Raw genomic sequence first — 144179 nt, 5'->3', positions numbered from 1 at the left:
AAAATACAAGGAATTCAGAAGCCTTTCTTCCACTGAATTACGTGGAACCTAAACCCTCTTTTTGCTTCTGAGGATTTTTAAGGGTCACCCAAATCTTACACCTTCACATGGGTGCAAGTTGCTGCACTTAAACCTGCCTGGGCATCTCGAACTTACAAAAGGGTTGCTCTGAACTCTGCATTCACCATTGGATTCACCACTAAACAGCCCAGACAATTTGATAATTTGCCTTGGTATGAGAGTCACCATTCTCTCATCCTGAACTTTTTTGTGGTGTTCCTTGTTTCAGTGAATGACTTGACGTGACACCATCTTAGCGCCTGGATCTCTGCAAGTTGCACACATAATTTTTGTTTTCTGCACCCATTTCAGAAAAGGACCATGGTCTCCTCCACAGATTAATCCCACAGGGTTGTCCACTCCCCCTGAAAAGACTGGACTACAATCATATGGGCTGCCTGTGTCCAAAGTCAGCCTTGCCACCACATCTTCTGCAAGGTTTTGGTTTTCTTTCATCGGTTCAGTGCTACTACCCTGTTGCCACTCACTGCTGCTTGCAACAACCTAATAGCACCCTCTGACAACCTTAGGAATGTTGCAGCTGTTTATTTGATCTTAAAAATGGCGCTTCTGAGTTGTGCTGTTGTGGAATTTCTGACAATATAGGTAAAAAATTGTTCAAGAAGTAACCAAGGATTTCCACACTGGGCTTACAAAATATCGCACCTGCCCTTTGTCAGGAGATATTGTTTATTTCTCAAGGTGTTGGAGGTCTGTGTAGCTCAGGTAGTGATCACTAATAAAATTCAAAGGTTCTGTTTTGGATTTCTGACCTCCCCACGACATTCATGTTCCATGGTAATATGTTAAATTACTCTGAAGTTAATGCTTGAAACTGTGAAATAGAGATTTTTTCAAGTTAGACAGGGGCTTCAGTATCAAAAAAATTAGTATCTGCATTGTCCTCTATACATATAAGTCTTCTTACTAGAATTCTAAAGCAAAATGTCCTAATTCTGTGATAACATCTGGGATAGTGAACACCACACTTTATCTCATAGGAAAAATAACCTGTAATTTTACAAATTTATTATGGTTCATTTGACCTTTTCCAAGCAAAATATCAAAACCAGACTTAAAACTCAATGAATAACCAAAGCAAAACTTTTGAAAGTTCCTTAAGTGAGGAATAAAAATGTCATTATTTAACTAACTAATCAGCGACTTTTTTTCTACATGTCTACAGACATGGATACAAAAGTAAACAGTGTGCACCCTCAGGAGAGACTCTTAATGGATTTTTCTTAATTTCTGGTGTTCTTAATGCTGTCTTTAACCAAAATTTCTCAAAGAACAGTGAAACTTCAATTAGATCTACTCTGGAGCATTATCTGCACTGGAATGTTATTAATTTTCCAGAAAATAAATTATTTCTTGAATGGTAAGCTTTCTGTAGGACTTGATGAGGCAATGTGCCCATGCATATTTTTATGTTTATATGCACACAAATATCTATGCATGTATTTTCAACTTTTCATAAGAATTCCTTTCATATCTTCTGTACATAGGCAACAGATGTTCCAGATTAACTCAAGCTCCTGGAATTCAGATGCACTTGAGAGGAACTGGACTCCTCACCAAGTGAGCAACCACAGTCCTGTATCTGGAAATCATTACACATCTGCTACTTGTATGTGCTACAGCATGACTCAAAGAGAGATGCAGAAATTGGTCTTGCAGCCTAAACGATTTCAGATCTCTTTTTTCCCCGCTGTTCACAAGTCAGCCTTATTCCATTTAATGAGAAATGGCTACACTCACATTCAGTCATGCAGCAAAAGCAGTGACAGCCAACACAGAAAAGACCCTTTTATTCTCCACTTTATCTAGGGAAGTGCAGCCAGATCGCCAGCCTGAAAAAAATATTTGACATTTCTGCCTGTGGATTAGGATATGTCTGTTTTCTGATGGAATCTTCAGGAGCATGGGCAAGCAGAATTAATTGCTTTTCCCTTCCTCCCCAGAACGAAAGCAGTGACATTTTTCTCTTTGAAACTTTCTGTGCAGCCCTTCAAAACCAGTTGCAAAACCTGAACCTTTAGAAATAAATGATTTGCCATTTGAAGAAACACACCCTGAATCTCTGTATTGTTAATTTGTTACACTCTACCAAAAAAAAAAAAAAAAAAAAAAAAAGGCATTTTTTCGAGTTTCTTATCTTAAATATCTGAGTGTTGTTCATCTGAATTCATGCAATCCCTGAAAAGAAGTCTTCTTCCCCTGCCAGGTGAGATTTTTCTCTATTTCTACACTTTCAGCTTTACAGTCTCAATAGTTTAAAAGTGAGTTATTTCCAAAGCACGCCTTTTTTTTTCTCACTCTCTCTCTTTTAACTGCATCACCTGTCATGGTCAGACACTAAAACCATAGTAAAAACAAGCATTTAAACCACTATCTCTGCTTGCGCATAGCACTGTGAGAGAGAGAACAGAGGAAAAGGAAAAAAAAAAAGGAAGATAAATCCTCACACTGCTTTGACTTTCATCAATAATTCAGGATGCTAGAATGATTCTTTCTAGACCTTGTGTATTTGTTAGGTAAGCCTTATAAGCCCAGTCTCAGCCCTTTGTCTTGCTGCCTGACACCTTATTACCCTCAACAAGAAATACAGGATGGCTCCCCAGGTAAGCAAATTGAAGATTAATAATGACTTACATTGAAGGTATTCTCCTTCTGCCATTCACCTTTTTCTGCACTCAATTTTTGTATTAAAAGTGAAAAACAAAGACAAGGGCTGTGGACTTTTCAGAATTTTTTTCCCTGCAGTCTCTGGATGGCTGAACATTTCTCAGAGGAAAGCTCCTCTGGCATCAAAAATATTGATCCTCTGTTTTTATTGTTAATAATCTTCCACATCAACAGAAGAAATGAAGGCTTCCTAGCGTTACCTGCATGCATATTATGATTTCCGACCAGGACATGATTTAATAAATCAGAGCCTTTGGGCTGGAAATCCTGTGCCAATGGACTCACAGTTCCCATGCTCCAATTGTGGTGAAAAAAACCAAGGCAATTCTTCCATAATTCTCTAGGGTTTTTTATGGATTAATATATCAGTGTATTTACAATCAGTGCAAGTAACTAGACTTTTAAAGTATGTGTTTTAACTCCTCTCACAGCCAAATTAATGAGTCTTAATTGCTTTTCTGCATTAGCATGTGAGAAGTGTCATCTGTGTATTTTAAGAGTGAAAATTTGCGGCTCAGGTCTTGTTATAAATCCATTTTAAGTTCTGTAAGAAAGATTTTTTTTTTTTTATTAAGTCATGCATTGCATGCCACAGCTACTGCAATGCAAACTAAAGAACAGATTATACCATAAATGTAAGTAAGCATCTGTGGAGGTACGAATATTTAGAAAAACAGTAGTATCACACAATTGAATTCTGTTTATCTAATGACAGTATCAAACAATTTTTAATACCATTATTTTTTAGTCTAGATTTTGTATTGGTAGCACTTCTAAATAAGATGAAGAATATTATCTCTGGAAAGTGGTGGCTGAAATGAAATAAACCTAAGAAAACAGAAGCACTAAGTATTACCCAGGTGGAAAACCATTTTGTATTATAATATACAATTGTTCATTTGGGGGTGTGTGAGGGGACAGTTCCAGAAATGGTTCAGTGAAAAAAAGCTCTTAATAAAATAGATGTAACCAAGATCTGAAGACAAATTATGAAGAAATTTTGTTATTCTCTCTCTCTCAAAGGGATGCATATCCCTACATTGTTTGATGAATAATCAGAAGGAGAAACTTCTCGAAGTGTTACTTTAAAGAGAAATTTACTCTTGTTGAATCATGTCACCTCTGTCAGACATGATACAAGCAGGAACAAAGGGACCTATTGAGAATATAAAGTGTAAAACCTTTGCTTTCCTTTCACTCTGACTGATTTTAAACTCGTGGGTGGTGGTGAGGGAGAATTTTATTGCTGGTTTCTGTAGAAAAAGTAATATATTCATAAGGAAAATAGATTTTAACACTGCTACTGACGTGGACCGTGAGAGAGATGTGAGAGGTGTCAGAAATTTAGCTTTAAAACTGCAGCATGAAGGGTGGTGTTTCACCACTTGATGTCCCTGTAACATCTGATGTTTGTAATTCCTTGTCCATTTTTAGGAGTTGCTGTTGTCTCTGGATTTTTTTTAAAATTATTATTTTTATCATGGTCATTACTGCTGTTTTTATTCAAAAATAAAAGGCAGCCCCTAGTAGCCCTCAAATCTAACAACTAATCTTATTGAGTATTAAGCATAAAGCCTTGGGCACCACACTGTAAAGAGCTGATACAGGGGTAGATAGACCTTGCACAGGTCAAGGTTTGGAAATCTGTCAAATCTGCTACTGTAGCTATTGGTGAAATTGATCAAGTTCCAATCCTCTTCCCTTTACATCAACACCCTTTCCCCCCTTCCTGAAATAGGTATGTCCTGACACTGAGGCCTCTGTGCACATCTTTCTCTCAGTGACACAGGCAGCATTCCACATTACATATAAAAACAGTTTTATTTGACAACTATTAAGAAAACAAACTCATTTCAGAGAGTGATTGCCTCCGTGCTGTGTACACAGAACATCAGAAAAGAGTTTCTGTGTCCCCTGTTGCCCCCAGGTATTAGGAAGAAGTGGGAGACAGAGATGATGGAGACGGGAGGGAGGGAGGAAGGAAGGAAGGAAGGAGCATGAGAGAAAGAGAGAGAAAGAGAAACCAAGAAAGAGAAAAAAAGAGAAAGTGAAAAAACAAGCAAGAAGGAAAGAGGGAGAGAGAGAGAGAGCACCCTTCTAAATTGAGAATATCCTGAAACATGTCTTGGACTGATTTCTTAAAAGATCTGTCTCTGTGCTTTTCCTGGCTGCCTTTCCACGGCTGCTGTGGTGGGGTGACCTCGGCCAGCTGGCAGGTGCTCAAGGAGCCAGCCTCTTACTCTCCTCCTCCTTATGCAAGACAGCACAGAGGCGGTGGAAGTAAGAGTAAAAACTCACAGGTCAACATAAGGACAAGGAGATTACTCACCAGTTACTATCATCAGCAAAACATGGGGAAAATTAATTTCATTTTTTGCCAGTTAATAGAAGAGGAAGATAAAACACCTTCCCTACGCCACAAAGAACTGCTCCAGTGAGAATCCTTTCCATGAGGTGCCATTCCTCCAGGAGCTCCATTGTGGGTCCCCATGGGCCAGCACCCCTCCAGGGGCTGTAATTTCCTTCAGGACAAGTCCCCCTGTTCCTGCCCGGGCTCCTCCAGGAGCTGCAGGGGGATCTCTGTTCCTCTGCTCCCTTTCATGGGCTGCAGGGGCTCAGCAGCCTCTTCATGAGCTACCCCAGGGGAATCTCAGCTCTGGCACCCTAAGCATCTCCTGCCCCTCCTCCTGTGCTGCCCTGGGTGTCTGCAGGGCTGGTTTTCTCACATTTGTCCCACTCCTGTCTCTCACAGCTGCTGTGCAGTGTTTTCTACCCTCTCTCCCACATTGTCACAGAGCTGACACCAGTGTCACCATGTGCTCAGCTTTTCCCCAGCAGCTGGTCCATTCTGGAGCTGTCTGACACAGGGGCATTCCCCCAGTCTCATCTCACAGCAGCCACGCCTGCAGCCCACTCACTACCAAAACCATCTGTCTTTTTGGCCTCAAGCGTTTGCTGAACACACATAGCTTTGTACTTCATCCTCAGACATCTCTAAGTGAAATACAGAAACAGAGGGTCAAGCTAAAATTTATGTTACACAGATTGTGTAAGCAAAGTTTCCTTACATATGATTTTCCTCTTTTCAGTTTGACCTCTAAACTTTGGCTCTGCTCTGTTAAATTCTGACATTTACCCCTGTGCAAGGTAGGCTGAAGGGAGGGAGGCTTGAAGGCCGGCAAGATGGCTAGTGTTCAGTTCTAGTGTTCAATTTAGTCCAATTTCTAAATAAGTGAGTCAATGCAGCAACTGGCCAAGATACAGCCTCTATGAAACTGGTCAAATGAGTCACAAACAGAAATAATTAATACTCCTAATTAGCTTACATTGCTGTATTGAGCCAATTAATATACCTCTTAAGCCATATTAAGGGATATTACCTTTACTAAGGAATTTTGTCTCTTTTACTTAATCTGTAAAACTACTTTAGGTTTTTAAATTAAATTTAAAAAAAATCCAGCCTCCTTGCCTCTGTTTTAATATATTCAGGATGTTGGTTTTTTTTTACTTTTACTCTGGAACTTGTGTATTAACTGAGGCCACAAGAAGATATTTGGTGAAAGTGAGTGGGGGAATGAAAATGCTAATGGGGAAATGCATCCTTATTTTGACAATATCAGATGAAGGAAACAGATCAAGACTCTAAACAACATCAGGCATTCGTGACTCACAGACCAGAGTTTATGAGAATAATGACCTCTGAAAGCACCTCTTGAATCCTGCAGGGAGTTACAGTGCTGGTGAGGTATTTCTCTGAGGAAAGGCAAGTTTGGCTAAGCTCCTTCTGGGTTTCTAACTCTGTTGCAAATTACTTTCATACAGAACCCAAAATGCAGTGTTGAGCCTGGGAACCTCTTTTTTTGCCAAGGCCTTTTCAATACAGATTTTTTTTTATTATGTACAGATTTGGAGCTTTTCCTTGAAAGAGGCCTCCCTGCTGTGTGACAAATGTGTGCTTGTTCAGCAGCAGGTAATGCCACAGCCCCCTCAGCAGAGTGCAGACTTTGCATTTCAGCCTCTCCAGACCAAGTTTTTTCTGACCACTTCTGAGTGGTCAGAAACAGGCTGCCAGTTTTCCATGCAGTTCTGAAATTAAAAACTTGGCATTATGCTCTCTGGTGCAACTAGACTCCAAGTTATCCATCATAAAAGCTAAACTTTTTCTTTTTCTTTTTTTCTTATCCTGTCTTTTGTGAAGTATTTGGGTTGACTGGGTCTTCTGGGTGCTGTGAATGATACTAAGTAGAGAACAGGGAGGAAGGCTTTGTGAGATAAGGGTCCAACTCTCTTATTTCAGGATATGATGCTTTTTTCTGTGTTAGACCTCTTGAGTCTCTATAGCCCAGGAGTGAGTGATAATTCAGGCTCATGCAGATGCTCATTCTGGAAGCAGCTAACCTAAAAAACTGTCAGAGGAGTGTTCTGCAAAAACCTATTTGTGCCTCCGACTGTGCTTCTGATAATGCTGTGGGAGTCTGCAACAATAAATAAATACATACATACATACATACATAAATTCAGATTACTATTTTTTTTTCTCCTCACATGCTGAACCAAGGCAGAGAAGCTACCAAATTACATGAAAAGTATGATTGGCATCCCCTACTCTAAACAAAAAAACAAAAACAAAACAAAACAAAAAAACCCCTCCAGTGTAAGAAGCTTGAAAAGTGCCAGAAAGGCATCCAAACTTCAGCATTGTGAGTAGTCCTGTTAATAACACAAGTGAGTCATATTATTTACTGACCAAAAATACTTTGGATTTATATCTTTTCTCTAAAGCTTTGAAAACCATTCTGAAAAATGCAGCAGTGGGAGTTTTATTTTGCCAACCATTCATTGAATTGAGAAAATGAGCACCAGCTTGGTTTTTCTGTTTACGTTTTTTTCACTCACCACTTGGAACTTTGTTTATTATTGCTGAGCTCAGGCCTGCTAATCTAATCTAAGACTGATGAAACCTGGTGGTGAGTGATACTAAGGCCCAAATTTTTTGCTGCACGGAGGAGTAGTATGAAGAAAAGTACATTTTTCTGGGAATTCCTTTTAAATAGAGAGTAACTTAGGATTGTGACATTCGTGTGAAAACTGGGAACAAACAAACAAACAAACAAACAAACAAAAACATGCTATAAAACATGTTGTATGTATGAATTGGTATCTTTTTATTGCATTGTTTATAAACAGAAGAGATAAATCTGTGTAGCTAAAAGCTGTGTGTTTATGCCACACTGTATTTTGTTACTTGATTTCAGTTTATCAGTCAACCCAGACATACACACAGAAAACCTGCCAGTGAGATAAAACATCTGAATTTCTCCCCAAAAAAAACCTTTTAAATTTTTAAACCTTTTAAATTTCTGTTGGACTTGCAGACATTCCAGAGGACACAGGATGTGTTTGTTCCACTTTTCTGTGTGGGATGGCTGTGTAAAATCCTGGCCTGAAACCCCTGGGCTAAATGCTGTTCTCAAACCAAGCAGGTTTGTGCATACATACAAAGAGATCACAGAAACTCTCTGCTTTGCAGGAAAACCTGGGAACTACACACAAATTGTGTCCTGAAAGCCTTGGGAGCTGAAGTGGTAGATTTCACTTGCAAAGTTCAAAATTAATGGAATCAGTAGGCATGGATTTGCGGTAATTTGCTTGCCATGGTTTGACTGAAACTTTAAAATTGAAAACTACATCAGCCATCTGACATACCCATTGCTATAAGGAGATATTTGAACACAGACTTTTGCACTTAGCTTGGAGCTTGGAGATTTGCTTTATGAATACCAGAAACTTTCTTTGAAAATGTGGATGGTACAGCTGTACAGCTGTATTTTTCAGGTACAACTTCCATTACTCTGGGTCAGTTGTCATGAGAAATTTTGGTTGAAAACTGTTCATAAACATCTCCTTTTCATAAACAAATCGTTTTGTGTTTTACCTAAGGGAAGTACCCCAGGAATTTAGTACTCACTGGCTATTCTTGTCTTACCCAGATCTGAACTATACATTTCAACCCCTTAGACCAGTGTCAAAATGTACATCCTTCCACTCTCCTTCATTCTTTTTCCTGGAGCAAACAAAAATAAACACTAAATGTATTTATTTAGGAAATTTGAGACTAAAAGTGTTTTCTCTTTGCAGCTTCTCAAACCTTATGAGCAGGTTGTGTATTTATTTTCAAGCAGCACAAACACATCAGGTAGGCATAGGGAAAGACTGTTGGACTGCTCAATTACTGTTTAAAACAGAGATGGTGGAAGATCAGTGTGAAAACTAACCTGACTGGACAGCAGGTTACATCTTAGTTAGCCAGGAGTTTGGTTATTTTAAAAGAAAATTTGTAATTATCTATGTCCAGTAAGTTAAGAAATGTTTGGCTGTGATTTTAGCTGCTTTTGATTTAGACCTGTGTTGGTTGAGTGTCAATAGAAAACCCTGAGAAATTACCTCACTGCACCTGCAGAAAGGAACTCCAAGGACCCGTACCGCTTGGAACTCAATCAATAGCTGAAGAACAAAATTCAGTAAAGAGTGGTTTAATGGTTATCATATAATCAGAGATTAGTTAGATGCCGTAGAACAGGAAAGATGTCTTGAGAAAGTTAAGGAGTCAAAGGCCTAAACACCCCAGAAAACTTGATTAATACATTACAGGTGCAATGAGAGATCCGCTCCATGGGTTTGTACACCCCAGAAAATTTAATTAATGGTAATGGTCTAAAAAGGACATCAAATTTACTGTTTATCTGGATAAAACTTGGGGTATCCAAAGATAGATAGGATCTTCTGGTTAGTAGTTAAAAGAAACAAAACACCAATACCATGATGCAATAAATCAGGCAGACCTTTGGTAGTGTCTATGAAAAATCTTGGATGTTTTACTGTAAATAAATGTCTGAAAATTGTTGGGCTTTTTGAAAATGTCTACAGTGAATAAATTCCCAATATGTTCCAAATTTTGACTCAAAATTGTTATTAGGAATGTTCATCTAACAGCTTTTTGCCGTGAGGTTTAAAACTCTTTGTTTCAGACTTCTCAGTCAGCTGCCTCCTCTGTCTCATTTCTGACAGAAATAACAAAAACTTATGAAGAGATGAATAAATTAAAGGGAGTAGCACAATCTTTCCTTCTCTCCAATAACCAAACAAATATTTACACTCTGATAATCAAACTCTGGATGGCTCCACAGCTCATGTGAGGACATTATCCCGTTTTACACTGAAATGTTCTTATTTCTCACTCATACCTTTGAGGAAATTATGCTGCAGTGGCTGTAATAGTGGCAGCTCATTTATCAGAGCTCTCAATGTTCTCATTTCAAGGCCAGTTCCAAGCAACATCGCTCCTGTGAGCATACTTAATGCTCGAGGGATCCAAGACCCTGATATGAACAAAGCTGCATTTTTTCCTTTTTTCAGCCCTGGAATATGGCATTCTGTATAGCAGGCCTTGAACAGGAACAGCCATTCACCCAAAAGTGCCAGGGAGATCAGAGTAGGTGAGCAGAACAACTGCATGTGTGATTTCCTCAAAATATTTTTGCCTTGTAACTCATCCCAGGCTAGGATGAAAACAGGTGGAGAAGGGGGAGAGGAAAAAAAAAAAAAGCTTAACAGTCATTAACTTATGTACTTCTTTGGTTGCATACATTGCAAAATCACCTGTTGCTCCTGTTTCCTTTTACATCAGAGCAGTGGTGAGTTTACAATTAACCTCTGCTGGTTTACAGGGAAAGTCTGCATGAAGATCTCAATAACAGGAAAAATGGTTTAACAGAGATAACATTTTCACTTCCGAATAGCTCTGACCAGCCAGACTGGTTTTGTTTTGAATATACAACAAAATAGATTTGATTGTCCATAGTTAGGCTGGAGAAAAAAACTTCTGCTTGGGTCAATATAATATAGTTAGAATTAATCTCAGTTTAATAGAAAAATTTCATAGTATTACATAATTATTATTTTGATTTTCATTCTTACTTTTATTATTACTAATATTATTGTTATTATTTTCATTATTATTCATTATCATCATTATTATCAAAAGAAGTATCCCAGTATAAAGTAAGATGTATATCTGGAAAACCATTAAAAACTTCCTCTTTTTTTACTCCTTTCACTGAGAATGCATTCTTTGGGAAGTGTTGAAAGGGAACAGAAGTCTATAAACTTTAAGATTTTAAAATCTACAGCAGTAAGATGCTGCTCTATCATCCCAGTTAGGTTTTTTGTACATGCACAGCAATATGAGCTGTGGAATTATTATTTCTCAGTGACAAAATCTCAGCAGATCATTTCTTTTCATAAAAATACATTTCACTGACAAAAACATGTACATTCATTCTCTAATGGCACTGGAACAGAAAATAATGGAGATAATAATTTTCTTTCAAGGGATGTAATATTTTACCTTGATGATTCATTTTGCTGTTCCAGAGGGAGACAAAAGTCAACTACAGGTTCTTCTCAGAGACTCACCTCATCATGGAATAACTGGATGTGATGCATGTATGAAAATACATTTTCACAACTGCAAATCCATGGAGCAGCTCTGTTACCTCCCTGAATGTTACAGGTCACTGTCATCTTCTAACTTACATCAAACTTTGCGGCTTGGACAGTCTGAAATACTACTAAATATGAAGCACCAGAAATCCAAGTCAGCATTTACTTCAGGAGCAATCCACACAAAACGTAACAAAAGACATTCAAAATTTTTTTCAGGTTCGCTTAATTGTTTTAGAGTTACTGGAATGCACTTGAAAAAAATTAAATATTTTGGCAATTTACAATCTGTTTTCTGTTGGATTTCTTTCATCTAAACATGGCACATCTGTGCTATTGATAAATGACCCAGCCTTCGTGAGCACTGTTACAAGTTCTGTTTAATGAGTTAATAGTTGTCTATTTCCAAATGCAAAGATTTAATCCATTTTTTTTAACATGCTACAGTGATTATAATATACTAATGCCTGTGCAACTTTTAGAGAGTGACCAGGCTCATTTTGCCTTCCTGCTCACGTTTTTATCAGCTAGCAATTAACCTTTACCAATTCCTTTCTTGAAACCACTTACTTGTGAGTACATTTTAAGTGAAAACGTTTTTCTACAACTTCTGTTCTGCAAAACTTTTCAATTAAACTCTTTTTTATGCATCCTGTCAGTCACAAAGGACAGCAATGCTGTGAATAATAGTAAAAGATGTGCTACGAAGTGACGTATTTTCCCTCACATGTCTGAAGCCCTGGCTAAGTCTGGGTGGAACTCTGCCAGGAGAGGGGAGCTGCCAAGGCATGGACTTCCAGGATTGCCAACCCCAAGCTAACGGAGTGAATCACATCCAGGATCAGGTGAAAGAGAAGGAGGAGGCTCTCAGTGTGAGGTTCCAGCTACAGGTTTATTGCAGCTGAAAGATCCAGGGAAAGAAAGCAATGATCATGGGGAAAAACAGGGTCATTTTAAGCAGGGTGGAACAAGGGGTAGGTACAGTACAGTAACCAATAACCATCCAGGAGGGGGAGGATCATAGGGAGTGACTTTCAAGATTATGATCAATGAGGGGATACAAAAGGAGGGTACAAAGCCAAGGAGTCAACAGGGCGTCAAGGAGCGCAGAACTTTCTGGAACAGGGGGAAGGAATCAATCATTGATCGACAGGTGAAGGAGGGAACAAACCTGGGACAGAACCGATCTTGATGAACTCACAGGGAGATCAGGGGCAAACCATTGGGGAAAACAAGCACTGCAACAAGGAAGAAAATATTGAATGCAAATAGAAAAACTGCCAATTGCTAATTAAATAAGAGTTCTAAGTGAGATTAGGACTGAGACTGATTTATGTGGTGGGTTGACCTTTGCTGGCCCCCAAGTGCTCTATCACTTCCACAGGAAGGACAGGTGAGGAAAATAAAACAAAGTTAAGATGGGGACAGAGAGATTACTTATCAACTGCCTGTACAGGAAAAACAGTTTTAACTTGGTGGAATTATTTAAATTTGCTGCAAATTAATTGTAACAGAATAGGATAGTCAGAAACAAAATAAGACTTAAAAAACCCCAACCAAACAAAAACCAAAAAAACCCACAAACAGCAAAGAACAACAACACACCCTTCCCCCAAAAGAAATTTAAAAGATCCCCCCACACCAAAAAGCCACTACATATTCAAACGCCTCTACCCCTCTGTACCGAAAAATCTGAAAACTCTCCTTATGAAAACCAGGAGATGGCTTCACATGCACTGCTTGTGCCTGTGTGCATATTCATCTCCTTCAGTTTATGATCACTTTAAAGGATTCAATTTTCACTGGCATTTCACAATTGCATATTACAAATGCATTAATAGAGTTTAGTTTTCACTAACTGGCATTGTAAAAGTCTTCTCTTAATATAGGTATTTGTTGCTGATACTTGTAGATTTGTATACTTTTCTTTTTTTTTTTTTTTTAGTGTTTTGATTAGATGTATAAACCAAGAAGTATTTATTTGAATAAATCCTTTTGCAAAAGAAAGCAGTGAGAATGTTTTTGCTGTTCTGATTCAAAGCCACATTGAGGATGTTAACACCCTGGCATGCTACATCTCAGGAATTCATGGCTTTCAAAAACAGGTATCTGCAGTGCTGGAATCAGAGTGGGAGGATGAAAACTTATGAACACTTATGACACATAACTGTGATTATCTGAAAAGCTTCTGCATTTTTTCAGGTAAACTAAATCTGTCTTGCATCACAGATGAAAAGCATCAGGTTACTCCTCAAGGTTCAGCTCCATCCTAAAGACCAGAAGTGTTGCTGAATGATGCCCTTCCCTAGTGAACATCCTGTTGGGCTGGGATGTACTGTGCTGCTGAACAGATTGTTTAGTCTTCTCACCACCAATTGGATTCTTTAAAAAAAAAAAAAAATCCTGGAGGAGTTAAGAGGCTTTTCTATTGTGAATTCAGTTCTTGATGAGATGAAGAAGCCATGATGACCTCGGTTGCTTTAATTAAACATACACCTTGAAATAAATATTCTCCATCTGTTTTACTTGCTCCTTATGGCAGGAAAAACAACGGATTTCACAAACAAATTAGTTGGCATTTTCTGAAATTTGTGCACCCTATCTGTGCAGCCAGTAAATGGTAAACATTATTGTCACAAAGAATCCTAAACAAAGTCACGGCTGCAGGAAGCATGGAACCATTCACTGGAGCAGGGAAGGAGTAATTTCCCACGATTTATTCAACTTGGTTTTAAAAACTCTGCACATTTTGTTTCCACAGACATGAAATGTGATTGCTACAAACTTAGCAGGACCCTGTGTTCTCAAAATAAAGCTTCTACAATCAGAGATGGATCTTGTTAGCCTTATCTGGAACTACAATGATGAGGCTCCAGTCCCACAAAACTACAGTAACACAATAGAGAGCAGCTGCAGGCTGGCATAAACCAGACTTGTTCTCTGTTCCACTTGATTATGTGATTTTTGAGTCTGCTTGGAGGTGGTATTTTGAAGGTGATATGCTCAATCAAAGGGTGTTTTTTGAGCTTTCTCTGTCAGCTTAGTTGGTTTTGGTAAGGGGAAAACTGAAGGTGTGCAAAAAAAAAAAAAAACCATCAAGGAGTTCATGACTGAAATTAGTGTTTAACCAAGAACTTCTCTGTTCTTTGCCAGGGTCTTGCCTACCATCCCTACCATGCCTGAAGTGAGGAAACAAAATGTCCTTTACAGCTGAGCGTGCATTAAAGATGGAGATGGGAAGACATGTCTCAATACAGAATATCCATTTAGGATATCCAGATATGGGGTTATGAATCCACTGCTTTTTTTGTTTGTTTTGGTTTTGGTTTTTGTTTTTGTTTTTTATCCTGAGTAAACTGTACTGTTATCTGATTCATCTTCTTGGGCCTGCTTCTAGGTGTTTTATAAGTGCCCAAATGACATATTCTTCTGAAGTTAAACTGAAAAAGTTGTAGTGGCCTTTTTAGTGGGTTTTGGGTTTTGCTCAGTACCTCATACAAGTTATGCCAACATAGGGAACGCCTTCATGTGAGTTATTGGAGGATTACAATTTCCCTGTTCCACAGTTCCCCTTAATTTCAGCCCAGGAGCTCCCTGTAACCCAGTAAAATCCCACAGATATGATTTAATTGCAAATAAGATGAAAAACAGGTTTTTTGCAGAATAGGATGTGACCAGTGCTATGCATCATTAAACACAATGGGAAATGAGGTGAAAACAGCACAGAAAGAAGCACACTATAATTTATCTCATTTTCACTGGATTTCTTGAATAATTCTGAAGCACTGCAACAGGAGTGTCCTGAGGGACCAAACAGGGAAGGTGCTTTAACTGTTCTTGTTCTTTCTTCAGCTTTGTGCCTTTTCTTCTTCTAAGTGAAGACAACAGGAAATATAAGTCCAGGAGTGAAATTTTTAAGGAAAGTAGCCATCCAAAGGTGCAGAAAAATGTCAAGTACGGCTTTCAAAGGCCTGACTGGATAACTGATAATGAGGATGGCTAATTGATAATGAGAACTAGCTTCCAGTGATTTTAATTGCAGTTAAGTGTCCAAGCACTGAAAATCCAATTAGACCACAATAGGGATTTCAAATGAGGCATTTTGACATGAATGGCACTGGTGGTTTACAGTCCACAGGTAAGACAGTCTAAAATGCTGTAGTAGTTTGAAGGCAAAACAAATGAGAGGCTCCAAGTCAGAGATACAATTTAATAGGAAAAAAAAGGAAAGAAAGTAAAATAAAATCGATGCAATAATACAAAAGACCACTGACAGAGTCAGAATACAACCTGAGCGTAGTGATGGAAGCAGTCCAGATGAGGTGGTCTTCCTGAAGCAGTGATCCTGTAGAAAGGTCTGGTAGCTCGGGTCCTCTGGGAATCCAGTGGGTAAGCGCCCCTCTGGTGTTCAGAGTCTCAGCTTATATCCAGGCTGGAATGCTTGGTTTCTCCCTCTGGGCGGAGCATCCCACAATGGGATGGTGAGTCATGTGATAAGGCCTGATGGGCCCATTAACAGGAGGTAGTCCAGGAGGGGGTTATCTGTGAGCTGTGTAGCAAAGGTGCTGATGGCCCATTAACAGAAGATAAGCCAGAGTGGAGGAGGCAGGGAGCACTGCCTCACCTGGTTTCAACAGTTCATGAAGATGGTGATAGAATATACTTCAACCCAGGACATTATCCACCCCTTATTCTATTACCATCTACATCATCCCAAATCAATACTTTCCTTAAACTACACACACACACATATATATATATAATGAAATCCTACACACAGTTCTCACTTAAAATAAGGTCTCCTTGTGGTACACAGTGGGTGTCCCCATCCTTTTGCATCACCCACCAAGTGTAACCAGGTCTTTGTGCAAAGATAACCCCACGGATGGGTTTGCCCTTGCCCGAGGTGGGATTAATCCAAACAGTCTTTCCTAACATACCTCTCATGTGTACCACAGGGACCCTATCTCCATCCACTGTATGCAAGGATTCAGACTGGGCAGGACCAGCTCGATTGATGGACTCTCGGGTATTGACCATCTAGGTGGCCTTCGCTAAGTTCAGTTCCCAATTTTTGAAGGTCCCTCCACCAAGTGCTTTAAGGGTAGTTTTAAGCAGTCCATTGCAGCGTTCCACCTTCCCAGCAGCTGGTGCATGGTATGGGATATGGTATATCCATTCGATTCCGTGTTCTCTGGCCCAAGTGCTTATGAGGCCATTCTTGAAATGAGTCTCGTTGTCTGACTCAATTCTCTCAGGGGTGCCATGTCTCCACAGGACCTGCTTTTTCAGGCCCAAGATGGTGTTCCGGGCAGTAGCATGAGGCACAGAGTAGGTCTCCAGCCATCCAGTGGTTGCTTCCACCATGGTGAGCACGTAGCGCTTGCCTTGGCGGGTTTGGGGAAGGGTGATGTAGTCAATTTGCCAGGCTTCCCCATACCTATACTTTGACCATCGTCCGCCATACCACAGAGGCTTCACTCGCTTGGCCTGTTTGATCGCAGCACAGGTCTCGCAGTCATGGATAGCCTGGGAGATGCTGTCCATAGTAATGTCCACCCCTCGGTCACGAGCCCATCGATATGTTGCATCTCTCCCTTGATGACCAGAGGCATCATGAGCCCAACGAGCTAGGAATAATTCTCCTTTGTGCTGCCAGTCTAGATCAACCTGAGATACTTTCACCTTGGCAGCTCGATCCACTTGCTCGTTGTTATGATGTTCTTCATTAGCCCGACTCTTGGGTACGTGCGCATCCACGTGTCGAACCTTTACGGTCAGCCTTTCTACTCGGGTGGCGATGTCCTGCCAAATCTCAGCAGCCCAGATGGGTTTTCCTCTGCGCTGCCAGTTGGCCTTTCTCCAGCGGTCCAGCCATTTCTACAGAGCATTAGCTACCATCCATGAGTCAGTGTAGAGATAGAGCCTTGGCCACTTCTCTCGTTCAGCAATATCCAAAGCCAGCTGGACAGCTTTAAGCTCTGCGACCTGACTCGATCTACCTTCTTCCTCGGTAGCTTGTGCAACTCGTCGTGTGGGGCTCTATACAGCAGCTTTCCATTTCCGGTTAGCACCTACAATTCGGCAGGAACCGTCGGTGAAAAGGGCATATCGTCTCTCACTCTCTGGTAGCTCGTTATATGGTGGGGCTTCCTCGGCCCGTGTCACTTGCTCCTCCTCTTCTTCAGAGGATAATCCAAAGGTCTCACCTTCAGGCCAGTTAGTTATAATTTCCAGAATCCCAGGGCGATTCAGGTTTCTAATACGGGCGCGCTGCGTGATCAGGGCGATCTATTTGCTCCACGTGGTGTTGGTGGCGTGATGTGTGGTAGGAACTTTTCGCTTGAACATCCACCCCAGCACCGGTAGTCGAGGTGCCAGAAGCAGCTGTGCTTCAGTACCAATCACCTCTGAGGCAGCTTGGACTCTTTCGTAGGCGGCCAAGATCTCCTTCTCTGTGGGAGTGTAGTTGGCTTCGGATCCTCTGTAGCTTCGGCTCTAGAATCCCAGTGGTCGTCCCTGAGTCTCACCCGGCACCTTCTGCCAAAGGCTCCATGACAGACCATGGCTCCCGGCTGCAGAGTAAAGCACATTCTTCACCTCTGATCCCGTCCTGACTGGGCCAAGGGCTACCGCATGAGCGATTTCCTGCTTGATCTGGGCGAAAGCTTGCTGCTGTTCTGGGCCCCAGTGGAAATCGTTCTTCTTGCGGGTAACCAGGTAGAGAGGGCTCACGATTTGGCTATACTCGGGAATGTGCATCCTCTAGAAGCCTATGGCACCTAGGAAAGCTTGTGTTTCCTTCTTGTTGGTCGGTGGAGACATTGCAGTGATCTTATTGATGACTTTAGTGGGAATTTGACGCCGTCCATCTTGCCACTTCACTCCCAGAAACTGGATTTCTCGAGCAGGTCCCTTGACTTTGCTCCTCTTGATGGCGAAGCCGGCCTTCAGGAGAATCTGAATGATCTTCTTTCCCTTCTCAAAGACTTCTGTTGCAGTGTTTCCCTACACGATAATGTCGTCAATGTATTGCAGGTGTTCTGGAGCCTCACCCTTTTCCAGTGCAGCCTGGATCAGTCCATGGCAAATGGTGGGACTGTGCTTCCACCTCTGGGGCAGTCGGTTCCAGGTGTACTGCACGCCCCTCCAGGTGAAGGCAAACTGAGGCCTGCATTCTGCTGCCAGAGGAATGGAGAAAAAGGCATTTGCAATATCAATAGTCGCATACCATTTTGCTGCCTTGGATTCCAGCTCATACTGAAGCTCCAACATGTCTGGTACGGCAGCACTCAGTGGTGGTGTGACTTCATTCAGGCCACGGTAATCCACTGTCAGTCTCCATTCTCCGCTGGACTTACGCACGGGCCATATAGGGCTATTAAAGGGTGAACGAGCCTTGCCTACCACCCCTTGGCTCTCCAGCTCACGAATCATCTTATGGATGGGGACCACAGAGTCTCTGTCGGTGCGATATTGCCTACGATGCACTGTTGCTTGGGCGATAGGCACCTGTTGTTCTTCAACTTTCAGTAGTCCCACAGCAGAGGGGTCGTCTGAGAGTCCAGGCAAGGTACTCAGTTGTCTGATGCCTTCTGTCTCTAGAGCAGCTATGCCAAAAACCCAGCGGTATCCTCTTGGGTCTTTGAAATACCCATTTCTGAGATAGTCTATGCCTAAAATGCATGGGGCCTCTGGACCAGTCACAATGGGGTGTTTCTGCCATTCTTTCCCAGTTAGACTTACTTCAGCTTCCAGTACAGTCAGCTCCTGGGATCCTCCTGTCACCCCAGAAATGGAAATGGGTTCTGCTCCCACGTACCTTGATGGCATCAGAGTACACTGAGCACCGGTATCAACCAGAGCCGTATATCTTTGTGGGTCAGATGTTCCAGGCCATCGGATCCACACAGTCCAGTAGATCTGATTGTCCCTTTTCTCTACCTGGCTAGAGGCAGGGCCCCCTTATTCTTGGTCATGGCATACATTGCTCTCTTCTTGTAAATATTTTTCTGAGGTTCCTTCAAGAGGATCAGTTATATCGTCATTCCTGTACCGTCTGGAGTTCTGTGCACGAGAGACCGGAGCAACATTGATTCTAGATGGGCTCTTTGTGGTAGGTGTTTCTCTTTTTAGTTCACGTACCCGGGCTGCTAAGGAGGAGGTGGGTTTTCCATCCCACTTCCTCATGTCTTCTCCATGCTCCCGAAGAAAAGACCAGAGGTTACCTCGTGGTGTGTATCCTCTCTCCCTGGCTGGGGAGCGCCTGCTCCTAATGGCAGAGACTCTCATTGGCTCTGGCTGGATATGGTAAATTTCTTCCTTAAGTTCTTTTTTCAGTTTTTGATGGCCTTCTTCAATCAAGTTCCGGACTTGCTCAGCCAGTCTTGTTTCCACAGACGAGACATGGGTACGAACTGGAGCAGTGACAGTGTCCTCGTAAATTCTTAGTTTATTAGCCAAGACACCTACCCTGTCTTCACCTTCTCTCCATTGCAGTGTTGCCAGGTAACGTGAGTACATCTCGGGTCCAAGCCGTGCAAATCTCAACCACATCCGTGATGTGCACTGGACACCATCTGGGTTTTTAGGAAATCTCTCATCTTCTGAAAAAATGATTTTCAACACAGCCAATTCCCTCAGGCATCGGATACCTTGTTCTATTGTGTTCCATTTTCCTTGGTGCACTTGGAGGTCTTCTTTACAAAGGTATCTATCCTTCACACTTGTTAGCAGTCGCTGCCAGAGGCTGAGAGGTTCTTGGCTTTTCCCAATCCCCTGGTCAATGACCACATCCCGGGACAACAATCCCAGTTGCCTGGCCTCACTTCCATCTAGAATGGTGTCATTGGCTGCAGCGTCCCAGATGCGGAGCAGCCAGGTCAGGATGGACTCGTTGGTCTGGCGGGTGAATTCCCTTCGCAGGTCACGCAGCTCACCTAGAGACAGAGAGCGAGTGACGATTTCTGGCTCTGTCTCTTCTGCTGATTGTGAAGGTCTTGCTGCACCCTCATCAGTCACTATGCGGACTGATTTGGTCCTTGATTTCTTCTTCTGAACGGGGGCAACTGCTACTGGTTTAGGCTGTTCCGGTTCGGTGATGGTTTGTGTGGAGATGCTGATGGCACCCTTAGTCCCTTTCTCCTCTGTGACAGTCTGCGTAGATGTGGACACTGTTGCCTCACTTTTGGTTCCTTTCACCTCTGTGACACTCTGTGTAGACACTGATGCTGTTGCTCTGCTTCTTTTTCCCTCTTCCTCTTCCTTCAGAACACGCTGTATCACACCATGTAGTGTTTTGATTCTAAGCATGGTGCGGGCCGTGCAGAGAAGACAAAGCAGGACTAACAACAACATCATGCTGTCCTTGGCATCCAGAGGGTATTCCATATTTTCAAAAACTGCTGTGTCATGCCTGAAAAGCTGGAAAAAATCATTCTTCACCCCTCCCCACAGGGGCTGGGTGAGATTGTTGAGGCCCCAGATGTAGCATCCTAGACCAGAACAAGAAAACAAAAGTGGGTGTATATTCTGAATAATGTTCATTGCCTCGGAGTTTATCAAGCAATGGACATAATAGACCACTAAAGCAATTTTAGTACCATACCCTGGTCTACGCAGGAGCATTAAGACTGGCAGATAGTACCCCAGTTGTGGAAAAATATAGAGAGATAGATATAAGACACATGTAAGCATGTTGAGCATCATAGCGAACAGGTGTCTTCTTCAATACAAAATTGTAATTCTGACTTTTCTCAGTGTCTTGTGCCCCACGTTGGGCGCCAAAAAATGTAGTAGTTTGAAGGCAAAACAAATGAGAGGCTCCAAGTCAGAGATACAATTTAATAGGAAAAAAAAGGAAAGAAAGTAAAATAAAATCGATGCAATAATACAAAAGACCACTGACAGAGTCAGAATACAACCTGAGCGTAGTGATGGAAGCAGTCCAGATGAGGTGGTCTTCCTGAAGCAGTGATCCTGTAGAAAGGTCTGGTAGCTCGGGTCCTCTGGGAATCCAGTGGGTAAGCGCCCCTCTGGTGTTCAGAGTCTCAGCTTATATCCAGGCTGGAATGCTTGGTTTCTCCCTCTGGGCGGAGCATCCCACAATGGGATGGTGAGTCATGTGATAAGGCCTGATGGGCCCATTAACAGGAGGTAGTCCAGGAGGGGGTTATCTGTGAGCTGTGTAGCAAAGGTGCTGATGGCCCATTAACAGAAGATAAGCCAGAGTGGAGGAGGCAGGGAGCACTGCCTCACCTGGTTTCAACAGTTCATGAAGATGGTGATAGAATATACTTCAACCCAGGACAAATGCATAAAGGAGAAACAGTGTCCATGCATGGGCCTGTTAATGGTGGGAGTGAAAAACTGCACCTCTTAAATTTATTGGGTGTTCAGGACCACATTACCAAGACCACAAACGCCAAGCTGTGATGTATCTCTTCTCAGGAAAATCACAGGTATGTTTTTTCCTGTAGTCAAGATGTTTCCAGTAGAAGCGATTTATCGACTGTGCTGTTTTATTTTTGTTAAAATGTACCTATCCAGCAGTTGGTATGTGCTGAAGAATTATGAGGCATCTGTTAAAAATGGCAGGAGACACAGTTTCCTCCCCTAAATGCCTTTAGTAATAACCAGGGGTCTCGAGGAGTGGCCTACGCCGCCACTGCTCCCTTTTGTCCACACCACTGAGAAGAAGGTGAAATCCACTTTGCTACGTGCGCTGCTGACTGGGAGTTCTCGCCTCACAGGGGTTCCAAAGAACTTGTTGGCTCCTAGAGTCCAGGGGTGTCTCGCTCTTTAAGTACTTTTAAGTTATGGTGAGATAGAAGAGCTTGTCTATGAATACCCTCGGCACAAATACCCTTGGGTGTGGTCAGTCCAGTGCTGTCTTTGGCAGATTTAAATTCTGAGTTGGCTTGTTTCGGCCAGGAGCTTTTGGTGTCGATACGGTCCCATCATGCAGCTGGGCTCTTTTAATTTCCATAAGGGTGGCAGCAGCAGCCTGACTGACAGGCCGGTTGTCAGCAGGAAGTAGGAAGAGGATCAAGCAGGGAACAAGCCAGTGGGACAGGCTGGGTGCAGGCAGGGAGAGCAGCAGCAGAAATGGAGAGCAGTGATGCCAGGGAGCAGCAACGGCTTGACCTGACGGAAAGGCGACGGAAACAGGTAAGTGGGGTCTTGGGGTAAGGGATACAGAGTGGACAAAAACTGCCTTTAGGTAATTAATAAACAGCATTATAACTCTTGAACTGATTTTAACTAAACATTACAACTCTATAACCAACAACTTATAAGTTGTTGTATAACTTATATAAGTTGTATAACTCCATAACAATTCTCATTCATTACAGCATCTGCTTGGATTTGGGTGTTTTTCTCAATCAGTAATTAATAATACCTCAAGCACTGGTATTACCATACGATAATACCATCAGATTAAAGCTTGTTAGTTCCCAAACGTCCTTGAGTTGGGGATGCTAAATTCTTTTTGTTCTACTAATACAAAACCACAGAGTGGCTGAGGCTAGTAGGGATCTCTGGATCTTATCCAGTCCAACCCCCCTGCCCAGACTGGGTCACCAGGTGACACAGGAATACATCCAGGTCGATTTGGGGCGCTTCCAGAGGGGGATATTCCAGTGCTCTGCCCCTCCATGGCAAGCTCTTCCTCCTGCTGGTGTGGAACTTGTTATGTTTTAGTTTATGACCACTGCTCCTGGTCTTGTCACTGGGCACCACTGAATAGTCTGACACCATGCCCTCAGAAATTGCCTTGGAGATATTTATACACATTAATGAATTCCTTCATAGCCTTGTCTTCTCCACACCTTTATTTACTATACCCTTAAAGCCTGTTAGTTCCAGGATGTCCCTGACTACGGGATCTGCTGCCTGTGCCACTGACGAGAATGAACCTCCTTTCTCGCTGATCAGGCTTAGAAGCACACTGAGATTTCACCCCAAAGAACACTAGGCTCAAGGCAAGCTGTCCGCATCCCACACCCTGCAACGCTTGTGCCGAGCACCCCAGGGTCGCACCAGCCGCCTGGGGCACGCCGTAAGGCCGATAACGCACTGCTTCTTTCTACCACGAGCAACTTCCACGGGGAAAGCGCCGGGAAGGAGGAGCCGTGGCCGGGCCGGCCCCGCAGCATCCCCGCCCCGGATGGACGCGCTGTCCCGCCCCGCCACCGCGCTCCGCCCTTCCGCCGGGATATGGCGCAGGAGCCGCGGGGCATGGATGATGACGTGGAGGACGGAGAGCTGTCCGGCTCCGACTCAGACATGCCCGGCGCCGGTTCCCCGGGACAGGTGAGGGTGGGCAGCGGCCGGACCGCCGGGCGGGGAAGCGCCGGGACGGGGAGGCCTCGGAGGCCGCGCCTGAGGAGCTTTCCCCAGTGTGGGCGCTCGTTCCCGGGCCGGTTGTTTCTTCCGGGGCCGGTGGCTTCTCCCGGAGCTTGGTGGCCTCTCCCGGGTCTTCTGGCTTGTCCCTGCTTTGGTGGCTCTCCCCGCGCTGGTACTGCTGGGGCCTCCCTCGGGAGCCGCTGCTGCATGGCGCGCGCGGGAACAATGGGGACAGTGGCGACAATGGGGGCGAGCCGCCGGGTGACCACGCGAGAGAGCCCTGAGCGCTGCCGGCCCCGGGCTCCGCGCCTCGCCCGCGGCTCTCCGTGTCTGGAGAGAAAGGCCAGCGCTGTCCCCGTGTCTCCCTGTGTCTCCCTGTGTCGCGTTATGTCCCCCCCCCGCCACCAGCCTTGGGCCCAACATAACAAGGCGCTGGAGCTGCTGGAGCCAGGCCAGAGGAGGCTTCAGGATGAGCAGAGGGATGAAGCAGCTCTGCTGGGAGGAAAGGCTGGGAGAGCTGGAATTGTTCAGCCTGGACAGGAGAAGCTTTGGGGTGACCTCACTGTGGCCTTGCAGGGCCTGAAGGAGCTGCAGAAAGGATGGAGAGAGATGACAAGGGCTGGAGGGACAGGACACAGGGAATGGCTTCCCAGTGCCAGAGGGTCGAGATGGATGGGATATTGGGAAGGAATTCTTCCCTGGAAGGGTGGGCAGGCGCTGGCACGGGGTGCCCAGAGAAGCTGCCCCTGGATCCCTGGAAGACCAGGTTGGACACTGGGGCTTGGAGCAGCCTGGGATAGTGGAAGATGTCTCTGCCCGAGGGAAAGAGTGAGACTGGATCAGCTTTAAGGTCCTTCCCAACCCAAACCCATCCTCTGTGATTCTTGGAGGATATGAGGAATTTATTCTGTGAGGAATTTGTACTGAGGGTATGAGGTGTTTGCAGTGGTGTACAGACAGGAAAAGATTTCAAGCTAAGATCAATATGTGACACTGTGTAACAAATTTTATTTTCTCCAGTTACTTTGATCTCTCTGATGTAGTTCTGAGAAATGAAGTGCAAAGTAAGTTTTTTACAGAAATGCTCAGTCTTTTTTTATTTATGCTGGTTTTGAGGTTTTTGCATTACACTTGAAGGTTTGTGTTTTGATAATGTGTTAAGTTGAATACTTCTCTTTTCTGTTTACTGTTTGGAGAAAGAAGAAACATTGCCCTTGTTATAAAAAGCAGAAAGGCTAAAAAAAGAATTTTCATTTCACCTGAAAGTGAAGGAAGAGATCTTACTTTGAAAGACCATGGGACAGTGTATAACTTTACGATTAGAAATCAGTCGGGGAATAACTGTAATTAGGAGTCAAAGCATTTCTTGAGTATTTGTTTATCAGTGGAATGATTTTTTGGTGGGGGGTGTTTATTTTAATTAGTAAGTTAATCCATAGTGTCATGTTGGTTTAAGGGAGGAAAAATGGGTGCTTCTGTAAAGGTTCTTCTGTCCTCAAGTTGGTCATGTGCTGTCCTGACTTCGCGGGGATCACAAAACACTTTTAGTCTGAGCACTGTCCCAGTTTTGTGGGTTTGGTTTTGGGGTTTATTTTTGGTCATTTGGTCTTCTCACTTGAAAGACTCCAGAGAGATTATTAACTTCTCTACTGTTAGACAGACCTCTGGGAGGTTGCTGTGTTCTGGTATTTTACTGTTCTTAGAGCTGCTGTGCATCTTGTGTCTTTGTCCAGTTTGTGCATATTCCCCACTTCTCCAGTCCCGTAATAACTTTTGCTCAGCAAAGTTTGCCTTAAGGAGAAAAGCAATTCCTGACGTGTTTCTGTGTCAGCCATGCTCTATTTCATATTCATGCACTCAAAATAGAGGCGTTTCAAAGGATACTTCTGTGCTGTGGCCCAAGAGATGCTCATGGAGGACTGCACAGCCACAAGGGTCAGAATTACACATTTTATCGAATCGACAACTTGATAGCTCTCCTGATTTTCACAAATAATGAGTTTTGATTCACTTTTTTATTTCAGAAGCCGCATGCTGGCAGTGATTCCTGCAGGCCCTTCCAGAGCAGTCTCTCATCCTGTGCTCCCAGCGTTCCTTACAGGACCACCAAGAGTGTGGACTCCAGTGAGGAGAGTGGTTCTGACTCCGATGACGACAGCTGCCTGTGGAAGCGGAAGAGGCAGAAGTGCTTCAACTTCTCCCCTGTCAAACCCGAGCCCTTCCAGCTCAGCCAGAGCCACCACAAACAGACTGCTCTGTGCAGCAAAAAGGTCAACAACATCTGGGGCGCGGTGCTTCAGGAGCAGAACCAGGATGCGGTGGCAACTGAGCTTGGGATTCTTGGCATGGATGGTTCAATTGACAGGAGCAGGCAGTCTGAGACTTACAACTACCTGCTGGCTAAAAAGCTGATGAAGGAAGCCCAGCAGAAGGAGGCAGAGACTTTGGATAAGGAGCTGGATGAATACATGCACGATGACAAGAAGGTGTTGCCGGCAGAGGAGGAAAATGGGCAGGGCTTCCTCAAACGGAAGCGGCCTGTGAGAGACAGACTGGGGGAAAGGCAAGAGATGAAATACAAGGGAAGGTATGAAATAACAGAGGAAGATTCAGAGGAGAAAGTGGCAGATGAAATTGCTTATCGGTGAGTTTAATAATGGTGGATCTTCACTTCAATAAGTACTGGTGATGGATGGAAAGAACGGAGAGGGAAAGCTCCCCTGCTGCTAAATAAGGTGTCACAGTAGATCACAAAAAGCGTTTCCAAAATTCTGGGATAAAAAATGCATTACTGTGGCTGGTGATCTTGTAGAAATATCCAAATAATACTGCCTGTTACTTTGAATTTTTATATTTTTATTTACAGAGCCACCAGGATAGTTTGTTATTTGACAACAGGGCAAAAAATGTTGCTCATTATACAGGTTTAGTATTGCCTTTTTTTGGTAAATACCCCATCGTTGTTTGGACTTTGACACCAATGCACACATGCTGTGGTCACCGCAAAAATCTGTTTTAAGTTCTAAACCTTTGAAACTGTAGATAATTTGGACAGTGCAGTGTTTTGGATGGAGTCAGACTGCCATACTCCTCTTTCAGTGGTGCAAGGGAAGAAAATTATGTTAAAGAGGAAACAAGACTTAGAAGATTTACTGACAGTTAGCTTCACATTTAAATCAAGTCTGGGTTTATTGGTCATAGCTGCTTTTGTACATGGGGTATTACTTCAGAATCTGGCAATGCTAAAGCAATTAGTTACTAATGCTATTAATAGTTCTGGGTAGTTCCTCATTTATTTGAAAACTTTGAGCATACTTCTTGCAATAAACTCATTTTTTATGTAGAGCTTCACTGAAACAGGGCAGAAGCATCTCTTTTCTAATTTTTTATAATTGTAGTGGTGGCCCTGAGCTGTATCAATAGGGTTCTGATTATAGTGTAATTTTTGTTGTTTTGTTTCATTTTAATAGATCATCATAGATCAGTCAATAAACTGATTTCTTCTTTGTTATGTAGGTTTGTCTGAAATGGCACATGATACAGGGGAACTTTCACATGTCCTGTTTTCTCCAGTTGCTGATTTAACTATAAAAAATTAATTGCAACTGTTAAATGCATAAGAAGCTTTTGTACTTTGATTTCAGAGGTTTATGCAGGTCTTTGCAGTTTCATATTTGGTTTGATACTTCACACATCCATGGAAGAAAAGTAACCACTCAAAGCATTTTCTTTGAAACAGGTTTTAAAAATGCATGCTTTAGGGAAAAAAAATCCCTTAGAAGCTCAGTATTTTGAAATCTGATTCAATAAACCATTTAAGCACATTTGAACACATAGACTCGTCAGCACAAAATTAATTATTATTCATTGTGGAAGTCGCATAGTCAGTTATACTCGAGGAATTATCCTGACAATAAATGTGCCTTTCTTTTTTTCCCCCTCTCTGTTCAGACTTTGTGAGCCAAAGAAAGACTTAATTGCTCGAGTAGTGAAAATAATTGGGAAGAGAAAAGCAATCGAGCTGCTGATGGAAACAGCTGAAGTAGAGCAGAATGGTGGCCTGTTCATCGTGGTAAGGAAAATGTCATCCCGTGGGTTTGCCAGGGATGGGGAGGGCAGCACAGTACTTGCACAATATTCACACAGTGCTGTTGCAGGTCTCATGCAGGACGTGTTCTGGAATTTTATGGCCTTCCCTTGCCATGAGACTCCCCTAATAAACACTCATGTAACCTTCCAGCAGGATTTGAGCGAACAGTAAGGTGAATGAACCTGTAAATGACCCAGATTCTTATGCTGAGATTGGTGTCTGATTTGCAGGGATAACGTTGTATCTGTTACTGTGGCTCTACTTGGAATCTTTCTCTCACAGACTTGAGGCTGAAAGATTCTCAGGCTTGAATAAAAAACAGCATTTCCAGTATCCTATTTGCAGAATAACTTCCAAAAGGAAAAGGGTTTGCTTTATTACATAAACACTAGCTTGTGTATCAGCAGAGCAAAACTGAGCACCGATTTCTGTTAGAAATCATGTTAAAAAACCCTATACTCCGTGATTAGGTTGTCAATTTTTAGTATGTTTTTGTTCTTGTTAAATAATGAGCCTCAGTGTAAAAAACACAGTGGGTAAGAAAAGCTGTGAGTGAGGAAAAAGTGGGTGAAAGCTAGAAGATACTTTCACTTGATTATAATTTTTAAGTCCCATCACATGGAAGTAGAGAGGAGGGGAAAAACAAGTGGGTCACAATCTAAAAACACACCAAAACAAATTAAAAAAACCAAACCAAAAAAAACCAAAAAAAAACCCCAAAAAAACCCCCACCTCCCTCCCTCAAAAAACAAATGGCAAAAAATTCCAGCTACCTAGTTGTGCTGGAAGCATTCTGTTGTCTTGAAAATTAAATTGAAAAGTGTTTAATAGAGGAGATGTAGGGGGGCAGCTCTTGGTGGCACAGGTTGCTTTGGAAACAGATCAGAGTATAGTCTTTGAAAAGCAGATCACAAAAGACACCATGAAATGCAGGTGATAAAAAGATGTTCACACGTGCTGTTTCAAGAACCTACTTAAAATCTGACCTTCCCTGTTCTTAGAATTTTTAGATTATGTAGTACATTATTTAGCAGTAAAGTATCACATTTTTTACCAGTATAATCCAGCTTTTCCTGGGGTAAAAGTAGTGTTTTATACTGCAAATTTTAATTGAATAATAGTGTGGTAATTAACACTTGTAATTTACAGAGGTTTCAAAGCTGAGCCCATTCCATGCACTGCTGTTGCTGCACTGAAAACTGGGTCAAACGTGGTGGGGAAGAATTTTAAAGTACAAGTTGTGTTTGCTATGCCTTCAACAGAAATGCAAACTCCTGTAGATAACACATCCAAGTTGTAGCATTTCTGAGCACAATTATTAAAAAACCCTGAGATGAACATAATTTTATTAAATTAGTTTTAGACATTTTACTGGGCTTATGTGTTAGGAATGCTCTGAGTGTTTAACCTAGTGCATAACTTGTTGCAGATAGCTGTGAGAGTAGTTAGAATATTATTCGTATTTTGTTTCTTCACTACCAAAATCAGGTTTAGCATGTAGTTTTAACAATTTAGCATTATATTCTAAAGGAATTTTTTTGTAACTTCATGATTTTCCTGTCCAGATTTAGCAGGCTGATAGTTGACTTTCATATGGCTAATTCAGTCACAAATGAGACATACCCATGGTTATTTTCGTGTGGTATTTGATGCACCAGAACTTAAATTTGCCTTATTCTGTCTCGGCACTGAGTGTTGCCTTAGAGGCTATTTTTTTTGTCAACACTTAGCATTAAGCTTGCTATTCAAAATTTCTTCTCTATTAAGAATGGCACCAGGAGAAGAACACCTGGGGGTGTCTATTTAAACCTGCTGAAGAACACACCGAGCATCAAAGAAGAACAAATCAAGGTAAAAATGTCAGGAGTTCAAATGTACATTCTCATTCAGGCTTTTTCTTCCTACTAGAAAAGTCACAACTGAAACACTCTAACTTCTGACAAATGTAACTGTGTATTCCTTCCATTGAAACCAGACTTCCACATTCAAAAGACAGGCAAAAAAATAAAAGACCTACTCAAAAATTGTTGAATTGCCATTAATTCTAAGCAGAGGGAACTCAACTTTTGCATGTTGCCAGCCACAAAAACCAGTTGAGGAAGATGAGGTTGTAGAGTCTGGCAGAGATAAATGTTAGATTTTCCTAATTTGTATATTGTATTCTCTACAGCAAAGCTGTCCATATTGTGTTTCTCCCCTTGGAGCTTTGTGTCATTGTGCATGGATTGAATGCAGGTCTCTCAGTAGAGTAGTTTTGTCCTGTGTAGCTCCAGCTGTCACCCTAGACATAATTTCTCATTAAATCAGTTGATGATCTGAACCTAATCTGAATTGCTCACTGGGCTCATCTGTGGTGCTCTCTAAATCAGTTTTGTAAGCTTGTAAACATTATTTCTCTGAGTGAAGAAAATACCTTTTTTTTTTTTTTTGTGGCATATGCTACTTTAATGGAGTTTCGGATAGTTTTTATTTTGCTTCTAGGTGGCTACAGATCACTCTGTAAACCCTTCTAGAGTCTGGTACTGGGAACTATGAAAAAAGTCAACTTTGTTTCAACTTTATGATTGATTGTTTGGAGGGAGAAAAAAACAAACAGGAAAATAAAACCCCAGCATCCTTTCATAGATTACAGTGGTCAGAAACATTTTCTAAAAGTTGCAAGACTGATCACTTTACAATATTAGAAATTTTCCATTCTACCCCTCTTCCTTAAGTGTAGTCTTTTCTCACACTTCTGCTCTCAATCACACATAACTTAGTTAAATATTGACCAGTATTTGTTTTTTTGTGGTTTTTTTTTTTGTTTTTTTAATTACTTCTCATTTTTTAGGAAATACCAGTAAAATGAATAGGCAAAAAAAATTTGTTATTGTTTACTTGTTTTCTTTCAAGGAAATATTCTATCTGGAAAACCAAAAGGAGTATGAAAACAAAAAAGCTGCAAAGAAAAGGAGGATACAAGTTCTGGGGAAGAAGATGAAAAAGGCCATCAAGGGGCTTAACCTCCAGGAATATGATGATGCATCTCGTGAGACTTTTGCCAGTGACACAAATGAGGCTCTGGCTTCCCTGGATGACCTGCAGGAGGGGCACCAAGAGGCAAAGATGGAACCTGAGGATACTATTGAAATTGACAATGCCCACGATTTGGAGCTCTTTTAGTTACTAATATTCTTGATAACAGAGTCTCTATAAAAACATGTTAAATGAGCCTTTCTTGAAATTCCAGGGCTTCTTGTTTTTAAAGCATGGGGAATACTTAATGCTGAAGAGCAGGAGTCTCTGCTCAATTTAACAGCATGAAAGACTTTTAATTGTCCTGTTACTTGTTTGCTGAGTCCTCAGAAACTTTTAAGATTTTTCTAGATGACAGCTCTGTGTCATATTAGGAAGTGTTTTTAGTCATGTTAGGTTTAGGAGTTTTAACTTTAGGAGTTTCAAAGGCTATGTTTTAACCAAATACTTCTAATTTAATTTGCTGAAGCACACAAAGTCATCAGGTGAGCAATGCTCTTTACTACAGATGAACAGAAAAAACAGTATAAATTTAGTCTTGATATAAAAGATTATATATTCGTAATGTGGAGGTGTATTGACAAAAACAGCAGTATTTATAGGATTAAGACCTATAAAAACAGATTAGTTTGTGAAATAAACTTAATTTTAGTGGTCAGTGACCTTTGAGTAACAGCCTTGTAAATAAGTGGTGTTGAGCAATGTATGTTTCAGATTTCTGCAGTAGTTTTATTCTTTGTATTCTAAGGGTGACTTGAGCTTCCTATCTAAGCATTGAACTTCCTGTCTAAACATTTTCCACGATTAGACACACACCTAAGTTCCATGGATCTTTTTGTTTGCAGACAAATACAACTGAAAGCCTTCAGAGTAGTGAGATTTTACTGAGCTGTTCCTTTTGAGGGTCTATAGACCATATGTGCAAATATAAACCCTTTACCTTGTAGTTCTTGTTTCTGTCCTCCTGTGTGCAGTGAGATAATATGCAGCTTGCAGAAGATCTGGAGCTTTTCTGTGCTGACTCTTGCAGGAGATATTTTTTTTCATTTGCTTGATGCAGGAAATGGTTGTGTAGTTTGTTAGTTCAGCCAAAACCAATTTTTATGCTGAATATTGTTTTTAATATAGCTGAAGAACATGTGCAACATGGATATGTATGATGTCTGAAGCATTTTGTCACTAATAAGTTGTGGCTTTTTTTTTTCCCAACTTCTCTGCGTAAGTTTTGAGTTCTTGAGTTTCAGAAGGAAAGGGTGTCACAAACAATCAGTTTATAAGATTGAACAGTTCAGTACTACCAAGAGCTGGCATTTAAAGGATTGCAGCATTTGGAAAAACACTTCTTACACATAACAGCACATTCCATTACCTGCCTTACTAAATCTGGGGTTTGACTTTTCTGCTTTTTTTTTTCAGAGCTCTTAATTGTTAAAAAGTTACTCATCAGATGTGCAGCATGCCTTTGCTGGTAGTAGTTGCTGGTGCTGAAATAACAAAATCACTTATTTTTTCATTAATTTTCCTAACCAGCGATGGTCAGAGTAAACTGGTAACTCCCATAAAGGAAACAGAAATTTGTGCTGTTTAATTGCTTTGGGACTGTGCCATTTCATCCTGGTTTTGGGAACTACTTGGGGAAATGTCTTAACTATTCTCTGGATAGAATCGGCAAATTTTAACATTGGTTTAAGCAATTTTTTAATTGTTATGTACTTTGCACTGTGTATTTTTTAATGTTAATATTTCTAATGTTGATTTCCCAGGCAGGGGGTACTGAAATGATGTGTAAAGTATTGTCTTTAACAAAAGGGTGATATGGGCATTAAGTTTTTGGAGGGGGCAGTGAGGATGGGGAGGGGGCAGCGAGGGGCTGAGGGCACTTGGTCTGTTCAGCTGGAGGAAAGGAGACTGAGGGGAGATTCACTGGGGTCTTTAAAATCTTCAGGAGGGGAAGAGGAGGGGCAGGCACCAATCTCTTCACTCTGGTGACCAGTGACAGGATCCCAGGGAATGGCTTGAAGCTGGGTCAGGGTTTTCAGGTTTAGACTGGACACCAGGAAAAGGTTCTTCCTCCAGAGGGTGGTTTGGCACTGGAACATGTTCCCCAAGGTAGTGGTAGCAACACCAAACCCAACAGAGTTCAGGGAGTATTTGGACACTGCTCTGATCAGGCACAGGGTGGGATTACTGGGGCTGTGTAAGGCCAGGAGCTGGACTGGCTGGTCCCAGAAATTCCATGGTTGAGTTTCTTCCCCATGTCTAAGAGACCTTTTCTTCTTGTGTTTTTTTTTCTATTTTCCATGATTTTCAATGGAGTCCTTCCAAAAGCAAGCCAGTTCAAAATGCTGGGGTCAAGTCTTCACTCCTGGTTCAGCAGCAGTTTTCTCTGATATGGAACAGGTTGGATTAAGCAGCACCAGCTTTTGTGTGGTGCTGCAGTTGGGACAGGTTTTCTCTCTCAGCTCCTACTTGCTCACCTTCAGTCTGTCCTGGGCTGATCCTTGCACAGGGTGCAACCCTGCCTGTCTTTTGTCTGGGAGCAGATCTGTCTGTTTAGATTTTGGTAGCTGATGTTCTGCAGGCAAAAATGGAAGCAACATGAGTTGGGATTTGAGCTCTTCAAGTTTCTCTGATGAGCAGGTGTGGTTGAGGCATTATCTTTGCTGCAAATAAAGACTCTAATGCTGGTACAAGCATCACCCTCCATCCCATAAGCTATAGCAGCATAATGAGCCATCTCTGTTATACCTGAAGAAGATGCTGAAAAAATGAGGGAAATGCACTTTGGTCCGGAAACACAAAGCTCCTTTTGCTACCTTGCATCCAAAATTCCAACTGGAAAAAGTGATTTTTGGTACCACTGGAAAAAATAGTTTATTAACAGTTCAGTTTTACTGTGGATCTTGAAAACATCATTTGAAGTATAATTGCAGTTTTACAGATTCTCCTTCCCCTTCCAAGTAGATGATCTCATTTAGGTGTTCTTATGCCCTCTGGGCTTACTAGCTGCTGTTTGCCAAAATTCTCAAGCAAGTGTGGAATGATGCAGTTCAAGTTAAAAAGGTGATGGGAATGCAAGATGATTGTATTATTTATGACATTTTCTGTTACAGAGAAGAAGAATTCCTTGTATTTTTTCAGAGTAAAGGTGAAGGGGTAGGCTGAGTAATAAGACAATTCTCAAGAGTTTGTTTTTTTTTTAAATTATGAGTTTTTATCAGTCATAAAACTTCAGTATAACCACGCTCATTATTTATCCCCTTGGCTTAGACCATCCTACAACTCAGACAATTCTGTCAGAGGCAGTTTTTTTTTGTAGTTTTTTTTTTTTTTTTTTTTAACGTTAATTTCAATGTGCAGAAGAGAATTCATGCCCCAGTGAATACAGGGTTCTTTGATGCCTCACTCCTGTTCCTAATTCTTACTGGTCAGCAACTCCTCAGAGATCCAAGCCTTTTTCTGAACCACTCTGAGACTTCAGTGGATCTGGGACTATCTATCCAGTCTTGGAGCTTTGACATCACAGTTTGCTTAAAGGGATTCAGGAATGTGGCAGAGACAATGACAATACCACCTCTTGGAATCAGCAGGCAGGCAACCTTTGCAGCAGCTGTGGCTTCGTGGTGATTTTGGACTTCATGCATATCACCCTATTCATGGCCTGCTAGACCTAAGAAGTTCTTGCAGAACAAAGCTTTATTTTAAAATTACGTATTTAAAGTTTTCTTGTCTCCCCATCTTCAGTGCTGATAGATGCCACTTTTTCACAGCTGTGGGAGGAACACTCAGCTGTGGTACATTTAATACTGCCCAGCCAAGTGCATTTCTAGAATCACAAACCTATAGACCTAATTACTGATAAATAGGAGAAATGTGTATCTGAACGGAGACTACATACAATTTAGCTGTTAAAGACACCTTTCAGGTTGTTGGGGTTCTTGTTTCTTTTTTGCTTGACCAGAAAGATTTATTTAGTAATTTTAAAGAAACAAAAAAACCAAAACAAAATTTTTGCATCATTAAATACATACAGGAAAAAAAAAATCTTTACTATCTTGAAAACTTTTTCCCCAAATAAAATGTTTTATTAATTGAAAACTTACTAGTGATTCAATATACCAGCATTCTTGTTTAAGACATAATCCCTTTGAAAGGCATTTTCATTTTTCTGCAGAAGTTGTACTTTTTTAGTTTGCCATCTGAATTTTTCATTTGTTTTATCAATGATTAATAGTTTTTGGTTTTTTCCCCCAATGGATAGTACAGCTATTTACAGTTGTTATTTTACATTTTATGTTTAGGTACCACTGATGAGTTTTGTACTGATACCTTTTCAGCCACTAAAATATTTTTATTCAACCTGCAGAACTGGGGGAAATAGACCCTGGAAGACCATTCTGTCTTGGACCACCAGGAGAGACCTTGCCATGGAGCTGAAAGAAAAGCCTCCAAAAAAACCCTAAATGCTTTGAGAAATTTTAGTTGCTCATATTCTCACACATTCTCATTTCCAGATGTTGGGCAACTCTGATAGCTTTTCCATTTGGAAAACTCAAGAGCTGCTTTTTCCTCTTAGAAAACAAACTGGAACAGAATAGTACGTAATGTTTAAATGGCATACAAAACTGCACCAAACTGTTGTATGGACTACTTTCTTTATAAAGAAAAATAATTTTAAAAGCCCACCAATTGCCATTATGTTGACACACTTTTTCCTTGGTGAAGAATATGACAACCTAAAATATTTAGGACTCAAGGTTTTGGTGGAAAATCAGAATGTCTATGTAGATGTACAGGAGCTATGTAGCAGCCTAATCATCTTGTTTTTCCCTAAGTAGTCTCTCAAATCTAAAAAACAAAGTGCATTTATATTTACTTAGGAAAATATATAAAATATATCTTGCACCTTGTTGCTGCTCCGTGAAGAACTTCTGTCATGGTGGATAAAGATCTATGGCTGACACAACCTTCTCTTCTACAGAAGTTGCTACTAATACTGAGTCTATTTCCATGCTTTAAGAACAGGTGACACCTGTAGGAGCGTCTGTGGACGGCGGGGAGAAGGAACTCTGCTGACCTGAGGTATTTTAGAATACATGGTTTTACTGCAAGGGTCGTGGGTAAAGAGGGCCTTGCCTTCAGCCACCAGCCTCAGCTGAAGGGAAGTCCCAAAGAGAGAGGGAGAAAGAGCAAGGGGGTAAGAGTTAAGAGAGAAGGGAGCAAGGAAGCAAGGTGGCAGGGGTCAATGAGCAGGGATTAGAGCGCCAAGAGAGACAACAAGAGTAGGGGGAAGACGAGAGAGTGAGGTCCTTGTTACAATACATTATATCTCCTTTTGTGATGAATATTCTAATTTACAGTGACCAACCAATACAAGACACAAAATCCTATAGAATCTTCATACAGCCTATAAGAACTACTACATTACCATACTGTGTTATATTTTAAACTCTAAAAACTACTCTTTAGACTTTTCTATTTTGCTACATTGACTTTTGGATCCCTTAGCCAGCAGAAAGGTATTGTTCAATCAAAAGGGATTCTCCCTCAGCTGGCTAGGCTATTGTTTTCAGGTTATATAGTAACTAAGACTCAGAATCCTACAACTCAAAGTAAGCTTCCATTTCTATTTCGATTATGGGTTTCATATTTTCAGAATTCTTTGCTAAGCAATCATATTTATAAGGTTTCCCTGATTCATCTTCCCCAACAACCTTCTGTCTGCTTTTATTTGGTTTTTATTTTTAATGTTACTACTCAGAGCTGTTTTCTGCAAACTGCTTAATTTCTTACTTTACACAGATATTACCCAGTGAAAGGCACTGAAGATGAGTTTCTCTGCCAGATCCTCAGTACCTCTCAAAAGGCTGGAGCTTTTTGCAGACTTGGATGCCCCAGTTTATCCAAAAGAGTGCAGAGCAGATGAATTCCTGAGCACCACAGCTGGAAAGTGCCAAAATCTGCAGTTTGAAGAATGATAGAATGAAAAGATCAGGGTGCCAAGCAAACAGGTAAAGAAGGGTCTTAAGGATTCCTCAACTTGAAGATATATTTTTCTGGGTTCTGCCTGGCTTCTCAGGAACACTACTCAGCAGCCAGCTCTGGCAGTGACTTTCTCCAGGAGTTTCCTGTAGATAGGTCCAAAAGCATTTATGGGATAAACTCCATGCCAAGGGCCCTGGTCCCTCGGGACACCACTTCCTTTCCTCTCTCCCTCCCTTCCTCCCTGCTGCAGTTTTGTTAACTCTTCACAAATAAAAAGTGAGTGAGATGTAAACCTGCAGCAATTTTCTCTGCACAGCAACCCTGTAGAGAATGGAGTGGTGTGTGCCTGTGAGACAAGCCATAAGGTAATTCTCAGAGTCATCTCAGCAGTTATATGACGAGATAACCAGATGAGATTAAGGCAGGCATGAAGAGGCTGTTCATGTAATTAATATATCACTCTGCTGCTATCTGCAAAACCATAATCTTTGCCCAAGAGATAGCTAAGAGTGAAATCAGTAAGTTCTCCAGCAAGCCCTTAAAAAAGTGGGGAAATACAATAGAAATAGAATAGAACAGAACTGAACCTATGAAAATCATCTAGTTTAACTGCCTGACCATTCTAGAGCTTTAACCAAAGGTAAAGCCTTTTATCAAGGCCATTGTCCAAATAACTCTTTTTAAGTCATGGGGTATCTATCACCTCTGTAGGAACCCTGTTCCTGAACCTCCTCTGAAACAGCTTGGAGTCAATTCCACCCCTCCTGTCACTGGATTCCAGTGGTTCAGTAGCTCCCTCACCACATCCCCTCCTCAGGAACCTGCAGAGAACCACGAGGTCATCCCTCCAAACAGGACAACCCCAAACTTATCAGCTGCTCTTCACAGGACATGGGACTCTGGATTCATTCCAGTACCTTAATTTGCTGCTTATACTGCCCAGCACTACACACAGAAAACCCCACAATGTTCCTTTGGCCTTTTGGGAGTTTTTAAGAGCTGCCAGTTTTATGTAGGGAAACTTAAGCAGTGAACAGGAACGGATAATGATGCTAACCACCATTCATTTCGAGTGAAATTTCTCGAGTCAAGTAATAAAGTAGTAAAATAATTAAGATTATTTTATTTTTATGAGGAAATGAGTTTAAGTGGGAAAACCAGAATTTTCTTCTCTGAAGATGTAATTACTTGCAATTTTCAAACCAGCACACTTTCACTGTAGTTCAAAAATTCCTAAAAATGACTGAAAGTATATACAAGTGCCTTGATATTTAAAGGTGAAGTAGGTAGATATTAACACCTCAACATGTAAAACTTTTAGCCTCTAAATTGAGACCATACGTTAGGATTTAATCAGCCTCTCTCAAAAGCATAAAAATTATCTGTTTCTGTAGTCCAGAGTTGGTTGTACTGAAGGAAACAAAGCTGCACTACAGCTGTCATTTTCTTACATGTCTTTGATTTTCACTGGGTAGAAAAGAGAGAAAAAACATTTCCATTGAAACATAACCCCGTGACTGAATCTTGGTGGAAGGAGTAATTTCACTTGAGTGAAATTACACTTGGGGAGTAATTTCAGGGCAGGGGAAGAAGGCGTTAAGAGCAACATGTGAGAAAATGTCACCTGTAGTTTCCCTACTCCTTGCATGGCAATTTCTGCATGTCCACAACTCCCTCCAAAATATTCCTATTTAGCATTGTGATTGTTCATAGTTCCTCTTCCTCACACAAACACAGCAGAGCATTTGGCCCAGTTGTCTGTTAAGGGTGATCAGACTTCACCAGCAGCATGCAGACCCCTGGGCTATCCTAAATGTTTTAAAGCTATCAGAGTAATGGTTTCTACCATGTTTATTGTACAGTATTTTGGAGAAAGAGAGTTAGACCTTCCAGGAGGTAGAACTTGGCCTCACCTGGGAGTGAGTTTCCTCCCCATTACTGGAAAGAAGGAAAAACAATAAGGGTCTATGGGCTAAGAGTATTTGAAATTTTTCAGAGATTGCTCAGGAGACCTGAGAGAAATTGGCTGATTTTTCTTAAACTGAAAGATAAATAGGGAAGAGTTAGGTTAATCAAGCTAAAGATGTGGGAATGGCACAAAACAAAGCAGCTGCATCCCTGAAGGAAGTCCTCTGCAGGTGCTGGAAAACGTCTGTGAATCGGGAATGTGAGGCAGCCAGGAGGAAATCTGGATCTGGTGTGTGCTGGGAGGACAGGCTCCCCCAGAGGAGGAGTAAATGGAGGAAACAGCAGTTGGATGTCTGAGAAGTTAAGGAGGTGTTACCAGCAGGACCTGGAGCCAAACTCAGCAGGCCCCATCATCTAAAGTGATGCTGGGGGCTCACTGAAATCCAGATGGAGGAATCCACCATAACCCTGCCTTGGCATGTGCAGGAAAATTAATTTGATTTATATATATTTAGTTAGTTATATCCAAAACTAATTTTAAAAAATGCTGACAAAGTGTGTCATCTCTGCCTTCCTCTAAGTGTCTCTCCTGCCCAAGCATTCCCTAGAGAAGGACAGCCATGAAAATAGCTTTTTATCAAAAGGAGCTGGCTGTGGGGTTGTTTGTGCTGCTTGAATGTGCTTATCAGAGACCAACAGTATTTACTTCTAAGAATAATGGTAATAAAAAAGATAATACATTAGCACTGCTTTGTGTTCCCACAGAGCCACTTCTTTGAAGAAGACAGTTTTATGATGTTTGTCTGTAGAGCTGTAATTTTCACCTTTAAAGCTCAGTCAGGTAATTTTCACCTTTAAAACTCAGTCAAGAATTACCAGGGGAGGAGGAAGGAATAATGACTTTTCTGTCCTAAAGCAAGCAAACTTGCAAGTGAAAAGGCTTATAGCAAATAAATAACTGATTAGTAAAGGTAACTATTAATTAGATTTTTCAGGTATCTGTGAATAGGATAGTTCTTTTCTACTTGGACTTGGAAGCTGATTCAGAGTGAAGCATAAAGTTTATCATGCAGGCTGAATAAAAAATAAATTACTTCCTTATTCTTTTTTGCTTGTTTCTATACACCATATTTCTCCAGCATAATATCCTTCCATGTTGGTACACACTAGAGGAAGTGGTATTTTGCCAGGGCACATTTAGGGGAAATCACAGGCAAGAAAAATTAGCTACATCCTGAAAGGAAAGGCAGGGGAGAAAAAAACAGATTTTGTCACTTTATGTCTTTATCCCAGAAGTTTGGAGAGGATATCTTGCAGGTCCACTATTGCCTATCTGCACACGTATTTTGAGAATTAAGTCATCTTTGCAAGATGTTCAAGCAACCTTTGGCATGAGGCCTGAAATAATTATTCGGATATCTTTAAACTTTTGGAACCAGCAGAATACTGTTTGAGCCTTCGAGAAGTTTAGGAGATGAACAGATTCTCAGAGTTCTAGAAAGCATAGGAGTTTTCTTCTGTAGCCAGCATATCAGTATCTTAGCTATTACCTTGTTTGCATCACACTACTTTCTTTGTAAGAAGATAGAGGAAATGCATTATCCTTTAAAAAGCTTTGCTGTCAAAAGCTGTTTTTCCCACTCACAGGCTGCTACAAGGCAGAGCACCTTTCATTCATGAGATAAGATTTCTGTCTGCTAACTCCAAAATGCTTTTTTATCAGTAAGAATATTATTTCTTTTTGGTACCCTTAGCAGCATTTAACATAGTTTGCCATTTCAACCGTGCCCAAGAGATGCATAAAGTATTCACTTTTGAAAATGGGTACAGCATCAAATAAGAGCCTCCTGTGAAATCCTGTCCTCTGCTGAGCAGAGCAGATCACATTAAAGCTGGCATGGATGAGCAGTCATTTATTCCGGGATGGAATTTGGCGCTTTGTGAGATGCCATTTGGAATTAATACCTAAATCTCTTAAACTATGAGGAACTAAGCTTTTAGGATTCCAAAAATTCTTCATGTGCAAGGCAGCCAATTATCAGTGTAAAATAATTTAATGTATTATTGTAAAATAGTTTTAGATTGATGCAAGTAAAAAAATATCCCATGTAGAAAATTAACAGAAGATCTGAAACTTAGGAAGGTGTGACTTAACAATAGTGATCTCTCCTCATCCTCCTTCGAGAAGTTTCTAAAGGCCGTATGATTTAAAATGTAGTTTCTAGTAGTTTAATCAAGAAGCATTACAGTGACCAAGAAGCACATGTGCACTCAATGTACTCAGTGTGAAAATAAGGCTCATTTGGGGAAATTGCTGCAAACAGTGTCCATTTGGTGACAGCTAAGGCCAAAATCCACAATGAGATACTCACAGATCTTGGAAAGTCTTTTATCTGGAGACTTACCTGACAGAAAAATAAAATGAAATAAAATAAAGGAGAATGAATCTACAAGAATACATATAAGGCTCAATAGTTGCAGGTAAAAAAATAAAAAAAAATAATAATAAAAGGATTCTTGTTACAGAAGAAATAATCCTATCTTTAGCCAGTGCTTTGTTAATTTAGCAGCTGAGGGGACTGGTAAAGTTTTCCCCTCTCATCCCCACCACTGGAATTGTGATCCCCGAGCTGAAGGATCAGATTTTGTGTTATTGGACCTTGGTTTATCTCACCTTAATTCATGATGGGGCAGTGAGATGATCTTTCAGAGACCTTGCTAGCTGAATACTAGAGGCAAACACAAAACACAACTTTAGCCACTGAAGCCAAGTAGAAATAAGCAACTTTTAAATTTCTGTAGTTAATTCCAGGGTGCTCTTGCACTATTTGTAATGGATGTAGGGAAACTTCAAGAAGTGTTGTTATTTGAGCAAACTTATTCTGTGAAAGGCAGTTATTAATGAAAATTATAAGGTGAAATCAGTTTTGCCGAATTACTCAGGATCTGTTCAATAAAGCTCTGCATAGATGGTATAGATCCTTCTTTCTGAGTAATTTGTCCTGCACATACCTGGGCACTGAAAAATGTTCATAATGATGTTACTGGTAATTTAAAAGGTAAGAACCTGCCAATAATGTGCATTTCTCTCCAGAAGTAAGAAGCAGCGTGCCAAAATTAAATAGAGCCATTGTTAAAATGTAATGAAAAATAGTAAGAATTTAAAACCTCTTAAACTTGCAGAACTGAAATTCTCCTATACTTGTGGTTACAATGTTGTATTCATAAAGCCCAGAATTAGAAACTTATAACCAAATACACTTTCTTCTCAAGTTTTTGCAAACCTTTACATTTGTTCTCAAAGATTCTTTTTCTTAAAATGACTACTTGATCCTTCTGGGGATCCACAGTCCCACCTAACTTAGGACCACAAATAGCTGGGCAGTGAAAAGACACTGCTATGACAGTTTTGAAATTGCAATCTTTTTCATCTGCCAAATGAGAGTTAGGACAGTTTGACAGATACAGCTAAAGCAACACTTAAAATGAAGAGGTTTCAACTATCAACCTCAGGAGCCTGAGCAAGTCTCCTTTATTCTGAATCTTCAGAAACCTCATAAAAAAATAGAGAATTTCCACTGGAGAGATACGGTAAGGCAGTATTATACAGGTAAGAAATGAAGTTTTCTTCTGGGTTTAGGAGGAAGACTTGCCTTAACTGCATTGAAATTGTTTTGTGGCTTACAATATTTTCCTTATGTCAGTGCTCTGTGTCAGAAAATCCTTGACAGGTTGAAGTAATCAAAGTTCCTAACTCTGAAACAGTACAACTTTCACAAGGTGTCTTCATGAATGTGACTTTTAAAGAATAATTCTACAGCAAAAATGCCAAACTTTAAAATCCTAATTAGTACCTTGCTGAATCATTAAACAAAACCATAGGGCTTTTATACGCCCATGTCCTCAAAGTATGAAAACTGGTATTTCCAATGCCTGCAATACTCTTAGAACAAACTCTGACACTCCTTATCTTTGCAGCCACGTAAAAGAGATTATTGGTATAAAACTCAATATAATGGCATGTCTGGACTAGAAATCTGCTGCATGTTTATTGTATTTGTACTGTCACCCACAGCAACTTCTGTAGGAGCAGACAGACTGTCCACATTCTAAGATTTTAGTGTTTTCACCAAAGGTCTCAAAAGCACCCTACCCCACCCCAACTCATTCCAACAGTCCTTCCTGTGCTGAGAGCAGCTCTGCAGGTGACATCGCACCTGAGCAGGGCAGAGGGGCAGAATCCCCCCTCCCCTGCTGCCCACGCTGGGGGATCAGCCCAAGGCTTTTTGGGCTGCAAAATAAATAATTTGTGTTATCTCTATAAATACAGTTGGTTTGCCAGCCTGAATCCTGTGAGGCTCAATGGCACCTGTGTGATCCTTTGGACATAAACTGCTGACCAGCCTTGGAGCTGGGGTTGGATCTCTTCTCTGAGAAGGACTGCAGAAAGTCCTTCTTCGCCACTCATGGCATTGCAGGTGGATGTCTGATAACGCCAAGGTTGTGGCTTTGATCCCTGGATGAGCCACTCACTTAAATTCTGGACTCTGACAATGCTTCTGGGTCCCTTCCAACTCAGAATTCTCTGGTTTCTGTGAAGAAAGCTGTCTGAAGCTCCCACCCTGCCTGCCACAGGCCGCTGGCCCAGTGGCAGCACCACAGCACTTGCAGGGAGTGTCCTGGTCTTTGCTGGTTCCTTGGGCTCTCAGGACCAAGGCAGTCTGAGCTGCCAGGCAAGAGACGGTGGGATCGAGGTCCACCTCCACGGGCTGAAGGGCTGTGACCCAAAGAAACAGAGCCCAGAAGAGCCCCCGTGTCTGCAGAGCCCCCCCGGCTGCCCCTAGCTCTGTCTCCCCACTCACCGCTGAAGATCGGAGTCAGGTTCTCCCCACCCTGGTCCCTCAGGTACCGCGCGGCCATCCCTGGGCATGGAGCTCCGTCAGCTCCGGGCGCGGTGCCGGCAGCTCCCCCAGCCCTGCCCTTGCCCCTCCGTGGGGCTGGCCTCGGTGACCACCAGTGGCCCGGGCGCGGCACTGGGCGAGGTGACCAGCCAGCCGAGCAGTGAGGGCAGGAGGGGCAGGGGGAGGCCCTGCCCGGGGCACCCCCTGGACTCGCGGGGGGAAGGGAGCCAAGCTGCCCAAAGAGAGACCCCGGGCAATAAATCTCACCAGTGAACCTGAGGGCCGCTTCTCGCATGGGGCCTGAGGGTCCTGCCCGCACCTGAGGCTCTGTTCAGCCCTGCTCCTGTCCTCTGGCAGCTGGAGAGAGCACAAGGGCACGGGCATGTCACAGAGCCCGCAGCTGACCAGAGCAGTCTCTGCTGCCAGACTGCCCCCTCTGCCCCCGTGGTTCAGAGGCTTGCTCCTGCTCGGTACAGGGAGGGGAGAGGCGCCTCAAGAGCCCTTGGGGGTTGTGTTTTCTGAGGACAGGACCAAAGGTGTGGTTCCAGGCTGTGGTCCGGCTACTGCAGTGCAGGTTAGGCACAGCCTCAGAGCCAGAGGGCAAGGGGCAGCCCTGGCCCAGCTTGGGCCCTGGGGCTTGATGCCTGTATCACTTATATCAAAATTACAAGGTGTTTATATAGCTTGAGTCATAAGATAGCAAGAAAAGCCAAATCATGATTTTTTATGTATCAATATGACCTGAGATATCTATATAACCTGATATCAATATAAGCCAAATCACGACTTTATATATATATATATATATATATATATATATAATCTGATACCTATATAACCTGAATCATAGCTTCTTATACCTATATAGCTTTAATCATAACTTTTGATTGCATACTGTTAACTACTTGCCTAATGCTGAATAGACAAAAAAAGAAGAACACAACTCACCAGGTGGATAACTTCAGAGATAGATAAATATAGTACTAATGAAAAATTTGCGACTGCAAAGCCAATTAGCTACAAAACAAAGAATTTAGACCGGTTAGGACCAGACTGAGGAACACCGTGACTGTGCATGCTCTGAAGACAAAGTTGAAAAGTTCAGAACACTTTGGAAACCTTCATCAAAGACCCCTGACAACCCCTGAACTGGGGAAGCGCAAGCTCAGTGCAAAAGAACTATTTATAACCATGAGATCATACTATGTAAATTAGTTCCCACTCATATACGATGATGTTATAACCACACAGTAACACTAAGCAATACTTAACTGTATAGATATACTACAGCACTTGACAAAGGTGGGTGAGTTAGGAGTAGAAATCCGCCTCATCTCCAACACTGCAATAAACTAACACCTGCTCTATAGACACTGATCTATGGGGATTTATTTCCAGTCTATCTTTCAGGCATCAGGTTCATCCTCACAAAGCACCTGCCGATCCTCCACGGCTGCTCAGTCTGCTCCAGGTGATTGAGCTTCTTCGACTTGAGGAGCTCTGCAGCAGCAAGGAGGGCTTCCCTGGAGACCTGCATCACAACAGAAGCTGAGAGACAGCAAAAGGGCCCAGGGAAAGAGACCTCTGGGTTTTGTTCCTGGGGTGATCCTGCCGTTACAGATCGCCAGCTGGGATGTGCTCCCACTGAAGTGTCTGGGAGTCTCCTGGGGACAGCTGTGGGGGACAGGGACCGAGGCTCGAAGCCCTGACCTCCAACACTGGTGGGGACAGCTGGGAAGTCTCTGGGGATATGTTCAGCCCCTGTGGCCGGGGGCTGCTGCCAAACCCTACTGAAACAGGCAGGGCAGGTGTTGGAAATAGCTGTACCAGCTTCTCTGCCCCTGCTCATGCTGGTTCTGCAGGGACCCTTCCCACAGACTGGGCTGGGGGAACACTGCCAGCAACCCTTGCCCCAGTGCCTGGGACCCCTGGGAGGTGTCAGCCCCCTCTCCTGACCCCCTCTGCCCATGCTGCCATGCATCCTTCTTGCCTGTGTGAAAGACACAGCTTCCATTCTGTCAGAAAGTCCAAGCCAGCACAGCTCCCCAGACAGGCACAGGCAGGGCGGGAGTTTGGAGCAGTCACCCCCCCTCCGGACTCCCAGCTCAGGCCAAGCCAGCACCATGGACCCAGAGCCCAGCTGCCAAGACGGCTGCTCTGATATCGCACTACCGTACAGCAATAACTTAAGTATGACTACACTGCACTTTGTAGGTTCCCTCCTGCAGAACTTGAAGCCCTTCTGTCTTGGTTTAGATAGACAGGTATCTGCCAGGGAGGGTTGGAGTCTCCCTTGAAATGTAAGCCCCTCCCCCCTTTTCCAAATTATCATAAATTTACAATTAAAAGGCTGTCAGGCAAAGATTTTGGGAACAGGTATAGCAGTTCTTTACTAGGGATATAAAAAATACAGATGTTGTAGTACAGAAGAATAAGCAAGCAAATAAACAAGAAATCCTAGAAAACCCTGACAGAGTCAGAAATACAACCTGACACCCTGTTGGTCAGGGTGTTGGAAGCAGTCCAAAGTAAGCCCTCCTGGAGTGGCAGATGTGGTTCTGTTGGAGTAGAGATGATCCCGTTGAAGAAAAAGGGTCCAGTAATGGTGAGATGGGTCCAGTCTTCTTCCAGGGATCCGGTGGAGAAACTGGATACTTAGTGGGACTGTGGCTCTTTTTTATCTAGGTTAAGATGGTTTGGCTCCTCCTCTCTGTGTGGAGCAGCTTACAATAGTGCACTGTAATGTGTAACGTCATTGATGAGCTCTTAATGGTCTATTAGCAGAAGACATTCTCATGGAAGTAGCGAAACAATGAAGAGAGATAAGTAGCACTCCACCGTCTGATAAGTGACACTGACCCATTTGGGCAAAGATAAGCAATTCTGCTCTACCCAGATGGAATAGAATAACATGTTCTTTACAAAACCCATGTCACTTTCCTAAAAAAATACTTTAAAATATTAATTTAGCACTGTGTCTTACCAGGATTCAAACAGAGCTATCAGTGTTGTTTGAGCTAAATGACTATATAAAATGAAATTAAACAAATGATATTAAAAAAAGAAATCTCCAATTTTTTAAACTGCTGTTTCAGGTAGAGTGGAAAGTCTGTTTTTCATTTCTGCTGAATCTTTCACATGAAAACTTTATTAGGAAACTGTGTTTAGTGTTCTGCAGGATCTCTTTCTCCAGGAGAAGCCAAAAGAGGATAAGACATTTGGGATGCAGACACACAGCATGTGCCTGTGACAGGTTGGAAGATCGAGGAGTGCAGGGGTAGGGGAAGCAGAGCAGGAGGAACAGAAGCAAAGAGAACCATCACAAGAACTGCTCTGTGCTGGTTTTTGTCATCTAAATCATCATCTAAACCACCACTCTCCAGCTTGCCTTGCTTAGGGAGATGCTGAGCCATACAGGGATATGTGTTTGAAAGGATAAACACATGGAGTGGGCGTTTGGTTTTGGTTGAGAACAGCCCAGGGAGTTGTCAACCCACACTGCAGAGCTGCCCACAAGGGAGAAAGAAGCACTGATATGGCTGTTAGTTGTGGTTGAAATCACTCCCCAAAGTGATTGCAAAACACCAAAAGAGAGAGAGAGAGAAAGAAGCTGTAGAAGGTAAAGGAGAAGCAGGAACTCATAATTACACAGTTCCACATGAAGGTCAGGTTAGGCTCACTTTAAAAAAAGACCATGCAAAACTGGAAAAGTTACATTTCTGCAGAACAGGCTACAAACGAGACTGTAAACACAGAATCTCCTTGCTGAAGAACCCAGTTGTTAGCACAGATGGCTTATGCTTATACAGAAGTACTAGTTTTTGATTAAAAAAAAAAAAGTTTTTGCCATGAAGTTGCAGAGGTATTAACCCTACTAGTACATGAGAGTGCATTGCTGTGGCTGGTCCTGTGACAGGTGAAATTCAATTTACATTGTAAGTGTATGGTTAGAGAATGCATCAATTATTGCCATCTTCTGAGACTTTGTAATTAGTTTTCTGAAACTGTCAGCTTTGTTTTCAAAGGCTAATTATATGAAATCGTCCGATTAATCAGAACTCAAAGTCTTAGTTAACAGATCCTTGTTCCCTTAGAGATGGGGGAGAAAAGCAAACCTGTTGTGTGAGTCAGTGCAAAATAAACATCCTAAAGAAAATTAAACACTTGCCCTAAGTCTAATCTGGCATGTGACAGGTAACAGCAGGAATGGTGAGTTTCCCAGATTCTCTGAGTTAAGGTGAGTGCTTGTGAAGCTCATGTTCTCCACATCTCTGGACAAGTATAGAACAGAATTTTAGAAAACCAAATTTTAGCAGCCTGCTTGTCTTTCACATATGCTGCTCTCTTGCCAGTCAGAGAACCTCTCTTCTGTTTTTACAGACATCTGGAAAGTTTGGGGCTATGGACAGTTTTAACTTCCAGAGCTGCCCCTCTAGAAAATAATTTAGTGCTATCTGGAGTGAAAATGTCTCATTTCCACTCACCCACATATGGAAAATTGTCATTATCAACTATTAAATAATTATTAAGCACAGCTATTTTTGTTGTGTTTGCATACCCAAAAATAGTAGTAGGGGTGGACAGCCAACCTTCTCCAGCAGGTCTTGGATGGGGGATGGCTATGGGGTGGGGCCAGAGGGTTTAAGGAGCCCCGAAATTTTACACACACACCTCCCCCCACCCTGCTGCCTGCACAGGGCCGCTGGACATGGGGCTGGCTTTCACCCTTTGCTGTGAGTCACTAGTGTCACAGGCACGGAAGGACTCCCACCCACCACAACATAAGGGCAGGGCTGTCCCTGGAGGGTGCAGTCCTGCTGCCCCAAGCAGGGGACACTCTGGTGTCCCAGTACAGCTCCAGTCATGCCCACCAGCAAGCCTTGGGTCTCTGTAGGGCCAGCGCCCTATGCCCATGAGCCCAGCCTGCCTCCCTCCCAAGCCCAGGTAGACCTGAAACCACCTTAGAGCAGCAGAGAGGGATGGGAAGAGCAGCTGAGGACAAAGCTGCACTCCAGTGGCTGCACCATCCTCACCTGTGGCCTCTCCAGGTCCCACAGATTGTGAACAGCAGCAAAGAAAACTCAGAGCATACCAATGCAATGTCAGCTATGGAGAGCTTTGTTGCCCTGCCTGTAATGCTGGCTCACGAGTACTGTACCGCAGGAAACTGGCCCACAGCATGTTGGCCTGTGTAGTACCACATAACAGCTATCAGCCCCAACAGCCCCAAGGGCTTGTTCCCTGTGGGCAGGGGAGTCCTGAGACTGTCTGGCTGCCAGACCTGAGGAATGCTGCAGGACGTCCCTTTGCAGGGACAGTCTCAGAATGTGGGAGCAGATGTTTTCTGTGCCCCAGACTCTGGAGAAGGTTCTGAAGGAGCTGCACATCCAGCTCTGGCACAAAGGGCTCTTCCACACTAAGGAGGAGGACACCTGCCTCATCGCCTTGGCTGTGAGTCAGCAGGAAAAGTCCAGGTGCCAGTGTCCTCAGCTGCTGCTGGGGACCAGAAGTTGCACAGTGCGGGCAGTCCTGACGGCTCTGCTGGGAGCTCACTGCTGGCTTCCTGTCAGCTGCTGGCCTCTGACAGTGAGAAAAAGGAATTCACTCAGCAGAACTAAGCCTTGAGATTTCTGACATATCCAAGCAGTGGTCTGCTCTCCCTGATGCTCAGGGGCCTCACAAAGCTGTCGGAGAGAGCCGAGATGGTAAGCAGTGCCTATTTTGGCTTCTCCTGGAGAAAGAGATCCCGCAGAACACTAAACACAGTTTCCTAATAAAGTTTTCATGTGAAAGATTCAGCAGAAATGAAAAACAGACTTTCCATTCTACCTGAAACCACAGTTTAAAAAAATGCAGATTTCTTTTTTTAATATCATTTGTTTATTCTCATTTTATATAGTCATTTAGCTCAAACAACATTGATAGCTCTGAATCCTGATCAGACACAGTGGTAAATTAATATTTTAAAGTATTTTTTTAGGAAAGGCTTCAAGTTCTGCAGGAGGGAACCTACAAAGTGCAGTTTAGTCATACTTAAGTTATTGCTGTACAGAGCAGCAACTAGAATTTGCACAGGGACCATGCAGCAGTCACAGTTACCATTTTCACATCAATGAAGCCAAAAGCCAGGGAGGAGTATTACTATTACCCCATCTGCTCATGTGAGGAGTCTCTCTTTCTAAACAGCTGCAGACACCCCCATGCTCTGTCCTTCTGCCATAGTTGTTACAGAAAAAAAACCATTTCTATTCATTTTTTATTGTTTTGCTGGGTTTTTTGAAAGCCTAGATTGAAGCAAATTCTCTTTTTGACTCTTCTCCAGCAGGAATTCCCCAGGTGGAAAGAAACAGACAGGATTTTCTCATAAGTACTTAGGTTAGGAAAAGTAAAGTTAAATGTTTGTGTAGTGTTCTTCTAACATAGGAGAACAGTATCTGAATCACTGAGGTAACCTTCAGACTACAGACTCATATGCAGAATGTATTCACATTTATTCTTTGCCCACTTTAAGAGTAAGTATGGTATAAATACAAATATATATATATATATGTATGTATGTATGTATGTATAAAATCTATTTTAGCAATACAAAGTTGGCAACAGCAAAAATGGCTCATTTAATACGAATTACAGGATCTATGCAAAGTTTCCAAAAACTTTTCCAGATTCTAGAATTTTACTTAAATCAGTGTATAAAAAAAACTGTTGTTATTAAATGGTGCATGTTGGAAGGCTTTTGTTCTTTTGTTTAAAAACGTCTCAGTTATTGAAATGCTTCCCACATTTTGAAGAGGTGATTACAAGAGGTATAGTCTGTTGGATCTGTTGTGTACATGTCCCATATACACAATTTATGCTGACTGCAAAATTAGTAAATTAGAATTAATACATTTTAGCTGCTGTGGCGTTTTGAAGCCATGTGGAAAGTACTTGTGATGTATTTCAGAGGTGTGTCAGAGGCAGGGCTGAGTCACACGGGTAAACATCACATTCATTCCCTTTTTTTTTTTTTTTTTGTTGTTTGGCTTTCTGATGGAGGGAAAACACTCCTGGTTCTTAATCTTTGTGACTCTCTGAGCACTGGATCTCTGATGGGTTTAGCCCTGGCACTCTCAGGCTGTTCTGTACACAGGAGGTTTATCCCATATATGTCCTGTATCTCGCCAGAGCTGCCCTGAGTAAAGAGGAACAATGTTGATACTCAGTTTCATAAGCCTACCATCAGCTCAGGCAGAGTTTGAAGACCCATCCTTTACTCACTTCCTTTTTCAGACTAATCCAGGAGGAAGAATTCACTCACACAAGCAGCAGAAAAAAATCTCAGATATAAGAAAATGGCAGGGAAATCTGGCAGCAGTAATGATTACTTGTTTCTTTATGGAAGCTAGTCTTGTTGTTTAAACCAACACGTTTATATTTTTAAAAAATAGATTCAACTATTATAATTTTATGTGCATAGGAAATGCTACATTAATTTTTTTTTTAATTAGGTGCAAGCAGCAACTTGAAAACACAGATTTGTGAAAAATAAGCATGGAATTGGCAAGATCAACACTTAGTTTTTTCACTGGGTAGTTACAATAAGCAGACTGGTCTGGCCAGCTGCTTCTACTACAATATTCATTTCCATTTAATTTTTATGGCATTAGCTAACCTTGTCTGCTAAATAAGCACCATTTAGTTTAATCTCATGTGGTAGACTGGGATGCTAAAATGCAGTGGTTTCAACAACAAAAAGTTAAATCCTGAGACTACTGAGGGGAGAGGAAAGCCTCCTTACAAATAGTTTGGATTTTATATATATCCTTTTGATTTGGGAGGTGGAATGGAACACATCACACCCATGCCTCTGTTGGGACAGAAAAGTGCTTCGCTTCAGGCAGACCAACTGCAAGACAAATATCAGGGGTTGGGGAAGGAATGATACTACACTTTTTTATAACAAAATGAAAACTCCATTATTTAAAACCAAGCACCAAACTAAATTCTGGAAGCAGACAGAATCAAAGACAGCACTAAACACCTGCAGAGGGCTCAGTTCGTCTAACAATAAAACCTCCCAAACTTTGTCACTTGTACTGCCTGTGAACACAGATCCTTTCACACCAGTGCCAGCTGCAGTGTAAAACTACCCTGGGTTATAATCCTACTGTACTGACAATTTTATGTTCCAGCAGGTGCTATAGAATTTTTTTCCCAGCTGCTATCACTCTTGTTACCCAGCTTTTCTAATTTTCTAGTGGAAAAGGAGCAAATTCTAGTAACGGGTAGGGAAGGAAAAACAAGAAAGAGATAATGGTTTGTGTCAGCAAAGGCACCATGAAGAGAAAGCAGGAGCTCCCCATTCTGACTAAAAATTACTTTAGTTATATACACCCCTGTGATTGGAATATATTCTTTTTTCACTTTGAAGGACTGTCACCTAGCAGTGGAAATTTGCAAAAGGTTTCCTGTTTTTCCTGAAGAATTAATGTTCAACCTGAAAGTGAGTGCCTCTCACTGGCAGCAAAACTTCAGGAGCCACACTGACATCAGCCAAGGAATATGAAAATGCAAACTCCAAAGCTGGGCTGACTCCACCTGAGGAATTGAACTCTGAGTCCTGAAACGAGCAAACTCACCGAATCATGGAAATGAGCTCTGAGGTCATCACGTCCAGCCTGTGACTAAACACCACCTTGTCACCCAGACCATGGCACTGAGTGCCAATTCCAGTCTCTCCTTAAACATCTCCAGGGACAGTAACTCCACCACCTCCCTGGACAGCCCCTTCTGCCCTCTCATCCTGTCTCTGGTCACCTGGGAAATCGCTGGATACCAGATTCTTTCAAAGCAGCCCCACATTGGATGCTCAGGAGTCAACGTCGTTTTTGAAATACAGCGAGCAGGCTGTGGGTGAGGGAGAAGTAAATTCGGGATAGGAAACAGCTGGCACAACAAAATTCCTTATTTATGACGGGTTTATAGGCTGCAGCTGAAAATGAGCCCAAGTGTGCCCAGGCACCTGAGCAGACCAATGGCCCCTGGGCTGTCCCAGCCATGGTGTGGAGCAGGAGTAGGGCAGTGACCGTCCCTGTGCTGGCACTGCTGTGGCTACACCTCGAGTGCTGTGTCCACTTCAGGGCCCCTCACAACAGGGAACTGAGGGGCTGGAGCATGTCCAGAGAAGGGAACGGAGCTGCCGAGAGGGTTGGAGCACCAAGAGCGGCTGAGGGAGCTGGGAAAGGGGCTCAGCCTGAGAAAAGGAGGCTCAGGGGGCACCTTCTGGCTCTGCACAACTCCTGACAGGAAGGGCAGCCGGGGGCGGAGGGGCGGGGGGTCGGGCTCTGCTGCCAGGGAACAAGAAGGAATGGCTTGAAGCTGTGCCGCGATGGGGAGTTAGGTTGGACATCAGGAGCAATTTCTTCATAGAACGAGTGGCCAGGCACTGGAACGGGCTGCCCAGGGACGTACTGGAGGTACCATTCCCGGAGGTCCTTAAGGAAAGCCTGAACACGGCGCTCAGTGCCATGCTCTTGTTGACAGGGTGCTGTCCGGCCATACGCTGGACTCGATCATCCCCGCCTGATTTACCCCGTGATTCTGTAATTTATAGCCACACCACCAAACCAGTGCATCTCGCCGGGTCCACTCGGCCAGGCGAGCGCTGATACACAGACGCCCGAGCACGGCGGCGACGCGGGGTCTGGGTCCCTTTGTCCGGGGCCATGGGCGGGAACGAGGGGCGGGAATGAGGGGCGGGAACGCGCGCGGGGCGTGGGCGCGGCTCCGGGGGCGTGGCCTCAGTGGCGCGCCCGACGGCCGTTGGCGGGTTTTGAATTTAGCCCGCGGCAGAGAGCGGCTCGCGATTGGCTGGTGCGCGGTCACGTGGCGGGAGGGCCGCCAGCGCGGTCCGGCGGGGCGGGCGCGCGGCCATATTGGGTCGGTGCGGAGCCGGCGGAGGAGGAGGCGACCGTGGCGGTCGGTCCGCGCGTCCGTCTGTCCGTCCGTCCCCGCCCGATTCCCGCCCCGCCGGTGTTCCCGCCGCCCGCGCTCCATGGCCGACCCCACGCCGCGGACTCGCGGCCCAGCCGTTGTCGCGATGCCGCAGAGCCCGACGCGCATCTCCCGCCTGCAGGAGAAGGAGGAGCTGCGGCAGCTGAACGACCGCCTGGCCGTGTACATCGACAAGGTGCGGAGCCTGGAAACGGAGAACAGCGCGCTGCAGCTGCAGGTGACCCAGCGGGAGGAGGTGCGGGGCCGCGAGGTCACCGGGCTCAAGGCGATCTACGAGGCCGAGCTGGCGGACGCGCGGCGGGCGCTGGACGACACGGCGCGGGAGCGCGCCAAGCTGCAGATCGAGCTGGGCAAGCTGCGCGCCGAGCACGAGCAGCTGCTGGGCAGGTGGGCAGCGCGGAAAAGTCCGGGCAGCACCCGTGCGATTGGGGGATGGAGATCGGGATGCGGGCGGAGCGGTGGCGGAGACACTCGCGGTGCGCGCCCTGCGCTGCCGCCCGCCCGTCCCGCGGGCGCTCCGCCGGGGGCTGTGCGGCCGGGAATGAATGAGGGAATGAATGAGGCTCGGGCAGTGCTGCCGCCGCTCCGCCCCGGCGGGAAGCGCCGGCCCCGAGCGCCGCCCCTGCCGGGTGCGAGTGCCCCGGTCCGCGCAGCATCCGCAGCCGGTCCGGCGCTCCAGTGCCGGTCGTGGTGGCTCCGGCCGGTGCAGACGGAAAAAGGGGGAAGTTTTGGTTAGATAGGTTAGATATTAGGCAGAAATTCCTTACTGCGCGGGTGGTGAGGCGCTAGAACAGGTTGAACAGGGAGGCTGGCGCTTAAAAAATGAGGTGAAGTGCTCTGATTGCTACCCGCAGTAAGAGAGACCTTAGAGCAGCTTCCTATAACTAAAGGAGGCTGGAGAGAGATTTTTGGCAAGGGCACGGAGTGATAGAACAGGGTGGGAACGGCTTTAAAGTGAAGAAGGGCAGATGGGATGTTGGGAAGAAATTCCTGGCTGTGAGGGAGGTGAGGTCCCCTGGTACATGTTGCCCAGGGAGGTTGTGGATGCCCCATCCCTGGAAGTGTTCCAGGCCAGGCTTGATGAAGCTCTGAACGATCTGCTGTAGTCGGTGGCATCCCTGCCTCTGGCGAGGGACTTCAGAGTCCATTCCAGTCTCTCTAACATTCTATGATTCCATGACTATTCACCGCCCCCTGCACGGACGGGGTGCTGTCTTTTCAGGCTCAGGCTGCTTCGGAATGAAAAATAGAACTTTCCTGAAACAGATTACCTTCATAATATGAAAATATTCACTAGGTAATATGTGGGGCATACTTAAAACCAAAGAGAACTGTAATTTCTGTGCCTTCCTGGATGTTCAGATGTTACAAAAGATAGAATTTGTGTCCACACATCCCCCAGATTGAGGGCTGTAGGGCACAGTGCCAAGATCCTCAGTCCTGCAGTGAACTGATTTTGAGACACTAGATTTTGCTTTTTTAAACATTTGACTCAATCCAATTATATATTTGGCTCCATGTTTGTGTTTACCTTTAATTTGCTTTCTGTGACTGCTGCAGATCTAGGCATTCACGCTTTAGTCTTGGAATCACAAGGTGTGTCAATGCTGGGAGGGGAAAAAACCTCCAGAGTTGTTATTCTTCCTCTGCTGCTGGTCTTAAATGCCCTCTCAGACCTGATTTTTTGTGATGAAGAGGATTCTTCATGTGTAACCAGCATATTGATGTTCTCGCATGCCTGCAGATGGCTCTGATATATTTTGGACTCTGTTATTTGAAAAACTAAGACTGTGAGCTTCTAATTAGTAAGACTGATTGTTCTTGAGGTTACCTTTTGGCACCTTATGAAAGGTCTTAAATCAAAGTGGTTGTTGACAGTGATAGGGAAAACCAGGTGTAGCTGCAGACAGGCACCAACATTATTTGACTCCAAGGTCAAGCCAGGAATTTCCATTTCTTAGTGATTTTATTGAGGAAGACACGCTCTTGTGTCAGCTTCTCACAAGACTCCGTGTGCGGGGTTGGGGTCTAAATGCAGTAGATAGTGGATTCCCTTTTTGTGACTGGAACCAGGGCATTAATAATGTGGACATGGTTATCTGCATTTTCTGTCTTGCATTTGTCTGTGATGGGGTACTTGGCAAAAACCTTGATATTTTGGTAGGGCAGGGTGTTGATTGCCAAGAACTCCTGGATAATTTAGTAAAGAAAACGCCTAATGCTGTTTGAGGCTCCTGGATTCCACTTGTTTATGGCTCTTTGGTGTTGTTTGGTGCCAAACCTCATGATGGGCGTGCAGTTTCTTAGTCGTCTTTGAGTGTTGTTAAGATGGATATCTCGGGGATATATAAGCTTATCTGTAATTCTATTTGCAAAGTCTTAAAAAGGAGCGAAGGGCTTTTTCACCTTAACTGGAGCACACTCCCTCATGGCTTCCTAAAGCTGTTAAGTCACATTATGACCTGACAAAAAATACTCTTAAAAACACTTTGCGTAAATGTGCATAGGAGTACTGTAAAGGTTTGCAAGGTAAGATAAGAATGTGTTCTCTCAACAGAGTTTTCCTTACCCTCTCTGAAAGCTGAACTGCAGTGTGATGTATGCACTGGCTTTAGTTTAAATGTGCATATGTAGTTGTTTGGATCTAACAGCCACTTGGGGAAAGAAATAAGAGAGTTTCCTGGCATGTTTGATTTGTGTGATTAGGTATTCTGGTAGCCATGTCATAACTCAAATTGGTGATGGCTTTGGTTCCCTGCAGAGCCAGTGGAGATAAATGTGAGGAGAAAGGGCTCTCGAGGTCTTCCAGGCCTGTGGAGGGAGCAAAGGTGATTTGCCACTTAGTTATGTGAGGCTGGGCAATATCATTCGTGGTCTAGCTGGCCTTCTTGTGCTATTTGAATATTGTTGTAGGTGTTATTCTTGTGCAACTCTGCTTTCTCTGTTAGCATGGCATCCTTCTTAATTGCCTGAACCGTTTTATTCCAGTCATCTTTCAGTTGCCCTTCAAATTAGTGCATCAAACTCAAGCTTCAAGTTACTCTCAAAGTGCTGTAGGACTTCTCTTATTCTTTGTTTACAAGATACAGTCAATTATTTGTTGGATTTGCTGACTTCAGTGCCATCTGTATGGTGATGCACCAAAAAGCTTGCTCTGTTCATACTTCTGATCCCTCAAGGAAAATTGCATTTGTTTCTTTAGCTGATACTCCTATATATAGCAGACTTGTTGAATGCTCTCTTTCTAGAGTGCTTGGCATGCAGTGGGTTCTGCTGTAGCTAAATATCAAGGTTTCCCTTGACAGTTCAAATCTCTAAAGAACTAGGGGGGGGAAAAGTGAGATTAAAAAAGCAGCTTCCCTATTTCTGTTCTGGAGAGGGGATGGGAAAGTGATACTCATAATTGTGTAAGTAGGAAGCTTGTGATGGGCAGAATGGAGATAAGGGAAAATAAATCTATGTATCTCAACACTTGGGGGAAAAACCCATGTAATTTGAATTTAGGTGTATAGAATTCTTGGAGAGCTCTTGGGAGGTGGAGAAAGAGAGATCTCTCTTCTATAGTTCGAGAAAGAATTGAGAGACAATACCAGTTTCACAGAATTTCCAATTTATTTTCTCCTTAGTGGTTAAGCAAGACTACTGTGTGCTTTGCCATTGATGATGGGTATTGTAGAGACGTGCCTCTACTTCTGTCCTTTAAATAAATAGTGTAGTTAATTATGACTGCTACAGTTTTGCAGTCAAGGTCTGTGGAAGACACCAGCAGTACCTCCAGAGAATGTCTGTGCATATTGATTTCCAGCTGCTGGACTTGCTCATGAACAATAAAGGTGAAAGAAGGTAGTTGCCTGTAGGTAGCTGGATCATGAAGTCTTAAAATGTGTGATGATATAATTAGCAAAAAATTATTTTGGGGTAACTGCTCCTGTTATTTTTTGGCTGAGTGCGCTTCCTACAAGGGAGTAGCGTTGTCTTGGCTGGGAGTTCAGATTGCTGCAAATTCCATATTTCTTGAGGAAAGGGTTAAACACACAAGGCATACAAATCAGTGAAAGGTGTCATCCTTGGGCACGTCATAATGCCATCGTTTAAGCAGCAGATCCCAATTGCTCCATCACATCCTGCAGGACTGGATGAAGCTTCTGGTTTTGAGGGGAAATGTCATGGGTTCATCTTTTCCCCAAGTACAGACCAGGGAGAGCTGCTGAGCCAAGATGGTGGGGGGGAGAAGTGTCCTTTGTCACTGGAGCAATTGGCTTAACAAGAGTGCACATTGTGAAGTTCGGCACAGCTGTGTCACCAAGTTGTGTTGAGCAAAGGCCTTTCAGAAAGCCAGGCTGGCTGTTGTGTGGTGTGGCTCTGCTGGTGGGTCAGGTTTCAGCGTAGTTTTCCACTGGTGGAAATGGTTTCCAAGATAAAGGAAGTTTATTTCAAAGAATGTTTGTAATGGGGACTTGATTAAATGTACAGCAGATCAAAAATCCCTGGTTGGACTTGTCCACAATCTGGTTGGTCTTGTGAGGAAATTGTGTTCTTTAGGAGGCATAAGCTGGTGTTAACATTTGCTCGTTTAGGAAACCCATTGCTTACATTTGTCTTTGGCAGGCTGAGGTTTCACTGTGGCAATTTGCCAGTGCGAAGGGACATCTGCTCTCCTAGAAGAGGAGACAATGTGATTAAAGTAACTTAAAAAGGAAATTGTGTGTTTTATTGAAGATGTTGGTAAAGGACTTAATCTTTCTTAATTATTTTCGGGTGTTTTGTAGAGTGCAAGCATTAATAGCAAGTGTAATTTGTGGCAAGAAACTAAACTTCAATTTTAAATATCAAAGAGATAATTTATCTATCTGGCTGGCTTTGAATCTTCAGTTGGTCTTCCTTCCCATCTACACTCTGAAGTACAATTCTGCACTGAGATTAGGCAGTAAAATAAATATCAGGAACAGCTTCCCATCAGCCTGTGGCTTGAATTCCGGTGTGAGTGTGAGGCACTCTGCAGCTGGTACCCTGAGTAACTACACAGAACCATGTGGTGTTGGTGCAGGCAAAGATGTGACACCTGTTCATATGTGCATATGTGCTGCAAGGACCTGGGGAAGAACTGTGGAAAGGAAGCTTGACTTGAAATTTTTTGAGGCATAGTTCTGTTATTGTAGGTGATCTTGAAAAGTGAGGCAAAGATTGGAGTCTGGGGAACTCCAGAGCTTTAATCTGAAATCTGTCACTGTTTTGATGTGTATCATAGAGCAGCCAGAGGAGGAAGGAGTGGGATGATTAACTTGTTGCAAAATAATTCAAGCCACTGAAATGTAAGAATTTATATTCTCAAGTACGCATGTCTTTTGTGCGGTGTAGGACAAATATTTGGTCTCAAATATGTGGACATGTAATGACGACATGGTAAGAGGAAGTGTGGCTTGTTATGTCTTTATGTAGGTTCTGCTTAGAAGTGGGTTATAGTCATGGGATTCACATAGATGACCATGAACTTTGGGTTGGATTTCAAGTAGGGTCACAGCTGAGCAGTATGTGACCAGAGATGATGTGTTGTTGTTGGTTTCAAACACTACATCTAAATAAAATGGGTGACATGAGACAAGTTGAAGCCACATTACATATATTTATTTACAGGAAAGCCAAATTCGTCCAGTTACTCTTATTTTCATGTTGATCTCTGTTCAAAAATTTGAATGCTCTTCGGTGCTTCTTATGTTATTTTAAGTCACTTGCAAAATACAGGCTTGTCTGTATCGACAAAATACATTTTTTCAGCCATAGGGGAAAAATGTGGGAAAGTGACAGCTAGCTAAATAAAACAGAGATTTAGTGACTGTACTTGGAGGTTTTTTTTATTATTTTCATATTTCTCCACAACTGGAGTAGAAAGCCAGCCCACTGTGCAGTAAATGTAATTTTATATGTGTCTAAATATAGGTTGCATTATCAGGAATTACAACACATGTGTATCTATGTCATGACTTGGCTGAAAGCCAATGCTTTTTGAGGAGGGTTTGAGTAATGTTGGTAATGCTTAGCTTTGTGATCAGACTCCTAAGTAGTAGCAGAAAAGGGTGGATGGGGTGTGGGAAGTGAGAAGAATCTGCTGAAGGCTGGTGGCATCCTGCACTTGGTCAGTTTCAAAGGAACTTTTGAATTATACCTCCCGAGGTCTGGCTGCTGACTGCTTAACTTGCATTAGGTGTGTGGTTTGTCTGGCTCCAGATGGTCGGTTCAGTTTATTGAACAACTAGAAAATTATTTCTTTGGGTTTTTGTTTGGTTGGGTTTTGGGGGTTTTTGTTGTTGTTGTTGGGTGGGTTTTTTTGTTTGGTTTGGTTTTGTTGGGGTTTTTTTGTATGGCTTTTCTATTAAGTTAGCAAGAAGTTTAAGGTAGATTACATGAAATTCTATGTTGTTGTTAACAATTCCATGGATAAGAAGATCCACACACTTTGAAGTCAAAAGAGAGCTTGCTTCTTTGAAAAAGATGCAAGTCAGCAATTACTTCTTAGCTCTTATTTTCCTTTCATGAGTCAAACTACTTGAAAAGGGGTACAGTTCTAGGTAATTTCTGAACACTGCAACAGGAAGGTGTTTGAGGTTTTTTCATTTGCTGTGTTCAGATGTAGCTTTGGCTCTCTGGGGAGTCAGAAGGCAGCTATTGTCAAGAGGCTGAAGTTCTTCCTGGTGAAAATTAGTGGGTGTAAGGGTGAAGTATGTGTTGTTTACATTGGTGTTTGTTTTTATAAATCACAGACTCTTTTCTGATCTTTCCCTCCTTTCCTGTATTCCCTTTAGGGCTGGGATGACACTGCTGAGTTGCTGAGATTTCATCTGGCTTCCAGTGTTTGAAGTGTTGAGCTCCAGTTTCTGTTTTCTCTCTGAGAATGTGTTCAGCTGAGCTGTCTCATAATTAGACAACTCATGACACTAACAGCTAATAGTGCTTAATTTTAATTCTCCACCCACCCACCACCCTCCCTGCTTTGGCTTTTGTTGCATTAAATTACGCTGTGGCTTCACAGACAATCTTGTTGCAAACAAGCCAGAAAGGGGTGATCTAATGGGTAATATTTACCTGTTGTGGTGCAGGGTACTACACTGGGTTTTAATCATGCTGTTGTTGCTACTCCATTTTATAATACCCTTTTCTCTCTGCTGATGCATGGCAAGCATGCTCTTCTCAGCTGTCTTCCAGTCTGTAAATTCATTAAAAAGGTATTTGCATTAAATGAATTTAAAATCCAAATAATTTTAGGGTATCCACACACTTTGGATAGTGGCATATTTTGGGGAGTGTCCCTGTTTCAGAGTCCAGGATAATTTGGGACAGACTGGGGAGCAGCACGCTGTCAATAGTTCTGCAACTTTCTCATTTCAGGGTCTGACTTGGTAGGCTTGGTTTCAGCATGGGAGAAGCAGTTTCTTCATGTTTTGATTAAAGCTTTTTTTTTTTTTTCCATCAGTGATCAAACAACAAATATCTGCTGTGGGCCCTCATACTTCCTAGTAGGGGATGTAGAGATCGGGTTTTTTTACAGGTGTACTAGGGCAACCTACCTTGCCTTCCTTCTTTTTCCTTTTCTGCTGCACACCTTCCCTGCATGCTGAAGTTCCAGCAGGCCTGGGTGGAAGAGGAAGAACAGTACAGTACCTCTAGGGAATAATGCAGAATGCTGAAAGCAGGAGTGTCCAAACCGTAAATCCCATGTTTTTTGTCCAAGCTGTGGACCCAGCTGTGGTTCTGAGGAGTGAAATGCCACGAAGGAATGGGGTGCGCGTTGAGCCGGAGGAAGCAGCTGAGTGCAGAAGAGAGTGTTTATGTGTGTCACAGGGGCTCCCAGCCTGCCCCTTGGATGCCACGGGGGCAGCAGGTGCTAATCCCACGGGATCTGGATTAGCAAGCGCTAAGTCTGTTGCGTAAAGCCTGCCATGTGGTGTGGCTGTGGTGCTGAAACCTCCAGACATACATTCCATCCCTGCATCCCTCTGTGTGCACCCACTTTTCCCAAGCATGATAAGTGCAGGTAATCTTGAAAAAAAGGATCTTTTAAAGCTGAGGATCCCTCCTTTTAAAGTTTTGTTGATTTTCCATTAGGTTTCATTTTGTCAAGAAGCGTTGCTGTTGTGTCTTACAGGCTGTACACTGATTAAAAAGAGTAGTGGATGTATTCTGAATCTATCCAATTTGAAGTCATCTCAGCATTATGTTGTTAATTCTGCCTTTTTTTTTTTTTTTTTTTATTTTACATCTGGAAAGAAAAGCATGACAACTGAAGAAGGATATGCCAGCTGTGGTATTATTGAGCTGGTATTAATGGTATCTGTCCATTCCTTTAAAAAGTTCATAGTTCAATTAAAACCATCTAGGACTTCTGCATGCTACTGCCCTTGATAGACAAATGTGGATATCCCAGGAAGAAAAATTATGAACTCCAAGGCTGAAGAACTTGTTACACATTTAATGGCTGCTTGTGTCATCTAAGGACAAGAAACATTTTGATTCATGAATTTGGATTTCCTTTCTCCTGTTTTTGATAGTAGGCTATTACAGCATTATTTGTGGATAATGGACTTGTGTTTATGTGACATTACTTTTTTTCCCATTTGACTTCTCTGTTTGAATATGTTGGTTTAGGAAATAAGCACCTGGAAAATGCTTGACTGCTTGTCTAGACACAAAAAAACTATTTTGAAAGTAATTTGAAAATCTTCTGTGCTTGCCTTCATACAGAAATTATATCACCTCTGCACCAGTGTAATTTCTGTGATGGCAGATATTGTTGTATGGGCAGGATTTGGGTCTGTTTCCTCAGGTCTGTGGAGCTTTGCCATTTTTGAAGGGTGCTGCAAAGCACAGTTAATTCAGCTAACACAGAATGTTTTTGACAGGTGTTTCTCAAGTTTGAGATTCAGATTGCTTTATTAGTCAGCAGTTGACTCTGGTGGTATTTCTAGGTTTTCTTGCAAACATTTTCTCTGTTTTGTTCCAGCTATGCAAAAAAGGAATCTGACCTCAATGGAGCCCAGGCCAAACTTCGTGAGTTTGAAGCGGCCCTGAATTCTAAAGAAGCTGCACTGGCTACAGCTCTCGGTGATAAGAAAAGTCTGGAGGGAGAAATTGAAGATCTGAAAGATCAAATTATAGAGGTGAGAAGAAGAAACTTCTAACCTTCAATTTCTCTTAGCCAGTTGAGGTGGTTTTCTATATTCTGAGCTGCCAATCTGATAAAATAGAACTTTGTAACCAAAAAAAAAAAAGGATGAAAATCTGTCATCTGGTCACAGCTAGAACAAGCTGTGGTTCACTTTCAACACTAGAAGCAGTGTTGAGCAGTTTTCTGAGTCCAGTACTGTTGAGTTTTATTAATAACGTGAATAGTGGAAGAGAGTGCTCTTAAAATTGCAGATGCTGAAATTGCAAGGGATACTTAGAGGGGAAGAAAGCAAGTCAAGACTTAAAGTGCACTTGACACTTTCCAGAAGTGTTTTGAGGGGGCAGACTGACTTCACAAGAACAGATAATAACTGACAAATAACAGTTTCTCTCTGCCCTCCTTTTGGTTCTGCCTGTGGTCCTCAATGTTGTGGTGGAACAATAAAGAAAACTTCTTGTCCTAGTTTTGGTAGCTTTTGATTTGTGATCTTGGGCAGCACCACCTCAAGAGGACGTGTTGTGGAAACCAGGAAACTGGTGTTTTCCATGTATTAAAAATTTGTTTGTAAGGAAAATTATTAAGTAGCAATTTCAATGCTAGTTACTAATGTGAAATATATAGAACTCACTTGTATAAGCAACTGCAAAAGTGTGTGTGTGTTTGATATGTAGTATTATTGGTGTAAATATTGGGATTTGGTTGTGAAGTTAAACCTTAATGTGTAGTTAGTTAGCTGTAGTTCTGTGAAGCTCTTGCCTTCGTGTGTGTTCTGCTGCATAATTGTGTTGATTTTTTTTTATTTCTTAAAGCTTGAAGCTTCTTTAGCTGCTGCCAAGGACCAGCTTATAAATGAAACCTTGCAGAAGGTGGATCTTGAAAACCGTTGTCAGAGCCTCATTGAGGACCTGGAATTCCGTAAAAATATGTATGAGGAGGTAAATTCAGCCTCACGAATTAATGTTTTTAAAGAGAAGAAGATAACTGGGAGGTCATTCTAGAACAGAAGAATAATTTAGGTTGGGAGGTACCTCTGCAAGTTGTCTTGAACTCCTACTCAGAGTAGAGTTTACCTCTGTTCTGGCATGAAGATTTCTAACTTCTTTTTTCTAGGAAAAATGATTTTAACTCTGAATTCTTCTGGCAGGATAACTTGATATATCGTGTTGTTTCATCTTAAATTCTGATCATAATATGCAATGCACATGTCTTTTTTTTATTAATGAGAACGTAGGTTAGTAATTTTACATGTAATCCCATTATAAGAAATAAGGTGGAGGGAGACACAAGCAGGTGCTCTGGACCTGCAATGTTTTTAATTTCAAACTTTTCTAATAGGGTCCTTTTGAATAATGGAAATAAAAATGCATGAATAGTTGTCTTTTAGAACTTTTTCTTGCCTCCCTTTCACCTGTGACCCTTGAGGCTTTCCAGGAGGAACCTTAGGACTGTAGCAAGTGTACTTGACCAGATGTACTTTTGTTCCATGTGTACTTTTTCGTGCTAGGAGTATTTTCAACTTTGTTTCATGTTGTTGGAATCCCTTTCTTTCCCAAGAAAGCACAGCAAGCACACTAGTAAATGGGGAAAGTGGGGTGAGTGTTATTTCACAGTAGTTTGATTTTGTTGAAGCACAGAAGATACCTCAAGAAAGGAGGAATATATTTCTAAAATCTAATGATTCTGAGGTGTATTTGTTGAGAGTTCAGATACCTCTCAGAAAAAAATGCTGATGGAATCCTAGCTTTTATTTTAATGAGTGGCTATTGCAAAGTAAGAGTGGGGAGGCTGTTTCTACTTAAAGTTTCATGTCAAAATAATCTGATACTAGAACCTGCATTCCACTCAACAGGATAGTCTTCTGAAATTTTTGTCCTGTGTTTACTGAGTGTTACCATGTTTTTCTGGTTCTCACAGGAAATCAATGAGACAAGAAGGAAGCATGAAACTCGCCTGGTCGAGGTTGATTCTGGGCGTCAGATTGAATATGAGCACAAACTGGCCCAGGCCCTCCATGAAATCAGAGAGCAGCATGATGCACAAGTGAAGCTGTACAAAGAAGAGCTTGAAGAGACTTTCCATTCCAAAGTGAGAACATGTTTTCACACAGCTGTTTGATGTACTTTGTTTTTATTTTGCTTAATAGCATAATTACTGCCAGCTCAGAGGGGATTATTAGGGAGCTGGGTTTGAAATTAGCATGCGTTGGAGTGTGAATTTGCATTTTCACATCTCACTTTGGGAGCAGGTTTAATCCTCATCAAGTACAGTAACAGAAGGGAAGGAAGCACTGTGTGAAGGTGATCTGGGGGAAAAATTATTAATACTGGGATTACTGTGAATTCAAGGAAAGTTCATGCATTGTTAAGCATGATATAGAACAATGATCTCTAAGGTGTCCCATGTTTTCTATAAAAATTCATAGTGGGGGTTGCTGAGAAGGCAGAGTCCTCTGATCCTGTACAAAACATGGGGAAGTTTTACAATGTCCAGTAACTTGTTTTTCCCTTATCTACGCAGAAAGCTGAAATCAGTTATACCTCATCATTTCCTTCCTCTGCTGTTACTCAGCATTTGTGTCAGGAGGCACCCTGATGTCTCAACTGAACCTGGTTTCTGTGGCTGTACTCGTTGCAGTTAATATTTTTTAAAACCAGGGTGGGATGTTACAGCAGAAAAGTTCATGAAAACTGAATTTATTAGCATTGGTTTTGGTCTTTTCAGCCTGCTTATCTCCAGGCCTTCAGTCTGGCTTGGAAAAGAATATGATATAGCCAAAAAATGCAACCTCTCACTGATTTCTTGGTCTTTCTCATCAGGTATACTTTTCTGTATTTTTGGAAACTTAGTTAAAAAAGTAGATTGCTTTGCATCGTCATCAAGTTCAGTGAATCCACGGTGCAGTTCAAGTGTGTGTGATTGTGTTCAGCAGGAATGATTTAGTTATTTTTGTAAAAGTAAAACTATTCAAGGTTGAACTGACAAAATGAAGCAGTAGTGGCTTAGGGGGCTCGGGTACCGGTACCAATTTGCTTATATTGCCTAAAAGTTAACAAGTTTGCCTCTTTTTAGAGAATTGGTAATTTCAGTTTATCTTCTTCAGTTTAAGTGTATTAAATAAACTTTGGCCAGCATGAAAACTGAACTTGGTAGTTCAATTTCAGTAATGTCTACAAGGGGAAGTTTTAATCCTAAATATTCAGAGAATTGGAATTTCAGGCGGGACAATCCAAGATGGTAACCGAGGCACCACATTTTAGCCTAAAGAAAGAAAAGAGTCAGTTTGTTGGAGGTGCAGAGAGGAACTCAGTGGCTTAGCGTCCAGTGTGGGGTATTGTTGGTTCATTCCCTCTTCTAGTGAAAGTTACTTTGCAACTGATGTCTTCACTTTGGTGCCCTGCAGCTGGAGAGTGCCAGGCTGTCCTCGGAGATGAGCAGCTCTGCAGCCAACACCATCAGAGAGCAGCTGAATGAGAGCCGCATGCGCATTGACAGCCTGTCATCCCACATCACCAACCTCCAGAAAGAGGTAACCAGCTGTGCCTCCTCGGTCCTGCTATTTACAGCTGTTGATTTTTGTATTAAAGGGCTTTTCTTTCCATTACGGTTGTTGGTTTTTGCATTAAAGCTCTGTCTTTCCCTTAACTTGTAAGTATGTTCAGCGTCACGACCTGAGTTTGTCTTCTCTCCTACTGCTCTGTACTTTTTCAAATTCCTTAATGTCTCCTTTTGACAAACTTTATGGTTTTTTTCTGTGTGTAGTATTCTGCTATAGAGCTTTGAAACAGGTTACTGTTTACTGGCTTTTGTGAAAATTTTTATGGGATAGATGAGGCAATTTTAAACAAATGTGTACTAAATATTCTTGACACTGAACAGTTTAGTAGTGACTGAACCAGCCTAGTGTAGAATTCTGTAAAGCAACATTGAAAGCCAGAATTGGAATTTGCAGTATCTTTTCATCCTAGATCCAGTTTGCTTCTAGACATCTGAAAAAAACAAAACTAATGATGCGATCTTGCCCAGATTAGGAATGTGAGACTGAGTTAAAGCATCTAATAACTATACTTGAGCATCTGTAGAACATAAATCTCGAGAAGAAATTGGTTATTACTAAATCACAGAGGGTATAGACCACTCCGAGAGAAGCATGATATAATGTATGACAAATGATATGTTCAGTACTGGCCTATTTGTAACATTGTGTGTGCTGCAATGGGGAATCGAGAGTGAAAATGAGAAGTGTTAGGAGCTGGTTCTGCAGTAAGCTTTTGTAACTCACTTGAAAATGCAACAAAACATTTACATTTTTGTAGGAATATAAAATACTACTACTCTTTGATCCTTTCTGTGATACATTTTAAATTTTATTCCTCTGGTACAGTAGACTCTTAGTAGGACATCAAAATTCTGTGTATTTCAAGTGAAAAATATAAATGTGGGGGACATTATTTCCTAATTTTCCAAATAAATTGGCAGATACTAGTAAGAATCTCCCTAGTTTTCCTTTTATCTAGTCAAGTTAGTCTCTGGAAAAGATCAGGTGATACAATGAGTATGCATGAAGTTCCACAGGAATTGGATGGTAAGTTTTGGCCATTTATATCTTATTTCTGTCTTTAGATTACCATCATCTTCTGGGGGTTCAGTCAACAGTTTTTTTAAGTTAATTGCCTCTGTTCTGTTACTTCAGGAGTGACAACTTGGTTCAGGGGATTTGCTTCTGCACTGGCAGAAGTGTTTGTTGCTAACTTCAGGGAAAATCAACTTACGTAATTTTAACTGTGATCTTCCACTGAAAGAAACCATTTTGCTGTGATTTTGGGGTCGGTTTTTTTGGAAGCATTCATGAAGTCAGACAGTACGCTTTTGTTTTCCACTTTACTAGCACTAAGTTAGGCTTAATTTTCTTGGAAATCTCTTGCCCCTGGTGCTGGTCTGGTATAAGTTGCCAGCACTGAACTCTGTAGTAGACTCCACTATGATCTTCCACTATGACACGAAACTCCTTTTATTAAATTCCTTATCTGACTCTTAGCATTGACAACCAGTTACACTGGTCCCCTGTGTCAGACATGTAGACTCCCTTCTCATTGTCTCTGGAATATGTGGTGACTTCCTAAATAGGAATGCATGCATAGCAAACTTCGTGATTATGAGGCATTGATTCCCGCCCTTTAATTAAAAAAAAAAAAATTAAATCTCAAGGTGCTATGAGACAGAAGAAAGCCTGCTCATGGAAAGTAAACCCTAAAGCTGCCATAGTTTTGGGCTTTCTTTGATAAGCATTCCATTCTGGGTATGCAGTTTTAAGATCTACTGGCTTGATGGAATTTTTGAAGTAGGAGACAAATCAGATTTCTTCAAGAAATGCTTATCACCACACTCTGAGCAAGCCTTGGAGGCTTTAAGGATAGGCAGGCAGGTTTTCACTGACAACAACCCTACTTCCTTTAGGGAAGCTGCCTCCAGAATTCAGGATTAGCAGCACCAAGCCACAGCACAAAGCAGACATCTGGAAACTACAGAGCACTTCAACACCTCCAGGGGTGATGACTCTTCCACCTGCCTCCCTGGGCAGCCCATTCCAATGTCTAACCACCCTTTTGGTGAAGAAATTTGTCCTAATGTCGAGCCTAAACTTCCCCTGGTGCAGCTTAAGACTGTCTTTCTGTGTCCTGGCTGGCACATGTTAAACGGGTAAACCCTTAAGCTCAATTTTCCTTCCTGAGTAATTTCAAGTACAGTCACGTCTTTTCAGACCTCAGAAGAATGGAGCAGAGTTATTTTTCCAAGGATGTTGCAAGTTTCACTGGAATTTGAGGTGTTTATGTTTGTAGGTGAGGTGGAGAGCTGGAAGTTAAACACGGGTGAGTTTGAACTCAGAAATAGGGGAGAACACAACTTCTGTGTTTTGGATTCTGTGTTGCCTGAACAGCAGAGTATGTGGAGGCTTGGATGACCTTTCCTTTGCACCATCACTGATGTTTTCAATGCTTTTTCTCCAGTCCAGAGCATGGCAGGACAGAGCACAGGAGCTGGAGAGCGACTTGACCCAGGAACAGGAAAACTGCCGCAAAATGCTGGCAGAGAAGGAGAAGGAAATTGCAGAGATAAGAAATCAGATGCAGGAGCAGCTGACTGACTACGAGCAACTCCTGGATGTTAAACTGGCACTTGACATGGAGATCAATGCATACCGGAAATTGCTGGAGGGTGAAGAGGAGAGGTAGGAAAGGACATAGCAACAAGGTGGTGTCTCTGTTATCTCTGTGCTTTACTTGTCTCTTTCTCTGTTAAAAAGCAATTTTTAGTGGTGCTTTTGACTGCTTTCCAAGGTGCTGGTTTTGCCCCCTTCTGTCTGACACAGGTCTAAGTCACCATGAGACCCAGCACACTGGTTATCAGACCAGCTCTCAAGGCAGCACTTTTTTCTATTTTTTTTTTTTTGTTTGTTTGTTTGTTTGTTTTAAGATCCAGCACAGAGGAAGTAATGAATTACCATTTGTGTGCCTGTTTCGTGCTGTTAATATTCTTCTTTGAAATTAATTTCAGGGTTAATCAATTGTTACCCAAATTTCTTTAAGTATAGAATAATTTTAATAGAGTCATAGCCATTTTGATTGCCCAGCTCATCAGTCAGCTGCATTTTCCTCATTTGGCCTCAGAATTCTTCCAGTGCTGAGAGTTTTCACCTCTGTCACAACTGTCATTTAAAGCAGCTTTTATGCCACTGTGTTTTTGCATTACTTTCCCACAGTGACTTAAGTCTCCCTAGGGTTTTTGTTTCTTTTTAGTTTTTAACAAATGCTCAGAAATGCTTTTACACTCTTAATGTAGTAGTCCATCAGTATTCTGTGCTCCAGGAACATTAATCAGCTGTTTGACAGCATTTTATTAATCTCTTAAGTACTTAAGCCTTCACTTCTTCATGTAACATGATTTGTTTACTGTGTTGCTATCTAAATTAAAGGAAGTGAAAGGAGGGAAAAATAAAATCAAATCTTGGAATCATTAAGACTGGAAAATATTCGAGTCCAGCTGTTGACCCAGTACTGCCATGGTCAGCAGTAAACCATGTCCTCTAACCCAGTACTTCCATGGTCAGTACTAAACCATGTCCCCAAGTGCCACATCCATGTGTGTTTCTAGCAGTTCCAGGGATGGTGAAGCCAGTATTTCCCTGGGCAAAGCCTGACCACCTTTTTGGTGAAGAAATTCCTTCTGGTAACCCAGTGTACACCATCCCTGGCCCAGCTTGAGCTGTCTCCTCTCACTGTCCCACATTGCCTGCAAGCAGAGTCTGACTCCCAGCTCGGTTCACCCCCTACCAGGGAGTTGTGGAGAGCAAGGAGGTCCCTCCCTGAGCCTCCTTTTCTGTGATGTGATTCTCCCTTCCCCACTCCAGGCTGAAGCTGTCCCCCAGCCCCTCCTCACGGGTGACTGTCTCGCGGGCCTCGTCCAGCCGCAGTGTCCGCACGGCTGGCGGCAAGAGGAAGAGGATCGATGTGGAGGAGTCTGAAGCCAGCAGCAGTGTGACCATTTCCCACTCTGCCTCTGCCACAGGGAATGTGTCCATTGAGGAGATAGATGTGGATGGGAAGTTCATCCGCTTGAAGAACACTTCTGAGCAGGTTTGGAAGTGCCGACACGTGTCACGAGTTGAGGCACAAAGGCGTCCTAGGCGCCCTTGCAGGGCTTTGTGTTGATCCCGGAGCTCACGGCATTAAGGAACTGATGTGTCTCAAAGGAAGCTTTTACACACTGTTCTGGATTGATGGTGATTTGCCCCAAAGATTTTCAGTGCTTTTGTTTTACTGCAAGGTGGCCTGTCCACCAAATAGTTACCTCGCACTTCTGTCTTCTGCCTTGCAAGTTACATTCCTGTAAAACTTCACAGATGACATTGTTCCTGATAAGGAAATACTGCACAATAATAAGAATAGGATAGGATAAGAAATACTGCAAGCAGACATCAGGCTGGTTTAGAAGTCTTTTCAGCACTTTCTCTGCCTCAAAAAGGCCCAAAAGAAATATAAACAGATGCAAAATAAAGGTCTAGATTAATTTAACTGCCAATGTCCCTTGTATCTGCATAGACCTTTCCTAAGTCATAGTTTTTCTTCTTCCTTGGCTACACCCACTATTTTGTGAGCCCTCAGTTCCCATGCCAAAGCCACTGTTACAGTTATTTATATATGTCACTGTTACTGAGATTTATTTGATTCTGTGAATAGCTTGGAGTTTATATTGGGAGGGTACACGTATCTACACAAATGAAGAGCCCTTTGATAAACAATAATCACAACTTTTCCTTACATTGCACTCACAATTATGCTGTTACATACAGTATATTTCCCTCCTGTATCTTCACTAAAAGGCAGCTCATTGTGATGATATAGGTGACAAAGACTGGCCTGGATCCAAGTGTCCCAGACCCCTCTAATCAGTGAGGATGTGGATAGGCTCCTCCAGTCAGTGATCATGTGGGTTGTAATTACCTGTAATTACCACATCTGGGGAGCAATGGTTTGGTTTAGTGAATTCAAGAGACCTTGACATTTCTCTTCATCTAGACACTTCAGTGTGTAGATGACTCAATTCAGCCAGGTCAAAAACTATTTGAGTAAGAACCTGCCTTTTTTTGCTTTTTTGAGGGTTTTTTTTTTTGAGCTTCCCCCCTGCCACACATATACTTGTTTACCACACAGATTTTCCCCCCACGTTTTATTGCTTACATGTCCATTGTTTCATAAGGAAGAAGCATCAGTTTTGTTCCCAGTAACCCTGGGTGGTTCATGTTTTTAGCACTTTTCCAGAGGGTCTAGATTTGAGCAACTCCTTGTAGTGCAGTGTAATAAACTGTACTTGGGGAATATTCACAAGTGCTTTGACAGTTTATATAAATAAATAGATTTTTAAAAAGTATAAAATCCTCTGTAAGTATGGTATGTTTTGGTGCAGTGACAAACTGAATGGCAGCATCCATTGAAATAAGATTGTTGATATTTAGATAATTTTAACTGACAATGGCAGCTGTTCACTGATCAGAAACTGTTGGTGGGAGAGTTTAAAAATGCTTACTCTTGTTTTGAAATAGTAATTCTGTAAAGATGACTTGTATATTATCTGTTAATGCTTTTCAAGTAGTTGATAGGAAAAGAAATATAGGGAGTATGTGGTGGCAGGTGTGCATATATGAAAATATTTCAAGAATACTAACAGCAATATTTTGTTTTCTAGGAAGCCTGCTTGCCATTCTGTGCTTCAAAAACAATAAATATTTGTAAGGGGATTTTAATATTTAATATATATTACTAATATGTATTTCTCTGAACCAAGTGATAACAAAACTGATGCAAATCATAAACATTAGTTAACATCAAAACTCAAAAGCAGGATGTATTAAACTTTAATTTTAAATAAGAGGTAAGATAAATTTACCTAAAATTATTCTAATTTTATGCTGAAGATCAAGTGATAATAAACCCTTTCACTGAATGCTTTATGTGTGTCACAACCTTAAAGATAAAACACACTACATGCATACCAGAAAATAAATGCTGGTGGAAACCTTTTCTCTCCCTTTTCTTAGGATCAACCTATGGGAGGTTGGGAGATGATCCGAAAAATAGGAGACACTTCTGCAAGTTACAGATATACCTCAAGATATGTACTAAAGGCAGGCCAGACTGTTACAGTAAGTTGTCAAGTTTCAGCTGCTCCTTTGAAATGGACTTCAGGCCAACTTCTGTGGGTCAGAAAGACAGGATTTTTTAGTTTTGTCCTTCCTATGTACATGTTCAGGAAATAAATGCCTGTGTTTGTGTTGGGCATTCACTGCGTCAGTTGCTGGGACAATTAATACAGAGAGATGTTTTTCAGAACTTTACTTTCTCTATGAAGCAGTAATTTTCACCGTGTACAGGTGAAACTTTTGCATTCTATTACGTATTTTAAAGTCCCTGCATTAAAAACACATGTTTTATTGTACAAAAGTTTGGAAGATCCTTGGTTTTCTTCAGTGGAAGAGATTCACATTCACTTACATTAAATACATTAATTGATTCAGTAATTTTGAAATGTGGTAAGACTGGCAAAAAATGTTCCTGTGTGACTTCCGTTGTCAGATCTGGGCTGCAAATGCTGGAGTAACTGCGAGCCCTCCCACTGACCTCATCTGGAAGAACCAGAATTCCTGGGGCACTGGTGAAGATGTGAAAGTTGTGCTGAAAAATTCTCAGGGAGAGGTAAAGCATCTCAGATCTGTGTGAGCTTTTTCTGTGGTGGCATCTCTGACAAAGATGCAGGTTAGGGCTCCACACAGGAATGCACTGAAGCGTTGGGTAAAGTTTCCTCCTTTTGGAGAATTAGCTGCAGTTCAGAAAAGCCTCTGCTGAAGCCTGTGATTCTTTTTCTCTCTATTGAGTCTAAATAGTACAAAAATTACTTGTTCAGGCACCTCCCTCATGCCAGGAGCTGGGCAGTGCCTTAGAACACACTTTGAAAAGAAAGTTTTGGTAAGCTCTTCAGTGATTTGTCTTCTAAATTAGTTTTCCTTCAGCCTGTGGGCTTATGAGGAGTGGGGAATCCCACAGTGAAGAACGAGGGGTTAATTCAGGTGAGGTGTAAGTTATAGCTTGGGGTGAGACAGTTACTGTGATATGCTGCACTTGAAAGAAAATAATATATGGGGAAAAAAAGCAGATTTTGGAAGAACCTTATGAGTGTTTTGTCAGAAACAATCCTTTTAATCATTAAGATACTTAAAACTGAGCTGTTTATCCTCAGCAATACCTAAAAAGTATATAAACAAAATGAATGAAGTTAGTTTTCCCCAGCAGCTAGAGCTTTCATTTCTCAGAACCTTAAGCTGGTGAGCAACAGGAGATAGTTTTTTAAGAGTTCAAGTCTAAAAAATGTCTTGTAGGAGGTTGCTCAGAGAAGCACTGTGTTCAAAACAACAGCACGTAAAGGAGAAGATGAGGAAGTTGAGGAAGAAGCAGTTGAAGCTCTGGATGAGGAAGACATTTACCATCAGCAGGTATTCTCTTTTAAGGTTAACAAGGTTATTTAAGTTAAAAAAAGGGAGATATTGAGTCATGAATTCTTTAAAAAAATTTAAAAATCAAGTGTGGATATTCTTTTATTTTTTTTTAATCAGTAATTAATGAAAGCATGGAGCTGTCTTACTGAAACCAGTGTAAAAATATTGCCTAATATATATCCTCTTGCAGAGAAGTACACTTTTTTCAAAGTTTAAAGATAAGGGAATTTTTTTTTTCCCTTAAACTTTTCCTAACAAGATTTCGCCCCCCTCCCCCCCGGCAATAGTTTATGCTGAAGTTTTGCTTAAGCAGGTAAATTTACTGAAAGTTTTGAGAATTTAAATCCCTTTATCTCTGGAAGAGAAAATCTCATTAGTGTCTTCTGTTCAGATGTTTTCTCTGATAGAGAAAATTTGAGATTTGAAAACTCTTTGAGAAAAAATGTCCTTGGCATGGTGAAAATATGAAGTTCTGAAGACCCCCAAAAAAAGACACTGTGTTGGGAATGAGAGATGTTAGATTTCTTACATGAAACCTCTCATGGTGCTTGTATATGCTCTCTGATTTAAATACGACAATTATTTGTATTTTTCTGGTACCTGTCCTCTAGTATTCCTCAATAGGAAAGGACATGTAACATTTTTTTAATTCCAGGATGTAACAGGTTGTACAGCTTTGGTGACTGTTGTTTATTAAATAATTTTAATTATTTAATGAAACGGGCCAATAATTTAATACATTTAAAAGTTGTATATATAATATATATTTGATATATATTTAATATATAATTCATACAAAATTTTTATATATTTATTTAAAAGTATTCTTTTAAAAAGCATAGGTAATTTTGAGTAGGAAAATATTTTGCTGCTGGGGTGGTTGGTTTTTTTTGTTGTTTTGGTTTTGAGGAGGTTTTTTTGATGTTTCTCCTTTGGGGTTTTTTGTTTGTTTGTTTTGTTTTGTTTTAAATGGTTCTCCCTGTTCACTACAGGTAGAGCAAAGGGCATCCAACAGAAGCTGTGTGGTCATGTGAAATTCCAGCCACTCCAGGCTCTTCCAGCTGTGGTAATCCCTGCCTGCAGAAGAGCCTTCTGAGAAGCACAATGTTATTTTCCTGTCTGAATTTTAAAAGCTGCGAGTCTGATGGCCTTAAATTTCCTTTGCCACTGAAAAAAAAAAAAAAGGAAGGTTTGTCACAAGCATCTCGACTTCCTCGCAGGATGTGAGCTGGTGACTCCTGTCAAGGAGAATTTAGAATTGATGCTCCTGTCTCTCTCAGATTTATACGCCAGTCTCTCTTCATTGAAACCTTGCTGGAGTAGGAATATTCCAGTGTGTTTTGGGGATCGATTTTCTTTAGATTATACCACTCTAGACTAGTTGCTACGACCTCCTTGTATTTTAGGTGCTGTTGGGAATTGGTTTAGAGTTCTTAATTCTGGAAGAGGATTCATGTTACACCTTGTAGTTGTGTTAAGATAGTGGTACCAGCTTAAATTTTCTTACGTGTTTTTTTTTCTAACAAATTAGAAAGATGTTTCAATATGGATTGCCTTACTTGTTTACAATTTCTAGTAACAAAACAAAGTCTCTAGAGGTCTAGTCTACATTTGTATGGGCAACAGTTGAAATTTTGCCAATGTTGAAACTTTTTCTGTCCTTTTCACATTATTCTGATGTCTGGAAAACATTTTAATAAAGTACCTCTGTGCTACAAAGTAAAGTTTTTAGAATTTGTTTCTTCTTAGAACTGGGCTAGAAGTTGAGTGAGTGTTGAATCCTTGAAATTGATGGGCTTTGAAGCTGAAGAAAAATCCTTTGAATGGAACAGTGGCATTTGAGATGCAGATTTCTTCTGAATAATGACTGATACTGCTTCACATTTGGAAAATTAATTTTTTAGAGCTTTTTTCACACTTGGTTGCATTTGTGCTCGTCTTTGCTCCTGGTTCTGTTCTTGCTGGACTGACTTTTACTGCATCATGCAAGTACAAGGCTAAGCAGTTTAAGCAAGCATAGTAACATAAAGATAAATTCAAAAGTGCTGTAAAATAGTTGTCTTTGACATAGCCTGAATGTATTATTTTAAATGCATGGCCAGAATTTTGGAAGTTGATTAGAATATTTTTTTAATTGGCTGGACTATTTTCTTTTTCTTGGCAAAATTAAGAGTTTTTAACATGTCTTTCATCTTGGATGAGCCCTTTTCTGTGACCAATGTAGTGGCATTTCAATCACATGCCAGCCCAGCAGAAAGTAGAAAGGGGGAGTTGATGGACAATTCTTAAGTTATGGTAGGAACCTTCCTGCATGATCAAATTCTTGGTTATAGCTGTTATTGGTTAGAGCCTGTTATTTGGTGACAGTGGGAGAAATATGAATTTTAGAATAATTTTTCTATTTTCTTTGCTGTGGCAGGAATTCCTGTAAATTAGTAGAAGGAAGTTTTGAGAAACACAACTAGGAAACATCCTGCCACTCGGTGGAGGTCTTGTTTTGCATGTCTTTTTTAATACTTGTTCAGCAACAACGCAACACTTCCTGTACTTACCTGCAAGTTCCATAACTTGATTATCATTGGTACTGGCATTAAATACAAATGGCATCCTCCTGCAGAAAACTCCTTAGCAATTTAGTGCTTTTAGCTGGATAAACACTTTACCAGAAATGTTTCTACTCAAATACACTCACTCCTGTGAAAAACAGAGTAGAAATTTAGGAAACAAGTGGTTTGACCTGTGCAGCAAACCTGTGAACTGCGTTCTTTGTTTACAGGATTCATTATAAAACCCCAGTGTAATCAAAACTGGTGCAAATTAGTTTATGGTGTTGATGTGCTAAAAATTGGGTTTTGCTTTGGATTTCCTGTTCATGATTTACATATGTATATCACCTTTTTCCAAGCAGACAGCAAAATAAGGACAGAAATTAATACGTAAATTCTGTTCAACAGAGGCTAATAATTAATTTTCTTCTATAAATTATGCACTTTCAAATGCTGGTCTTAATTTAATTTTTTTCCATGAAAATTTGTTTTATCAGTGTATCATTTTGATACTAATTTGGGAGTTTGTGGATTGAAAAGGATCGCTTTTATCTGTGAAACACTGCATTTCATATTCATACTGCACTGTAACCAGTATCTGTTACTTTAGGTTGAAAAAATGCTGCTGCTTTTACAGAAATGGCCATGCGATAACTGTAAGGATTTTTCTCCAGGCAAAGAAATCAAGTAGTTGATGGAGAATAAAAGCTTTTAAAGCCCCTGTCCCAAAGAGGAAAACTGGTGATTTTTAGAAAGGAAGTGGAGGCTGTGTGAGGGATGTGTATGCTTATTTAGCCTTTCCTGGTATATGATGGTTGACATCAACAAAGTGCTGGACACTTAATTATTTATAATACTCAACTAGCTCCATCACAGGATTATGGCAGAAAGTAGCTGTTTTATTTCAGATTTTGCTTGGTGTGCATTTATGCCCAGAGTCTTTTGCTGCTCTCCTGGTTTCTTTTTAGCGGGTTTGCATAAATGCAGGATTTCTGTGTGATAAAAACTGTGATTAACCCTGTAGAAAAACTGCATTTGAGGCATCAATAAAGGAAGGCACATTTCAGGTTAAGCTAATTGATTGATAGAATTTTCCTACAATTAAAAGTTAACTCTTGGATGTGAGTTTTCCTAGCTGTTCTGCACTTTCAGAACAAAAAAATACTACTACTGGCTTAAAGTCTTACTTTCTGCATAATAATAGAAGCCATGAAATGAAACTGTGACATTCGTTTCCCCTGCAACTGCAGCATCTTGTTTTTGAGGGTGGTGTGTTTTGTTGTTGCTCCTAAGGGCATGTTGTATATAGAATATCAACATTTATTCTCTATTTTGACAAGTTTTTTGGGGAAAGTATGTGGTACGCTTAGAGTAAAGAAAATTTCCATCGGTTCTGTAACCTTTCAACAGCACTAAAGGGAGGACAAGTATTTTGTAGCCTTTCCACATGCAGGTGTGGAGTGGCTGTCAGCAAAAGATTTAAGACCTGAAAGCAGTTTAAGGACTGAAAGATGTAACCCTTGATTTTTTTAAAAAGCTGTCTCATGGAAATGCATGGGAAACTAAGTTTGAAATGTGGAATAACACAAGTGGATTAGTGAGGCGTCATCATCAGTGCATGCTGTGTTGGGATGAGCTCTTGATTATTATGTATATTTGTTGGTCTGGAGTGTTCCCTCAGTAGATTTGCAGATAACACTGAGTAGGAGTGTGGATCTGCTGGAGGGGGCAGGAGGGCTCTGCAGAGGTGTCTGGACAGGCTGGATCCATGGGATGAGGCTGATGGGGTGAGGTAACCCAGGGGAAGTGCTGGATTCTGCCCTTGGGTCACAACAAACCCCTGCAGCTCCAGGCAAGCTTTAAACTGGATATTAGGAAATGTTTCTTCACTGAAGGAGTAGAATTACCATCTCTGGGAGTGTTCAAGAAATCTGTGGATGTGGCACCTGGGGATATGGTTTGTGGTCAACATGGTGGTGCTGGGTCAGTGGTTGGATTCAATGCATCTTTTCCAACCTTAAAATTTGTGTGATTCTGTGAGTGTGCACTGTAGTTTTTAAAGATACTGTTGGATACCCAATAATTGGCAGTAAAGAGACAGGGCTCAGTTCTGCTTGCAAGAACTGCTTCTTTAACAGTTCTGTGTTAAATGAAGCGCCATCTCACAGAAAGTAACAAGTAAAGCTATTTAATTATTAACAGATTTGTGGGGTTTTTTTCAAAGAGAGAGCTTCTTAGCTCTCTTAGTGCATTAGTCTGTCCCAGTATCTGTTCTCATACCTCTTTCTGATATACCCATTGCATCAAAGGCCAGTTGCATATATTGGCTCCAGGTCCCTTTACGCAGAGTTGTCACTTTTCCCTGTGTGACTTTGTATTTGTGCAAAGCTGGTTTAAATAAATGAAGTGTAAATGACATTGTGAGGTCTCAGTCTGGCAGAACTGTTCAGTTGAGTAATGAAAAAGAAACCCTTAACAGCACCAAAAACTGAAGTATCTTTAATTACTGCTTCTGTTGTGACTTCTTTCCAGCTGAACAGAAAGCTAGGGTATTTCTAAATCTTTAAGTAATGTGATAGGCAAGTCCTGCAGGGAAAAGACTATGTAAAAAAAGTAAAACGTCCTCATTTTGCATTACACTTGTCACACTGAATTAGAACAGGCTGCTTTTATAATTTGCAACTTAAAATACTGGCTCAAATACTGTTGAATACTGTTCCTTCTGTGTAACTTCTTATCTGGAAAAAGGAATGTAAATGACATGGTCAGATGCGTAAGAAGAAAGCATAAACTTGCTGAGAGGGAAGTTGAGTGACATTTTAAAATAAAAGGTGGTCACTCATCCTGTCATTAATTATGTTTTTTAATTAATTTTGTTTTCTAAGGAGAGCGTAACAAAGGTGTCACTGTATAGTAATGCACCCCACACACCCCGCAAATATTTTCCGTATAGGGTAAGTTTAAGGCTCACTCCTTAAGGTAAAGAACCTAGATTCTTCCATAGCCTCCTGAGAAGGATTGGCTCAGAGCCAGAGAGAAGCATCTATTGGATCTTGTCACCGTTCTTCAAACCGTGTATCCCTCTCTATTGGCTGCAAACCAAGTTATCCCTCCTAAAACATTTAGTACTTAAAGAGCACAAAAGAAAGTAAAGGCTTTTTGAGATGTCTTAGCAAGGTGTCTGAGGTTTTCTTAGGCGCCTTTGTGGGCCTTATTATTTGTTTTCTGCAACATTTTGTTACTTTATTATTTCTTCATTAAACCTCTTGATTTAGAAACATCTTCCAAGAGCAGTCTCCCTCAAGTTATATCCACTTTCCTGCAAGGCTGGCCCTCAGTGTGGGGCAAACCCACATCACTGTACTGCCAGCAGCTTTGCTGGCTGTGGTTAATTTTGTCTTTCACTTCTATTCAGACAGAAATGGGTATTGCTGCTGTTGTACAATATTTGCTGTAATGATCCAGTTTTTTATGGAAATTTGAGCTTGATGTGGCATCTACAGCATCAACTCGTGGAAGAAAAATCAACTCCCATTTGGCAGATCCTCCTGTCTGTAAGTCTTTAGAGCAGAACTGGGATTAAGAAGTCATGTCTCTCACCTCCCAGTTCTTGTATTTTAGGAAAAACAAGGAAGAATACAAGTATGCTTCTTTTTCATGGGTTTAATGCAATGATAAGTGTCTGGCTGGCTCTTTCCTGAAACCGCTTTTTCCTCAAGAAAATCCACAGGACACTACTAGCTGGTGACTTCACTAGACAGTTTTACTGTGCTGCTGCATCAAGCCCAGAAACTGATTTAGTCATAGTTAAATTGGACCATACTTTTTCTCTGTCTGCTTCAGTATGCCTTCTACTGGTAAAGATGTATTTACACACACATTAAAAAAAAAAAAAAAAAAAAAAAAAAAAAAAAAAAAAAAAAAAAAAAACCACCACAAACTGAAATAACACACATGAGGTATGCCAAGCCACTGTGCTGATCTCTGTGCATAGACCTTGCAGCTTCACTTAAATAAATATTTCCCTGAATGTTTTGCCACTCAATTCTGTATCACTCTGATTTTTGGTTTCATGGGGCAAAACCAACAACAGAACTCACTGAGAATACCAATTCTTTCAAAGAATTTGAGAGCAGTAATAAAGTTCTGAAGAAAGCTTACCTCAAGTATATGTTTATATAGCACTGACATCACCCTGACCCAGCTACATTTGCTTTATTTCTTTGCCCCTGGCCAGCAGGTATTTTTTTTTTTTTATTTGAAATTCTGCTTAAGTGCATGTTTAGTCTTCATTCCAAATAGTTACTTACCTCTGGGAAGTGGCTTATTTATTTATATATTTATTTTTAAAAAAGATAAAACACTACAGGTTTTAGGCTATCACAGAGGTTGTGTTATCTTCGCAGCCTTCTATAGTTTTCTCTGGAAGAGAAACAGTTATACAGAGCCAAACATGAGCAACCCCAGCCTTGTCGGACTGATGAGTACAGATCTGGAGGTTCATGATTTTCCTACACACCTTGACTTACTGTATAAGTACCTTTCTGTTGGAATGAGGCTGTTATTGCTTTATATCCCCATGATTCTCCTATCCCCATGACTGACAGCTACAAAGGACATTGTTAAATAACATGCTCACAGCTAGACTGGTCCACAGATAGAATAAAGAAATTTAACAGATTTGGCTTTGTGTACTAAGCTTTTTTCCCCCCACAGAGCTCACACAAAACATCAAATAACTTCTTGTCTGATGGTAAATACCCATAATACCTTGAACTTTATGAATAACAAATTATTAGCCTTCCTGCTATGTCTTCCTTTTGATTTTCAGTTCCTGCAGCGTTTGGAAAACAAAGCATATGGTGGTATTGTCATCCATGCACAATTATAAAAAATTTATCTGTTCAACAGGGCTCTGTATTAATTTCTAATTCTACCAGCATTTGGTAATAAGATTTTGTGTAGTTATTTAAAATAAGTCTGTCTACATAAGTGTGTCTCCTGGGAGTGAAGAATGGCTGAATGAATTGGGCATAAACCCAAGGGGAAGTAGATAAAGTCACCCAGGAATAAGGTCTGATCTTTACACTCCAAATTCAATTTGGTCACCACAGAAGACTCTGTATTATGTATTTTTCAAATTGTTTTTGTCTTAGTGCTACCACAAGAGGTCAGGGTTTGCACACACTCTGCCAAGTCCTACCTGTCAGGCTGAAGTTTCTGCTGCTTTAAAATAATGTTCTTCATGCAGGATGAATCCCTGCTTCCTAAAACTTATCAGATGACCTCATTCATTATGTTGTACAGGGAAAGCTGGGCTTTCCCTATACAAAAGTAAGCTGCAGAGTTAAATTCAGCCTGGTATAAATGCAGGATAAATCGGCTAAGTTTTAATTCACAGCAGCAGAATGTGCACTTCACTGAGGAATGTGGTGCTTCTTCATGGAAAAGTACTTTTTTTTTTTTTCCTGAGTGCTATGTACTATACTACTTTTGATAGGAAGTTTATTGCAATTTGTCTAGTTTTTCTCTTGTGCATGCTAGATTCATAACAAGAATCTTCCTGTCAGACCTTGCCTGCCAAATAGGAAATGGATCATAAAATTTTCTAATCACTTTGTAGCATTTTAAAAATGTGGCAATTTGTAGAGCTCATTACACACAAATTTTGATAATCAAAACATTGGTATATTGGACCTGCAGATAAAATCAAATGAGGAAATACCATTGCTGTGCTTTAGGAAACAGAAAGAAATATTTGTTACCAGCTGCCTAAAGAAACAGTACTGTATGAACAAGAAATCATGAAAGCGAAGCACTTTTTAAACCTGTTTTGCATTGTTAATTACCATAGTTTAATACTTTAAATAATAACAAAAAATTGCATCACTCGATGATGCAACAATTAACATATGCAGAATTCATAGGGTCCCTGTTACTAAACATGTTTGGCAGCTTAGCAAATGCCACAAATGACTGCAGCATCCATTACTTGAATTCTGACTCTGATTTATCCCTCTGCAGTCAGTCTGTAAATTCAAATTGCACATTCCTGGGTGCTGGACACTGCCTGACCCTGATGAATCTGAGAAAAAAATATCCTTAGTGTACAGCTCCCCGCCAAATCACACAATTGTCTCCTTGGAGCTCCTTTTGAGGGGCTGCAGGCCCAGCAGGGCCTGCTGGGTGGAGGGGACGTTGGCAGATTTTGGGATGAGGAGGATCACCCGCTGATTGTTCTGACGCCACTCGTGGTACAGCCGGCAGTGGTACCTGAAGGACACCTAGGGACAGAGGGGACATGAGCTGCCTTCAGTCACTGCCACCCTGCAAGGAGTCAGCTGGAGCTCCAAATACCTTCCAGGGGGAAAAAATGGGTGAAAACTACTGAAAAGAGAGATCCACCATGAGCCAAGGTGTCACAGCAGAGGAGAAAAGCCGTCTGTGCTTATTTTACCTCTCATTCCCCTTTTCCACAGCCTGAAAAATTAGACATCCTGCCTCTGCCTTTCACAAGCTGTTGGCATACATGGAATGAGAATCTGGAATATCCTGTCTTGCTTCAGGTTGCTAAACTGACAGTGTAATTGCAGGCAGATGAACTATTTTACTGCTGAATGCATCAAGTTGGGCTTACACAGAGGCAATGAGCTGACAACATGTCCCAATTTAGATTGTCTGAAATTTTTTTTGTTGTTTTTGCTATCAGGTAATTTCAACTTTATTGTGGAAGAGAAATGTGTGCTGTGGAGATGCAAGATAGCTCAGCCCCATGTTTTTAAAAAAAATAGTTTAGAACTTGTTTTAGTGGCAGCCAAGCGTTGTTGGGGTTGTAGCTGTGTAAGAGGATGTATAGGTGTAGTTTAAAAAACAAAACCAACAAAAACTATCAACAAACTGTAAAATTTGAGAGAAATGTTCTAAGTGATGATTGTTTTCTTCTTGAACTGTGGGCAGGAGTTGACCCATGCACTGTATCCTTTCCTCACTGCAAAAAGGGTGCTTTTAACTAATGAAATGTACCTTTCAATGATATCCTACAGGGGCTAAAAATATATATGTATATTTTAAATTAGATCTTCTTACAGCCATCTGAGGGAAACCTATATAGCTTTGGTTTAATAAGCAGTTTTGTAAAGATATTTCTTCAGATTGATTCCTCCAACTTTCAACCTCCTCTCCTCCCCATGAAGGAAAGCATCCTGCATCTTCTGTTTCTGTGGAGCAATGTGTATGAACGAGTATGAGAAATCCATTCTCAAAAGATACTGCAGGAGCAGCAGAAATCACTTGGTGTAGTGAGGAGGGTAAAAACACCCCAACATCTGCAAAGGTGGATGCCCTGTAAAATGCAGTGATAGCTTCAGGAGAGTGAACAGGGCTTCAGGTTGGGTTTTCAAGCAGCAGAATATGAGGTTCTTTGAGTAACAGCTGCATTGTTAAACCAGGTATGTATGTTATACAAGAGAAAGCAAAGTGTGGCACTTTGTTTAAGCACCAATCTCCTTTTTGTGTCTGGATCTTTCTTCTTGGGAGGACCTTTTTTGGTCTGTGTTAAAAGTACAGAGTAAAAAGCAACAGCGTTTTATGGATAACTTGTCTGTTTTAGAGGGAGGGATAAAACAGCTTCTGGAATGCTAAAAATAGCGTCCCTCCTGTTCACTGCTCACTGGGATAACTGTGGTGTGTAAATAATCTGTATGCCAGCTTTTGCCTCCAGAGAAGGAAAGCTGATTTACTGGAAGTAAAACAAAGTTTTAGTTCCCTTAATTTCCCCAGGACCTAAAGGAATTTGTATCATCTTGTGTGTAATTTACCCTGCAGCACCGAACCTATTCCCTGCACAGCCATGGCTATGTTACAGGATTCTCCCACTTCTGAAAGTGACATGTGCTGCTGAAGAATTCAATAAAATTAACACTTCTGTGTGTAGGACCATTCCTTCCTGCACGACAAGGTCAGCTTAGATCCCTCCCCAGAGGCAAACCCAGACTGGGGCTTTCCTACATCACTGAAGGGAGGGTTATTTTGCCTCCCAGCTTCAATCATTTGTTGATTCAGTCCCCTAAAGGCTTTCCTGGCTTGCCCTTCTCAGGTGAACACAGTGCTTCCTTAGCCCATCCATCTCCTACTGCCCTAAATAACAATTTAGAGTGGAATTACAGCTGTCCACAACTGAGTGAACATCAAAGATACTGAATTTCAATTAAATCAACCAAGGTATGCATTTACATCAGGCTCGCTCTCACGATCATGTTCTCCAAGAGCCAGCAACACATTTCTCTGGGCGCATTTGAAGGGGTAAAACTTATAAAGTGAATAGAAGGGATTTTTGCCTCTTACTCTGCTAATGCAATACCGAGGGAATAGGGACCAAAGCTGAGATGCTGCAGTAGTCTTAATAAGCAAAGCTGGATAAGTCCATGTGTCATAGGTAATTAAATCCACCTGAAAAATGCTTTTTACCACTTACAACAATTTTGGTGATGGTGAATTAAGTGTGTTAGGTAAATCGTTCAGCATTTTGGTTTCTAAGACAGCCATACACATAGGAAATTTGAACAGTATTTACTTGCATACTACTGTCAGGTACATCTACACCCAGCACTGCAGGAAAACAATTGTGGCCTCACTGCTGGAGTACATGGCCTGTCTCAGGAGAGTCCTGCTGCTTCACAGAAAAGCAGAAATAACAAAAAGATGAACATGAGGCTGAGGCAAAACTCTGAGCTTTTCCTCCTGTTGAGCACTGCCTGCATTCCTCTGTGGGTGAGACAGGGTTCACAGATGTGTAAATGAGATGTTCTCTTTTATAGCTTTCTTGGAGATACTTGTGAGGAAGTATGGGATTTTTGTGTACCACTCACACCCCCTTTTCCTCAGGGCTCAGGGGGTTTCTTGCTCTACCAATGCCATTTTTTAAGAGTGCCACCTCCTCAGCAACTTACATGGGTCCAAATCTGCTGGAAGGGGTCTGGGCTATAGCACGACCATACCCAGGGAGGGGCAGAGCTGTGTGCTGGCCCTGTGGGTTGTGGCCATGCCAGCACCATGGGCAAACTGGGCTTTTCCTGTCCCAGCTGCACAGCCAGGCATAATCTGAGTGCATTGCTGTAAGTGCTCCCCCTCTGTGCCCACCCTGCCCTTCCCACTCCACAATAAGAGGTATGAAATGTCAAACACAGCATTAACCTGGGCTTTTCACTGAACTGCTACACCATGGGTTGATTAACACCCATTTTGGCAGGTGTTCCCTGGGTTCCTCTCATTTCTGCTGGTGCACTGCAGTGCACTGGGGCCAGTAAATTATCTCAGTTCAACAACTTGACACAGAAAAAATGGCTCTCAGGATGTATTAGCATGCAAGTGACTCGTGCTGGGGTGCAGGATGCAATTTAACCTGCACTGCAAAGGCAGCTCTGTTCTTACCGACCTGGGCCACGTCCCTGTTCTGCTGTGGACTTCCCCCACGTCCAATATTTCTGAATCTTAAAATTGGCAAGATGTTGCATAAGAATAAAATCTGAATCCTCTGTGGCAGCCAAGTTTTTCACGTAAATCTTTTTTTTGTGTGTGTGTGTGTGTGTGTGCTGTGGCTTCACCCTTTGCACAACATATGGGATGAACCTCCCCCCTGTAGCATCTGTCTTGAAATCCTCCATGCTACTTCCCTGCCTGCCTCCTGCTGTCCCCACTGGTGTTTGGGATTTGAGAATCCTTACCCCGAAGCAAACTGTCTTTCTGGTGTTCCAGGCAACTTGAATGGTGTGGAAACAAGAGGTTTCTTGCGGGAACAGTGTGCACTTACCAGCACAGGAGGCAAGCAGAAGCAATGCTCCGTGCAATGGTCTAGAGTGCTCTGTGCGATTTATTTTCCCGTTTGCTCTTTCCCTTTCTCCTGTAAGTTAAATAAACACCCTGAGACTTACCAGGGTCCAAAAGAGGTAAATAGTGAAGAGTGCTACAGTGAGTGCAATGAGGCCCACAGCTTCCAGCCTACTGCTAAAGTGCAGGTGGTCCATGGCTCCTCGCAGGCACAGCCAGCCGGAGACAGTTGCCAGTGGAGTGATGAACAAGAAGCACACCACATCCCCAAAGAGAGTTCTCTTCTCATGCTGGGGGTCCGGGTTCCTCAGCCACTGCAGGCAGAACAGACAAGGCAAGTATCAGCACAGGGAGGATGTTTTACCCTCAACTCAAAGCACAAATCCACCCCTTTGAGCGCTGAACGAGGAGCACGTGCAGGACATGGCTTTCAGTGTCCCTAGGGATGCCTCTCATGTATCTGTAGATTTTTAATATATTGCTGCATACTTCCTAGTACTTTTCCTGCCCTCTCTCACATTTCAGAATAATAAGCCAACCCTTTCTAACATGCTCTTGACATTCTGTGTAGTCTCATTCTCAAAAAGAGAACTTCTAACCAGGAGACGTTATTTATCATCAGAATTTGAGGGGCGTAACAATACATAGGGCAAATAACCCCCTGGACCAACTCCAAGGGATGGACTCTGGGGCAACTGGTCTCTTATTGGATGTATCTGCTAGACATACTAATTGATTATAGATATACTAATTGATTAACCTTATTAAAACTGTAGAAATCCTGTATCACCCTTGTGTATGCCTATACTTTGTGCACCTGAAAGCTTTCGTTAAAGAACTGCTTTTTACCTTACCATTCTTAATATTGTTTGCAAGGTTTTTCTTTGTTTTTAGAGACCTGAATTTCTCCCTCTTGCTTCCTGCTAGTGTCCACCTCTTTGTGTACCCACCATATCAGTTATTCAGCTGTGGTAAAGGCTGCATTGAGAAGTGTTTTATGTAGTGCAGCCGCTAGCATTTGCCACTGGCTTCTTTGAAAAATGCCCTTCTTAATGTGTAAACAAGGGTGCAGAAAATGTTTCAACATTTTCCATGCTATTTTCAGATTTTTTTTTTGCAAACTGCTCATAACAATTGCAAAGCCATTTTCAACTTGTTTTCAGGTACTCACATTTAAGCAGAGTTTAATGCACACAAGGTTATTTTTATTAAGAGTGTATTAATCTTGAGAAACAGAGTGCCTGAAAGTCAGCTTCTGAAGCAAAGGTTAGGATTGAAAAGTTATCAAGCCCACATGCCCACATTTCTATAAACAGGATTTGAGATAGCAGAGGCGAAAGAAGTTCCTACAACAGTACATTGAAGCCTTTTCTTTAAAACAAAAAACAAAACACAAAACAAAACAAAAAAACCCAAACAAACAAGCAAAAAACCCCTACCCACCAAAACCACACCACACCTCATCAGACAAGTCAATATTTGAACAGGACAAATACCCAGCCCTGTAATTTTTTGCCAACATGAGCAGTGCATTTGGTCAAACCTGCTCTGCAGCATCCTTTTACGGGTTTTTGGGGCCACCAGAACCAGATGAAGCTCATGCATCCCTAAACACTTTGGTCCTATTATCTCTCCAAGCTGTTACACATGACGGTAGAAGTCCTGTCTCATGTACAACTCAGTAATTTAGAGCCCAAAAATATGTTACTAATTTTTTTTTTTTTCAGGATGTAGGCTTTTAACTTGCTTGAATACTTCTGAAATGCTAAGAAAGAGCAAAGTTCTTTAAACCAGCTATGTATTACTATGAGCAAGAAGTTGTAAGGGAAGGTGCCAATTAAAGAGAAAGGTACAATACTGTTTTTTTTCCCTCTCCTTTACCAGGAAAGATAGTAATCAGCTGTGGTCAGTTTATTCCAACAAGCAGCTAAGCCCCCACACAGCCATTTTCTCACCCCTCCACCCCATCATTATGAGGGGGAGAAGAGCAATAGGCTGCAAGCAGAGTTTTCTTCAGCAGAGCTTTTGCAAAATAAGGGGACATACATTTACATTTGAACATCTATTTAATTTACTGCAGCTTTAAAGAGAATGCCAAAAAGTGAGTAAAAGTCTCACACTACTTTCCTTGGAGCTTTCAATCCATTTACTTAGAAACACCCCCAAGAGTTTATGCACAACAGCTCCAGGTTATACCTGGTTGCATCTGAACAGGACTGATTGCAACCCTCCCTTTGTTCCATTTCCAGAAGTCCCTGCAATGTGAAACCACCAAGAAAACGAGAGGAACTGAAAGCACCTGATATAGTGCTTTGAAAGGTTTTAAAGACTGCAAAAAAAGTTTTGTGAAACATACTTGTTTGAAAGGCGACCTGGAAGACAAATGCCAGACATTTGTACACTTCTCCTTGACCTCAAGAGGAATTGCAGGGGTTCACCACTTTCCCATGTCAGACTTCAGAATTTTGGCACCCATGCAGCTCAGGTAGCACAAGAAATAGTTCCTAGTTCTGAGCAAGGAGGAACACAGTCAAGGCAGAGAAGGGAGCACACATGTCAAGGCATGTGCTGTTATCCCCACGCTGTGGCTGTCACTAGACAGTGCAGTGCACCTGAATTAAGACAGCACTTTTCACTGTGCCATCAAGCCTGATTGAAAGTTTGAGCAAATTAAAAAGGTGTGGAGCTGCTTCACAGCAGCTCCTGCTCCTTATGCCCTGTGGCACACAGAGTCAAACCCAAAAAATTCAAATATTAAATGAAGTTGTGGCAGGCAAGAGTAGTATTAAATAATAAATAAAGACATCACAATTCTACAGTCTAACCTCAAAAAGCCAGAATGATTTAATTTCAGTTAGCTCTGAAATATAAGTCAAAAGCAAAGATTAAGCAATTTCAGTGGTTGTACAGATTTCAGCCACAGCACTTATTTTTCCCCTGAAGTAGTGCACACCTGATTCTAAATCTGCTTCTGTTTCTAGGTTTCAGTCATTTGTTTGGGGAATGGAGTAGGCACTGTCAAGTTACCTTATAGTTAAAATGCTAAGTCAGTAAATCCTTCTGTGCAACTCATACCCACACAGGGATCCTAACTAAGCCCTGAGCTGATTAATTACTGTGGTGGTATGGTATGGACTGCCCTGCTGGCCAAGAACGAGATGTAAGGTCAGATGAAGTTGTCAGATCTGCACTGTGACACTCTGAAATCTGTTCTATTAAAACGTGTCAATGTGCCCAAATATTCCTGCAATAAATCAAGACTCTCAGAGTGATAATTTCCATTTAGGGGAGCGGGGGTGGGGGGGGGGGGGGGGGGGGGGAGTTGGGAAGGAGAAAAGGTTATAAAAAGGTTTATGTTTGAAGTAAAATGCTGGCCTGCCTGGCATTTTGTGAAGCGCAGTGTTAAAGTGATTAGTGTTCCGTGTTCCTGATCCATAGTTAACTGGAGCTGGAGTAACAAGACATTAAATGACTCCAGCAATGGCAGCAAATATTATTTCAAGAACTTTAAGTGCAGTGCAAAACCCAGTCTTGGCTCATGACTGAGACGAGCCAAGACACCCTTTGAGAATCCAGCACCACAGAGAGATGGGGGTTAACACTGACTTTAACAAAGTCACTCTCTAAATGCATTTTGAGGAAAACCAGAAGGGAGAGTTGAAGGGGCCCATCAGTGAAGTAAGAGTGCTACATAAGGTAAGGGACAAGGTTGGCTTCAGAACAGATGGATAATAGTTGTCCCCAAATAAATTTAGGATAAGAATCGGGAAAAAAAATCCCCATCCTTCAGAGGATCCAGCTCTGGAGCAGCCTCCCAGGAAGAGCAGCTTAGGCTAAAACCCTCAAAAGCTGACAGTTTTGAGAAGGAACTTGCTTATATCCTGAAAGGGATTTTTGATGTACTGCATTCCACTTGACAAAACACTGTGAACACACCTGGGACTCCTCCACGCCACCCACGTAATACACACAGAAATATTTGCTGCAGTCACTTCACTTCACAAGGCAGAGTTGAAATTGGAGAAGGAAATCACTGGAGCAAACAGCAGCCAAGGACCAGAACACCCCTGGAGAGGCTCAGACTCTCTGAATTTATCTATCCTAACCAAAATGAGCTGCCAGCAGAGCAGTGCTGTAAAACACCTCCATGATTCTGAGCTGCCTCACCACTGCCAAAGGACAAATCCTGGAAGTACTCATCTCTAACAGGTCTTACTTCAATTAGATGACTCACAAATGTAAAAGTAAAGTGTGTGCAGTGTTTTTCCTGATCAGATCCTAAGGCTACAATCTGTTTCTGCTGGAGAGCCCCTTCTGGTTCAGTACATTTTCCTTGGAAAAGTGATTTTAAACCTTACTGGAGTTACACCACGAAGCTGGGGGGAGAGGACAGGAAGGAATTATCTCCCTGAAACGCATTGTCCTTTGAGCAAAAATAGCTCATTACACATCAAAACTTATCAGATCATTTTGTCATTTTCACGTTGATGGCTCAGCAGTGAGTCCTGGTGGAAGCAGGCAGTATACAAGCTGAAGTGCTGAAAATTACTGTGTATTCTGGTTTCATGCCAGCAGCCACCAATGAAAGCATTTTGCCTTGGGCTTTAAGCACAGAAAGGCTGATACTCCCTCTCTTTTTTAAAGAATATTTCTCTGGAATAAAGAACATTTTTAAAGACCAGGAGGACCATTTATGGCTCCTTCTTCTCCCATTTATTGCCCTTCTCCAAAAAATTGCATCTGAGCAATTTTTTTTTCTGACACTGTTTTTACTTGAAATATTAATTTTAACATTATTCAGTGAAATCTTTTGAAACTTGGCTTAACTACATGTAACTCAAAAATAAAATCTCCCAGACTAGAATGGTAAATATGCTTGTTTTCAGTGTCATGAAAGATTTTGGGTGACTTGAAACTTTCCTAGGTTAATGTTTTGCCAAGGAAAAAAACATTTGAAAGGCCATGGTAACAGCTCACAGAGATGTTTCTTTGGTCTCAGAGACAGAGGCCTGTGTATTTGAGAGTTGGAATCAAAATTATTTGATCTCTGTAATGTAATTGTGCCAATATCAAAGCCTCTGTAAATGAGTCTGCTCTTATTTAAGTTTAACCCCTATTTTAACTCAAATTGCAGGGAATTTTTTAAATATGGGTGTGTCAATGAGCTAAGGCTTCTTTTTGAAATAGCCAATAAATTTGGTATGTCTACATGTTCCTGAAAGGGGTAAATTGAATTTTCCATTGTAAGGATGATGTATGATAAAACTTCAATTTTTGTTTTGTTTTGATTTCTAGAAAGTGTAAATCACAGCACAGACAGCTACCACCTAGGGTTGGTTCCTTAGTGAGAGGAGATCAGCACATGCTGTTGCTGTCACACCTCAACTCAATTTTCAATTTATACCTTGGGTCATTTGCCAGTTGAAAAACAGTAGCAAGAAATTGGGCAGGGAAGGCAAGAGACCATTATGGGCCAGTAGGAACTTGCTGGTCAAAGGAAAGAGGAAGAAGCAAATGCACAAGTAGTGAAAGCAAGGACAGATGACCTGGGAAGAGTCTAGAAATTAAATTCTCTAAGAGGTTGTGGAGGGTTGGGTTCAGGAAGGCCAAAGTGATGCTGGAACTGAACGTGGAAAGTGGGAGAGAGTAACAGGACATTCTACAGCTTCATTGTACAGTAAAGGAAGGTCACAGAAGGTGTTTTCCCCCACTCTAAACAACACTCCAAACTGATGACAGGGGATGGAGAGAAGCCTGAGGTACCCAACAGCATTTTTGCCTCAGTCTCCAATGGCAACCTCTCCTCCCAGCCCTCCTGAGTGGGTGGAGAGCAGGATGGACGCTGGGGGAGCAAAAGCTCTGCCACTGAAAGGAAAGATGGAAAGATCCTGCTCAGGACCAGCTGAGGAACCTGGACGTGTTCAGCTCTGTGGGACCTGATGGGATGGAGCCCAGAGTCCTGAGAGAATTGGCTGCTGGAGTTGCTAAGCCACTGTCCATGATACTGGGAAAGTCCTGGCAGTCAGGTGAGATCCCAGGTGACTGAAAGGAGGGAAATACTGCACCTATCTTCAAAATGGGGGGAAAGGAAGACCCTGGGAACACCTAACTGTCAGCCTCCCCTCTGTGCCCGGGGAGATGATGGGATAGATTCTCTGGAAGCTCTGCTGAGCCTCATGGAGCTCAGTGAGGGGATTTGGGGCAGCCAACACAGCCTCACCAGGGGCAGGTCCTGCCTGACCAACCCAGTGACCTCCTCTGATGGGGTGACCACACCAGTGGACAGGGTAAGGGCTATGGATGTCATTCACCTGGATTTTTGCAAAGCCTTTGACAGGGTCTCTCAGAACAGCCTTCTGTCTAAACTGGGGAGAGATGGATTTCATGGACAGACTGTTGGAAGTTTTCCAGACAAGGTCGGATGAGGCTTGGAGCAGCCTGGGACAGTGGAACCTGTCCCTGCCCATGGCAGGGGTGGCACTGGATGAACTTTAAGGTCCCTTCCAGCCCAAACCATCCTCTGATTTTGATACACAAAGCTTCACCATGTAGCAATGTATCTGTATAACAGGCCATTCCGATGCACCAGCCAAACTGTTTGTGACTAATCTTACCAAACCACCTGCAGTTTTGTTGTTAGAGCTCTCAGGAATTCATCAAGGTTACTGAGGAAACAACAGCATCAAGAATAGGAACAGGGAGCCTGAGAAAATGTCTACAAAAAATGTAAACCCTAGATAGGGGAAGCACAACGTGAGGATGGACACTTGACCAATTGGATGTCCTGAAGGATGTGTGCCTGCCTCATGAAGAAGCAGCTTGACCAACCCGGAGATGCATGCCGACGTGGCCAGTAGACCTAGAATCTATATCTGGGATGTAATGTAAACAATAAACAGCTTTTTCTGGAATCATATTGGTTCTGTCACTCAGTGGCCCATTTCCCCCCTGCACCACCAAGCAGCAATAATATAGTGGCTCATGGATGTGGTGCCCAGTTTCTGGATTACACATACTCAGCTTCTTAAAAAGGACTAATAATTCTCTGGCAGTGAGACAAACAGCAGAGCTTGCTAAATGGCACTATAAAAATCTATGAAATTTCTTGCAGGTCCAATTACACAATAGTATAATGTTTTAACATTAGTCTGGCTCACTGCTGTCTGTTTTCCTACTAGCCAGTTTTTTACAGTTCTGGAGATGCTTGTATCAGTTAAAAGATTTCAGGATGTGTCAAGAAAAAGAAGATTTTGTGGAACTATGGGAAAAGCTGTGTTTCTTTCTATCTGTGTGTATTTGCAATGCTCTCATTCTTTTAGACAATTGTATTCCCACTTAGGCAGATAATACACGGATTCAAGAAAATCAACAAAAATCACATTTCATATTTTAAAACAAAAGCAAAGGAGATTTGTTATTTGCAGTACTGATTTCAAGACATTGTAAATGTCCCGATCTACAAGCTCAAATATATGGGAACCAAATACATGATAGATAATAAATGCTTGATAGGTATACAAAAAGACAGAGGCAATGAATCTTACCACTTCTATTTTCCTAGGAATAGTGAATTTTGTCTCCTATCAGTGGTAGGAAATGCTACCAGTAGGAAGGACAGAGATAGATGACAACTGGGCAGTTTAGAACTATTTTACAGGACCATGATGTCCCAAGAAAAGTCACCAAACCCACTATTTAAAACAAAAGAAGATGTGCCTTTGAAAACTCCAGTATCTTTCCCCCATCTTGCTTGTTCTTGAAGGAAATCTGATTGTTCAGTTACTTTCTCCTGGCAATTTTCCTCGAGTTTTTCTGCCCTTGATTGTTATACATTTAGGAGTGAGCAGTTACAGATGTGATGGTCTGAACTAGTCTGTTCACTGACAAGTAATTTAATTTTTTATTTTTTTTATGGGGAGTGGGTTGCTTTTGTTTGCACTCTTGCTGCCAGTAATACAAGAAAGATTTGTTCACTGTAGCAAATCCTTGCTTCAAGAAACATAAAACAGCTACTTAATTTCTCTTTAAATGAGAAAGAATATTCTGATTTGGTCTCTGTATTTCACTCCATTACAAATAAACAGATGCAAAAAAGTGTATCTCGGAGAGTTTATTGTTTTAAATCTGTGCTGGGGAGTTTATTACTTTTTTTTTTTTTTTTTTTAATACTTTCTTTAACTCAGATATACTTCTACAGGAAACTTACATGGCTGCTTCAAATTCTCCCTGTGTGACCTGGTCTCAGGGGGATTATTTTCACACCTGAAGAAAACTAGGTACAAAAATATCTCTATCACATTGCCCTTTGAATATGCCCTTTTTAGGTCAAGAAAAGGAGGTGGACAGACACACCTTAATTATCTGCTCCCAGCCCTAATATGCTGTATGGACAACTGCAGTTCCTCTAAACTTTGATTTATGGAAGTTTTCTGGGTTGGTGACTCTGCTGAGGAACCATTTATTTTCCTTTTGGCTTGAGGTGTGATTCTTTTATAAACTACCTGCAGCAAATCTGATGCCTGTTCATTACAGTGATTTAATTCTAATGACTTTCTTCACTGAACAGTGGAGAGGAAAAATAGGTAAAAATAATCCAAACAGATAAAAACATTGTGCCTCAAAGTCTTGCACAGGAAATAAATTCATATTTCAGTGCAGGGCTTTGGCAGGTTTTAATTTATAATGTAAGCCCATCTTAATACTTCATGCATAGGTGTACATTTTAGAGGGTTATTATATTTATTTTATCTTAATGATATAAGCTCTATAGCCAGCAACACAGCGGGGGAAAAACTGAAGTTAATTTTTGCCCAGTATTGCTGTGATTATCCTGACTTTATTTTTTTCTCCTAGTCATGCTGTTTTGATTATGAGCTTTGTATTGTTAATCAAGTGCTTTCTGTTTGTTAGGAAAAAAAAAAAAAAAAAAAAAAAAGTGAACCAAGAGATACCAGATCCTGGTTGGTTTAAAACATGTAAGTAACTTACAAGCAATACAAGCCTGATTTAAATGGTCACATAATACTCTTATACCATTTTTGTTTTGTAGCTGGTTGTTCCCTAACATTTTATTATTGCACATAAATATATTTTTACTGCCACATTTCATGGCTGCTTCTGCACTGAGCAAAGTGGAAGCAACACAGATGCAATGTGGAAATTGAAATGAAGATGATACAAAATACTAACATAAAGCTTGACTAATCTTTATGCTGAAACACAGCAAAAGCAGCTATGTGAATAAAACCACACATTCTTAATGCAGATTTTTTGTTCTGTGGATTGGCTGCATTAAAAAGGCAGCTTATATAAAGCTGGAAGGTCCATAAAAGTCAGTAATGGAATTACTGCAGTTTGAGATTTCACTGTGCTGGTTTTGAGGTCCTTGGCTGGCTTGCCACAAGGAATATCAGTTTTGCACATATCAACCACCATATTATAGATTTCTCTTTCCTTTGTCACAGGGTAGAAGGGATCCTCTTGAGGGTTCAGACTCCTCTAACTGAATTTTGCACTATTGTGAATGATGAAGGAGGGTTTTAATCAGCACCATAGTGCTGATTCACATTCCCACTGTGGAAACACAATTCTTTTGTGGAGAATAGTGTGAGTTCAAAAAAAGGACCAAAGAAGCATCACAAATTCATTGTTGAGAGGATGGATCTGCCTGACAGACTGTACTACCACTGACTACTGTTCTGGTTGGGTTTTGGGCATCAAACAGTCAGTACATTGTGCATTTCCAGTGAGAAGATTCTCCCTGAGACAAAAATATATGTCCTGTGGCAGAGACAAAGGAGAAGCACAGAGTTGTCTTTGGTCAACTCCTCTGCTGCTTCCATAAGGATGGGCACAGGGAGGAAGGAATATGGCTGAACCATCAGTCACACCATTTATTCCATTTCAAGCTCACTGTTGCTGCAGCCTCTCCTGCTAACTGCAGGAATAAATTCACATATGACATTTCTAGAAAAAGCAAGTAAAGTGCCTCAATTTTTTCCTCTCAAAACAGTTTTCTTCCACACCCATATCTAAGGAAGCAGTGATCAATGTGATCAATCCAGTGAAGGGACGAGGAGAAAACACAATAGCATGGTGGGGGGGGTTGTTTTGTTTTGGGGTTTTTTTTGTTTGGTTTTTTTTTGTTTGGTTGGTTTTGATGGGGTTTTGTTTGTTGGGTTTGGGTTTTGGTTGGGAATTTGTTTTTGGGTTTTTTTGGTGGTGGTGATGGTTTTTTGGCCCTTTGAAAAAGAGTATAATATGTCTTGGAATAGTCAGAAATACCTTTTTTCTTTTTTTTTTTTCTTTTTTTTTTTTTTTTTTTTTTCTCCTGGTGGAAGATCTCTCAGAGAAAAGATCAATATGATGACTGATTGCTTCAAGCATTTCTTCGCTACCTGTCAGTGACCCCTGAATGGGATGTATTCACTCTGGGAGATAGGGCCTGTTGAGGAGTACTGGATGTGATTTTAGAGTCTGTGCTCTATAAATCACTTTATGAGTACAATAGCCCCTCTTGACCTACTAAAATGCATTGGTAAAACTCATCACTCACCTCCTGTGAGAGGAGGACCATTTACTCTTTCCATTATCTAGGTCAGGGGAACCTTTGGAGAACTAATTACCTCACTAAATTAAGAGAACTTTGACACCCCATGCCAAACCTACACACACTGTGGTGTTAAAAGCAGGTGGGCATTCTGGCTTGTCACTCATCCAAACGTTACAGCAGGGTTTTTGTGAGAAATGGTACTAGTACACCTGATAAAACTCCTTCCATGTCCTCACACTCTAGGTAGCACAGAGAGACAGGCATGAAAGTGCTTTTAGGACACTGAAGATGAGGGAATCTGGCAATCTTGCATCTGCTTTAGTCCTACTTTGGGAACTTTCTGATTTTTGCTGCAATTATTTTAATGAGGAGGTCTTTGCCTTTCAAATCTCTGTGTATTAAATAAGTAGAAACTTCCAGGATAAACTTAAATTACGCTGACAGAAATCAAGAAGTTTGATTATATTTCTGCTTAATTTCATCCTTGGCATACAGCTCATTTTAGTTACTCTTTGTATCTGCTGCTCTCAGCTTTGAAAGTATACCTTCATTTTCCTTCTGAACTGAAAGCATATTCCATTTATAAGATCACAAAGGATTGGGGTTTTCTATGACCTTTCCTGCAACTGCACCCAGCTGTTGATTTCTGCAGTAAAATACAGTGGGTGTAAGTAGCTGAGAAGTCAGAAAATAATGAGTAGTAAAGATAAAAAAACTTAGCTATGTTTCAGAAATGTTCTTGCCCAGGGTTTATCATTTGTCCTCAGCTGAGAAAATACTGGCTGGTTTACCATTATTGCTCTAAATATCATTGTTGTTGTTTCTACTACTTATTACTGCTTTTCCCAAAAAGAAGGCTAATTTCATCAGGGAACAATCAAGCAACCACAGTGCAGGGTCAGCTTTGCTTTCAACTCCTTCCATCATCATCAGCTCTGGCCAGCACCACATCCAATTTGTGCAGCACAAGTGTGACGAGGAACTATGAAAAGGGAACAATTTCAAGAGGCTGGGCTCTAAAATCGAACTGTGATGCCTCCACCTCTCTTATCTTTCTTCTCAGAGGGCAGATTAAGAGTGATGTCATTCTTGCACCAAAGACTGAGAGGAGAACCAGACAGCAACCCAGAGGCAACCAAGCACAGCTGGCCAAGACTTGCTTTGGGTGCAGGATTTGTGCTAAATGCCGTGTCATGTATCTTTTGTGGGGGGATCCTGAAGAAGAATGAAGATATCTTTAGGTTTAGACCACAAAATGTGCATGCCTATCTTACTTAAAGCAATTTTGGTAGTCTTGAACTGCTTAACCCCTGAGCCACATCCCAGTAGTCTGTTCTGTCATGTGTCCACCCAACTGTGAAAAACTAAATGCTGCTTTCCCCTATACTGGACCTCCCTCCACCAGTTTTGACACAGTTTAAAGGAACAATTAAGATGCACAGGAAAGACACTTTGTCCTGAACCCAAGCTCTGCAGGCACCTGCCTGTGTCACCAACAGGCACAAAATGCTTCTTCGTATTCATTTGGTCAAATGTTATTTGCATTTCACTTTTAATTCCAAAAGAAACCCTAACTTTGCTTGATCTTTTTCCAAAACAAAATAAGGGAGGAAAAAGGTCATTAACAGTGTCAAGAGATTGAACTTGTTTTGGTTTCTTTCTTTTCCTGAGGGCAAAAAATACCTTAAAAACTGGAAAAGTTCATGATGCTGCTATCTATAGTTGGCATAAACTGAATTTTCATTGATAAGAGAGAAACAATTGTCCAATTCACTGTCGAGTCTGGCACATAGACAAGAAGAGGCCAAAAGGTCACTCACAAATGTCTAAACATGCCAGACATTGAACAAGAGCACTTTCTTCTTGTGAGCTTGACATGTAAACTGGGTTTCTAAGGCCTCTAAGTTTGTTACCTCTCAAAAGCAAAAAGAAAAAGAAAATTCTGACCTGTATTCAATATGTTGAGTCCAGACACTTGCCCCACATTCCACAGGAGCTGCTGCTTACCTCTCTTCCACCCTCAACCAAGCTGGCTGGCATTCCAGGAATTTGCAGCACACTGTCTCCCAAGCCTCCACTCAGGTTTGCAGTGAAGCAAACCCACTGATCCCATTCTAATAATTTGTTTTTGATTTGCTCCAAAATGAGGAGTTTTGTCATTTCCCACCCTCATACTGCCAAACCCCCAAAACCCCAGTGGAGTCACAGAGGCTTTGTGATGCCTGCACAAAAACAGGCATGATTTGCCAGTGAAACCAAAATTTCAGGGCCGTGCCCCATGTACTGACCTCCACCAGTGGCCTGGGCTTGCGCTCCACTGCAAACCTGAAGTGGCAGAGCTCACAGTAGCTGGTGTTGGAGGACGAGAGCCAGTGCTCCAGGCAGCTGCGGTGAATGGTCCCCAGCGTCCCCGTGCACTCACAGGGTGACAGCAGCTCCTCATGGTTGCTGCCCTCGTGGCAGATCCGACAAATGGGCCGGTCATTGAAGGGGCTGCTGCAGGAGAGGGAGAGAAAACTGCTGGTCAGGACACAAAGCTGTGGTAATAGCCTTTTTCTCTGTCACAAACTAGAAATAGTTGCATTTAGGAGTGCTTTGCCCTATAATTAGTAATCCAAGCTGCTGGGCTAATGGTTTAAGGGGTTTTGGTATTCTTGCTTAAAATATCTCTTCTGTTAGTGGGGGGAAAAGCGTAGAGTGAAAAACATCAGAGTGGCAGATGAGAGGCAGAAGTCCTTCTGTATTTCGTATTTCCCAGCTCTTCAAAAAGCAGTGGTGCAGCCGCCTCTGAAATCCCGAAGTGCATTGAGGGTGTTGTAAATCTTCCTCAGCTGGGCACTTCTTAGTGGTGGTGATCCTTTGACCTAAATATTGTTTTCACTAGCCAACAGTAAAGTACTGCTGAAAGAGCAGCAATTTGCCCTGTAGTATCCCAAAGGCAAGGTCACAGCTTCAGAAAAGCACATAGAGGAAGAAACCTCCTCTATCTGGAAAGTGTTTCCCTCTCTTTAGGACACCCCACAGGCAGATCAAGGAATGATACAAACAGAACTGAAAAGAACTATGCCAAACACACCTCTGCTTTATGGCTGCAGGTGGGTATTTTTATATTTCCTCTGCACTGCTTTAAGATCCATGAAGTCTTTCCAGCTCACCACCAGCAAAGACAAATTTAATTTTGACCCAAGTATCAAGTCTGGATAAGGCCAAACACATCAGAATACTCTTTCTTGCTTCTAATGAGAACAAAGCCAGCCTGAGGCATGCTTCAAAGGCATAGATTAACAATATATTTCCCCACTAATCTGCCTCTCTAAACCAGCAGCAGAAAGAGTTGGTCATTCACTCGGACAACGACAGAAGTTGCAACAGTGGTACTAGAAACAGCTTGTCTAGCTGCTCAGCACACCAGCTGAGAAGTGTTTAGGAAGTGTGATGCATTCTGCAGTGTGATCATTATGATGCTGGGATGGGGGTTTAATCACACCGGAGGAGAAGGGGCCTGTCCCTCCTTCTGTCCCCCACATACCTCTGCACAGTGAGGGTCCGCACAACAGACGAGAGCAGCTGCCCATCCTTGGAGGACACCTGCATGACATACTGGGGACAGCTGGTGGCCGGGGCCCCACTGTTGCCGGGTAAGCTCTTGCCATCAGGGGCCAGAGAGTGCAGGCACTCTGGGGGGACTCCAGGCAGGTGGCTGCAGTGGTTCATCCTCATGGCGCTAGGCAGTGGGTCTCCATCTAGGTTGGAAAAAGGACAGGGAGGTGCAGTGGGGAACATCTCTCCCTGTCTGACCAACACCAGGCATGAGAAGAAGCATCCCTCACTCCCCACCCCCAGATTTCTGAAGCCCACTTAGCAGGGAAAGGGAGTTTACAACATTAAGTGTCACAAAAAAATCCCAGTCTGCACATCCCAAATGCAGCAAGCCAGCAACCCTAACTTCTTCTCTCTGCAGACTCCTGAAATCATGAGTGATAAATAGAGAGGCTGAACCTTTTGTCACTCCCCCTCCAAATGTTTCAGGAATATACAGTTTTCACCCTGTGCACTTTCAAATTTAAAGGTTGTCACTGTCCACCAATGGAGAAAGTTATGTACTGGAGGAGGAAATGGCTGCTTGGCTTCAAATCCCCCTTGAAAACATTTCACTGCTGCTCATTGTCTTCTATCACCAACCCACAGCAGAGCATAGACCTGGCAATTAATCCTGTACAGGGCTTTAGTCACACAAACCTACTTAATCACAACCTGCGTGCAGCAGTAATTTATGCCACAAGGTGAGGCAGAAATCACAGCCTGCCCATGTCTCTTCTCTGCTTTGCTCTTTCTCACATCACTGTGAGTGTGTTTTGCATGGTGCTTTCAGCAATGACAACTGTGAAAGGAAGAGTTGTGCTGGGAACAAGGAGCCTAGGTGTGTAAATTCCTGATGCCTTGGTGGGATGGATGCTGCTGGCTGGGTGTGCTTGTCAGGGTTCCACCAGGCTGTGCCCCTGCCGTCTTCCCCTTCAGGTGAGGCACCAAACACACACACACAGGGTGAGTTAATCCCTCTGCAAAACGGGGGAAAGATTCCCTGTCAGGCCTTGGGACACTTGGCTACAGTCCCATGTAAATCTTGCAGGTTGCAATGATGATACTCCCGTGCTAAAATCAGGAGTTTCCCCCTCAAAATAGTGTTTTACTTCACTCACCACAGTTGTATGGTGTCAGCACTGCAGCTGAGAAGAATCTTTAAAAACCAAACATGAATAAAACCCTGTAAACAGGGGTGTTTCTCCAAGGGTATAGAAGAAACCTTGTGATTTGGCTTTGCTGGATTTGAGCAGTAGCAACGCTAACCTTTGGAAGGCACCTGAAGGGATGTCTTTGGCAGTAAGATTTTGTAGCACATGAGGACTGGTGGGGATGCTGGACCAGTTGCACCACACAAATTTTAACACAGGGACTCACATTCTTAGAAAGACATCTAAAATAGGAAAATGCTTTGGCAACGCATTTGTTCTGCAGGATTACTTCAGCTATTTTCAGATCATGCATACGCCAGGGAGTGAGCTGAAGGCTGATGAGACTGCTTACAGGGAAGAGAGTTTTCAGGGAAGGAGGAAGGCAATCGGACTCTGGGCCTCATTTACAATGAAAATGAAGCAAATGGCTGATTGTCAAAACCATTAACATATAAAAGATGCAGACATTTCAAGAGAATAAGAGCCATAGACTCTCCAAGGAGACCATGGTTTTCTGCAGCATTTTAGTTTTAAAATCCATGCTGAGACTGTTAAACAGGAACATTCAGCTGCTGAGTAGCTGCTTCATTAAACTTAAAAAGCCTAAGAAGTATCACGTGTACAGACCCATGCTACAGAGTATATATTTCTTTCCTGATTGCTTCACTGACCCCATTAAGTGCAACAGTGGGTTTATAATTTCATATGAAATGACCAATCAGGCCTTTACAAACACATCCATCAGTCACTTGATGAGTTTGGAGTATTTGCTGGAGCATCAGAAGATGCAACTAAAAGCAAAGCTTTAAAGCACATGGGAAATAATCTGGCTATATCTCAGCAATGTTAATTCAAATTCCTGCCTACAGCATTGTATTGATATCATGCTTTGGCAGAGCAGATACAGGTAATCCCTTTCTACTTTTTAAAAAGTGAGTTGAAAGGTACAACACGTTTTTCTGAATTCAAAAGAATTGTTTTCACACAAAATCAGTGCATGTGCCTGAAAAGAGATACAATTATAGAATTAAATTATATATGCTTTAATACTGAACCGCATGGTAAATAATGGAGATTAGTTGTCCTGAGAAGCACAGAGATCCTAAGGAAATCCTAAGTTAAAGCTGGCATTAAGGAATTGTAAATCTTAATGGCCACAAACCCCCAAAGTCAGTGTTTACCCATAGGTATGTATTATGTCAAAAAGTTTTTCACTTGAAACAAGTGGAAATCTGTCAAAAAAACCTCAATAAAAGAGAAAGTAAAGAACAAAACCAGGAAGATGTGTTTAGATAGTTTTTATGAAGACAAGTAATATTAAATTGTGGAAGACAGAATACCAATATTTATTCCAGATGCTAGAAAATTCTGAGAAAAGTGGCTGAATTTGGCATGATGAATGTATGGTAGTATTTAGCTCTTTGTTTTTTCTTTTCTGTGTTGTCGCTAGTCCTAGTTTTTCTTTACATATGTATCTATGTCTATATTTATATTTGTATGGGTTTATGTGTATCAGGGTAAAAGTGGTGCAGATATATTCTTTATACAGTTAGTGTAAAATTTATTTGTTAGCCTTTATGCAATTACAAACCAACCAATGAACTCAAGCAAATTATCTGAGGCCATGTTGAAGCTAAGTGGAAGATTCATATGCAGAGGACATCCTTTGCTCCATAATAATTTATAGGATGCTATATACCTATTTAAGAGCTATATAACTTCTGTACCAAAACAACCCACAAGGCTCAACAACTGACAGTGAGCAAGGCACTGCCACTCAAACTAAGTTGCACACAAATAAGATGTTAAAAACCAGCATTGCTGCCCTGAAATGGAATTTAAAACCTAAGCCATCTGCAGACCTGGAATATAACTGGAATCCTTGCTGCACCCTTTCTGACTGTGCATGAGTTCACCCCAGTTCTTAGACCCACAAAGCATCAACAGGGTGATGAACTAAATTATGACAGCAGAGCTTTTTTAAAGCAGTGCTGTTTTCCTCCTGAAGCTGTGAGTGGCTGAGATTTGCACAAGACAAAATGATCTTTACACTTCAAGGAGTGGGTTGTAAATGTTGAACAATTATTCATGGAGTTGCTCCCTTTTCCTTTTTTTCAGCATCTCTGCTAAGAATAGCACTTATTCCACCTCTCATGGTTTCAAATGTGGGAACCCATTCACCTTTCTTATTCCATGTTCCCACAAGTTGACCCTATTCGTTTCAAGAAATGTGATGCAAGCTTGCATCAATCAGCTTCAAGACTTAAAAATATTTATGAAAAAACACTAGCATCCCATCTGTAGACATTTTCCCAAGAAACACTGCATTATTTTAAAAAGACAGCCAAAATACTAATACTAATATTAATATTAATAATAATGCCATATTAATAAACACCATAATATTAATATTAACAACAAACGAAACCAAAACCAAAAAAAACCCCATAGCAACAGAAAAATCCCAAATGCATACCCACACAGTAAAATAAGAATAAAAACAACCAACAGAAATCCCAAACAAGGAAACAAAAATGACAACAACAACAAAAACCCTAAAAAACCCCAAAAAATCCCACACTCCAGTTTTCAGAAGCTTTCAGAGATAAGTTTTTATATCCTATTTATATAATTTCACATAATTTTGTGCAGTTTACTCCAGAATTTTGGACCCCAGTGATGTGTGGACAGTTTTTCACTTGGGACAGGTCAGCAGATCTGGAGCACAGGTAGAATTCTCTATCTTATTGCAAGCTGGAAGAATGGTGCAAATCACGAAGAAGCATCTCCCACCTTCTTTTCTGCTATCAATCCTGGCTGGCTACTCAGAATGAAAATTGTTGCATTCCAAGACATAAATTAACGTTTTCAAAAGCTGTGAGCAATGCAGTTGTCAGAGGCTGTGTGAAAAAGGTGTTCTCTGCTGGCTTAAGTGTCACAAGATTGTGCACTACCTTTGCTTCTAGAAATGGGGGACAGGAATTCACCTTTCCCACACTGAGGTTTAGACAAATAATTTTATGCCACCCTTTAGGATGCTCCAGAGACCAAAGCAGCCGTTGCACTCACTGGATCACACACAGTTGCTCTGTGATCCCTGTTTCCCCTTCCCACAAAAAGATGCAGAAGAACCAAATTCTCAACTCCAGAGCACTCTGAAACCTCCTAGATTTTTACCTACTAAGAAACAATGCAGGCTACTATGAAGGTGGAATAGACAAAACACTTTTTAAAATGTAAGAACCCCTGGGGCACCTGAAAATCCTATTTGTGGTGGACAAACATTGAGTTTTATGTGTGTCCTTTCTCAGACACTCATATCTGGAATAATTTAAAATGCTTCTTGACTTTTCCCTTCACAATCCATCACAAAGAGCTTCATGAGTGCCCTCCTGGTTTCAAATACACAAATATAGTGTAAAGAAATTGGTGAAGTAACTGGCAGTTGCAGCTGAACCTGTGGATCCTGCAGCACCACAAGACCCCCAATTCTCCCCAAGTAAAAAATTAATTTCCCTAAACTGAGAAGATGAATTGGCAATGTGTCTGTTTAACAGGCCATTATGATGCACCAGCCAAACTGTTTGTGACTAATCTTACCAAACCACCTGCAGTTTTGTTGTTAGAGCTCTCAGGAATTCATCAAGGTTACTGAGGAAACAACAGCATCAAGAATAGGAACAGGGAGCCTGAGAAAATGTCTACAAAAAATGTAAACCCTAGATAGGGGAAGCACAACGTGAGGATGGACACTTGACCAATTGGATGTCCTGAAGGATGTGTGCCTGCCTCATGAAGAAGCAGCTTGACCAACCCGGAGATGCATGCCGACGTGGCCAGTAGACCTAGAATCTATATCTGGGATGTAATGTAAACAATAAACAGCTTTTTCTGGAATCATATTGGTTCTGTTATTCAGTGGCCCATTTCCTCCCTGCATGAATTCCTGTATTTGATAATGACATGTGGCTCAGCACAAAGAGAGAACAAAATGCTGCCTGACCTGTTCATTTTGGAGCTCTAAAGCCATCAGTGAGAGAGGCAGCAGGAGGACACGGCAGTTCTGGGACACGGTGACAGGAGAAGGCTGGAGAAAATTCTTTTTGGTCAACAGCATCCAGTTTGCTATATTACACCATCACCTTTTAAGGAGCTATGAGAGACCACTGAAAGGTGCAAGAGGAAGATGTGGTAATTGTTTATCAGCTGAGGAGGACAGATTTCACATTAAAGCATTTCGACATATAGAAAGTAGCACAGTACCAAACCCAGATGACATCAGGCAACTATACTATATTTCAGCCCACATTTTACTAATTTTTCAGGCTGTAAATAGCATTTCCCATTCATCTGGTCTGACTGCAGAGAGCTCCAAGGGCTTTTAAAAACTACAACACAGTAGGCTGCCTTCAAAGTGCTATTTTATTAAAAAACACATCAAAAAACTGAGTGCTTGTCTGAGGCCGCAGTACAAAGCAGTCCAGCATAAATACTCTTGAAGAGTCTGACCATGCATTTAAAACTTCACTGCCCACTCATAAACCATTGTTATTTCGTTATATACTGAACCTTGAACCACTTTCCATGAGAGCAATAGACTCCCTTTTTGGCACTGTGAACTCTAATAAATTGCTTTATTTGCCTGCACAGCCACTAACTTGAGTCATTTGCTTAGATTTGTATCCTTTTGTTGGTTGCTGAAATGAAAGTTTTCAGATGATAATAAATACCTTAAGTACTTGTGGTGGTGGCATTTTAACCTTGTGTTAATAAGAAAAAAAACCCAAAGGATAGAAATTCAGTTTATAACTGATCTAGAAATAGAGGGTTTTTTTGTCCAAGGTATAAGGAAGTATGTATCTTTTCTTTCCTGTTATTAGTTTTTTTCTAGAAGAAATTTCTTTTCTTAGAGGTTACAAAGGCACTTACTCTAACATGTTCCTAAATTCCCATTTTTCATTGCCACATCTGCTTCAGACCCCCATTCCTCTATTTCCCCACTCCTGTCCACAAACTTCCTACTTATTCCCCAGAACATGGCTTAAACCACAATTGTTTTCACACTTAGACACCGAAAAACAGTGAAAGAATTAGTATCTGCTTATATACTCAAAGCCTGTATATTGAAAGGCCCAGAAGTTTGGGGTTTTGCACTAGAAAATTCTGGATCCTCTTTCTTCTTCTCAATTAGGTCACTTTATACAAATGAATCAAGCGCTTCTTGGTCTAAAATGTGAAAGATGAAAATTTAATTTGCTCTCAACACCTGACAAAGGACAAAGAACTCCATGTCAGTCATTAAAGCCAGGGTTCATCTCTAAAAATCATTAAGTACTTTGTCCTGAAGAGTGACGGAATTGTTTGCACACTGTGTTTTACTGACAAGGCACTTCCCTCATCATGGGAACCATAAAACTTTCAGCAACCCCCTTCTCTTCAAGTACCTCGGATTTCATCAGAAGACCTATCTTTTGCAATTTCCAGCAGCAGCAGTTGTAACTGCATCAGCCAGTGCCTCTGGACTCTGACCTCTGTTCCATTTAAGTGCTTCATTCCTGGTCCTTGTTTCGTCAGAAAAAGCAAAACTGAGAGTGCAGGATGCTCATTCCACCCTCTGAGACTCACACCACACCTGCACAGAGAAGAGTGCACCCAAGAAATTGAACAGAAGTTACACCTACCACGCTTTGATGTTTTCAACTATTCTTTCAGCAGATGGGGAAAATCAAGACAGTGTGAGGACCAATGTTTCAGTTAAATATAAAGTCATAAAGTTTTTCTTAAATACAAGATCTTAGGATGGCAAATTCAGTCAGATCTGATCCAAATGTGCTGCATTTTATGGAACTGTTACTATTGACCTTCCCCACATTTAGGCTGGACTCAAATCTACTGTCCCACAGTTGTAGGATGGAGCTCAGGGGAAAATGCTAGAAGTTAAATATTTATGTACTCCCAAGGCCATGTTTGCACATTCAAAAATAGCTCTCCCCATTCCACTGCAGGCCAAAGGGCTGCCAACATCATGGAGATCATTGCCCTGTCCCATGTTGGAGTCCATGACATTCATTTGGGCACCTGGCGAGGCCACAGACCTCGGCAGAGAGGCCTGGGACCCGAGCAAGAGGGTTTGAGTTCTGTACAGGGGGGTCTGGAATCTGTACAGGGGGCTGTAAACCCTGGCACAGAGCCCAGAGAGACATTTGTCTTTGACTTCAGACCATAGAAAAAAGCTTCTGACACTGAGAGAAGAATTACAAGTCACAAAGATGTGACAGACAGTAGTGTAGTGTGTCACAGGGTGGAAAATTTTGTAGTTTTAGGATTCTTAGTATGTAGGTGCATGGGGAACAAGATGGAGGACTTAGGGTGTTGCCCTGAGTTCTTCCTTCTTCTCCCCTGGCCTTCATCTTCTGGTGATGGTGGCACAAAGTAGTTTAAGGAGATTGGGTCAGAGTAGAGTTGACCCCTTTAGGGGATATTAGGTATTAGGTATTTAGGTATTAGGCATTGGCACATAATTGTAAATAATATACATGTAGTTATCTGTATAAAAGGCAGCGACCTCCCATCGCGGGGGGAGTCGTCCTGTGTCCGAGCAGCTGTGAACATCTCAGCTGGGCACAGAGAAAATTGTAAGATAAGAAAATAATAAACAACACGAGAAACCAAAGAGAAAAAGACCTTGAAGGCTCCGCTTTTTTCTCACGTCTGGCTCAGGGCCTTCAGAGGGCTAAAAAGGCTTACTCGAACCACCACCTGAATCTTGGGAAAAGAAAACCAACCCTGAGAGCCCCACATAATAAATCCCTAATTTGGCTTCTTTTTTTGCTCACACAGGTAAACATCAGCTAAATCCAACTGCTTCCTCTTGGCCAGGTAAGGCCAAGCTGAAAATTACTTGAACTGTAAATGGTGTAAATAGTTAATACCCGAGGCTTAGCTTCATGCCTGGGGTTTGGTAATGAACTCTTGTTTATGTAAATCTTGTGTAAATTAACTGTCTGACAAATGGGATCAGTTCTTAACTTGTGGTTTTACCTGGCTCACAGTGGCCAAATCCACACAGATTTTGAGGCTGTGACCAGGCAATGTCTCTGCACAAGAGTCTGAGCAACAGAGAGCACAGAGAGTGCTGGCAGGTGACAGAGGCAAGAGCCTGAAAACTGTGGGGCCAAAAGCGCCAGCAAAAAGCAAAATGTTTTTAACTACTAATGGGGGATACTTGGAGAAACGTGGTTGTGGTACTTCTAGAGACAGCTTAACTCCAGTTCATCATTGCTAAATTAATTATTTGCCCATTTTTAGTACATTTGATTCTTCCAGCTCCTGCAGTCAATACTGCACACAAATATGATCTTATTACAATTATTGCATTTATACTTCTTACTACTGATGGGAAAACAGTCCAATGTATGAAACTTAGAAAAGATACTAAACTCACTTTCAAATTAAAATAAGTAGAAAATTGACAACATTTCTCTTTTTAATGGCTTTATATTTTAATTCCAGAGTATAGCAATATTGTCTGCATCAGTCTTGCATTTGAGAAAAGCTTCATTAGAAGCTCAATGAGCACAACTTGTCTTTAAGACTCCAGCTTTGAAACAAAGAATATTATCATACCCTGCATACCTCTGGTTTGATGCATTGTAATTAAACCTGAAATGGTTCAGGTACCTTCATACCGATTTTTTTTTTCTTCCTTAGTCTTCATCTGCATAAAAAAATAATATTAATATTTAGTTCCTGCATAGAGGACTTCTCTCCTTTCCATGTGATGCATTTCAAACATCTTACTGTCTTCAAGGTTTATTACTAAAAATGTTGTCTGGTGTTCTGCATTGAAGCTTACATGCACTGAGTAAAATCATAAGACCTTTTTCTTCTTCCCTAGGTACTGTGTTTGTCACTTCTACAACAAGACTGAAAACCCTATGGGGTGGATTCAATTATCGTGTTTTATGCAGCAGTGAATCACCTGGATGACAGTCTGCAGATACATGAAACTTGGATTGCGTGTGATGCTTTGAAAGCATATCCCAAACAAATATATTTACATGCGGAATATGTGCTTTTACTTGTTCTAAGTCTGTTGGATCACCCCTGGTGTTTCTGGAGGTGCCACGTAATAAACCACTTTCCTTCCCTGAAGTCAATTTACTTTGCATTATTTTATCTTGTTGTGTTTCAGTTGGCAGCAGCTGCGTGTTTGATGTTTAAGGATGGGAGAATTAGTCTTCTAAATATCTTGTTTGAAAAATAGGAAAACACTTTAAAAAGCAAAATGCCTCCAAATGCAGGTCTATTCCTCTCCCTTTTCCCTTTCTACCTTTCAGTCAAAAGCAGCTAAAAATATTCTTTCTGCATTTTCCTTCACATGGGAAGATAAACCCTTCCTGTTCTCATATCAGTCTATTTCTCTCAGCAGGAGCAGTGTGGTCTCCATGGGTTTCCATAATATTTATATAAAGATTTCCCTCTGAACTTGAATTTGGGGGAGGGGAAGAGTTTTTCATCAAATTCCAAGACTTGCACTCTAGTCCAGAATGGGACAAACATATGGGAATATTGTGAGTTAATTAAAATCAGTGATAATTCCCTACATTAGCTATGTTTGCACGGGTATGGGACGTGTTATATAAACCTACATGCTGTGGGGACTGAACAGCTCCATTTTTTTTCTAGTAACAAGCACACCAAGAATGCTTTTAGTCATTGTCTCATGAAGTTGGCATTGGTCAAACAAATCATATCTGACATGCACACCTGGAAAGGAAAAGTTATTGCTGCAAAATAAAGCATGTAAAATTCAATTCCTCTTCAGTATTCTTCAAGCAAATTACTGAAATGCTGCACTAGTGAATCAAAACTACAAGACAGAACTGAATCAAAACGGCAGAGGTAAAATTTGACTAGAGAACATTATTGTCCTTATCAAATGCAAGATAAATAACAACAAGAAAACTAACGAATTAGAAGTGAACTAGGTATTAGCCTTATTTCTATGAGAAGTAAAGGCAGTGAAAGTCTGGAGTGGGTTTGAGTGATCTCAGCTAGGATTTTACTCTGTGTATTATTGTGACTTCTGCACTGAAATTAACCATGACAAGCAGTTTTTATTGCATACCCAAGACAAGTTTGGCATAGGACTATTAGAATTTTGCAGAATAGCAGTGAGCCAGACTAATGCTAAAAAAAATTATAGTATTGTGTAATTGGACCTGCAAGAAATTTCATAGATTTTTGTAGTGCCATTTAGCAAACTCTGCTATTTGTTTTCACTGCCAGAGAATTACTAATCCTTTTTAAGAAGCTGAGAATTTGTAATCCAGAAAACATGAAACCGCATCCATGGGCTACAATATTATTGCTGCTTGGTGGAGCTTTGTGTCTCAGAATCAGAGGATGGTATGGGCTTGAAGGGACCTTAAAGCTCATCCAGTACCACCCTTGCCATGGGCAGGGACACCCTCCACTCTCCCAGGCTGCTCCAAGCCCCATCCAGCTTGGCCTTGGGCACTTCCAGGGATCCAGGGGCAGCCACAGCGTCTCTGTGCACCCTGTGCCAGGGCTCCCCACTGTCACAGGGAAGAATTTCTCTCTAATATCTGATCTAAATGTACTCTCTGTTAGTTTGAAGCCAATAATCCTTTTCTTGAGACTCCAGACCCTTATAAACAGACTCTCTCCATCTTTCCTGTAACCTCCCTTCTGCATCAAAAAGGTCACAATTAGGTCACCTGAAACCTTCCTTTCCACAGGCTGATACCTGTAGTTGCCCCAAACACCTGGGCCAAATTCCACTAGGTCTGAGAACGTGATGATTGTGGTACTTCTTCACACTTTTAAAGCAGAATGTTATTAAAGAGTGACTTATGTCTCATCAAAACGCTTGCACATCTTTGTATCCTCTGCACATCATAAGACATCACTGATGGCACAAAAATCATCCAGAAGCATGGAAATGCTAAAACTTGGCTGAGCACGTTGGCTCTGTTGCACAAGAATCTGTGTGAAGTTAGTTGTAGCCAAAGGGCAAAGCAAATAAAGAGTTCCAAGTTTTACCCTGGGGTCTGCAAAATTCTGGGGTTTCTGGAGATGTTGTGAAAACCCAGAAGTAAAAAGTAAGATAAAATACTTATTTACTTTCAGAAATTTTTACCAGCCTACTTCATCCTCCAAAAATTATTCTTTCTTAGTAAACAAGCAACTAAAAGATTATCCTCCAAGACTTGCCCTCCTGCCATTGCCTGCCACTGAGGCAGGTAAAAAGGAAAGCCTTACTGGAAGTTTAGGATGTAGGTTTTCCACAAACCCTTGATTGATTTCAGTCTTCCACAATACAAAAGGATTTTGTGGGTCTCTGTCCCAACCACTACTCTAAACACCAGAGTTTAGGGTCAGCCAGCCTTACCTCACTGTAGGGCTGTGGAAATTTCTAGAATCTATTCACTCACCTTCCAACTTGACACTTATAGTGCAGTGGCTGCAACAGCAATTTAGGAGAGTTTAGGTAGAAACAACTATGAATGAAACCTACAAATGGAAACCTTAACAGTCCTAAAAAACAGTCCTAGTTATGTACTCCACCTCCGTCTCTTAATCAAGAGCAATTTATATTTACACAGACCACGAAATGTAAAGTTTGAGGATCCTGGCTTCAAAGGCACTCTGCTATTTAATAGAATAAACCAGTACATCACATTTTTCACAAGGAGCCCTTTCCCGGCTCAGGACTGACCTTCCAAAGCACACTTCCCAATAATCCAAACCTGGTGAGCAAACACACAGGACTGAATGCTTAGCTCCCAATTCTGCCTGCCTGTTTAGCACCTGGTGTAGCACAGAACTCTACTCTGTTTGACAGAGGACAGATGACACTCCTCCTCCCTGGGGGCCTCCAGACAAAGATGTCTCACACACTGTAGTAAATTGAGTATACAGATGATTTTGCCGGTTCTGGCAACCAGAAAGAAAGCAGAAAGATTATTTTTAGCATGGCACTTCATGACCAGTTTAATGGTAAATCCCAAGGTTTAGCAGCCTGTCAGGTTAGAAAGAAATTACACCTTGTTAGAGAAAAGCACTGAAACAAATTTCCTCATTAAGTACCATGTCTCCTAGCCTTTGCCTATTGCTGGAAACATCATTCTTCATCCTGTAAATTGGATAGGTAAGATTCATCTTTTTTTTTTGTTTATGTTGGGCTATCTTCATCACTTTTACCTTCCTTGCCATTGACTAGTTAGATTTTAAGTGAGAGTTTCTGGGTCTTTAAATAAAAAGTATTAAAATACTCCCACAAGTATTTAATAATAGCATTGATGTTGAAGCTGAAAAACTGATCACTTTATGTACAAGCATTTTAATAAACTAGTGAATCTTAGTGAATTTTTTTGCATCATCATTTTGAGACTGCTGCATTTGCCAAAGGTTGATTACATTTCCTATGCCATCTGGGCATTGTTCTCATAGTCATAGTCATGGCTAGTCATACTAGTCCTTAAATTTGTTCAATTTTTCCATCAAATGAATCCCTGGTGTTTTTCTAAGGAAGATGGCATCCTCCAACAGCTCTCTTTCCTTTCTAACTCCTGGTTTATCTCCTACCACAGCTGTGGAAGCAGAATGAATCCCTGATATCCCATTTTTCTATAAAATATATCTTAATACTCTTGGCATACTTGTCTATGTAACATCCTCCAGACATACAATATATTTGTAGCCTTAATGAAGAACAGTGAGTTAAAAGAGTGACAAAAATTAGTTTAAAATAAGCCAAAGCCTTGTTCAAACCGCTCCTCAGTGCAGCTCATCTCCAAGGCTAAACAGTCTCATATAATAGCTGCAATAATTAAAGCACATATTTGCTTCCAATATTTGTGAGATCTGTCCTTTCTGACAGTCAGTATCTGTTTCAAGCACGTAACATTCCTGGCTGCTGATATAGACAGAGGATGAATTAATTATGGATAGGAATTTGTCACCAAGTATTCCCAGAAACTCGGACTATTTGTCTCATTGCACAGAGCCATCAGCTCTCAGCTGCCAAGCAGGACTGATACAAGGAAAACAGAGACAGGAAACTCGCTGTCTCACCCCCAAAATACTGAACAACCTCAGCCTAGGCCAGAGCACACTTGTCTTTTGTCAAAAGTAAAATAATAGAAGCCTAATGATCAACAAAGGCAATTAATTACCACAGGCCAGCACTGGAGAAGGTGAGGTAGTCCAGGTGGTAGAAAATTTCACTTGGATTTTGGGGGTGGCTTTTTGTCTGTGCAAAGGGGAGGTGGCAACTGATTCATTGCCTTTTGAGTCTTCAGAGAGTCGAGAAAAAAGGGCATACCTGCACACCCCTGAGCAGGTTGTGCTCCTAACACGGTGTGAACAGGTGAACAGTGAAGGTCTGGCAGCCACAACCCAAGTGAGCTGGGTTGGAAATGCCCTTGTGTTGCCTGGCTTTTACACAGATATATACAAAACATGGGGAAAACTGAGACATAGTCACTCTCCTTTTTTCATATTTCCATTTAATATTTCATTATTCGATTTAGTTGATAGAAACTTTTAAATCAAACTCTGCCTGGAATCTGTTCAAGTGGGTTTAAAGCCAGTAAGCACAAGCAGCCAGTACATGTATAAAAAAACTGAGAATTGTCTCTAATTTCTAAACCTTAGTGGCAGCAAAGCCTGAATACAGCAGCAATGTCTAGTGAAGTACTTCCAGTTGTTCTTCTCAGTAGCAGTTTTTTCAGTCATTATAAACTCTGTTCATACAGGCAGACAAACACCACACAACTAAATAGCAGACAGCCAAACAGCAACTAGAAATTAACTCTGTGTTGTGTGTCACAGTTGAAAGCCCACACCAGCCTCGTAGCTGCCAATTACTCCCAGCCTAGGACGTGTCTTTAAAAGCAGGATTGTCACAGAACTCTGTAGTCACTAAAAGTAAGCAACCAACCATTGCTACACAATGAAATCAGCTTACAGACAAGGAGCAGGCTTTAAGGGCTCTATTATGGATGAGTTCCTCTTGTGCTGTTGAAAATACTTTGATCTCCTGGGTTTCAGAGCATGTCTAAATTTAAAATAAGCTGCTGCAAGGGAAACTATCCTTTTTTGCTGCAATTGAGCTGCATGGATTGGCAGGTTACGGGCACAAGTAGAAGGAGGGTAGGAATGGGGAGATTAGCTCCCACATTCATCTTCCTGCCTGCCTTGGCACAGGTGTGTTAGGACTTAGGTTTGTTCCTTCTTTCTCTAAAGAATTTTTTCTCCATAAGTTACCAAGGAAACCAAGTGTTGGATACTTGAGAGTACTTAGCCAAAACAAAGAGGTGGACAAAGTTGGACGGGGGAGATAACGCAGGTAAAAGACAGAGCTTGAGACAGCTGCGGGTTGTTCTTTTTTTCGGTGTTCGGGGAGAGAGAACGGCTGTTGCTGGCTGGAAAAGTTTCACTGTGGCCAAAGGGATCCAGTCCTGGGAAATCTACTATCACCGGTTTGGCCTGAATCCTGAGTTTTCTCTGCCACCCGCGGGAGCTGGGCCGGCCCTGCCTCGCCTTCGGCTTCTTCGGCGCTGCTCCTCTTGCTACAGCATGACCCTGCACCCCCTGCGCTGCTGAGACACCCTGCCATCCCAGCTACCAGCCCAGGACTTTTCCACTGTTTCAGCTTGGTGCTCTGAGGATCCTGCAAAGACACCGAAACCAAACTGCCCTGGGTTTTGTGAAACAAAGCCCTCAAGGTTCTTGGTACTGTTTTCGTTTGTTAATAATGCTGTAGTTGTTCAGGGGGTTTTAGTTTGCTTTGTATTACATACTAGTAAAGAACTGCTATTCCTATTTCCCAAATCTTTGCCTAAGAGCCTCTGATTGTAAATTTATAATTAGGGGGGAAAAAAAAAAAAAAAAAAAAAAAAAAAAAAAAAAAAAAAAGGGAGTTTAGACTCTCCATTCCAAAAGAAACTCCAGCTTTTACCTGGCAAATACCTGTCTTCCCAAACCAAGACAAGGCACCTGCACTAAGTCAGAGAAACTAGAACTTCAGCAGCTGTGAAAAAGTGGATCTGCAATTTGCCAGGAGGAGAAAAGAGAGGTGGGATTCAACTTCCAGCTTCTGATCACCTTCAGGGGCTGGTCCTAGAGAACAAAGCTTATTCTGTGTGCTATTGCTATTCCCATTGACAATGAATTAATAACTCCTCCTCTGCTTCACCAGCCCCCTCAGACATGACTTGGCACAGTTCACCTTAGGAAGACGCAGCCTGAGGATCTCTGTAACATAAAGTTCAAAAGGTCTCCAGTGGCGTCCATAGAAGGTATTTCATTCTGTTTCATAGAGACCTTAAAGACTAAAGTGGGGGTTCAAGCAGCCCAGAAGATGAAGGTGTAAACCTGTCCTCATGTGAAGATACCAAAGGCTTAAACAAGGCTTTTATATTCCAGCTACAGCCATGAAATGCTACACTGTTTTATTCCCAAATATTTTAGAGATAAATGCATTTGATGCTTCTCATAAACAGCCTAGAGAAGATAAGCAAAGAACCAACACTGACCTTGTGTCAGATTTACAATTTTTATTTTTAAGCCCTCTGAAAACCTATTACCTAAACCATAAGCTAGTTTGGAGAAAACCAATCTCCCCAGTGCTCAGCCCAGTGAGGCTTGAAAAGCACCCAGCTGACACAGAGGTAGGAAGAACCACGTGGATAAGAAAGGATTGCAGACTATTGTAGCTCTGACCCTGCCTCATGCTCCCTCTCTTTGAGGTAAAGGACTGATTACAATGAGAACTGGGACAGCAGAGCCCAGACTTGATGACAAAAAAGAGGAAGATCTACTGTGCTTTACCTGCAATCTAAACATCTTGGATTGCTCCTACTTCCATCACACCACTGATGATGGCTTAATGGAAGGGTTAAGCAGCAGTAAAGGAACACCAGGTTATGGGTTAGCATCTCACACTTAACACCCCAAAGCAGCAACCACCATTCTGAGTGTGCAGTTTTAAACCACTCTGAATTGCACATCAACCTGTAGGAATCCCAGGTCTATTAAAATGATGAAATGCAGAAAGAGCTGAACAACTTCACCTCTGCAGCAGCATCAACCTCCCGACCTGATCCCCAGCAGTGACCAGGGTCATCCTGAGCTGTTTACTCTAAAGTTTAATAGGTGAAAGATGAAGCTAATTTGGAACAAGGGCTTCAGAGAGAAGCAAAAAGAATGATGGAGATGGTCCCAGTGGAGACTGGCAGCCACTGCATGGTACCATAACATGATCATTGGACAAAAGTTAAAATGTTGGATGAAATCCCATTGCAGGAGTGAAATATGGCAAATTTCTTTCAACACTAGTGTTTTATAAAATACTAGTTCTAAGAAACTTCAGACTGTCTGGGTTGTAACAGCTTCACAGCAGTATTTATTCATTGTGTTTACTGTCACCTCCTAATAAATATCACAGTCAATAAAAGCTTTATGCCTGTTGCCTGTATCCTTCGGTTAACCTTCTGCAAAATTCACCTGCTCATCATGACTGCCATCATCAAGCCAGAAAGAAAATGAGTTCTCTTTTGCTAGTGGTTTTTTTTTCCCTTTTAACACAGAGACACATTTTCAAATTTTATGTGTTAATTTTTTAATACTTGCTTAGTGGTCTTGCCACACTTGCTGTAAAGTTTAGGCAGCTTAATATAAATGTGACAGAAGAATAAAAAAGCCAAGCATTGGTCATCTCTATCTAGCAGAGTTCTACTCTAAAATTCCAGTGGCCACCTCCACTGCTGCTTTATACCAAGAAGAAAAGCAGGGCTTCTAACTGTTTAAATTATTTCATTTAAAAGGACACCCAACATTTGAGCAGCAGTCTATCAAGGTCCTCTGGCAAGCTTCACGAACCACAGATTTATTTCATAGCATTGACTATTTGCCCACATTCTAGCGATCCCCAGTCTTGCAGAGACTACCCCAAGGGCATGATATGTTTCCACATCTCCCACAGGACAGTCAACATTAAAAAAATCAGTAAAACTGAATGGAAATAAAAGAGTTTGTCAGAGTCAGTGTGCTCTATCCAAGCCAGCATGCTACTCTACACAAAGCCATAACAGTTAGACAAGGAAATTTTGTCCTCAAAATTTGGCAGCTTTGTGTTACAAGTAGAACCAGATTCATTCAATATTAAAAAAAAAAAAAAAAAAAAAAAATCACACAAAAAAACCCACAAAAAAAACCACCTGCTCACTCCACTTCCATAGCTTAGTCCAGATTGCACCAGGGGAGGTTTAGGTGGGACATGAGGAGGAATTTCTTCACACAGGGGGTGATTGGTCATTGAAGGGGCTGCCCAGGAAGATGGTGGAGTCGCTGTCTCTAGAGGGGTTTCAGGAATCAGTGGTACTCAGTGCTCTGCTCTGGTTGACAGGTTGGACTCAAAGCTCTTTTCCAACCTAATTAATCCTGTGGTTCTGTGTGTTTCCACAAATAAAACTCAGGAAAGACCTGCATGAATCAAAGAAAAAGCATCCAAGATCTGTCTTGAGCATTTATAGGGTTTTTTTTTTACAGAGTGCTAGACCAAATATTTTGTCTCTGCTTTAGCAGTGCCAACAATGATTCATCCCTACAAAATACTGTTGAATAATTAAAAGTAGATGATATCTCCATTCTCTCTTAATAACATTTTTCTCCTACTCCTAATTATTCCTTTGAAACAAATGTCTACCAGTCAGTTAATTAACATTCATTTTTCTGGGATCTGCTCAGAACAGGAATACACTGACTCTTCAGGTGAAAGTAATTTATAGACTACATTATCCAAAGTTATTTTCCATTCATTTGTCCTTGGCAGAGCAGTGTTGCAATGACAACCAACATCTTAGAGCAGAACACATTAACAAGATTGTTAATTTCCTGATTCTGCTAATGAAAAAAGCCTCACCACTCCATTAAATAAAAATGAATGGCAACTATTACCAATTTTATTATTTTTCCACAAAGAACAGAGGATGAAAGCCTCAGTTCAGTGAACTGTTAATTACTCCAAAGGAAAAATCCCAGATCCATGAAACTTCTTATTCTCTGTATTGTGGGGCTTTTTTAGATAATGCTGCTGTAAAAAAAACCCAAACAAACCAAAACCAAAAACAAACCTCTATTCTGAGTAAGACTGAGAGGACACCTCAGCCATTCATCATTATTATCACAGAGCTCCTTGGCCATGTAACCACAGAGAAATATTTATAGGGGTAAAAGGTCGCGTCCTTCCCATAAAATTTAACATTTGTTCATCAACTGGCACAATCTCTTACTCATTTCAGGAGTCTGGGGATCAGCACACATAGTCCAAGCTGTCCCTACTGATTATCCCACTGTTTATTGGGCTGCTGAGTGCAATGACCTGCAGATGAGACTTCACTACAGCCAGGGGGATTTTCTCACTGGCCCCCTGGACCTCTCTTTACAGCATAGTCACCTCCACTGCCTTATGTCTCACTTGGTGGAAATTCACACTGTGTTTCAGCTAAAGGAGTAGCAGAGCAAGAAAGACAGTTTTCTCAAGCCAAACTGAGTTAATGCTTCACTTTCAGTACTCCTTAAAAGCACTTACAAGTTAAATTGTGAGGAAAAATGCGATGCAAAACTATGACTTTTGGTCACATTAAAGTGATACCTACGTTAATGTAATTAATTTTTTTAGAAGGTAGGCTTTTCTGGAAAACTTGGGATAATCTGGAGAGGTGGAGATGTGACTGTTGCACCAGTTTCTAATTAATTTCAATTTTAGAAGACTTTCCTGGAATCACTTCATGCTAGGTTTTAGGAAACCATAAAGTATTTTGAGTTTGCATGCCTATCTACATGCTTAAAAAGCAGACAAAGCAGTTAACCTGGGCTATAACTGATTACATCTTTTCCTTTTATATCTGACATAGTAATAGGGTTTATTCCACCATTAGTAAGAATTGCAGCTAAGTGGTCATCTTATTAATATGAATTATATATTTTAAAGGAGTTTACCGCTTCCTATTTTGGGGTACAAGGGGGGTACGGGATTTTAGGGTAAACTTAACTTCTTAAACAAGAGGTTTAGTGGAGTTTAGGGTCTGTTGAGAGTAAAATGTACATTGGCTGTGTGTAAAGTCTGGGTACTGCACATACAATATTAATATTAGTACTGTAATACTAAATACAGTATTTTTACACTATCTACCAGTATTTTATTCTTAAACCTGTGTCTGCTGTAATCCAATGCTTCTCTCCCTCTGCCAAGCACAAATTGTTAATGCATTTTGCTTTATTTTATTCTCTTGAAAAAAAAAATTAAATCTCTGTATTCTTTGGAACGTTTGACCTGATTGCATGTGTAAGTATTTACTAATTTTCTGCAAGGGCTGAAGTTAACACAAATAACTCTATTTTTAATTTTAGGCTTTAAATTTTTAAGTAATTGCATCCCTAGGCACCATACAAGAAAATATAGGCATATATATAGGCATATATAAGAAAACAGGATACAAAACAACAGAGTTGCTTTCTTCCAAAATTTATTTGGCACCTAACGGGGTCCAGCAGCTTGGTCCTGTCACATTCTGTTGGACTGACCCAACAGTAGCATCAGGCTCATGACTCTTGAAAAACAAAGACAGCTGTTTTATAAAACTCCACACTGATGGAAAAACCCCAGATTTTTGTGAAATTTGAGACAGGAACAAAGCCCAGCAGCAAAACAGTGAGGCAAGTTCATCATGAGGGAGTTTAGCCAGATGCAAATCATATAATGCAACATAAGCAGAGGAAAGAAGAAAAGGAACCCATCCTGTCCTGCTGACTTCCTCAGCACAGATTCCACCAGGAGTTTTCACCTACTTCCAGCAACTTTCAGAGGCTCTGATCCTAAGATGATCTGAATCCACTGACTTTCAGGACAGGTTTGCAACTGAATTCAGTAGGGTCAAGATTTCCTTGCTGTTGCATTGGCCATCATCATCCTACTGCTTAAAAAAGTCCTTCTCAGTAGGTTCTTGGCAAGATCAAATATTCTGCATGTTTGCAGAACAGGTTGGAAACCCAGTTTACAAAATTGCTAATTAGAAATGCTAATCATTCTATAAAAAAAAATTTACAGCAATTAAACTCAGCTCCTTTGCACCAGCTGACAAAATTATTATTATTTCTCCCTGATTCTTCACTTGATATTCAGCTATTCTGTGTCTAATAGTGGGTGGCTAATTTTACTTTCAGCATCTGAAAACCCAAATCAGCCAGAAATGCCTCATACCAGTCCTGGGGCAGGCTGAAAAGCCTTTCTAACAGTTCAGGTGAGGTTACACAATGCGAAAATTAAAGTTATGCTCTATCTACACCACAGGTTAGTTGCCTCAGCACTACAGCAGGATAGAAATTTCAAGCAAAGAGTATTTAGCTCATCATTCAGTCCTGTATAACCATCTACATATGTAGCTGCTCACTGCTCCAAAATTCATCCAGTCAATCACAATGCCACAGACACAGGGGACAATATTTTGAGGCTCTGGGAATTGATGTTTTGTTATAGCTTAATGTATCATTAGACTAGCAGATGGAAAACAGGCTTCCACGAGATGCATTACTCTGGCAAGCTCAAAGTGACTTAAGCATAATGTTGTGGGGGCAGATCTCTGGCTCAGTTGACCAACCTTTTTCTATTAAAGCTTTAATGCAAGAAAAGCTGGCATGCAGTTTCATTATATCTGGGTTTGGTTGGGAATTACCATGCAGTTCCAGAATAGCATCAGCATCTATGAGCAGCATGGTTTTTTGAACCACAGCTTAGATAAAAGCCAGAGATGATTTTAAGCTTTTCAGTGCTTCTCTCTATGAATGTTTTGCTTTACCAAAATTCAATTATGCAGAACCAGAAGGGCATTCAGTTGCATGATGCAAAAAGAAAGCACCAGGTACTCACAGCCCATTTGATTATTCCTAGCCCTAATAAACACATTCTCTAAACTCATGGCAGTAAAATCAAAAGTTTATTTGTTTAGCCCTCCTGACAATACAGGAGGGAGATTTTGTTGGCTAAACATAGCCAAGCTGCTTGAGAAACCCCTATGGATGAAAGCTGCTTGAGAAACCCCTGTGGATGAGGGCTGCCTTTCGAGGACTGCTTCTCCCACCAAATGAATTCCAAGCACTCACACAGAGCTTTTAGTGGTTCAGTCCCACAACATGTGTTTAATTATTTAACAAAACTGAGTACAATGCATTTGTGAGGCTTTTATGACTATCCCAAACATATTCAGAAGCACTGAGTGGGTATCTTTTGCCATGCATACATGGCAACACTGCAAAACCACTATCATTTCTTTAATTTTCTGTAACTTTGAAGACACCCCTCATGCCCCCAGTATTATTTTCTGGAGATCATACGGCCAAATAAAGAGTTCTTGTTCTGTCATGGACACATATATAACTATTCACTGTACAAAATTCAAACCCATCCTCTCCTACCTTTTCTCTCATTTTCTTCTGGGAGAAAAGCTTCAGGAACCTTTAAAACACAATAATTAGATGATATATCCAAATGTACTTCAGATTATCCATCCCTATGATTTTTATTTCTGGTATTCAACTTTCAGTTTCAATATCACATTTCAAATGTTGCACAGTTATCACTGACTGTGACTTCTGCCTTTTAAAGCTACTGTATTTACTTTCATGTTATTTTGTCACATTTAGCATAAAAACTTCACAAGAAGATTTCAAAGCTTAGCATGCCTAAAAAAAGAGCATTTTCCATACCTAGAAACATATTCCTGTTCTCTCCCATGTATCTTAGTAGACCGTGTGAAAGTAATTTTCTTTCATGGAGGGAACTGTTAAAAGAACAAAAATACAAACCCTGTGTACAAATCCTTTCCTCTCCAAACCACAGTCACAAACATTAACATCTGAAAACCTATGTATGCAAAGCAAAATGAACAAGAAGGCTTCCCCCTGAATATATTTTTCTTCCTTTCCTCTAAACCCAGAATGACAATTCCTGTGCTGTAGCTCCCTGGGCATCTTTGGATGGAAGTTCTGAAGCTAACAGAGGTTTCCCTGAAAAGTTGGGGTTTTTTTTTTATTTCTTCTCACTACTTTGTAAATTAAGTACTTTAAAAACTTGGGGAAATGTACCCATGAAATCTCTGCAATGCCTAATTTTGCATGTGAACTGTGCATCAATCAAACTTATTCCCACAGGGGTATTCAACTGGAGAAAAACTAATTCATTGTGAAATGCATCACTATTCTCTAAACAACTCGGGATTTTGAAAGAGCTGACTGCTCAATAACCTTTTCCTACCACTTCTAGCTCCCAGATGTTTAACAGCTCAATGGTTAAAAAGTGACCATGGAAGGACAGAACTGATAGTGCTGAGCCCTTCCATCCTCTTTTTTACATGCCTCTTTTGTGTTTTCATAGAAATATAAACAACTCAAATTAGAACCCACACATATGGCAAAAGGAGCACAGGTTAGCTGCAATCTTGTTGTATTTCATTAAGTGCTTTAAAATTTTGTTTTCCTATTCCATCCTTACAGACTTCTCATCCTTTCAGCAGAGCCACAACCACCTGGGCATTTACAGCTGCATCCCACAGTATTCCTGAAGTCCTCTCTTGCACACACAGATCCCTAACTCTTTCTTAGCCATTATTGCTGAAATGTTTCTTTCAGCTAAAAGGATCAGACACGTGACTCCATTAAGAAAACTGCATGGCCAGAAAGAATGCTATAAAAAGGCCAAAGGCAAATGCAGTGCTCTCTGTCCTAGAGAGTAAGTGCATCTCTGACAGCACTGTCTACAGAGATATGTTATTTTCCTTTCTACCAAGAAGGAGAATAATGAAGGAAAAAATTATTAAATAAAGCCTTTCCACCACTGGGTGTTTTGCACAGTCACCCCACACCCAATATATGACACCAGAACTGTGCATGTCACACCACCCCAACAGAACAAGCCATGCTACACAGTCCAAGAGAAAATTGAAACTGGTCCCCTCTGCTTTCTCTCAGGCTCTTCACAGTGGTTTTGGGTTTTTTCACCCGTCCATAATTCACCCCCAAAGCCTCACAACCTGTGATACTCTCCTGTTTATCCAGCAGCAAACAAGAGGATCTCTCATGCCGTGTACATGCCACATAAATGGCTGCATGACAGCTTCCAGGTACAAAATTAAAATAAATGTGAAGTTATTTTGCTCTTTTTTACTATTCTTCTTCTAGCTGAGGCCACAGAAGATGCATTACAGCAAACAGAGAGACTTCCTGGTGTGTGGAGCTCACCTGTACTTGCATGACAGCGCAACATCCAACAGCAGAGAATTATGTTTTTAAACACACAGCATATGATGAATGGTGAGAGGAACTACGGCAATTTTACCAGAAAAACTCACTTTTCCAGGTCACTTAACAAAAGAAACCCAAACAAACCACACAAAACAGTAAGTGGCTCTGGGACAAAGACTTTTTCCATATAGGAGTTTTTTAATTCTCATGTTGTTTTTAGTTTGCAATTTAGACAGAAATTTTTATATGCAATAGTTTGTCTTGAGGACTACAGCAGGTATAGCACGCTTATCAATTTCCTACCCACTGCCAGGAATTGCAAAAGCTACTCATCAGCAAGTAGCAATTGCTTTATCTGAGATGGCTATTTAATTTTAAAGAATGTTCAGAAGATGAGTGAACTGGATGTTATACCTACTTATGAGAAGACCATAACACTATACCACAAAACAAGCTATAATCCTCATCTGTGTCACTCTGTTCTTTCCCCTTTAAAAAGGAGAAAAAATTCATAGTTATGAAGTAAAAAAAGGTTTGTAGTTTTATTTTTAAGTGTGCTAAGCAGGCACAGCTTTTTCTTCCCTGATTTTGACAGACCAGCAACTGGTAAGGGGAAAGGACTTCAACCAAAAGTGCTGTCAACAATAAAATACTCAGGACTAGCTGGCACTGGGGCTAATGAATGACTTGTGGACTCATGCTCCCTGTTCCAATGTGCCTGTAAAATTTGCTCAGAGGCAGCTGGAATAGCCCCTGCTGCCATTCCTATCAGCACCTTCCCTGCTCTTCCTTTAACAGGCAAAAATCTGTGAAACAATTTCAGGTTTAAAGGTTTCTTTGGAAGCTTGTGGATCAACCTAATGTAAATCTCTTCTTCCTTGAAATCGGAAAGAGATAAGTAATTTATACTGTGACCTTAGCACTTCTTAGTCCTTCTCCTGGAAGTGTTTATTTGTTTTTTTGGGGTTTGTTTTGGTGGTTTTTTTTTTTTTTTTTTTTTGGGGGGGGGGGGGTTGTTGCTGTTGTTGTTTTTGTTTGTTTGGGGTTTTGTTTGTTTGTTTGAGTTTGCAGTGTCTTTTCCTCAGTGGAATTCAGTGCATTTAATCTTTTCCTTTCAGATATACACAATTTTTGTACTCTCTTATCCCTTTAATTCCTGCATCTCAGGCTTAAGCTTTGTTTCCTTGTGCTAAAACTCTCTTTTGCTGGGTAACTTCTCTTCCCCTCTTCACCCAGCTGCTCTTGCCTCCCATGCAAGTCGTACACAGAAGGCCTGCAACTAGTGGCATCTAAAAATTAGGGAGGTCGATAGACAAAGCTAATGGGAAAACAGAGATTTGAAAATGTTTGTAAAGCTAAGCCTCTTTCCCACCCTCTGGGAAAAGAGCAAGACACTGGATTTTCACTGTATGCATGAAGGGTTTTGTTTTTGTTTTTGTTTTCTTTTTATTCTGTAGAAATCTCTTTCATAAAAGCCTCCAGCTAGGAGGAAACACTTCCTAGGAAAAAAATTAAACCTCTTCATTCATTCTTGCTGAGTTAATGTCTTACAGAGGTGTTGGGGAAGACTGAGCTGGGCTCAGAGGCTGCCTGTCCTTATCACACAAGAAGCAGCAGCCCCTGCAAATACAGAAAGCAAACATTCTGGCAAATATTTGTATGCTGAAAAGTTAAGTTACACACGCATAGACACACACACACACACACAACTTCTGCTTTCCTGTTTCAAAAGCTACCTGGGAGTCAGAAGGTTTTTAACAGCGCGGAAAGATTCTGTCTCTTTCCAGAGTGATGAGAAATGGTAATTCTTATGAGGAAAACAGAGTTTAGGAAAGATTGAAATTACATAGGTTTAGGGCTGACCCGCAAGGCTGCCAATTTGGATTTTTGCCCCTTAAAAAGATCTACAAATGACAGGAAAATTTTTCACAGTCTCACTTTTCACATAAAGACCCAGCTTTATCACCCTGAAAGTATTTCTCTCTGCTTTTAGGAATATAAGAGATTTGACTTCTCTGTTTCTGAAGCAGGAAACCTCATCAGACTAAAAACCCCTCTATTTTGACTATAATACTTTAAAGTAAGAGATCAAACAAGTAAGAAATGAAATATTTAAAATTCTGGGTGTGGGTTTGTTAAATCTAACTAGCTTCTAATAAAAAATAAAGGACACAAAGAGCTCTATGAAAGACTCTTCTCTGTTCTTGCAAGCAGAGCCTGACCAAACTCTTTCTCCAATTTATGTATATTTCAATGAACCCTCAAGTGAGAAGAAGAAGTACAAAAGGAGATTGAAAAGAAATACCACATCTACACCCCAAAGGTTTAGTCCAACTATTTTCAGGCAGAGAACTTAAGGAGAAACAAAATGCATGGGTTTATTTCTTTTGTAATCACTGTGTCTCCATGTAAAGAAAATCCTAATTTATTTTTGGTAGCATGTAATAAAAAGCTGGTGCTATCTCCCACCCAGCTGCTCCCCCCACCCTCCACCCCCACCCCTAGAAAAGGCTGAATCAGAACCGTGTCATTACTGGAAATCAAAAGTATTTCCAAGTTTTTTTCAGTACTCTGAAGACATCCTGTAAATCAGCCTCGAGTATTTTAACATCTGGCTTAAACATAAATATTTGTGTGTGGGTGTGGGTGTGTGTGTGGGTGTGGGTGTGTGTGTGTGTCCATATGTGAACACACACAGTTTGTGGTGAGATCTTAGAGTACTGGAAAGGAAATTGAGCTACTGATTCTTCACAAACACAAGAAACACAAGCTTTTAAAAGGAGATCAGTTAAAAAAAAAAATCCAAGTTCTCCCTTCCCTTAGAAAAGCATAGAAAACCAAATTCACAGAGCAGATTCTGGTTCAGATCACATCTATGTTATGTGTAGTACTATGTTCCAAGACCCTACTTTAGGCTTTTCATGACTTTTTATGACTAATATTATTATTTTTATTTGATAATAAGACACTGAGAAACTGAGCCACTGCTGCAAATGACAGGGAATGACTGCTTGCTAAATACTGTAATCTGTGCCTGTAATAAAAATGAAGAAATCATCAGCACAGTAGCTGTGGTTTGGCGTAGCTTTACTTTGGCTGCTTCTTCTGGATGGAGACCAGAGATTAAGGACCTGCCAAAAGCCCTTAAAAAGTGAACCAAACTATAAAATCTAACACACTGAGGAAGAAAAAAATATTCTGGCCAGGAAAATGCTGGTGGCAACAGCACAACATCCTCAGGCATACTTTTAAACACCTCTATATTGTGCACAACACTTGGAAAATCTTTATTGTGGTGTTAAAATGTCTTTCAAAAATAATAGGATTAAGCTACCAGCCAGAGGTTCACAATTAGGTGTAATCAGCCACCATCCCATACATGCTCATGGTTATCCTAAAGCCCAGGATTTGTGGATGTTGTTCTTGTTTCTGTAAATAACTTGCAGCAATTCAAGAGTACTCTTATCTCCCTTTTGGTAATCAGCAAAATACTTCAATAATTTGTGCTGAATGACCATAAATCAAGCTGCACCAGAGAAAAGTAGGAGCCAAAAGTCTTCTGGTCACACGTGCTTGGGCAGGAAACTGAGAGCAGAGGATTCTGCCCTGGTGCCCTCTGCACTGGAGTTGGCACCATGACAGAGACGCAAGACAAGGGCCACACAAAGGTTGAAATCCAGGGCTCGGTTCATTGCTTTAAAAGTTGTCTTTTTACTGATCTGCGTCCAAAATGCAGCAAGGAAATATTGCCCTTGAAAAGGTGCTAAATAATAAACCAGTATTTCCATTTGCTGTTTACAGTGGGGTAATGAATTTAATAGAACTAACCCACTGCAGCTGGCTGGAATTTTGCCTGTGGAATAGTGAATTCTCTGTGGAGGGTAGCCTGGATCCCGGATCACATCAAATGAAGCAGACATTGTGCTTTATCTTCCTACTGCTCCATCTGGAAAAGTCCACAGATCCATAAGGGGAATTTATCAGAAGCAGACATCCGTAGAGGACAATTATTTTGCCCAGTGGCTAATGAAATAAATTCTGCTGTTTCTGATAGGATGAGGCACTAGCACGTACCACAGAAAAGGTTTGCTTATCAGCTTTGAAATATCCCAGTGGGTGAGTGCCATGTTCACCTGACAAAAATCATTGTCAGCATGAAAAATGCAGTGCCAAGGGCCTTTTGTCCCAGAACTTGTGCAGCCAACATGAATTACAGGAGCTAGAACTGAGAGGGGCTGGTGGTTCCTACTGCAAGGAAGCCCTGAGGGGTGTGTGTGAGGAGACCACCAAGGATAAGAGAGAAGAAGGAGATAAGGAGAAGAAGAAGAGAAACATAACAAATCAAGGAGAGGGAAAAGGAAGACAGGGAAATGGTAATCAACCAGCAGTAACTCATCAATGGCAAAACAGAAAACAAAATCGAGGGGGGATTTTGACAAACCAAACAACCAAAAAGCAAAATTCAGAAGTTTTTTTGGAAGGGGGAATACATTTGTAAAACTACAAAAATCAACTGAGGATTGGCAAGACTTAAAAACCAGGAAAAACTATTCTTTCCTTTTTAGATGACCTCTTCAAACTCCTTTCTGAAGTGAAGCTTTGATCACGATCACTTTATGTAGTAGGCTGAGCCAACCGTGAAGCAGAAAGAACTATGTAACTTCTTCAGCACAGGGAAGCGAAATGCAAAGCTAAGGAAAGACAAATCACTCTTGCCTTTGGGTATCATTCATTCCATTCCATTAGGCAAAACCCGGTGATTGATGATTACTGCTGAAAGGGGTAATAATGTACAAACAGAAGTAAGACAGCATATCTGGTACTGCCTTAGAAGAGGTCCTGAAGGGTTTGACAATCACAGATAAACAAATTCTGCTATTGTCACTTTACTGAAGTTATGGGTAGCATGCAAGGCTACTACAGTCTTTCTAGCAAAGTGGACCACTACTAAAATATGAAGCCATCACTTTCAGGTAGTCATACTCGTTCTACAAATAATAAAACCAAGGTGGAAGGAAGTACTGCCTGGCTTTCTCCCATTTGCAGCGGAGAGGCTGGCAAATTTCCCTTTTTAGCTGCTCAGCTGAATTTGCTCTCTCCAGAGGCCATGCTGCCATGACAGCAATATTCAGCACAAATGAAGTGTAAAAGTTGGTTAGTCTATTAAAATAGAATGGTTCTGTAGGACAATTTTTCCTGTTTTTGGAGCACCACGTACCCTGCGATGTGCTCTGAGCAACACAATCGAAAGTGAGCACATTAAGGTCAGCTGTGAAACAAATGTTACCAAATCCAAAGTACCTCCAGACAGAGCCTTGTTCTCCACCTGAACTCGCACTGAGCACAATTCCTGTTCACTGCTGCTAAGCTTAAGCTCCACTTCCCACTCCAGTCTTCCCATACATGCTCCCTCAGATTCCTTTTTGGGATTAAACTATTGGTTTCACCTGAACACTGACAGATTTTCATTCTGAGAAAGTCTGTGTAACCACATGGACACAAAGATTCATTCAGACATTAAAATCATCAGAAAATATCAAAAACTACTCAAAGTTCTTGTCTACTAGGAAGCTTCAGTTTCAGAACTGAGAGAGGAATAGAAAAGGAAAAATATCTATGTGTACTAGAAGAGGATTGGCAAAGACTTATATTTAGTCCTATTAAATTCATTTGTTACTGAGAGTGAAGGGAGAGAGGTTGAGAATATTTGTATTTACTACAAGTTAGTGGACAAACGCCAACTTTCTGCTGATTCCCACAAAACATTTACACAGACACAACAAATTGTAGGGAGGATCAGAGTGAGCCAGAATATAACTCTTCCTGAAAGAAGACAGCAGTATGTTCACAGGATCTCTTTCTGTACTAAGATGCAGTTTTCTGAAAGATTGTTTCCATTCAAGATTTTGTCTCCTGCTTTAAATCCCCACATTTTCACTGGTGGTAGACTCTCTGTTGGCTGCTCCAGCACAATGCAAAGAAACTAAAAGACATGAAAAAGGAGGAGTATCAGCATTTGCTTAATAGACCAACTGGCTCACACAACACACAAAATTCCTTTTTTAATGAGGTAGGACAAGCAGGTCTATTTGCAATGCAATTTGTGGCTGCTGTGTCTGTAAATCCAATGGATCTATAACTCTGAGCTTAAACTGATCCTGCAGATTCAAGGGTGCTGCTGAAAGTGGGTTTTTTGCTGAAATTCTTACATATGTCTCCACTGCAAACTGCCTAGGTGAAATAAAAGAGCACTCTCCTCTGTCCTCATTACAAATGCCCAGAAAACCCTTGAACTCTCCTTGGCAACATGGATTGCACCCTGGTAAAGGTGAAGCTCTAGAAGTTGCCTCGGATTCACTGGTCCAACAAGGGCCAAAGGATAATTCAACTTTCCTTTAGCATTATGCCTGCAACTAAGAAATGTGTTAAATCCTAGCACCACTATTAAGATTTTATTCATAAAGATTCCCAAAACTTAATTTAGTCACAAGCAGCACCAAGACAGAATTGTTTTCAATATTACTTGTTAAGTTCAGAAAGGAAGGAAAATAGATTTTTTAAAAAAAGTTTTGTTCACATATTTACAGATTACTATACATATTCTACAGAATACACACAGGATGGAGAATATTCACATTACAACTGATCACCTACAGACACCATGAGTCTATAAACTCCCTCAGTGAACAAACTTAAAGCATCCTCATCCTTTTGAAGTACAGTTACTGAACACAGGCTGTTGGGAAGGTCAACAGCCCAGCCTTCAAACCTGTATTTCTAAGCACAGTTATGCTTTTATTGTTGTTCTACGCTGCTGCGTAAACATCTTGAATATTACAGGGACTAATCAGCAGTTCAGAGATAGATAAATAATTCCTTTTTTTTTCAGGTTAAACAAAATTGTACCATTTTTACTATCAAAAATTTTAGGGTAGGACATTTAAAGGAATGTAGGACACATACATTTACCATGTCCTCATTACAACAACAATTTTTCAAATATCCAGAATGTAAAGAGGAGGCCACCACCTGCAAAAGTGCAAATCAGCCTTTGTTAGATCTGGAAATCCTCTTGGCAACAGGTGAAGTCAGAGTCTCAAAATGCCCCCGTGGTCTGGAGCAGTTTGTTTGGGGACAGCAGGATGGGTGACAGTGCATGAGCAGACCTTCAGCCTCGATTAGGGCTGAAGTTTCCTTTTGGCTTTCCAGAACCTGTCAGCACAACACATGGACACCATGTACAAACTTGCAGCAACATGCCTCTGGAAGGCCACAGCTATGAAGTGATAGTTTCACTGCACCCAAAAATTATTTACTGCTTATTTCTTAATGGTTGTGCTAATATATGAAATATTTTCCAGATAGGAATAATAAGTAAACTCCTCAGCCTAGGGCAGTTTAATCCAAATACAATAAAGCAACAGGGTGTAAATTAGAGGGAAATGTGACAGCTTATTTAGGCAAATGGTGCTCACATCTAGATAATTCCCCTTTTATAATGTTACAGTAATTAATGATGAGATAGGACTGGTGCTTAACTAAAATGGATCAGCTCTAATTATACATAGCTAATGCTGAAAGCTGCTGGATGAAAGGTCGAGCATAGCACTTCCAAGTGGAATCACAGAAAGGCTGAGGCTGGGAGGGGACCTCCAGAAGTCATCTTGCCCATCTCCACTGTACCAGCAAGAACCTTCGGAGGACAACATCATGAACACCTTCTGACATGTGGCAGCACAAATGAAGACACAGAGATGATTACAAGAGACTCTGTCAAAGGATGGAGTGAGACAGGCCTGAATGGTCAGAGAGATTATACAAGTGGCTATAACACGCTACAGAAGAGAGGCGTCAAGCGTAGGAACTGACTGTGGTCAGAAAATGGATTTTAGGCTCCAGGCAATGGGTTGAAGCCTGTGAGAAAGCTAGGCACGTAACATTCTGGCCTGGGAAACCATGAGGAGGAACCCATGGTTTCTCATGGAACCCATCCTTGTGGATAGTCTCCTCCTGACACCTGGTGTTTCCCCAACTTTTTTACTGGTAAAGATGTTTACAAGAAGGTGATGCTCTAAAGGACCAATCCTATTCATTGTACTAAAGCATTGTACAAAAAGAATCTGTCTTTCAATAAACTTTGCTATAATGCCCTCTAAAGAAATCAGAGTTCCACGTGTTGTTACATGAGCTGTCCTGAATCATAACCACAGTCAAGCAGGCAAAGTTATGTGGGACTTTGAAGAGGATTTTAATTCGGTTCCATGGAGGCATCCAGAGACAAAGTAACAAATCAGTGTCAAGGACTGCTGTGGCCAGTGGGAAAAACAAGGTTAGAGCAATCGACAGTTAATTGCCTGTAGGACAGAATTCAAATTCACTGCTGGTTATCCATTACCTCACTTAACAGAACAGAAACGGGTTTCAGCTTTAGTGGTGGCACTCACAGCAAAGAAAAAGATTTGTTTTGCCACCACATTCCCAGGTGTCTTGGTTTAGATAGACAGGTATCTGCCAGAGAGGGTTGGAGTCTCCCTTAAAATGTAAGCCCCTCCCCCCTTTTTCCAAATTATCATAAATTTACAATTAAAAGGCTGTCAGGCAAAGATTTTGGGAATAGGTATAGCAGTTCTTTACTAGGTATATTAAAAATACAAATGTTGTAGTACAGAAGAATAAGCAAACAAATAAACAAACAAGAAATCCTAGAAAACCCTGACAGAGTCAGAAATACAACCTGACACCCTGGTGGTCAGGGTGTTGGAAGCAGTTCACAATAAGCCCTCCTGGAGTGGCAGATGTGGTTCTGTTGGAGTAGAGATGGTCCTGTTGAAGAAAAAGGGTCCAGTAATGGTGAGATGGGTCCGGTCTTCCTCCAGGGATTTGGTGGAAAAACTGGATACCTAGTGGGACTGTGGCTCCTTAACTCCTAGATTAAGATGGTTTGGCTCCTCCTCCCTGTGTGGAGCATCTTACAATAGTGCAGTGTAATGTGTAACGTCATTGATGAGCTCTTAATGGTCCATTAGCAGAAGATATTCCCATGGAAGTAGTGAAACAATGAAGAGAGATAAGTAGCACTCCACCATCTGATAAGTGACACTGACCCATTTGAGCGAAGATAAGCAATTCTGCTCCACCCAGATGGAATAGAATAATATGCGCTTTACAAAACCCATGACACCAGGGAGATTCTCAGCTGTGTGGACAGGACTCAACAGTTTAATAGGTGAAAAATGAAGCTAAACTGGAAAAAGGGCTTTAGAGAGAAGTAAAAGGAATGATGGAGATTAGTGGTCCCAGTGGAGACTGGCAGCCACTGTACGGTGCCATAACCCTGGATAAAACGTAAAATGTTGGATGAAATCCCATTGCAGGGGTGAAATATGGTACAACCCTTTTTCTATACTAGCTTTCTACAAATTACCAATTCTAACATTCTGCAGACTGCCTGGGCTGTCACAGCTTCACAGCAGTATTTATTTATTCATTTGTGTTTACTGATCCTAATAAATACAACAGTCAGTGAAAACTTTATGCCAGTTGTGGACCCCAATCCACCTTCCCCTACCCAAGGTTTTACTGCTGGGCATGACAACATATTCTGTGGGAAGCCCTTTGGCCAGCACAGGTCATCCCCCAAAAACCTACACCCTGCTCACTGTGGGGGCAGGAGGCAGGGGAGGGACAGAGAGCAAAAACCTTGACAACACCAGTCCAGCCATAACCCAAAACCTCAGCAATTTATGGGCTTCTACTAAAGGGAATTACCCCCACCCCAGGAAGACCCAGCACAAACAGGGAAGGCTGGCTGGACAGCCACAGATGTGTTTGCAGCAGCCTCTGTTAGGATGACTGTGAACACTGGGCAGCCAGACCTCAAACTCCTTCCCACTGTCAGTACACAAATCTGTAGCTTGAAAAGGGAGGGAATTCTAGGTCATGTCTACAGACTTCATGATCAGATCCATAAAGTGATGAAGACTGTGGATCTGAAACTTTACTAAAACCCTCCATGGCACTGGAAGTCCCCTGACAAGAAAAATGCCCCCCAAATGCTCTTTTCAAAAGGGCTTGAGAGGCTGACTGAAAGTGTATTGCCTGAAGTCAAAAGTGTTCAGTCCAGAGAACTATATGTGAAAATGAGAGCCCAGAAATTTCTGCAGGTTGCTGCAGCAGTCACCTGCATGGTGTACCCCGTGTTTGGGCTATTTCTGCTCAGGACTTCCAGTGAGTGACTGATGAGTGTCTCTCATAACAGATTCAAATTCAGTAGCTTCATAACTCTACCTACTTTTATCTAAACAACTCCAGGCTTTTGGGCATCTATTCAACCACCTAAATTAGCATGAGGAAATGATTCCTATCAGTAACCAGAGCTAGTCTCAGTCTGGCACTAGTAAATACCCTGAAAGTAGCTGGGAGGCAGAAGAGATTTCTGTTTTGCTCCAAAATTCTGCTAAAATGAATACCAAGTTTATTCCCACTCCCCTCCCCCCCCCCTTTTTTTTTTTTAAATAACTGAATTTCAAAGATAAATGGAGTCAGTTTCTTTTCCCACTTCCTATAGAAACTTTAAGGTTCTCCTACGGAATGCTGAGGATCTCACGATCTGAGAAAGCATCTCTGCCTCTCGTCTTCTGGCTCACAGGTCAGTTTGTAATCCTTTACTGATCCTAAATATAAAAATACCTTTTAGAAAGGAGTTCCATTTAAAATATTCATACATTAAAAAAAAAAATCAATCTGAATAGCCACTGGGTTCTCTGACTAAACTGCAAGCAAAAAAAACACTGGCAAATTACTTGAAGTAATCATGTTCGTCCAAACAAGAGCCAAATACTTGGACTGGGCTACAGACACCTAACAGCTAAGATTAACTAAGTAAAACAGAATCTGAGGTAATATAGGAATTTAAGTAAAAGTAGCTACCTAAATTTTACCTGATTACATGTAAGTATTTTTCCCCTTGACACTGTATTTCTCACTTTTCCATATGAGTAGATTAAATTAAAAACTATCCCTAACAGGGTTACTGAATTATTTCAGATTATAATGCCATGCATTTCAAAAGTCTTGACTCCCATGCCTCAGCTAATCCCCTCTAAATGTATTTTCAGATAAGAATAGCAAGACTCAGCTACTCCACAAGGAAATACAGGCAGAGATGAGAAGACTCAAAAATCAGAGAAGGTCCAGTGAAGATCTTGCTGCAAAGATTTGGTCAGCAGCACAAAAAACTACAGCACTCTTAATTTTTCCTCACTATGGAAATATTCTCTCTGCAGACAATGGGGAATGACTAAAGAAATTGTTCTTCCTAGGATTGTTCCTAAGAAGAGAAATTCAGCCCATACTGGATTTCAGATGAACACCAATGGACAATAGCAAAAGTCCCAAAATGCACTAGTTTGGCTTCTAAAAGCTGTGACATTTCCTGGTTCATGTTACACCACTGATTCACCTCCCCATTCCTTTTTTTTTCTTTTTCTTTTTTTTTTTTTTTTTTTTTTTTGGTGGGATTTTCAAAGTTTAAGTATTAGATCTTAAATATGAAAACTTCATTTTTCACATGTCTAGCCAGAAACTCACCATTACTAATATCAGCAGAATATAATAAATAAGATACTGGAAGTGGTCCTGTAATGGGCTTTTGCATCACTGAAACTTTAGGGATATAAATTATGCTCAATAATCACATTGATTCTTATTTCTTATGGTTTACAGTTTTCTTTTAAGACATATAAGGAATGATTCTTTGCCATTAATAAAAGTTTTATAAGACAGGAGAGAAAAAAACTCTTTTGTGATTAAATTTTTCAAGAGCAGGAAAAAAAAATAACCCTTTCAAAAAGACAATTTCCTCAACTTATTATTCAAATTTTTACAGTGGCTTATAGAAACCAATTAGTTATAATCTCCATTTAATTTTATGGAATGCCTCCAGAAGAGCTCTTAACACAAAGCTAAAACTCCAGTAAGGACAGTGCAAAGATGATGAGAACTCTGCTAATATTATCCTCAGAGAGATAGCAGAATTGCAATTCTTACGTGTTTCTGATAAAAAGTATGAGCATAATGTTCAAAGCTCTCTACAAATTGCTCTTTGAGTTTGCATTGGCAGTGGCTGCACAAGAGCAAATTTCCTCACACAGACACTGGGGTGCAGACAGCAGAATTCAATCCAAAGGAGCAGAAGTACAAGATAAAGTCACTTACAATGCTGGAAACCAAAAGGAAAATATAAAACCTCATTTTGAATAATCACTAGGACTAAATAGCTGTGTTAAAGGATAATACTTTTAAATCACAGGTATACAAATTTAGAGATAACTCTCTCCTTTTAAATACCTGATTGAATGAAAATTGCCTTTTTGAAGACTGGCTGGAGTTATACTGATTATTTATCTGTCAAAGCTCACTCAACATCTCTGGTATTTTTTTGCTAGCTTTGACCTGTAAGTGACCCAAGAAAGGACTATTTCTCTGTGAATTAGTAAAAACTCTGCACCTCCCCAGCCACTGCTGCCCAAAACCTTGCTCTTCCAAAATGCAGTGAAAGCAGCTTGCAATACAGCTGCTTAAAGGTGTTTCAGAAAATCATAGGAAATGATATTTTAAAAGTGTTTAAGTAATACATTTAATAAGTGGAGATTGTTAAAAACTGATGGAGGTAGTCTTTAAAACTTAATACAGATAACTTACGGTGGTAGTTTCAGTGCTGGGGACCAAATACTAATTCACAAAAAACCAGAAGAGCATTTCAAATGAGACAAAGGCTAACAGATATTCATGCATATTACCACATGGTAACATCAGGGATAGATTTGTTCATAATTTCAATTTAATAGTGAATTTAAAGACAGGTAAACTGTAGCCTCTTTTGCTATCACTTCTTTCAAGTGTGACTTATTTCCTTCATCATTTCATACAGGCTACAAGCTTTTTGGCCACAATCTGTTTTAAAAATAGCCCCTTCATCCTTTTGGTGTATTTTGAGATACAGGGTGTCAAGCACTGGGTTTCACCAGCAGGAATAAGTCTGATATTGCTAATCTGCGGTATAAGCAAATCAAACTGAGTGACAACTCCAAGAGGAAGCTGGTTGTTAGGAAAGACGCATGCTAGTAATCATCATCTTTCAGAACAGAGCATAACAAATCCACTGCTCTTAGATGGGAATTCATTACAACATCCATATATCAAAAAAAAAAAAAAAAAAAAAAAAAAGGATGGGAAGGAGCAGCTTTCAGTTCAAGAGCCAGGGAAGGTCCAAAGATCAGGAATTTATGAGGTGATGTTCAGCAAACCAAACAGGCCATGGTTTCCCCATATTAGTCAAATTTCATCAGTCTCAGGACTACATTCTCTTCAGCCCTGGTGCTGATCCTTGGTGATCCTCCCTCCTTTCCACTGGTAACTCACACTGGTCCAATTTGGGTGCTGAATTATCCCCCAAATTGGTCCTACCAGAAACCAAACAAACAGTTTTCCACTGGCATAACTCTCTAAGACATAATCAAAGATGTGTCACTGCCATCACCACAGCAGTGCATGCTGATGTCCAAGCATGGGGACAAACACAGAGGGGTACCTGAAATCCTCGTCCTGAGCTGCTCCGAGTGTTCAGGCTGACAGTGAAGAGAGAAAACACAAAAACAGAGTAATGATGCTGGCAAATATACTGGTTCTGCCAGCTACATTTAAGCAGAGGAAGGCTATCAAGGACAGAAAAACTATGGGGTAAATACTGGTAAATTTGGAAAAAAACCCCAGGAATGTGCAAGAGATTTAGGTAGAAAAAAAGTGAAGACAAGGAAGAGTGGAAGGATGCTAAAGTGCCAAGGCATGGACACACTCCAGGTCAGAAACAGACACGTCTGAGGCACAGATCTAACAGTGATTTTATTATAACTAAGTGTGGGAATGAACAAGGCCTTCTAAAACTCTCTGGAATGAACGAGTATCACATGAAAACCAGGGTTTTTTCAGGGTGGAAGCAAGAATCAAGACACCATAATTTTTAACACACAAGAAACCCCATTTTGAGGGTTTACCTAGAAGAGCTTGGCCAAGTCATGTTAGGCTTCAGGAATAAATGACTCCTTCCTTTCTCTCCCCTCCCCTTCTCTTCCCTCAAAACCCTGAAAATACTTGACTGCCATCAGGACAGAGAGAATTTTATATTAAACAATTGCCCTGGGCCACCCAGGACCACTCAGCTGAATTAAGTTGAAGGGACTGCTGGCAGGCTTAAAATAGGCATGTGTTTAAGAATTTTGCTGGCGTTGTTGCTGCAGTGAACACAAAAAAAAACAAACAACAAAGCAAGCTTCAGATGCATAAATTTGAAATTGAAAGTATCATCAATATCTCCAAGACACAAAGTATAATTAGAATTAGTAATTAATTCTGGTCTACATTGCCTTGCACAAAGCTGAAATGAGACCTAAGTGAGAGAGATACCAGATACTCTTTTCCCCCTCCTGTTGCTTTGTGTTGCTGTGATAACAGGTTCAGTAATCACAAGAGGGAAAGATAGGAAATTCTTTGCTGTGTGGAGGGGTGTATCATAGCAAGGGCACTAAAAAATATCTATAGCAGAACACCAAGGGGGCTGACACAGCAAGGATGACACGGAAGCAATGCAAGAATCCCTTGATAAGCGTTCTTATTATCACTTTGGTGGTTTTCAGCACTCTGATTTTGTGACAAATCTTCCTGCAATGTGTCAAAAATAATTTTTCCCCTTTCAGACTGTGGGTCTAAGCAACAGCAGCATTTCCTCCTGCCAGGTTCCATAAGGAAAGCAGGACACCCTCCCGGCAGCAGAAATCTGCCATGACCACTTTGTGATACTCGCAGATACTTTTCATTGGTCTATAATCAGTTTTATTTTAAGGGAAGGATGCCCACAATGGGCATCCTCTTCTGGGCCTGCTCCAACTAGCTACAGTCATCTTTAGGGTAATATTGCCATCTGATCAATGGTGGTCTGAGGATGAATCCATTCAGAACATCATTCAGAAACAGCCCTCCCTAAAATTTGTAGCGAGAGACTCTGCAGGACTGCAACGAACAGGCTACGTAGATGAGTTTGCAAACATAGCTGAAGTTTCAGCTACTACAGAAACTACACACATCTCTCTGCAACTGCTGAGAGGAGAGTCTATAGAAATTCAAAGAGGAAGTGACTCTGCCAACACAAGTGCCACAATAACTACAGTTACCTTGATGTGTTTTAATAGGCATTATTTTCAAAACCATATTTTGATAGATCAAACTAGCTTTCAGTGTAATTACAGCCACTTTAAATGGAAGATACTACTCACCCTTTCAGAGCTCAAGCCTGTGAGCCACCAGGCAGTGGCTCAAAGATGCTTGAAGCTCTGCCATGGATGGAGCCTGTCCATAAGGTCAAGTGGAGACCTCACAGAAGTTGTGTGCAGAATTTATTTGTGAAATCCCGTGGCCTAAGCAAGAGATCAGAAAAGGTATTAGAAAATGTCCCTTCTGACAGCTGATCTCTGTCTTCCCAGGTGAGTCCAATGCCTGCAAACCCCCAGACAAAAGCATCCCACGACCTGGAAGTTTCAGAGCAGACACTGCACATCCCGAGAAGCCATCACAAAAACAATTACTGCAGAAAGACAGGCTGCAATTTGACTCATCAGCCTCGCAAACAGCAACAGATTGAGCCATTAGTAATTAATTAAAGATCAATGACATGTAAAACCCCAAGGAACACACATGCAATTAGCAAATGTATTTAAAGCAAGCCACAAACCCACAAGTCGTTGTCTGACACTACTGTCCACTTCATCCTACTCCCTTTACAAGCCAAGTGTGCTGTGGGAGGTTACCTACAGAGTTCCACCTGGCAGAGCACATTTCCAAAACCGTGCACTGGTCCAAAGCCCACAGACATGAGTCATCATCAGTGAGAGTTTTCCTGTTTATTCCAACGGACCTTGGACAGGCTGCAAACATCCTTGCCAAAACAAGTAATCTCTAATAGATATGTGCTCTGCTTTCACTGGTTTAATGACTTGGGAATGGCGGGATTGCCCTGTACAATCAAGTTGAGACACTACTTGGTAAACATCCTGCATGCACCATCAGCACCCCCAGAGGGTGCAACACAGGGTTAAATTTAAGTTTAAACAATTGCTTTACAGTGAAAGTTAAACTCCTCTGACACGTGCAGGTACATTACTGAGTATCATAGCCCCTTAAAACTGCAAAGAGCCCTATGATCGCCGGCAATTAAAAGGAAAAGAATTTTAAAAAAACAAAAGGGCAAAAGGACGTTGAATTCCTAGGCTGAATCCCAGAAATGGCTACAGTTAGTCACAGCCTCTGGGATAGAAAGAAACTATTTATTTCCTCCCCGGTTCCAAAGTCCCGAAGGTAATCCTGCCTGAAAGTCTCCAGCCAGATCGCTTCACGCTGGACATTATTACTCTCTATATGATTTTGCTTCATTTTCTTTAATGAAAGAGTTAAAATCAAACCTCAGTTGAACTACTGGAAAACGACGACGTCGATGGCAATAATATCAGGGAGAAGAAGAATAACAAGAAGAAAGAAGCAGTAATTTAATCCCGTACAGAAAACGCAACCACCCCCACCCCCCCCCCCCCCCCCCGAGCCATACATTTGCATTCCCATGTGTGCAGTCACACTTACTTTCTCCACTCGGACCCTCAGCCGTCCTTCCAAAAACAGGGAGGCAGCGGGCAAACCAACGGGAGAGCCACGAGCAGCAGCTGCCAGACCCCGAGCGGCACACGAACCCTGCCTCCGGCTCGGCTGTCGCCACAGGACCTCGCTGCCACCAACCCCTCCTTCTTCTCCTCCTCCTCTTCCTCCTCCTCCCTCGCCGGTACCCGCGGAGCTGCAGCGACACAAAGGAGCGGCCGCGCAGCGACAGCTCCCTGCGAGAATGAAGCAGTGCGAGGAATCAAGGAATTCATCGTCTTCTTGTCGCACGGGAGTCAAAAGCCTCAAAACAGCCGTGTCTGTACAGTCCGAGAGGGAAGCAGCTTTCCTGGCGCCGGCTGCACCTCCGGAGCTGCTTCGGTGCTGATGTCAATGAAAGCGTCCGTGTTACTGAGACTCAGCCGAAGCTGCATCAAAAATGACAGCTCCAAGTTCCAAAGATAGCGATGGATAAACCCGAAGGCTAATATTTTCCCTTGCCTCACCACAGTTCTCCATTTCACTGCCTCTGTCACGCTTGCTTTGTTCGGAAATAAAGGACTATTGCAGGGCTGAGATGGTATTTCATAAAATTGCTGTGTTCCCTAAATACAACTGGCCATTAATGCACCAAGATGTACTAAAATTTTACTAGAAGGCAAATCACAGGGGGAAGGAGGACTTGCTCTTGGTTTACTTTCCTACCACTAAAGCAAAAAATGGCCCACTTATATTTACACCTTTATGTTCACCCCCAGCAACACAGCTGCACTTCCAGGTGGAAATGGAAACAGCATACAGGTGCTACCTCTGTATTAAAATAGAGACCCTGGCATGGGTTGTCCAAGTCACTCAGCACACCTTAGCAGGAGGAAGGTAAGGTAAAGTAAGCAGAAATGCAGGTGCTCAATATAGTGGGAACATCAACCAAGTCGGTTGGATCCCAGCCTCGCAAACAGACCTGCAGCTTCAGCTCCTGGCAGCTTGGAGATCTTGTTGCAATGGATGTCTCACCTCTGGGAAAAGAAGCCTGAATTAGTGTCTAGTGTATAAATCAAACCTGTGTGTATCAACGTAGTGGATTGATTCACCATGCTTTTCTCCACTGGATGGAGAGATACGTGCCGCCTTTCTGGGAGCAGATCTCCAGGGAATGTTCAGGGAATGTCATTCTAAGGAGAAAACCCCAACCCAACCCAAATCAAAACAGAACAAAACAAACAAACAAACAAACACCACCAAAACCCTCAAGAAAAAAACCCAGCTGTATCACCTTGTTGAACAGCTCCCTGGGTTAAATATTCCTGGGAAGGATTCAGGAAGGGAAGAAAGGAAGGGAAAAGATTGGACTGACACAAGATTATGTGGTCCAAGTCTCATTTCTTTAGGTGTCAGGCTAAAATTACCTGGCCTGTATTAAACCCTGAATTTTTGCACAGCCTAACCTCGTGTCTAGGTGCATTCCAGTAATTCATGTGCACACCATTGTTCTTTTGCCTTCTCCCCAGGAGAAGTGAGTGGATGCAGTTGTGTTTCATTTCAGTGAGATTTGAGTACAACTGTGAGGGATTTAGTTTTTATCCTTGTAATCAACCATATGTGCCCCAGAAGGCAGCACTGAGGGAAAATGAGGAAGGTCTGGAGTGTCCTCAAGTCTTTGCAGTTCATTCCATGGACAAGACAGACAGCTGAGAGTGTTTGTGTCCTGCAGGGCCTCATTTTACCCTTTGGATAGCCTGGTAATATGACATTTATCTCTGGAAGATTCAGACAAAGAAACAGAATTTGATCTGAAATGCAATGAGAGGTGAGGATAAAGGACAGAAAATGGTTTTGTTATTCTTACCATGATTTTTCTGCCAAAGCAGCTCAAGCCATTATTCAGTTGGAGTTCCCTAACTGGAAATTGTTCTGCTCTCATAGCTCCAGTCATGACTTTCAAAAAACTTAACTTTGGGTCTACAAGACAAAGCAGCTTCACAAGAATGGGATGGAGCCTTCTTGCCAGTAGGGCATGAGGGAAGAGAGATGTTATTGGTAGACTATAAAGCAAAAAAAAAGTGATATTGTCTCTGAAATAAAATAAAATGAAATAAAATGAAATAAAATAAAATAAAATAAAATATAAATACGATCTTGTAAACACTTGCACATGATGCTTGGTTCACTTCCAGGTGTGGTTAATCCAGATGGCCATGTGACTACAGCTGAATCTGAGATTACATATCACAGGCCAGTTTGGACAGGAAGACACTGTGCCTGGAGTGCTGTGCCTAAAAGAAATGAGACATTTTCTTCTATGACTTGTGTACAGTTCAAAGACACAAAGAAAGAGTCAGAGAAGCAGAACATATAAGAAAGTAAGTCCAGTGGGTATTTGTTTATAGTTACTGGAAGAAAATGGGACATCATCTATGTGCTTTTTAATTGGCCAGAAATAGGAAATAAATCCATCTTGTATTCAAGCTCCTTTTACTACAGAGACTGTGCAGTACAAGGTTTTGCACTCCTGTCAATACTCATAGTCAAAAAAGTAAATTGCCAGTTTTCACAAAGTTGCATATTGCTCCATAAATATATATTCAGCAGGGGCATATACCTTCTCATCTTAGTATCTGTGTTATAATTTAACACATTTGGTTGGAGAGATGCAGATGCTGGGAGACTGCTGCATTTCTCACACTAAAAAAAAAAAAAAAAAAAAAAAAAAAAAAGGAAAAAACCCTCAAATTTATATATGATGCATCCTTTCTTGCTTTTGGGAAATGAAGGTGAAACTGTGCCACCAACACTCCATATTGACATATTCCCACCTCCCAACCCTGTGTCCAAACTGATGAAAAGAGGGTTTCCACTCTCTCAAAAGTGTAGAAGAGTAAAGCCACTGGAAGGCTTTTGGGCAGCACAGCCCTAATGGAAAAGCTCTGTCTCACTCGTAAAAGCTACACAATGGACAAAAGCTGTTATGGCAATCCTGTTATTGTTCACTTTACAAAATAAATGGGGAAAAAGTATCTGGCACTGGCTACAGAATAAAAACTCCACAGTCTGACAGTAAAAGGAAAAAGGGATTCATCAGCTCTAAAGTGATTAAAAACTTTGGGATCTGCTTCCTTTATTTTCTTTCTTCCCAAAACAGACTTACTAAAATAAAACAAAAGCAAAATGCTCTCTGAGAGCCTTGCCTGTCTGTCAGTCATGTATTTTGGGAAATGAGGTGAGTCCACATGACCATTGTTGTCCCTGTCTTTGAGATAATGCTGTTACATTTTAGAGGAGCATTTGAGCTATGGTTGACAAGTGCTCTATGCAGTTCTCTTATCACAAAACCTCAGTAAGGGAAAACCCTGGGCCCTCTGAAACCATCTCAAATTATAGAAGTATGTGGGACTTGCTGATATAGAGGTAATTCAGATCTTTTCTTCAACAGTAACCTGTAGAATAGCTAGAAGTTTGACCGTAGCATGATGAACTGCAGAAAATATAGAAGTTTTTGTCTCTAGAGCCCTGTTCTTCTGCTAATGGTGATGAAAAACATTGTGGATCCATGATCTGGCTGAACTTACCTTAAGTTCTCTGCTATAAAAATGGCACAGGTCTCCCTCCTGGGAAATCTTGGATAGTTTCAGACCCCAACCTGACTGGACTGAAGCTGCTAAGCTGGAAGAAAGTTTTGATTTCTTACTCCCCACTCCCCAGAAATTTTTCATCTCGGGGAATACATCAAAACTGTTATTTGTATATATATATATAATGTATATATACAAATTATCTGTCAAATCCTAAAGACACTCCAGGA

At 41.4% G+C, this 144179-nt stretch overlaps 3 protein-coding genes and 1 long non-coding RNA gene across 8 annotated transcripts; 3 read left to right on the top strand and 1 right to left on the bottom strand.

Annotated features, from left to right (window-relative positions):
* Nucleotides 1–23467: 23467 nt before the first annotated feature.
* On the top strand, nucleotides 23468–32411 carry PHAX (phosphorylated adaptor for RNA export). Its single transcript, XM_066181874.1, has 5 exons — nucleotides 23468–23565; nucleotides 25623–26242; nucleotides 27550–27670; nucleotides 29456–29539; nucleotides 30581–32411. The coding sequence occupies exons 1-5, from the start codon at nucleotides 23470–23472 to the stop codon at nucleotides 30848–30850; spliced, it is 1191 nt and encodes a 396-aa protein (XP_066037971.1). The 5' UTR covers nucleotides 23468–23469; the 3' UTR covers nucleotides 30851–32411.
* Nucleotides 32412–34817: 2406 nt separating this feature from the next.
* LOC136288552 (uncharacterized) lies at nucleotides 34818–36807 on the top strand. The gene is made up of 2 exons (XR_010720534.1): nucleotides 34818–35785; nucleotides 36506–36807. It is a non-coding gene; the product is annotated as an uncharacterized lncRNA (long non-coding RNA).
* A 16637-nt stretch (nucleotides 36808–53444) lies between these two features.
* On the top strand, nucleotides 53445–75415 carry LMNB1 (lamin B1). The gene is made up of 11 exons (XM_066181873.1): nucleotides 53445–53880; nucleotides 62489–62645; nucleotides 63463–63588; nucleotides 64568–64738; nucleotides 66054–66179; nucleotides 68659–68879; nucleotides 70059–70284; nucleotides 72246–72350; nucleotides 72781–72900; nucleotides 73581–73694; nucleotides 74690–75415. Exons 1-11 carry the CDS (start codon nucleotides 53534–53536, stop codon nucleotides 74729–74731), a joined length of 1755 nt encoding a protein of 584 aa, XP_066037970.1. The 5' UTR covers nucleotides 53445–53533; the 3' UTR covers nucleotides 74732–75415.
* Nucleotides 75416–82062: 6647 nt separating this feature from the next.
* Nucleotides 82063–140634, bottom strand: MARCHF3 (membrane associated ring-CH-type finger 3). Of its 5 annotated transcripts, XM_066181868.1 has the most exons (7): nucleotides 140369–140457; nucleotides 139012–139152; nucleotides 105357–105519; nucleotides 100150–100363; nucleotides 98909–99116; nucleotides 86173–86382; nucleotides 82063–82527 (listed from the first exon to the last, which is right to left on the bottom strand). In XM_066181868.1, exons 4-7 carry the CDS (start codon nucleotides 100338–100340, stop codon nucleotides 82369–82371), a joined length of 768 nt encoding a protein of 255 aa, XP_066037965.1. In that variant the 5' UTR covers nucleotides 100341–100363; nucleotides 105357–105519; nucleotides 139012–139152; nucleotides 140369–140457; the 3' UTR covers nucleotides 82063–82368. The 5 variants fall into 5 exon arrangements, with proteins under 5 accessions (XP_066037965.1, XP_066037964.1, XP_066037966.1 ...); XM_066181867.1 differs by lacking the exon at nucleotides 105357–105519; XM_066181869.1 differs by lacking the exons at nucleotides 105357–105519; nucleotides 140369–140457 and adding an exon at nucleotides 139467–139541.
* Between the last annotated feature and the right edge of the window lie 3545 nt (nucleotides 140635–144179).

This window comes from Chamaea fasciata, unplaced genomic scaffold, assembly GCF_029207755.1.
Source record: "Chamaea fasciata isolate MVZ Bird 193981 ecotype frontalis unplaced genomic scaffold, bChaFas1.0.hap1 SCAF_4, whole genome shotgun sequence".
Classification (NCBI taxonomy): domain Eukaryota; kingdom Metazoa; phylum Chordata; class Aves; order Passeriformes; family Sylviidae; genus Chamaea; species Chamaea fasciata.
The sequence above is the reverse complement of the archived record's forward strand: the minus strand, read 5'-3'. Positions and strand labels throughout refer to the sequence as shown.

Bases quoted from the DNA above. Each gene is read 5' to 3' on its own strand.
- LMNB1 (XM_066181873.1), top strand. From the start codon at position 53,534: ATGGCCGACCCCACGCCGCGGACTCGCGGCCCAGCCGTTGTCGCGATG. The intron at 68,880-70,058 runs GTAGGAAAGGAC...TCCCCACTCCAG, and splicing joins CTGGAGGGTGAAGAGGAGAG to GCTGAAGCTGTCCCCCAGCC. The intron at 73,695-74,689 runs GTATTCTCTTTT...TGTTCACTACAG, and splicing joins AAGACATTTACCATCAGCAG to GTAGAGCAAAGGGCATCCAA.
- PHAX (XM_066181874.1), top strand. From the start codon at position 23,470: ATGGCGCAGGAGCCGCGGGGCATGGATGATGACGTGGAGGACGGAGAG. The intron at 23,566-25,622 runs GTGAGGGTGGGC...TTTTTATTTCAG, and splicing joins GCGCCGGTTCCCCGGGACAG to AAGCCGCATGCTGGCAGTGA. The intron at 27,671-29,455 runs GTAAGGAAAATG...TTCTCTATTAAG, and splicing joins ATGGTGGCCTGTTCATCGTG to AATGGCACCAGGAGAAGAAC.
- MARCHF3 (XM_066181871.1), bottom strand. From the start codon at position 100,340: ATGAGGATGAACCACTGCAGCCACCTGCCTGGAGTCCCCCCAGAGTGC. The intron at 99,117-100,149 runs GTATGTGGGGGA...CCTCTCCTGCAG, and splicing joins CGGACCCTCACTGTGCAGAG to CAGCCCCTTCAATGACCGGC. The intron at 82,528-86,172 runs GTAAGTCTCAGG...CTCTGTCCCTAG, and splicing joins TTTACCTCTTTTGGACCCTG to GTGTCCTTCAGGTACCACTG.